Here is a 144179-nt window from a genome sequence, read left to right as displayed (position 1 = left end):
AATGAACCTATGACTATTTTTTTTTTACATGATCATTATTGCAAACAAGCTGAAAAGTTGTGACAAAAAAATAATTACCATCACTTTAAGCTCAGTATGAGTTACAAAGAAAACAAATGTGAAGTTCCCAGTTAAGTCTCTGGTCTAAAGACGTACTACAGTAGTATCTTACCCATAAATAGTGAGGGAGACAGAGAAATCAATTTAGAGCACTCAACAGAATTTATTTTAATAACACTTTTCAGCCTTATTAAAAAAAAGTAATAATCCAGAAGCAATATATCAAGGCCCACAGGGAGTCACACTTCACAAGTTTTAGATGAGATGCCATTTTCTATTTAAACCAAAAGTGAAAGTATCAAGCAAGCAGCAGTTAAAAATTACATTTTAATTTAAATCTCCCTGTATAACAATAATGCCAGAAAGTTCATGAATCATACTTCTGCCTTCATAAAGTTTTCCTTTCAAAAATGTCATCTGCCTTCACAGCCTGTAAGTCAACTACAGTATCCCTAGGAAGACAGTATAAAAGTGTTGCTAACCTATTGATAAACAAGAAACAGACATCCTTCAAAATCACTTAAATCAACCTTAAAAAAAGCTGCCACACTGTAAGTGATGGGAACAAAATTTATTTTCAATACTAAATCAATTCTCTCGTTTTGGTGCACAGACACTATCACGGAAGCTAAATTCAGTCCCCCATGAGCATACTGCTGTTCAAAGTATATTCACAACTCAAGTGCCATTACATTAACAACTTCAGTTAAAAATGAATGCAGTTAGGATTCTGAACAGTAACTGAACCAATAAGCTATGTTAATGAAGTGCAAATAACGATATCAAAAGACAACATGCAAATGTACAAGAATTACAAGTGTTTTATTTTCAACTCCTTACCATTACTTCAGAGGTAAGATGCATCAGGCTTTCAGATATTTCAGAGCATTGTGAAGAGTCCATAATAAATTCCCCTCTTGTGTCACCAACTATTAGCTCTGGCCACCGGGGTCCCTCATTTTTCTTAATTAGAGAAATTTCCAAACTAAAATGCAAATAGAAGACAAAGAGTACTAATGAAAACACTGCATCCAGTTCTCAGACTAATAATCAAAAAGCTCTAAATACAGATTTGAGCACTCCAAACTGAGTTAATAATGAAAATCATATAACAAAATCATTAGTATTCACTTTATAAAACAAACTATTCTAATGGAAAATATTCTAAAGGAAAACAGACCAAGGACACATGATTTCTAAAAGCCTAAGAATAAAGACACTGTATTCATGCAAGTGTCCCTAAGAGTTTTTGATGTAGATGTAGTTTTCCCTGAAGCAGTCTTATTAAAATATTTTAAATATTACAAGGAGATGTCCTGTAAAGAAATCTGTTCAAAGAGTGACAGTTTATTTGAAACCCAAGTACTACTTAACAGGGCTACTTAAGTATGAACCACCTTCATAAAACATCTAGGACAAAACCACTAGTATTTTATAGGCATCAAATACTACAATAATTTATTATCTACACTGCGTATCTAAAATCATGTCTCAGAAGATACAATTTATGTAACCTGCAAAACAAGCCAACAACAAACTTAGGAGAACCTGGTATGAATGTTAGGAATAACTAACTAAACAAACAGAAAACAAGAGACAGAGCCCAATGCATCAATACAGCAATTCCATTTAATTACTGCATCAGACCAACAGATGGATATAACAATAGAATGTTAGTTTTATTATATTCACTTCTAGATATACTCATAGGGCCTACAATGACAGTCTGTCACCTGACAGAAAAGGGAAACCTTCTAAGTTATTAATTACTACATTGCAGCAATAACTATTCAGTGAATGCTGAATCAAGTTTCTGAGGCAGTTGCACTGGTATTAGAAGCAGCATACTTCTACAGAAGATACCTGGAGGAAGTTTTATTCTTTTAATCAACAGATTTAAAGTGGTACTGCAGTACCAACATTAAGAATCAAATGCAATTTATTACATTGAAATGTGTATTTACTGTTTTCCATTAAAACAGAAGCCTGATATTCATGCATCGCTCACTTGACTAAGTAATAAAAAAAGAGAATTACTCAGCTGAGTTATTTTTCACTATGATACCTAATACTCAAGAACTGAAAAGTCATATTTTAGTATACAGTATTAGTATAAGCTATATACTAATATTAATCCCTCTAATTCTTTCGGACATTTGCTATCAATAGGAAGACTAAACCCCATATACAACACCTTTTGTTCTCTCTAATTATCCATGTGCAGCTTTCGTGGTCCACAGATGAATACAGTTTTCCTTCCATCAGGGGAGGCTGATCTTTCAGTATAACACATATGTTATCTGGGGAAAAGCGTACTTTTATGTCATCCTTACTGATGTCTTCAGGAATGTGCACTGTTATTGTAACATCATCTTCAGTCTGCTGCCAGTAATAGAGAGGGTCTGCAATTGGAAAGATGCAGAATAATACAAACTAGATTACAAATGCTGTCCTGGATTCCAGTGTGCAATACTAGAAGATACAAAATAGAAGTTTGTGAAGAGTGGAAATTAACTTTTACTCTGAACAACTGTCCTGGGTTCCGCTGTAGCAGTCATTTTTCTCCTTCTCAGTAGCTCGTGCAGTGCTGTGTTTTTGACTTTCAGCCTGGGAACAGCGCTGATAACACCGATTTTTTTAGCTGCTGCTCAGTAATGTTTATTCTGACCAAGGACCTTCTGAGTCTCATGCTCTGCCAGGGAGGAGGGGAAACCGGGAGGAAGCAGAGACAGGACACCTGACCCAAACTAACCAAAGAGGTATTCCATACCACAGCACATCATGCTCACTTTATAAACTGGGAGCAGTTACCCAGAAGGGTTAGATCACCGCTCAGGTTGGGCTGGGTATCGGTCGGTGAGTGGTGAGCAGTTGTATTCTCTTCCCTTGTCAGTTTGCTTATTATTATTATTATTGGTGGCAGCAGCAGTGGTTTGTGTTATACCTTAGTTACTGGACTGTTCTTATCTCTACCCATGGGAGTTACATTCTTTTGATTCTCCTCCCCGTCCCTCTGGGAGAGGGGGAAGGAAAGGGGGGGGAGTGAGAGAGCGGCTGCATGGCTGACTGAATTTAAACCATGACAACAACTTACATAAAATATATTCTTATTATAAAATGGAGAAACAGTTTTTAGCAATCGAGTTAATTTCTGTCCCTTTTCAGGAGAGCATTTTATACTCATGTCTATACTCAAACATGCTGACATGCTATATAATAAGCTATTACTCTAATTTTATTGTAGCATTACAAAATTGATAATCAAAATGTACTCGAAATACATTGAAACATTAATGATTAATAATTTGAAGAGATACGAGGTGCAGGGGTACTGACAAGCTACCGCATACTCAGAAGTATATGCCATTCAAAAATGTGAACATTTTTTCTTACCTATTTTGCCAGAAGCTACACTGACTATTCAACAGAAATAACTTTAGAAAACCAAATGGTCTTCATCTGCCTCAGCTGATGAAATAAAGCTGCCTGCCCAAGAGGTAACAACTGACTTCTGCTCCTGAGCATAGAATCCGTCTGATGTCTATCTTGATAATTAAACTGCTACAAGAAGAGGACTTTTAAGAGAAACATTTATACAATAGGAAAGCGATGACAGCATTAACTGGGTAATGCACAGTTGGTCACAGAAAACACAAGATGCATTCATTTTCTAAGAAGCAATCTTGTACATGTTACCTTCCTATTTAGAAGAAAATTAAAGTATGGATAGACCCTTTAGATGCTCTTAAGTTACCACAAGACAAGATTTCACTGATCAGCATCAGCAACTCTGACCTTGGAAGGATTCTTACACTGCTGCCCCTTACCACAAATTTCATGTTTGCAATGGATCAGCCACACTTCCTAGAAACAATTAGTATCTGAGATAAGACAACCTTCAAAATTCTAAACTTTGACACAGATTACATAAAATACTAAAAGTTTTGATTTATGAGACAACTGAATTGCACCTAAAAAGTAGCTCAGACTTCTCACCTCTCTTAAATAGGTATTAAAACTTTCCCCTGAACTAGGAGTTCAGGTTTCAGTACTTTCTGTACCATTAGATTTCTGTGCCACAAGAAATTTTCTACAGGTACTGCTGCAAGCAGTATTCCATATTACAGGTATCTGGGCTTTAGCAACACTGTATGTGCGCAGCACAGCTCATTTCACGCATGTGTAAGAGCCATACAGAGCTCTTTACTGTGTTTCTTTAATCACACCTACCACACAACTCAAGCCCTTAAAATCCTTAAAACACTGAACTAACTAATTCAGGTGACAACTGCAGAGACACTGCATTATGGTCCTCAGTGCACTGAAGAACTCCTTTGCCTCAAGATTTATACCTACAGACTATTCCTATTACATGTACAATGTCACAGTTGTCACACCGTGCAACATTTATACATTCCAGAAAATAGATCTTTTTATATTGTTTCCAAACAGATTTTTGCACCATGGACAAAGATTGTGCCAGTATCACTCACTTAGGATTGGCTCATTAACTAATAATGCCTCATATTCAGAAGCAAAATCAAATCTGAAATGACAGAGCTACATAAATATATATATTACAGAGCTCAGTGATAATTATGATAAACCAACTTTATTAATAAGGTTTTATTTCATTTTGCTTTGATCTTAAAGGAAAAAAAGCATGGATAATTTTTGTTGAAGTTTATTATTTTTTCCTGAACTGCTTTTTCACTGGAGAAATGAATCTTTTACAGGATTCTCATTCTTTAAAAAAGTTTGAGTTTTTCTTTTGTTTTGTTTCAGGTTTTCTGTTTGTTTGCTTAGCTTTTGGTTTTGTTGTTTTTTTTTTTAGGGGGGAAGGGAATCTAACCCAAGAGACAGAGCAGCCTATCACAATCTGCCAGGTAAGTCTTACCTTTCTTTTCCTTTGTTGCTTCTGCATCATCATTTTCTTCTGATTTGTTGTCTTCACCTTGCATAAATTTGAATGGTTTGTAGGAAACAATCATTAAACCATCCCCACTTGGCTCTATTGCTGCATAATGGGGGACTGATTTTCCTTGCAAAACTCTCCTTTTCAAGATTTCATATCTGTGATCACCTATAGAATAAATTAAAAAAATATCCTACTGGTAATATTTTTCTAGATGGCAAATTATTATACAAGAATCTCATTACACTGAAATATACCAACCAAACCTACCAATTAATTCACAGTACTGTAGTTTAAAAAGAAATTTCTCTTCTGTTTTCCAATGAGTTTGTTAAATATGTAGACCCTAAAATTAATCTAACTAATCTAAAAGAACAGAACATTGCCCCTTTTTCTTATGAGGTCTTTGTTAATCACAGCTAAAACCAGCAATTAACAAAACCACCCACAGCCTCTGCACAAACAAATTTTCCAAATACTCGTTTTGTTCCATTCTTCACTGTGAGGCCCTGACACAGGTTACCCAGAGAGGCTGTGGCTGCCTCATCCCTGGTAGTGTTCAAGGCCAGGCTGGACAAGGCCTTGAGCAACCTGCTCTGCTGGAAGGTGTCCCCACTTGTAGCAGGGTGTTGGAATTAGATGAGCTTTAAGGCCCCTTCCAACCCAAACCATTCGGTGATAATTTCTGAGCTGTTAGAACCGGAACAGCAGTGATACGCTAGTGATAACACTTTATTCATAATGGAAAACGCCCATGCCCATCTTTTTCAACTTTAGCAAAACACTGCCCTTTAAAAGGTCCCAGATATTAGCTACTGGCATCAAGGACCATGCCATTCCCTACTGTGCACCAAAGCTCATGAGTACTGATGACTCAAAACATCATGAAGAGGGCAGGTTCCAGCACAATGTTTGTTCTTTTTCCATTAGAATCCTACTACCCACAGAGTCCTCAGTAATTGATCAACTTCTGAATAATAACCAGATGGCACTAATGGATTTTTAGCAAAAAACAACTTCATTAAATTCTCACAAGTGATAAAATTATCCCTAGGAATTATTTAGTTTTTCATGTTTATGCTTCATCTCTTCATTAAAAAAAAAATATCACTGCACTTGTAAATACAATTTTACTTGAACTTGTAACTCACTAGGACAAGAACAGATTACGATGATAGAAATCATCTATGACACCAGCACTCAAAAGTATGTTCCTGTTTGACCTCAATGTTAAGCTTAAAAGAAACACGGAAGTCGTAGAATACAGATAATAATGGAAAAGCCAGATGTAACTTATGTCTTCTCAGCTGGTTATCTTGTTTACTAAGCAAGCAGGGTGGAGAGTAACAACCAAACTATAACATAATTCTGGTACTTAATGGTGCTAGGGCCCCCCTCCTTCTCCTAAGATGTTAGGGCACGGCAGGCGTATTAATTAAAGAGATTCAACCATCCAATTAGTTAGAGATCTATACAACCAGGAGACTCCAAGCAACAGAGTAACCTGCTTTAAAAGATTAACATATTACTTTGTCTTAGATATATGACGAAAGAGAACATGTCTTTGCTGTAGTGGGAAGTTAGCCACTCATTATACGAGCTGTTATTTGACCGAATTTAACTGTGTACTGAAACACGTCAAAATTGTTTGTGTCTCTTGCAGCACATGCTCACTTGTTAAAAGGCATCACAACCTCTCAACTTGACATTGTGTGACCAAACCTCTTGTGGAGCATTTTCAAACAACCTCCAACACTTCCAATTTTTTTTAAGTAAGTCTTTGTCACCTTTTGGGTAAGTTCACAGTAAATGATTTTTCCTGTAAAGAAGGTCAGAAGGAAGCTAAGCATTTAGCTTTTTGTTTTTTCTTAGACTTCTAAGACAAAAACTAAAAGCATGATTTATTATTTTTAAAAACATTAGTCGCCAGTAATATAAATGTAAAAGACTTACCCTCTTTGCTTATCTCTGCAATTGTAACCCATTCCAAGGTAATATGAAATCCACTTCCTTTTGTGTCCAATTCATCTTTTTCTACCCTAAGCAGCAGCACAGCTACTGAATGAGTATCAGATTTTACAAATGAAACACTGTGTGTGATAGTAAATGGATTTCCTAGTTCTTCATTAAACACAATCTAGAAGACAAAAGTGTAGTATAAAGTCAGTTAGTTAAAACTGGAAGTCTTGCTCTTTCTCAGAAAGCAGTGAAAGGCTCCAATGAACGTCAAACCAGTTAAACCTTGCTTCCCACAAACCACACTGGCAGAGAAATTATTACTGCTTATATTATAATATCATTAGATGGGCCATTAAACAAAGCATAAAGAAAACACCTACATTATGGCTGTTTACTACAATAAGTAGAGATACAACTGACAAACAGAACAGGATCCATAAACACAGCATATCAACCGGGGGAAACAGTCTCACATGAAAGATGTAGGCATGTCACCAAGGCCTTCACCCCTTCTCTAGGCACCCCAACATCCTGAAAATCTCTGTAGAACTTGACATGTGCAAACAAGAAGATAAAAAGGTCCAGTGCATTGGCTGCCAGTGTTTAACCATCAACCACTACTGAGGGGACAAGGGCTCTCTTTATTTAGCTACTATCTTTACAAATAGATTCAGTTTTCCTTCTCTATAAAGTTGAAAGGGAGTAAGAAACAAAAACCTATAATGAAATGAAGGAGTATAATATTCATGCACAGAAGAAGGTAGGGTTGTAAGTTTTTAATTTTTTATGTATACCATTTTAAAAAGTCCACCCAGTATTTGGATGGGACTAGGTGGGCAGAGTACAGAAATATGTCATATTGAAAGGTTAATAAACACCACTGTAAACATTAAAAAAATAATCACAGAAGAGGACTGCACATCTTGTAGTTTGAGAGATTCAGCAATTGGTATCTCCAGCTAGAAGTTTTAATTCTAGAAACGATGTATTTCAGCCTTTCTCAAAACCAGTACTTATTCATCAAAACCCCCAAGAACATAAAAATGAAATGAATCCAGGCAGCAAAGAAGAAGAAACAAAATATTGGCACATGAAACAAAAGAAAAAAATGACAAGGAATCAACCTAGTTGATTCTATGATTCTCTGAATTCAAACTGCAGTGGCTGAACAATTATAGGCTCAATCCAGCTGCTGTTACTGAAACCAGGTAAGGTCTGAGGATTTATGGGGTTGGGATGCTAACATCACTCTAAACCACTGGGTGCTATACGTACTCAAAAAGTTAATTTCAAGGCTGACAGAACCTCAGCATATGAATCTCATGTTTTTTTTAGCACTGGTAAGTCCAATGCCACTTATGTATGCACCAGCATTCTCATAGAACAGTATAAAAAACAGCTGGTATTTATTACCAACCATATACAGAACAGGATGACGAATTTTCTAGTTACTCAACTCTCAAAAGGTGTAGGAGAAGGAGCTAATCCATCATGCTGAAATCTTCCACTTCAGGACATATATCTGAGTTCCTGCCAGTATTAAAACCTCCTTGACTATTTCAGAAGCTGCCCTCTAACAGAGAAAATAGATGTGAAATGTGCCAGATTTATACCACATTCATCTTTCATGAATAAATAGGAACTAACCACAGACCAAGACAGTCACAGTAGCTCAGACAGAAATGTAACTTAAATTACATTTGCTGTGTTCAGGCAGAATAACCAATACCACTATCAGTGTAGGAAGATCACAAAATCACTTCAAGACCCTTTCAAATAATTAATTATGTAATGAATTTAATCATAAGAAATCAGATGCAATCTTAACAACTTGAAAAACAATTTTAAGTGAAAATATTCAGTACCAATAATCTTCCAGAGCTAAGTGCATAAACCAGAAATCTCCTAACTTAAAAATGAACATGGCTTTTAGCTTGGTTGATAATAATTTCAGCCTTTAAAAATATTGTATATTATTCCACAGGTCAGTTGAAATAGCAAACAATAAAAAATAGGGGGGGTAGAATCCTAAACAGGCATATAAACGGGTAAGGGAAAGAGGAAACAGCGTTTAGAAAAAGTTCCAACTAGACAAGCACTTAGCCACCTATGCAGAGACACTTTTAGTTAGATTTTTCATTCAGTCAAAACGTTCCCTTTCCAACACTTGCATTTTAGCTACTTTGTGCATAAAAAACTCATTCTGTCATTATTCACTGAACACAATCCTGTATCAGTGATAAAGTTATGATTTAAAGCTTAATTCTTCACATTACATACATACAATTCTCATCAGAAATGCAAGAGTAAGAATGATTTGGTAGATGTACGATTCTTAAATATGTTATTGCAAGACTTACCTCCCACTTTTCAGATGTACTGTTTCCACGCTTGCCTGATTTAATTAAATACAGTCTTCCTGTACCATCAGAAAGGGTAACCCATGTGGAAGATGAGAAGTGTATTGAGGCACAAAGGCGATTATCATAAGCTGTCAAATCTGTAGGCAGCCGGAAAACTTCTCTTGGTTTTTGTAGAGCAGTGTCCTGTAAGGGAACAGTCACCTGCTAAGATTTTATGAAGCATTTATCAATTTCAGTAACTGTTACAGTCAAATTAACAAATCTCAGTAACAACTCACCAGTTTCTTTGTGCAGTTGAGTATATTTGGAAAAACGGGGTAGCAAGCATCATTCCCATGTATGTGGGAAAAGTGGTGCGATTTCATTATTGATTTCTATTTACTGAAAATACAAGTGTTCCATAGCTGATACTTCAGCATTCATTTTTTTTCTTTCCATTTTACAGCACTAGTTACTTAAGAAGGATTTTCACTACTTTTCCCCTAGCATTACATATAATCACCTACCTCAAATAATTCTAGTCCCAGTAAAAATGTGGAGACTTTAAAAGAAATAACAGCCACAGAACTGTATTCAAACTAGTTCATAAAAATTCACTTCTGAATTAAAAAGAATTTTAGCCTATTCTGTTATATATAATATCAGCAGAATATCAAGCTGATATATCATTTCTCAGCTTTCCTAGAGCAGCCATTTTATTAATTCATTTTATTAACTGTGATTAGCTAACAAAGCTGTAATAACTCCTATCATATTTGCAAATAATTTTTCCATCACATTATGATTATCCTATGGAGTTAAATACAGTCAGCAGCCAGTCACAAGGGGTATTCTCCAGGGGGGCAGTACTGGGGACAGATCTGTTTAATATCTTTATTGATGATCTGGAAGAGGGGATCAAGTGCACTCTCATTAAGTTTGCAAACAACACCAAGTTGGGTGGAAGTGTTGATCTGCTGTAGGGCAGGAAGGCTCTGGAGATGGATCTGGTCAGGCTGGATCAATGGACTACGGCCAATGGTATGAGGTTCAACAATGCTCAGGGCCAGGTTCTGCACTGCGGTCACAACAATCCCATGCAATGCTACAGCCCTGGGGAAGAGTGGCTGCAAAGCTGTTTGGCACAAAAGGACCTGGGGGTGCTGACTGACAAAGCGAAACATGAGCCAGCTTGTGCCCAGGTGGCCAAGAAGGCCAACAGCATCCTGGCTTGTATCAGAAACAGCAGGGCCAGGGAAGCGATCACCCCCCTGTACTCAGCACTGGTGGGGCCACACCTGGAATACTGTGTTAAGTTTTGGGCCCCTCAATACAAGAGAGACATTGAGGTGCCAGAGCACATCCAAAGAAGGGCAATGAAGCTGGTGAAGGGTCTGGAGTAGAAGTCTAAAGGGGGAGCAACTGAGGGAACTGGGGTTGTTTAGCCTGGAGAAAAGGAGGTTCAGGGGAGACCTTCTCACTCTCTATGCGTAAGGAGATTGTAGCAAGGTGGGTGTCAGTCTTTTCACCCAAGTAACAAGCAATAGTACAAGAGGAAATGGCCTCAAGTTGCACTGGGGGAGTTTTAGATTAGATGTTAGGAAAAATTTCTTCACCAAAAAGGTTACTGAGCATTGGAACAGGCTGCCAAGGAAGTGGTGGAGTCATCATCCTTGGGGATATTTAAAAGACGTGTAGATGTGGTGCTTCGGGACATGGTTTAGTGGTGGACTTGGCAGTGCTGGGATAACAGCTGGACTCAACTTTAAAGGTCTTTTCCAACCTAAAAAATCCTGTGATTCTACTATGCATCAAGATAAATATATCATGCTCTATCAGTGGCACACTGCAATCTTATTTTTTAAGCTAAACTGCAAGCATGGATTGTTTTTGAGCATGAAGAGAGAGACTACAGCAAACATGACAAAAAATAATATATAACACTGATTTTCTTCTTTTCATAAAGGGAAAAAAGCCCCCAACAAAACATAAAGATAAATCCAGTATTTCCTGCAGTATAAACTTTACACAAATCAGGCTGATTGCATAATAGTGCAAAATTACTAATGTCATCTATATCACCAGTTCTCAGAAGTCCTGCTTTAGTTCTATGTTGCCTTCTTCATTGCCTGCTAATTCTAGCAGAAGAAACTGCTTTTGTGCTGTAAAATGGATTTCCAACTGTTGTCATTAAGTACAAAGGCATGTCTTCCAGGACATATTTTAGGGATTATACTTTATCTTCTGCCTTCACTCTCACATCCCTTCTTTGTCGCTTAAGGCTTTGTAACTCTCTGCTATTTGGCTTGCAGAATGCCAGCAATGCCACTGCCTGCAAAGGACTACAATTTACCTGCCTTTTGTGAGTTAAAGTAATCTCTGAATGTCCAAAAGGTTTGTTAGGAAAAAAACCCCGAACAAATATTTATGATTCATGAAGAACTCGGCACTGCAGTTTAAAAAATGGTCAGGACATGCTTTATCAGCAATTCAGCTTGATTTACCTATAAAGTAGATCAGGCTGCAGTATTAAGAGTACAAACAAAATATTCTTAAAGAAAAACACAAGATGCAGACTGCAGATTCAGCAACATCAGTCACATCTCTATAATCTTTCAAAAAGCTGAAATAGAACTTAATTGCTTGAAGTTTTTCAACTGAACTAAGCAGCTGCCAAATAAAATGGGCTCACAGTCTGTCATGAGAGGGGTCCGCCACAGATTCATTCCAAGCCCCATCCTGTTCAACATCCTCATAAATTACCTGGATGAAGAAATTGAAAGCACCCTCACCATATTTGCTGATGACAGCAAACTAGGTGATGGGGTGGACAGATATGTCTTGCACAGAGACACAGATAGCCCGGAAGAGTGGAGTAGCAAGAACATTGTGAAGATAGAGAAAGGCAAGGTGCTGCACCTAGTACAGAATAACTAAAGAGCCGAGAGCCAGCCAGGATCTGTGTGGCTGCGGAGCAGCCTTGCTAAAAGGGACTGGAGTGTACTGGTGGACAGCAAGCTGAACATGAGCAAGCAGTGCACTGGTGCAGCAACATGGGCAAAGTTGCTAAGCCACTGTCCAACATATTTGAAAGATCATGGCAGTCAGGTGAAGTTCCCAACAACTGGAAAAGGGAAATATAACCCCCATTTTAAAGAAGGGAAAAATGGATGACCCAGGAAATTACAAACGAGTCAGTCTCACCTCTGTGCCTGGGAAAATCCTGGAGCACATTCTCATGAAAGGCATGCTAAAGCATACGTAAAACAACAAGGTGCTTGGTGACAGCCAGCATGGCTTCACTAAGGGGAAATCCTGCCTGACCAATTTGGTGGCCTTCTATGATGGGGCTACAGAACTGATGGACAGGGGTAGAGCAGTTGATGTCATCTACCTGGATTTGTGCAAAGCGTTCAACACTGTCCCACACGACATCCTTGTCTCTAAATAGGAGAGACATCAATTTGATGGATGGACCACTCGGTGGATAAAGAACTGGCTGGATGGCCGCATGCAAAGAGTTGTGGTCAATGGCTCAATGTCCGGCTGGAGACCAGTAACGAATGGTGTCCCTCAGGGATCCACACTGGGACCGGTCTTGTTCAACATCTTTGTTGCCGACATGGACAGTGGGATTGAGTGCACCCTCAGTGAGTTTGCCGATGCCACAAGCTGTGTGGTTCAGTTGATATGCTGGAGGGAAGGAATGCCATCCAGAAGGACCCTGACACACTTGTGAGGTGGGCTGATGCCAACCTCATGATGTTTGCTACCATGCCAAGTGCAAGGTCCTACACCTGGGTGGGAGCAATCCCAGGCACAGCTACAGGTTGGGCAGAGAAAAGATTCAGAGCAGCCCTGCGGAGAAGGACTTGGGGGTGTTGGTTGATGAGAAAATGAACATGCGCCGGCAGTGTGCGCTCACAGCTCAGACAAGCCAACCATATCCTGGGCTGCACCAAAAGGAGCGTGACCAGCAGGTCGGAGGAGGTGATCCTGCCCCTCCACTCTGCTCTTGTGAGACCTCACTTGGAATACTGTGTGCAGTTCTGGTGTCCTCCACATAAAAAGGACAAGGAACTGCTGGAACAAGTCCAGAGAAGGGCCACGAGGATGATCAGGGGACTGGAGCACCTCCGTATGAAGACACGCTGAGAAAGTTGGGGCTGTTCAGCCTGGAAAAGAGAAGGCTGTGTGGAGACCTCATAGCAGCCTTCCAATATCTGAAGGGGGGCTATAATGATGCTGGGACTCTTCGCTAGGGACTGTAGTGACAGGACAATGGGTAATGGGTTAAAACTTAAACAGGGGAAGTTTAGATTAGATATAAGGAAGAAATTCTTTTCTGTTAGGGTGGTGAGGCACTGGAATGGGTTGCCCAGGGAGGTTGTGAATGCTCCATCCCTGGCAGCGCTCAAGGCCAGGTTGGACAAAACCTTGGGTGGCATGGTTTAGTGTGAGGTGTCCCTGCCCATGGCATGGGGGTTGTAACTAGATGATCTTAAGGTCCTTTCCAACCCTGACTATTCTATCATTCTAAATCGGGTCTGAAGCTGCATCTGCAGGGGCATTACTAGCAGAGACAGAGACATGATCATCCCACTCTGGTCAGTGCTTGTCAGGCCACACCTGGAGTACAGTGTCCAGTTCAGGTCCCCACAACTGAAAACGTACACAGAATGGAAAGGGTGCAAAGAAAGGCCATGAAGACAGTCAAAGGGCTGGAGAACCTGCCCTATGAGGCAAGACCAGAGGACTTAGGTATTGTCTCCCTGGAGGAGACTCAGGGGGTACCTCATGACAGTAGTCCAGTACTTAAACAGTGGCTACAAATAGGTCTGAGGCATTCCCTTCACAAGTCACAGAGAAGACAAGGGTTAATGGGTAAAAGTTGCACCAGGAGAGGTTTCAACTCAGCAGAATTTTTACAGTGAGAACCACCAATGACTGGAACAGCCTCTCCAAGTACATGGCAGAGTCCCCATCACTGGAGGCCTAAGGTACTAGATAATCTCATCCAGATTTCCCATGAAAGGTTGTAACCTATTCTCTTTTGTAGTCCCTTTGAACCTGGGCTGTTTAATGACACTAAAACGAATAGCGGATACTAACAACATAATTCAAACAAACAAAAAAATCCACTACCTTGCCCTTTATACTGATTCATAGACTTCAGAATCTAAGCTCAGGTCTCCAGAAACATCTTCCAGTAATAACAAACAAAACTAATTTCTGTTGTTTCTGTTCTGTATCTTAAAGAAACATGTCTCCTGATGTCATGGTCCTTTCCCCTCATCTTGCAGTTAATTTTATTTATATACACATATATAATAAATGAAACAAAATTAGCTTCAACAGGTTTCGGCAGATACTTTGCAGACTAGCATACCTCCATATATTTGGACAAATAAACAGTTATATCTGGAAAAAAAAGTGCCTGACTAGCCTTTACAGATCAACATTTCCCTTTTTAAATCTAATCTACCTTCTTAATAGACTATGTTGAGAACATAACTAATGGTCACAGAGCCAAACTGTTTTTAGCTTTATTTTACTGGGTTCATTTCCACTCACTTGATCTACAATTATTTTAAAGGCCCACAAACCAGAAAACTCTTGCTTAAAAATGAGGAAATTCTTTCCTTGTTACTAAAAATCAGCATTAGTGTCACTAAAATTGAAATATCTTTAAGTTGAAATAGATCTCTAAAACAGAAAAACAGCATGTGAAGGAAAAATATTACAGGAACAGATTTGAACAGATGTTTACAAACATGTAAAAAGAAGCACTAACAGAAGCATATTATTATACCGAAAACTGGGGTGGGGGAGACAAGAATTCATCTATTCTGTGCCACACAAAATGCACTTTCTTACTACAGTAAGGGTGGGCATGAGACTAAGAAATAGCAGTGAAAAAAATACCAGATTAAACCAGCAACTCATCACAGGCCCTGAAATTTCAGATGCAAATAATTACAGTACTTTCTAAGCATCTCCTGTCCTTCCATTTTCACTTGGTCAATGGACAGGTTGGGGGTGGGAAATCATCTCTACACATACCTACTTCCAGAAAAAGAAACTCGCTCATTCTGATTTATGAAATAAGGCAAAAATATACATATAAAACACCATCTTTAAAAGAGTTCTTTGCACTTCAGCACATATATGCTTTGCAAAAAGAGCACACTTGTGCTTGCAGAGCATGCCAGGACCTCATTTGTTGAGAATCCTGTATTTGAGCGGATTTCAAATCCTTCGTATTTTCCAGATGTTATTAAAATCATATGCATTTAAAACATGTTCAAGTGTAAGCAAGAGGAATTGGATTTGGCTAAGTACCATTTTAATAACCAAGAGCAAGAATGAGCAGATGACAAGCAGATAGCCTGCTTGCCGTTTGGGCCTACTTGAATTCATATTAGAGATTACTGTATACTCCAAAAAGGCACAAGGGCTGTTATGAAACCTGCAATGAAAAAGATGCAGATTTGATTTTTAATTACTGAAAACATTCAGGGTCACTCTGCAGATCTGGTTGAATCACTGTGCTCCTTGAACTATTCCACTAATTTATAACACATACAGGAAGGCAGAACGAAAGTACTGAACAAACACACCCCAACAAACCAAACAATCAAAAAATCCCCAACCCAACAACAAGCCCACAACACAAACAAACCAAACAAAAATCCCACAATTAAGGTTTCATCGAAAGGAAGTGTTCTCTACAATAACTGCTCCATTGTAACTAGCCATGACTTTGGTGCCTAGAGAAAGAAATAGTAACAAATTTCATGCATCTGATCATGGAAAGAAGCACCACCATCCCTCTTAACAATGATCTACAGGGCTATACTCTGTAGCATTAGAGAAGAACACACTTCTATCAGCTTTCAAGTGAATCTTAATAGTAAGCTTCAAATAGCTTTGTATGTAATTAAAAATCAAGCATCAACCATTTACTCTTCTAAAGCTCACATCAGATTTATCAGTACTAAACAGGAATGTCAAGACTCTTATCTCCTGAAATAAGTGAAAAATAATCTTCATTACACATTACAAAGTCACCCTCTCAATAAGCAAGAAAGAAAATGCTCTTTTCAAAATGTTTCTGATCACTAATTTCACTTCAGGCATTTATTAGAACAGTCTCTTACCTCAGTTTGACAACAAAAAGGATGAAGGATGGACTGTCTTGAACCAGGAACACAACCTGCCCTCAAAACCCTTCTGTATCAGATTTGCTCTTTGACTTGCTGTTTCTCTATGCACCACCTGGTTAACAACATTCAGTAGTAACCCCTTACTATATGAGGGGATGATGAGATACTACAGTCATGTATTACATTAGCAAGAACTGACTAAAAGAACTGTAGTCATTTTACCAGAAGTCAGGTTTCCTCACTGCAATTATGTTTAAGTGAGAGCAACACAGTTTCTTTAAGAAGAAACCAGATGCAGCTTCTTGTCAATCCAGTTCTCCAACTCCTTCCACTTCTCCAGGGAGGTTCTTCCTTTGTTTAACTATTTTTTACTCTCAAGTGACAAGGTATTACCTATTCTTTTTGCCTTCACAGAAAACATCTTCTGAAACACCTAAGTTGCAGGGATAAGTCATGATTTATGGACAACTAACACACTGCCATATCAGAATCAAAGTTGCAACCAAAACAGGAAGTAGAACTAGAAATAAGTATGTGTTAAAAAGCCTATGTCTTCTTTCACTTTGAATTTAGGATAAGCATGTTAAACTGTTATATCTTCTGTTTTAAAGACGAGTGACATTAACTTTAACTGTGGCCATTGCTAACTTGTAAGTTATTCTTGGCTGAAAACAGTATTATTATTTGCAATACACATTTGCCTAACATATGGCCAGGCACATTTGTAATGAGACACCTTGTTGATGTTTCTGAAAACACCCTCCTTTTTATGTACATGCAAACACATCTTGCAAAACAGGCTGCATTGTGCATTAGGGCACAGAACGGCAGCTATTTATTTCACAGTAGGGTGGAACTGAAACTCGTGACTAGATAAACCAGGTGCCATTTTCCTGAAGACTACAACAGCCCCACTAGTCCTAGGGAAGAATATTTATTATTTCAATTTACTGACATAAAAATGCAAATTACTGCCTGTTTTAAAATCCTTCATCTAGTAAAATCCTTTATCTGCTAAGAAAGAAATCTGCACGCCTTAGTGCCCTCCTAGTAATGGAATGAATTGGGGTGTCTGTGTTGGGGTGGCAGGGGCGAGCTGCAGAGGTGACCTCTGTGGGAACAGAACAGGGCTGTCCTGTGCTGCACATGGCTGCTTCCAACCCCAAGAGGACCACAGTGGGGCAGATATTCCCCCACAGCCCATGGAAAGCCCAAGCCCAGCTCCCGGTAGGAGCTTTGTGTGACTTTGTTTCCCATCATCCTACTCCAGGTTTTTTTTGGCAATAGATTAATTTAATTTCCCCAAGGTATAGTCTGTTTTGCCTGTGATGGCAATTGGTAAGTGATCTTCCTGCTTTTATCTCAATCCACAATTTTTCTGTTTTATCTTCTCATTGGCTTGTTGAAGAGGGACCACAGAGAATGTCTGGGTGCATGTCTGGTTGTGAGGCAGGGTTAACCAACCACAAAAAAAAAGCACAAAAAAAATGATGCTGTGACAAGCCACGCTTCACAGGAGGCTTTCCTTTACAAGCTTCTTTCTTTTAGACATTCCTACTGGGAAACCAGATAGCTCAAAAGATTTGGAAGAAATCCCAGAAGATTATTCTGTCTTGGCAAGAGTCTGCCAAAGGCTCCAACTGCTTCTACATTCCATGAAAAATAAAGGAACTGTTCTGCAGCTTCAGTTTTCCATCTACCATCCTTTGGAAACCTCTACTTCCTGAAAAGTCCAGAACTACCACTTCTGGATTTTCTCAGCTTGGCCTTGGACTAATAATATCCACCCCAAAACCCTTCACAGAGTAAGCCATGCTCTCTCAAACTATCACAGATCTCCCTGTGGTTTTTGTCCCGCAGGGTTACAAGTCAAATTTCTTGGTAGCATGAGAGTAGATATTTTCCTTTCCAGTCTTTTATTCCTTAATGACCAAATACTACAATTGCATGTACCAGAAACATGGTGCCTATCACCTCCAGAATGTGTCCTTTCACCTCCAGAATGAAGAATAGCTCTGTACCGCAAACTAGTGCCTCAGTGCATTAAAATGGCTCAAAAGAAACAAAGTTTTACTACTTAAGAACATGAGTACAAAAGCAGAGAACTGTCATGTTTTTCCAAACGTGGCTAGCTTGCTTGCACAATTTCAAGTTTGCTCAAGGCCACCAGCATCTTTTTGCCTCCAACAAGCAATGCCAAGAGTAAGCTATTAGCCCATAAGGGCCTGCATTTCTAATTCTAATCCATATAGCTTCTTTCTCTCCTTGTATCTACAATGTCAGGATTTTCACATTAGCAAACAAACATTAAGTAGCATAGGGGAGAAATGTCAGCAACTAGAAAAGAAGTGTCTACTCTTTCTTCTGCTTGTCACTATGTTTATCTTCCCCACATTGGAAGCAGATGACTGGAAGCACTACTGCAATACTAATGCAATACTATTAATGAAAGTATGTCAGAAACCTCACTTTAAATCCTTTCACCCTTCCTGGTGAACAGCACTTGTGTTAATCTACCTATGTTCCTGGCAGTAGCTTCCCCCAGTTTTTGCATTCAGCTCCTACCTGCTGTATTTTCTATCCTATCTCCCACCTTTTCAAATTCAGTAATTTTTTAATAAAGTTTATTCTTACCAGAGTCACTGACAGATTCATAATCCTTCCAAACTGATCAACATAGTAGACACTATCCTGGTACCAGGAATCAAGATGTAGATAATTATACATGCCAAAAGCACGCACGTGGTCAAGGGTATACTGATCATCACGAAGCTTCACTTCTGCTACAGCTGGTGGAGGTAAAAATAAAAAAAAAATAATAAAAAAAAACTATTTAAACATTTATTTATCATGTAATAGTTGACAGTTCAAACATAACTTAAGAATGATTCTTCCATCCTTTGTCGATAGGTGTGGCTTATTTGAATAAAAATACATTATGCATATATAGTTTAAAATTTCACCATAAACTTGGAAAGCAGGTCAACCTCACTGAAGGCCAGTGCAGCCATTCACTGAGACCATGCAGTAACTATAACCATTAGTGGCCCATGGTGGTGGGCTCATCCTGCTCAGACACCAGATGCCCACCAAAGCCGCTCTGTCACTGCCTTCCTCAGCTGGACAAGGGGGAGAAAATGTAACAAAACCTTCATGCATCAAGAAAAGGACAGAGAGAGATCACTCACCGATTACCATCATGGCCAAAACAGACTTGACTTGTGGAAATTAGTTTAATTTATTACCAGTCAAATCAGAGCATGATAAAGAGAAGTAAAACCAAATTTTACACTTTCCCAAACTCCTCCTTTCTGCCCAGGCTCAACTTCACTCCTGATTTACTCTACCTCCTGCCCCCACCTGTGGCACAGGGGGATAGGGAATGGGGGTTGTGATCAGTTCACCACATGTCATTTCTGCTGCTCCTTCTTTCCAGGAGAGAACTCCTCACACTCTTCACCTGCTCCAGCATGGAGTCTCTCCCACAAGAAACAGAATCATAAAACAGTTAGGGTGGAAAAGGACCTTAAGTTCTTCATTAACTTCTCCAAATGGAGTCCTTTCCACAAGCTGCAGCTCTTCATGAACTGCTCAAGCATGGGTCCCCTTCCATGGGTACAGTCCTTTAGACACGAACTGCTCCAGAGTGGGTCCCCCTTGTGGTCACAGCTCATGCCAGAAACCTGCTCCAGCACAGGCTCCTCTCTCCATGGGGCTGCAGGTCCTGCCAGGAGCCTGCTCCAGTGAAGGTTTGGGACCTCCACGGGGTGCAGAGGCACAGCCTGCCTCACCATGATCTGCACTACGGGCTGCAGGGGAATCTCTGCTCTGGTGCCTGGGGCACCTCCTGCCCTCCTCCTCCACTGACCTTGCTGTCTGCAGAGCTGTTTCTCACACATATTCTCACTCCTCTCTCCAGCTGCAATTGCTCCTGTGCAGTAACATTTTCCCTTCTTAAATGTATTATCCCAGACACACTACCATCATCACTGATGGGCTCGGCCTTGGTCAGGGCTGGGTCTGTCTTGGAGCAGACTGGCACTGGATCTATTGGAGATGGGGGAAGCTTCTGGCAGCTTCTCAACAGAAGCCACCCCTGAAATAGCCAAAGTGCCACCAAAATTTCCAACTAAGCTTTTTCTGACTGAAAGAAGCTGAAACACTGGCTGTTCGCTATTACAGTACCTTCTTCAAGGCAAGAAGCTTGCTACCTGTGCTCATCCACTTGAGGAAGATTTTTCCAAACAGAAAACCTCTCCTCAGCTGCCAGTAATCAGAACTGGTCTTACCTAAGACAAGCCAAGTTTTTATTTAACCTATGCAGCTTTTTCTTCCTATTCCATACCTAGAGATCAGCTGCAGTTTCAACATCTAAAAATATAGAAAATCATCAAATTTTAGCCAAGACATCAGTAGGAGTCTAGTCCATCCTTCTGCAAGTAGTCTCAGACAGACTGGAACCCCGGTTCACTCTCCAGTACCGTCAACAACCCAGGATCCTTAGCTTCCTTGCAGGAAGTTTATCTTGAACTTCACACAGGTAAAATCCTTTAGACAGTTTTAAGTAAACTCTGTCAGTCCATGACGATTAGCCTCTAAAACCAGAGTATGGGGAAAGCACCTCAAGGTTAATCCTTCTCACAGCAACAGTTACTTTAATTCCTACTATTTTAGCTTCCACTTTCTTCTCTTTTCTGCTCAAAACCAGAGCAAAGCTATTTCCAGTATTTCACTTCCATCCATACTCGTATCAGGGGCCATTCACAACTCTATGTAGCAGTCCCCATCTTGGACCTCTTATGCTCTTTAGCATCTACTTAAAACCTACTGAAGAACCAGCAGTTTCCTCTGCTCTGCCAGAACACCAGTTACAGCAACAGCAGATCATTTTGCAGTGCAATCAGTGCCACTGCATAGCTGTCACAAAACCATCCATCAGACAGTCACTAGATGGCTCAGTGAAAACTGACCCCACCAGAGACATGGGCTGTTAACGTAAAAGTGACTACAGGAAACTGTGCAAGATTATACTGTCTGATTAATAAAAATACCCAGTCACACTATGCAAAATGAGAGTATAATTAGCAATTAGTCTTCTAATCACTGTTGATATTTGCAAGCCAACAGTATTAATTCCACTCAGCTCAAATCATTATTCACATTCACCACACAGGAGGGATTTCTATACACCTCCAATAAATAAATTACTGTTCCCTTGAAGAGCCAAGGCCCTTCAAAACAAGCTAGAATATCCACAAAGGAGACAGAAGAAAATGCATCTTTCATAGTGGGAAAGACTGCTATCCATTCCAATTCCTACTTTAAATAATTAGAATATTTTACAGTAAATTACACTAAAAGAAATTTACATTACAGTAAAAGAGATTAGAAGGATATGTTTGTTGTGAAAAATGTTTTTAAAGCTGTTTGTACAATCAAGCTTTATCACAGAGATATTTTTTCTAACATGACATGAGATGATGTGAATATTCTGCAAGCAATTAAAGACAAAATCAAATATAATCCAGGGTAATTGTTTCCAGTGAAACCAAGTACATGTCATCTACTTCCTGTATAGTTACATTAACTGTTCTTCTGAAATTAAACACACATGCGGAAGCATGTAAAGCTTTTTTAACACAGAAAACCTAAAACTGTCTTACTTCAGAAGGCTTTTCTTCTCCACTTCTCCCTCCTCACCCCCCTAGACATGCTGCTGTCAGAATTGCAACTGAAACACATAGTGAACATTCCAAATTAGATGGTTCCTGAAGCAAATGTACAACCTGTCAAGAAAATTATTGGAACAATACACTACTGGTTAGCTGACTGTAATGTGATGAGCTTTATAACCATGAATAAAGTTTTTGGCCTTGAGTTTTTCAGCCTGTAGTGCTGACACACCCTGAATAACAAGGGATCAGGAATACTGCACAATTGCAACATTGAATTAATTCTTCAGAAACAGGAGTCAGGAACTATACAATATATGGGCAATTTTAAACCAGGAACTCAAACAAATCTGTACTGTACTGTCATAAAACACTTTAAATAAGGTTATCAATTGCTTGCAAAATGTATCCTGTATATATAGCTCTCTGCCAAGGAGAAATAATTACAGTAACTATTCCATCCTCAATTAATTGAAATCCATTCTGTGATCAAGTGAAATGTGTGCACAAATGCCATCTGCTATCACATACCATGTGCTCAAATAGTTTATAGGAGATTCTACACTAGGATGAAGTTCATTCCTTCCTTTCTACAGCCTTCCAGGTTCAAGTTTTCTTGATGGTCCTTGGAAAAATGAAGAGAAAATCAACAGAGCTGAGTGCAGAATAATAAAGCACAAAAGAGAGAAGAAACAGAGACTTTTAATAAAGCAAATTCAGGAAAAAGAGAAGTTAATCTAAATGGAAAAGAAGAAATACTTCAATCAGATCACCACCTTATTCAGTCACACAGTTTTGCCTGGTTTTGTTTGGTCAGGATTTTTTTGCCGATTTTTGCTTTTGTTAGGTTTATGGTAGGGTTTGTTGTATGGGTTGTTCTGTGCACTTTGTTTGGGGTGTTTTGGTGTGTTTTTTGGGGGGACGGTTTGTTTGTTTAAGAGTCTAGCACTGGGCTCTTCATTTTTTGGAGGCTCAATTAACAAGCAGCAATTAATGACAGCTACTCAACAGAATGATACATGGTCTCCTTCAACTTTGATAAATCTGCACTACTAAAACCCAGGAACATTGATTCATACTCTGTCATACCCAAAAAGAGACCAAATATACAGAATGTATAAATTATATCCCATCTTTCAATATTATTTCTCAATAACGCTGATAGGTGGGATATTTCAGACTAGTACAAAGAAAATGATGCCACTTTTCTAGAATTGTATTTATCTCCCGTTTCATGCTTGAAAAAGTAATTTGACTCAAAATAGTTCAAAGATAATTAAGCAAAGAGTTTCATGCCATGTCACCTTTACCTAAAAGAAAAAGCACTAAATGGAAAGGAACTCATAAGAATCAACAGGAGTGAGACATCTCTGACCTAAGTGGATTTTATTATAATTATTACTCTGCAGCGAAAAAAAAAAGCTCCTCTGAATAAAGAACACTATCAAGGGACTATAAATAAATAGAGAAGTCTTATATCTGCCATCAAACATGATTCAGCAGAACTGAAAAAAAAAAAAAAAGGAAAACTAGTGAGGAACACCCCCTCCATCCCCCATTTTTAGATGTTTCACTGAATACATCAAAACACCTTTACAATACTGGAAAATATGTAAAATAATTATAACAACATACTATTTTGGTGCACTGAATGTTATATGCTTGTATGTCATAGTTTGACCTGCAATGCCACCCAGTGGCAGTAATTCAGTATTTCATATAAATTTATATCCTCGTGGAAGAGCTTAATTTATTTTCTAGTATAAGCATCCAAAGATCTTTTTAACCCTGTACTCTTTTTCCTTTAATATCAACAAATATCCTTTTATACATAACGGCAGCATCATCTCATTGCTGCTGTTCAGTAAAAGTACAAGGCTTGGTTATTCTACTGCAGTACCTTAACAGACTAAACACAAAATGTTCCTGTTTTAATAAACACCTAGCTTGCTGAAAACAAGCACAGGCTGACAGATACTCTGTAATGAAGTATTTTTCCCTAATCACATTACTTACACAAGCATTGGAAGTAAATATGATCTATCACACAAAAAAAAAATGGAACAAATAAATTGAACAAGATCCAAAAGCTTGCAAGACATTTGTGAAAGTATCAGTACAGCTGATAGTATAGTGAACTACAGCTATGGCTCACAGTTTCTTAGTATTTCTCATATATAGAAGACTTTTATTCTATAATTTTTTCAAATGGACATGGAAAACACAAATGGAAACTGCTATAAATGTTTGAAATATATCAGTATCTTTGGCTTCATAAAGACACAAATTATATTCATGTGGTATTAGTAAGACAACTACTTTTCACTCAAGCAGAGTGAATGGGCAACTGTGTTTCACAGAAGTAGAGACCTTTTGGTCCTAACAGGCTGCAAGCAGAGCAGGCATTCATTAATACCATTTTTTTTATTTTTAGAAGTGACAAAAACCCATAAATGCACATAATCGAAGGAATGTACTCTCTGCATGTTCTCCTGGCTTGCAACAGGAGCTCCACGTTTGAGTGAATGTTTACTATGCCTTTCAGCTGTTATGGTATGATCATAGAATAGTTTGGGTTAGAAGTGACTTTCAAAGGAGGTGCTCCATCCCTCTGATCATTTTTGTGGCCCTTCTCTGGACCCTCTCCAACAGGTCTGTGTCTTTCCTGTACTGAGGCTCCAGAGCTGAATGCAGTACTGCAGGTGAGGCATGGTGTATGTTTTTTGATATAACAGTTCTGCCAAATAGAAAAAATAGAGAGGAAAGGCATGAGGGAAACCCACAACTGAGTAACTTCTAAGCCTCTGATAAAAAAAGGAATCAAGTTACATCTGATCAGTGGAAGTCAAGAGTGAGGTTTTCATTCCTCTAAAAACTACATGCATCTTAGACATGGTTCTTGTTGGAGACAATCTGCCCCACAGCCACTGACTGCTCTGGGATCTGTTGAGTTCAGATCAGGGCAGAAGAGGTGACTGTAAACAAGACATTCTTTCTACCCTCTCAAAGATTCAGTGGTTTAAAAGAAAGGCCATACAAAGCTCAGTGCAAAGGAATCACTAGGAAATAAGTTATGAAAATAAATTGAGGAAAATAAAAATACACAAAACTTAGGATAAAGAGTTTGGAATTAAACATATAACAGTGTGGGACTCATTACTAGTTAAAACATGCTCTCAGGATGAGAAAGGAGAGAGTAATGACTGTGAAAGTTTAGATTAATTAGGACAGAATAGGCAGGAGTAAAGAAGAAATAAAAGATGAACATGCAAATCCCAGTATTTAAAAGGGAACGTAAGATCCCAGAATTTCACCATTCATCCCTGTGACCTTATATTTAAGATATTCACTAGAAAATTCCCCTCTAGCACAGATCTAACAAAATAAATATATTAAATAAATGTTTTAAAATTCTTTCTGCTGCACGTCTGACCACAGCAAATTCCTGGCAACTGCAGTTTTACAGTTAAAGGCAAACTGGAACTGAATACTAACTTTTACACAATGGTCAGAAAATGAAGCTCACTGTAGCCCCCAGGAGCATGACAACCAACACAAATTGTCCTGCAGTACCATGTGTTGCCATCCATCTGCTCCAGTAGGACAAACCTGCATCAACTCCATGCGCCAATTTCTTTCAGCCATTTTAGCTTACAGCTAGCAGTGAAATTCATAAAAATGGTTAAATATAAAAACATAGATGAAATATCAAAGATTAATACCCTAATGCTTAATATGCAAGTTTGTATTAACACTGCATAAATACTTCAACTGAGTTAATTCAGTTCTACTTAAGAATAAGTACCTATTTCTATTTATTATCATATATTCAAAGCACTTTAAAGCTCACATGCTCATCTTACTGCCATGAAATTTGGGATGCCACACAGGCAGAACTCCAAATCTCAGGTCATTTGAGACAAGGATTCCTGAACTCAGTTCCTGGAAAACAAACAAAAAATTCAACAGCCTTTTTACACTAATCTTCCATATACTATCACTGCATTTTCCACACAGTTGCGAATAAAATCAGAAATCATGCTGACAGTTTTCCTAAACATGTGACATTTATTTCAGCTACTGTACTTTGCTCACTCTCACTCTGAGGAAATTGAAACTCTTCACTCAGTGACAAATATTAATTTAATGACACACAAACTACCAAGTTCTTCATTATGTTCCTCAGACTTCTAATCTGCTCACAATGTGCTGGAAAGCACAAGTCCTTGGCCTTCTAACACAGTATTAACTTATCTCTTGCAGTAATTTGAAAAAGCCATGGCCTACACACCACCCACTGTTTCTACAACTCAACCCATTATTCCTGCATAACATAAAACTCAAGTTGTGAAAGGATGCCCTCAGTTTCATGCATACATATTAGACAAGAAACACAAAGTTCAGGTACAGAACATCCCTGTATTGTGAAAAAACTGCCTTGGAGTAAGAAAAAAACAGCAAGGAGACAGCGCCAGCTGTACGGCCTAAGAACAGGCTGAAATATAGATAAAACATTGAGAAAACAGGTATCTGGGCCTCTGTGCTGTGGGAATTGGAGAATGGCACACATACCAATCTTCTGTCACACAGGTTACTGAAGCTATTACATAAAATATCTGAATAGACAAGAACTGGTTAGATGCATTTCTCCGTTGGCGACTCCATCATTCAAGAAGTTCAATAAGAATCTGTAAACCGCACCTACTGAGAACAGCTGCACAACTGACTACCCAAGAACCACAGAGCTTATCTAACCACAGGCAGAGTACCAAATAAAGGGCAAACTAAGAGGCTGTACCTACACCACACTAACTGCTGTCATCTTAGACATAGCTGTAATACACTCCTAACACACATTCACTAACTCATATTTGGACTGTCTTTTGAAAGGGGACACCTAAATTAGTCTTACAGTAAAAAATGTCAAAGCATATAACAAAAATGTTACTCTTTTTGAATCTTCCAGTCCTATGACAGACGCACACAGTATCACCTCACGTTCATTCACTCCTGCAATATACAGTTCACATACAGCTTCACATTCTGCCACAATTCACCATGGCAAACACACCTTTCTGATCCACTACTAATACCATGTATTTAACACAAACCAAAGTAACAAGTAACAGCTAGCTCTGTAGACAGGCACATAAATCAGCAGACATACAGAGGTAGAGATCAGTCCACCCGAATTGTATATTACTGTCTCAGAAAAGTAATTCATCCACCAACAAAGCCCATACCTTTATTTAGGTCTTTTTGTAGGTGGATGAGAGATTTCAGGGGGCATGGCTAAGGTCGTAAGCACATTTCCAACATCACTTTGTGCTAACATTCTTCTCAGCAAATTAGCCCATTAATGGCCCAGTACCTCAAATGTTACTCATAACAGCAGAAAAAGCAGAGCACGAAATAAACAACCCTTAGATCCTCATCTGAACGGCTGGCAGAGCAAGAAAGTAAAAACGGTAACTGCTGAGGTCTGTAAGAGATACTGATTTTATACATACTTCTATAAATCACCTGCAATCCATCACCCTCACATGTACCCTGCCATTATGAACACTACTGCCTATGTACAAGGCAAAGCCAGATTTATCACACAGATTTCCTTACTCATTTAGAAACTCAGTTCAAACTCACAGGGGCAGGCCATTGTAATGCAGTCGTGTGACAACAGCCTGAGACCTTGGTCCACCACACGGAGCTGGGTGAACACGGGGGGACGACACCAAAGACAACGGTGCAGCCAATTCTAACGAGAGAAACCAAGAGGAAACGCCAGGTATGCCAACCACCGGCTGTTCCGACCCAGAACAGGCGCGTGGGCCGCCCGGCGCAGAGCGCCGGGCTGCCCCCATCTTAGGGCACGCCTGCAACGAGGGCCGCTGGGCCTCTCAGCGGAGCACTGCAGGAGGACCCCCCAGGCCACAGGGCGAAGGGGAGGCCGGCGGTCTCACCCGCCCATCCGCGCCGTGCCGCACCGCCCCACTCCTCACCCGCGTCGAGCTCCAGCTGGTAGCAGGCCAGCGGCTCTAGGGACAGCTTGTAACCCTCGAACTTGGGGTCCAGGAGCAGGCGCTTGGCCTGCAGAGAGCAGTGAGCCGCCATGCCGCGACACCAAGAACAGCTCGGCGAACACGCGGGAGCCGCCGCGCAGCACCACTGGGCCGGGACCGGGGGGCATGCCGGGAGCTGTAGTCCTCAGCCGCACTTCCTGTCGGCTCCCGAGAGCGAGGTGCTCCACCTCCTGCCGCCGGGGCCTGGCTGTGCCGAGCTGCGGAGGGGTGAGCCGGTGGCGACGGATTGTGGCCTGCTGGGGCCTTGCCCCGTGCTCGCAGTTCCGACTCGGCCGCGGGGGGAGCCCGGGCGGGCGAGAGAGGCGCGGACTGGGGGAAGGGAGAGGGGTGAGGAAGGACGGGATGCGGGGAGGCCGCGCCCGCTTCAGCGGCTCGGTTAGCTACCGGCGCCCCAGAGCTGGGCGGCCTGGCCCGGCGGGTGCTGTTCTGGTGCTGATTCCGGGGCTCCCTCGGTCGTTAGCAGTGGGGATGGGTCGTTAGCAGCGGTCGCGGTGCTGCCTCTAACTGTGTGAGTGACTTTCCTTTTGTTGTGTTAGTGACACGGATGGTGGTCAGCCCCTCTTCTGCTCCCAGTCGTTTGTGAAAAACCGGGACTTCCAACATGAACAAAGATGCCCAGATGAGAGCAACCATTAACCAAAAGCTAATAGAAACAGGAGAGCGAGAACGGTAAGCAGGCTTCTGTTTCCTTGCCACCATGAAGCTAAAAATACCATCGAACATGAGACACTCCTAGAAGTAAAGATTAAGTAAACTTAACGCTAAATCCTGCAAATACCTGCATGTGAAAGCCATATGTATTATGGAAAGCTGTATTAAAAATCTTTTATTTTTGTCTTTTGAGCAGTTTTCTGTTAGTTTTTCACTTGAAAAGGGGAGATAGGAAAATAAAGGAGGGGGTGGTTGGCTTATGAACTCTTAAACTTATTCTTAAACTCGTACTCTTAGTTTTTTCTTACTCTGGCACTTTTTCAGAGTATCACAGTATGCTAGAGATTGGAAGGGACCTCAAAAGATCATCTAGTCCAATCCCCCTGCCGGAGCAGGAACACCTAGATAATGTTACACAGGAATGTGTCCAGGCAAGTTTTGAATGTCTCCAGGGAAGGAGACTCCACAACCTCCCTGGGCAGCCTGTTCCAGTGTTCCGTCACCCTCACTGAGAAGTTTCTTCTCAAGTTTAAGTGGAACCTCTTGTGTTCTAGTTTGTAGCCATTACCCCTTGTCCTATCATTGTTTGCCACTGAATAGAGCCTGGCTCGTGACACTCCCCCTTTATATATTTATAGACACTAATAAGGTCACCCCTCAGTCTCCTCTAAACTATAGAGACCCAGCTCCCTCAGTCTTTCCGCATAAGGGAGATGCTCCACTCCCTTAATCATCTTTGTTGCCCTGCGCTGGACTCTCTCCAGCAGGCCCCTGTCCTTCTTGAACTGAGGGGCCCAGAACTGGACACAATATTCCAGATGCGGTCTTACCAGGACAGAGGAGAGGGGAAAGAGGACCTCTCTCGACCTACTAACCACCCCCTTTCTAATACACCCCAGGATGCCCTTGGCCTTCTTGGCCACAAGGGCACAGTGTTGGCTCATGGTCATCCTGTCGTCCACTAGGACCCCCAGGTCCCTCTCCCCTACACTGCTCTCTAACAGGCCGTTCCCCAACCTATACTGGAACTTGTGGTTGTTCCTGCCCAGATGCAGGACTCTACACTTTCCCTTGTTATATTTCATCAAGTTATTCCCTGCCCAACTCTCCAGCCTGTCCAGGTCTCGCTGGATGGCAGCACAGCCTTCTGGCATGTCAGCCTCTCTTCCCAGCTTAGTGTCATCAGCAAACTTGCTGATAGTACACTCAATTCCCTCATCTAAATCATTGATGAATATATTAAATAATACCGGTCCCAGTACTGACCCTTGAGGCACTCCACTAGTTACAAGCCTCCAACTAGACTCCGCCCCATAGACTACCACTCTCTGGCTTCTCTCCTTCAGCCAGTTCACAGTCCACCTCACTACCTGATCATCCAGTCCACACTTCCTCAATTTAGCTGTGAGGATGCTGTGGGAGACTGTGTCAAATGCTTTGCTGAAGTCAAGGTAGACCACATCCACCGCTCTGCCATCATCCATCCACCGTGTTATTTCCTCATAAAAGGCTAGGAGATTGGTCAAGCATGATTTCCCCTTGGTGAAGCCATGTTGACTGCCCCTCATAACCCTCTTATCCTTGATATGCCTTAAGATGGCACCAAGGATAAGGTGTTCCATCACTTTCCCAGGGATGGAGGTGAGGCTGACCAGTCTACAGTTACCCAGGTCCTCCTCCTTGCCCTTTTTGAAGACTGGAGTGACATTTGCTTTCCTCCAGTCCTCAGGCACCTCTCCCGTTTCCCAAGACTTGGTAAAGATGATGGAGAGTGGTCTAGCAATGACTTCCGCCAGTTCCCTCAGCACCCGCGGGTGCATCCCATCTGGACCCATGGATTTATGGATGTCCAGACTGCTCAACTGGTCTCTAACCCATTCCTCATCGACTAAGGCAAACCGCTCCGTCGACCTGACTTCATCTAACGTCTCAGGGGTAGAGGGCTCTTCAGGACTGCCTGCAGCAGAGTAGACAGAGACAAAGAAGGCATTCAGTAACTCTGTCATCTCTGTATCTTCTGTCACCAGGGCACCCATCCCGTTCATCAGTGGGCCTACATTGCCTCTGATGTTAGTTTTATCTGCCATGTATTGGAAAAGCTCTTTTTGCTGTCCTTGACCCTTCTTGCCAGGTTTAATTCTAAGGAGGCCTTAGTCATCCTAGCTGCCTTCCTACATCCTCTAGCAGCAGCCTTATATTCCTCCCAAGTGGCCAGCCCCTCCTTCCATGACCTGTAAACTCTCCTCTTCCACTTGAGCATACCCAGCAATTCCCTATTTAGCCACGCAGGTCTCCTGGCCCTCTTCCTTGACTTCCTACGTGTCGGGATGCTCTGATCTTGAGCTCAGAAAAAGCAATCCTTGAATGCCAACCAACTATCTTGGCCCCTTTACCTTCAAACAGCCTTGCCTTCAAACAGCTTTTTTGTTTTAAAGCTCTTGGTTCTTACAAAAATCACCATTAAATGCACTTGTTGCAGTCAAATCTTGTTATTTCCTGATAATGAGACAAAGCTTCCCTGTTTGATTTTCTCCTGTGTACTTGTCTCTTGTTAGGGAAATAAATATGCAACAGAACACATAAAACAGAACTTGTGCAAGTCATTCTAGGGATCCCAATAAAGGTAGACAAGTGAATTATGCAGTGTGGTGTGGCAGCTAGGTTTTGGCCTTTTCTGTCTCTTAAGTCTGTTTTATTTGCATTATAGTTACATATCATTAGCAAACTTATAAATAGTTTGGGTTGGAAGGGACCTTCAAAGCTCATCCAGTCCAGCCCTCTGCAATGAGCAGGGACATCTTTAAATAATCAGGTTGTCCAGAATCACATCCAGCCTGGCCTTGAATGTCTCTGTGGATGGCACATCCACCACCTCTCTGGGAAACCTGTGCCAGTATTTTAACACCTTCCTTGTAAAAACTTCTGTCACACATCTAGCCTGAATCTCCCTCTTTTAATTTAAAACCACCTCTCATCCTATCACAATGTCTCCTGTTAAAATGTCTCTCCCCAGCTTTCCTATAGGCCCCTTTAAAGAACTGAAAGGCCACAATAGGGTCTCCCTGAAGCTTCTCCAGGATGAACAACCCCAAATCTCTCGGCCTTTCCTCATAGGAGAGGTGCTCTGTCCCTCTGATCATTTCTGTGGACTTTCTCTGGACCCTCTCCAACAGGTTCATGTCTTTCCTGTGCTAAGAACTACAGAGCTGCACACAGTACTCTCTGTGGTGTCTCAGCAGAGTAGAAGGGGGAGAATCATCTCCCTTGACCCGCTGGCCATGCATCCTCATCATCATTTCACTATACTCATAACACCATGCACCAAAAGCTCCATTTCCTTTATTTCTCAAGGCCTGTATGAGAAGGAGTCTTCTCCCTAGGTCATCGCATAGCCCTGTGCCCAGTGTAACCTTTCACAGACATGGTGTCTACACTGTGCTCCTTTCCTGGTTGTGACCATCCCATTGGAGATTGCACAGAGCTTCAGCAGAGCAAACAATTTCTTGAAATGGTATTGGGAACTATTTTAGTCTAACAGTGAGAAGAGTTTTGTCAGGACATCAAAAGCTGTATTATAAGCAAGTTTTATCAGAGCCTTTCTATGATCAGTACTAATTTTCACTTTCGTAGCTAGCTTTCAGTATTCTTTATTGATATATGGAGTAGATGTATCATTGCAGCAGATTGTTGTAAGTCTTGTCCATTTTAACGCCTGAATCCTTTTTGCTTATGCTTGTAATTGCTAACCACATTAGGAAGATACACGGTCCCTTTGTCTTCACCCAACATGAGCTAAAGCGTAACTGGGAAGAGAAACCTGCTGTTGAAAACAGTTGTATGGAATTCTTCTTTTAGAAGGGAAGAGGGAAGGTTTCCTTTGAAGGCCTGTTTTTAGGTGAAATATTTTAACTTTTAAAGTTAGCATACGTATGCTAACAGAGTAGACCTGAGCAGTTCAAGTGACTCAAGGGCTTCTGCCTCTTTTCTGTGGCTGCAGCATCAATGCTGCCTGAAAGAAATACTGTGAAATTAGCTTCTGAGCAGCCAACTCCTCTCAGTCCAACATGGTAAACTGAAATTAATATTCAGGTTAGGGTTCACATGCTGTTCAGCTGTTTCCGCTGGGAGTTCTGTTGTGGGCAGGAATTGTAGACTTAATTGTCATCCTGAAACATAGTTAAGCTGTCAGCAATGTTTGCTGTTCCTAACAGGTTTGTATATTGTCTTAACAGCCTTAAAGAGTTGCTTAGAGCCAAATTAATCGAATGCGGCTGGAAGGATCAGCTGAAGGCACATTGCAAAGGTAACAGGGGTCAAATAACTAATATCCTTTGTAATCAACTGAGGTTCTGGCCAAGTAAAAGTCCCAGATGAAGGCTTTGCTGTGTAACACTCAATTTAAATAAGACATGGGCAAGAGGAAGGTATCCCTGGCAATTGGTTTTGCATGCAAGAAAGCAGCTTGCCATCTTGGACACTTCTTTTCTGATCTGAACCTTCTTAAGTGCAGGAGGAAAATTCTTGGAATTGATTCCCTACATATTCATGATGATACAGCTTTTTGTTTTGAGAAAGATGACTTCCTTACCACTGGAGAATAAAAAACAAGATAGAAGAAGATGGAGCAAATACAGTGATATGCAACTTAACAGCTTGAAAGAACTCTGTTTGCACATGGGAGACGAAGTACATTTGTACTCTTTCAAACTACAGTTCTTGAAAGTAAGATCATCTACTTAGATGAGAGAAAAGAAGCTGATGAACCTCTAGATACCTGAATCTTTAGTTCTGAGTTAAGTTTTGAGCATTGCTACAATTTACTGGCTTGTAAATTATATGAGATTTACAAATAGTATTTCAGCAACCAGGAATACTACCACATGATGAAATTTCCTTAAAGCAAATAACAAATCCCTGGAGTTTTTGCTTTAGTTCTGATTTGGTCTATTGTGCCCAGCTACTGAATATTCCATCACAAGGCTTTTCTTTTTATAGGGCTGAGTGTGTTAAATTGTTTTCATAGGTGGATTTGCAGAAAAGGCTGAAATGATCCATGCTGGCAGTTGTCTGCCTGATACCACTGCCAGAAGTATTTCAGTAGTACAGGTAGTGGAAGGGATGTTTATCTGCCTTCTCAACTTCATATACTCTGCTATAGGAAAGCTATGTAAAATGTTTGGTTTATATTGGTACTTTGAACTATAACTGCAAGCAGAAGTTTGTTTGTCCGTGTTAAGGGCCTAACAGCCTCCAAAGGAAAGGACAGAGAGGAATTGGGAAGGGGTGGGAGGGGGGGTCTGTTGTTGTTATTGTTGGGCTGGGGGTTTTGGGGTGGTTTTTGGTAGTTCATTCTAGAGCTTCTTGACATTGTGGGTTAAAGCCAATGTTGAGCAATCCAGGATTATCTTCAACAGGAAATTCAACCAAGAAAAACAGTTAACTAATAGTTCATGTGATGTCAGTTCAGAAAATGGATTTAGTGTCTTGAACAATCAGTCCTATGGATACAGTTAAAAACATTCACATTTCCACAAAAAAAAAATCAGGTTTATGCTGCTGATTGGAAGTTTCTTCTCAGCATTGACTTTGCATCTTTAGGTCTTCACGGTACTATAAGTAGGCAGTTGTTTAAATGCTGGTATGCGTTAATCATACAGCATATCTTAATCTGTCTTTTGCTGTAGATGCATATCTTCTTTCAGAGATGCTTTTTTACTTTGTTGAAATATAGAGGTGTTATTTAAACCAATTAGGAGGAGTAGTGAGCATTTACTGTCTCTGTGTTCTCTCTTGCTGTATGTTACAAAGTCTTTTTCCAACTGCATCTCTTTCTCCCTATCATGTAAATAACGTGTTTGAAGAGATAAGTGCTACAACACTCAAGCAATACAGACACCTGGTAATGCTCAGATAAGCTTAAACTGTGTTGTGTTGGATTCTAAAACATGAGCTGATCAAGATGCATCAGTAATTCCAAGTTCGAATTGTTAAACCCATGGTATGAATGAGAGGCTAAATCCACTGTGCAATGCAGTAGGCACTGAGTTACATTTAGGTCACATGCTACTTTATATCCTCTGATGACCTACGTTTGCAGGTTTTGTCTCTTAATCTTTGGCATAGGTTTTGTCTTCTAATTAATGTGCTAAAAGACTTAAAAATATCATTCTTGGTCTTCCCCAGATGTTATTAAAGAAAAAGGATTAGAGCATGTTACTGTTGACGATTTGGTGGCAGAAATCACTCCCAAAGGCAGAGGTAAGAAAATGTAAACATGGATGTGTTAGGACATATAAATATGCCATTCTAAATGGGAAAAATATAGATGTGCTATGTAAGAATCAAGTAGCTTCAGTTACTTTCAGGTATTAACAGAATTGCAAGAACAAAAAAAAAAATAGCTGTTGTGAAAGGTCGGTATTAGCGTATTTTCCATGTTGTCCTGCTTTTTTACTTCTTGCTTTCTTATTTGTGTTTCAGCCTTGGTACCAGACAGTGTAAAGAAAGAACTCTTGCAAAGAATAAGAACCTTCCTTGCCCAGCATGCCAGTCTTTAACTTTGGCATTCACCTAGGATAGTGTTTCTGTATTATGTCAGTCATGTAAGGATTGGAATGCAGTTTACATACTTAAGGATGATGAGCTGAAGTTCCTTTGCACTGCATTGATTTCTTAAACTTGGTGTTATTTTAATAAAAAAAATTGTGGATTTGTGGTTCTAAGGCTCTTCTCTGTGTCAGTGCACAGTGATACGGCATCACCTGTTCCTGGTTTTAATAAGCCATAATGTTATATGGTTGTGCAGAATTAATCAAATTTTCAAAAAAAAGAAGTGAGGTCAATAAGCGTATGAGGTAGAAATACAGAAGGGAGAAAGAAGTCTGTGGAAAATGGGATATGACATACTACTGAGCGTATCCTTTCTAATTTTCCCTGAGTAAGTAGCTGGACGGCATGAAGAAGTTAAGACTACATGAAAAAGTTGGTGACATTCCTCCCAGTACTTCTTTGCTTTAGAGTGAGTGGTTTGAAGTCCACGATTTGTGTTGTAAGTAAGTATTCACACAGTAATTCATAAGAGGTTGAATTTTTCAAAGACAATTGTATCTCTTCACATTTACTTCAATTAGAGAGTCACTATTCTGATCCACAACTACTGTTTTCTAGCTTTGCCTGTGTTATTGGTAATTAAAAATTATGTTGATCTTTAGGGCCTTTTGAAATTTAATACAATCATTTGCCAACATTAAGTCTCTTTAAATTCTTTTATCGGTATCTGCAACATTAGCCAGCTCTATAAATGGCTGCAAAAATAAAGCTGATGAATAGAGAGAATTGGGAAAGGGGCTTTGAAGTGAGAACATTCAATTTTTGCCAGCTTCGATTTGAGGCCTTTGACAGATGATGAAGTGGAGGAGAAGCATGAGCAAAAACTGAGCAATTAGACACTGTCGTTACTTGGCCACTGTGAAAAGTTAATTGACTCAGTGTAAATCTCTATGCTCCTAATTACAAGAATACTCTCAAAACTGTCACTTAGAGTGGGGCTCAGGAAGTCATGCCTGCTCCCATGGATTTGTGGATTTCATTCCTCAGTCGTTGCTGCAAGCACTTCCCAAGGATCCTTCTGGGGGAACCAGTACCTCATGCATGGGGTGTACAATGCCTGTGCCTCCTGGTTCCTTGGCTGTGGATGAGAAAAATAATGTGCTCTGGTTCATAGCAAAGTGCTGGGTGCTCACTGGAAGGCAGGCTGTGAATGGGCTGAGCTCCCCCCTGCACAGGGATGGGACAGAACAGCAGTGCAGGGCTGTTGGTGCCAGGCTGCGAGTGTTCAGTTATTGTGTCTGCTCAGTCTGAGCTGGGCAACAGATGTGAGAGAAGAGTCCAGCAACAGCCGAAGGTGGTTATTGTTCCTCTGGCACTAGACAAAAGTTAGTCCAAACTGGGCAATACTGACTGTCAGTGAGTGGGACAAGACATAATCAGTCATGAACACCTTTTGTCTACACAAGACCAAGTTCCTGCTGAGACTGGAGCATGGAAGGAGCCAGAACTGGGATCTGTTGCAGGACAGATGCCCCTTCTGAGAACCTGTGCTGTGCTGTTTTAAAACTATCTTCCTGCCAGGTTGAGTGCATTTGCTGTATGTCATTGTCTTTGCTAAATAAAGGTGGATGTCAGAAAGAAGAAAATTCTTTCTTCCACTTAAAAATTCATTGTACTTTTAAAATGCTTATTTGCATTAATCCCAACCAGCAACTGAGCCCCGCACAGCCACTCACTCGCTCCCCTCGGTGAGATGTGGGAGAGAACCAGAAAGTTGAAAGTGAGAAACTCATGGGTTAATATAAAGGCAGTTTAACAGGTAAAGCACAAGCCCTACAATGCAAGCAAAGCAAAGCAAGGAATTCACTCACCGCTTCCCATGGGCAGGTAGGTGTTCAGCCATCTCCAGCAAAGCAGGGCTTCATCACGTGTAACAGTTACTTGGAAAGCCATCATTCTGAACTTCCCCCCTGCCTCCTTCCCCCAGCTTTTCCTGCTGAGGATGACGCTATACAGTGTGGGATATCCCCTGGGTCAGCTGTCCCAGCTGTGTCCTCTCCCAGCTCTGTGTGCACCCACAGCCTACTTACTGGTGGGGTGAGGAGCAGAAAAGGCCTTGACTCTGTTAAGCACTGCTCAGCAGTAACTAAAGCATCTCTGCATTATCAACACTGTTCTCAGCACAAATCTAAAACATACTAGCTTCTGTGGAAAAAAACCAACCATACCCCAGTCAACATCAGCACAGTATGTTAATTCAAAGTTTGACTTCTGCAACTTCATTTGCAATGGGTGTGTTTTGTTTGAATTGCATATATGTATATTTATTCTTAGCTCTTCATTCTATAATCAATTTACCCAATGCTAGTAACTGATGGAATACAGAATGTTTCTTCACACAATGTAGCAGAATATACGCTAGCTGAGCATATGTTTAATATTTGGCAAGGCTGCAAAATATCTTCTGTATCCTTACTCTTTTAGTCTTAGTGGTCTTTAATGATGTTCTTGGACATCTTGTACATGACTAAAAGTCTTTGCTTGTTGAAAGGCTGCAGTGTCATGGGCATACAGTAACTTGCTCCAGAGCTTCCACTTGATTTCTTTCATTGTGTTGGGAGAGGTATTCAGACACAGAAATGCAGAAGGCTTGTTGTCTGATTAGTAAACATTTGAGATTCCATCTAGAACATGACAGATGAAGTGCAGTTGCTGTAAGTGAAGTGTAGTTCTCCCCTGTGGGCAGCTCATGCTTGTCGCAGAATAAAGACCAAATGCTGTATGAATTTGCAGAAAGTTGTGGTGACCAATATGAAGTTAAAGGTTTGACAAATAGGTCTTTCACATGCTTACAAAAATAAGTTGTGAAGTTATGCCCAGACTGGCTTAAAATGCAAAAGCATAAAGAGACCCCGAAGGAACAGCAGAGTGACTACGTTCCAGACACACAGCAGTGGCTCCTCTCCGAGGGTAACACAGGCTGCCCACTGATGTGAACATCCCAACACCACATGTTCCCACAGTTAACCACACCAATGCAACCCCCACTCAGAAGCTAGGCAAAAAGAATGTTTGACAACATGCAGATCCAAATTACACTGGCGTGGACTGGTAAGAGGCATCTTGATGGATCTTCTAAGACTAAAGTTAGATTTGGGGTGATATCAGAAATGGGAGATGGTTTCTAGAGGAATAAGTCCCCTTAGTGGCCTCATATTTTTGTTTTAACTGCAGATTTTATTCTCAGATGGACAGGGTAGCATTGTTTTGCAAACTGTTCTCTGAACAACTTCAGTTTCTACACATTTGGCTGAGTATTGAAAACAGTCATTAACATTCAGGATTCAGCCAGCACATTATTGTCCTGTTGAGGTTCTTTTCACACACTGAAATATATGATTATCTGTGCTGTTAAAGGTTCCAGAGCTACAGCATGTACAGACACAGATAGATGCATTAACTACTTCTTCAAACTTTCTGCATTTTCAGTGTCATGAAATACACCCATTCCTTACGAAAGCAGACAGCACCCAGAACTAGATAGCCAAGAAGAGACAGTTTAGGACTGATATGAATTACCTCAGCTGTGGGCAACTACTTCTTTTAGATGGTAGCCCTACATACACACTCTAGCAGCTGATTCAGCTTTTTCTTTTTGTAAACAAGCCTGTAAAAAATAGAATCTGTTTGTAAATTGATATTAAAATAATGGGTCAGTTAACAGCTGGGGTAAATTGGTATAGCTCTGGATGTGCACTAATCCAAACTATATGTGACAGTGAATTGAATAGTCCTACTGCTGTCAATGAAAGACCAACAAAAAGAAGTTAGCTTAGCCTCCCCCTTTAGTCAGGCAGTGAGGTGTCTGAAATACACAATGAACTGGAACTGCTTAGATTCTAGTTTGTTTGATAACTATTTCCCCAGGAATACTTCTCCACGTTGACACAGTCCAGTCAAAAAACATTATAGTAACATCATCAAGAAATTCTGCTGGGATGTCAAACTTACACTCACATTTTAGATAGTTTTTCAATTGTTTGGGGGGGGGCTGTGGGGAGTGGCTGGTGTTTTGTTTGTTTGGTTGTTGTTTGGGTTGGGATTTTTTTCCTATTCTATTTTTCCCCATTCTTCTTCATCCTTGTTTACTGCCACAGTATTTCAGAACAGGCCTTTATCACTTGGAGAACAAGTGTCTGAAGTCTGTTGTAATCCAGCAATAGTCTGTCAGTGATATTAAAAAGTTACTAATGGCTCTCAGAGCTTCTGTCTGGAAGGTCCGTTGGGGTGACAGCTCTGCACTACCTAGCCCATGTCCTCATCTTTTAGTTCACATAATGGAATATGTTTGATTCTACTTGATCATGTGTCATGGTTTAAATAAAGTCAGCCATAAATTACGCAGTCGCTCTCTCACTCCCCTCCCCCCCCCTTCTTTCCCCCCACTCCTGGCGGGATGGGGAGGAGAATCAAAAAAAATGTAATACCCACAGGTTGAGATAAGAACAGTTTAGTTACTAAGGTATAACACAAATCACTGCTGCTACCACCAATAATAATAATAATGAAAAAGGAAATAACAAGGGAAGAGAATACAATACCACCTGCCGACCAATAATACCCAGCCCGATCAAGCACCAACAGATACGTAGTTCTGCCCCACGGTAAAATAGCCCTTCCGGGTAACTCCCAGTTACATCCTGGCATGACATGCTGTGCTATGGAATACCTCTTTGGCTAGTTTGGGTCAGGTGTCCTGTCTCTGCTTCCTCCCGGCTTCCCCTCTTCTCTGGCAGAGCGTGAGCCTCACAAAGTCCTTTGTCAGACTAAAAATTTGAGCAGTAACTGAAAACATCGGTGTTATCAGCGCTGTCCCCAGGCCAAAAGTCAAAAACACAGCGCTGCACAAGCTACTAAGAAAGAGAAAAAATGACTGCTACTGCTAAACCCAGGACATTGTGGCACCTTGATAGTTTGGCTTTAACTTACTTAGTGATTGAGCTTTTATGGGAGCAATGGAAAATATCCAATGCTTTTACCTGCTGGCTTTCTTTAAATTTCTAAATATTTGCAATTGAAATCAGAATTGTATTCTACTTGGCCTGTTTTTCTCAAGCTATTAATTTTTAAAAGAAACAGCTGTGGCTGCAGAGCCAAATTTGTAATGGCTGGAGCCCAAAATGAGGAAAAATGAATTCCTCATAAAAAATGTATACTTAACCACTTTAGTGTAATGAATTAGTTAATTAGCATTCTGCTTGGAATGAGAAAAAGCCTAATCCCACTTTAGTGTATTTCCCATTTATGATGATGCTTTCCACCTGAACAGTATTATTCTTAAATGCTTACCTTAAAACTAGTGAAGTAGTTAGAAGTAGAGCATAAAAAATACCCCCTCAGAAATCCATGCTGATTTCTGTTAGTTGAAGTTGCTAGGAAAGCAGTTATCCATTCTTTCAGTCATTGATCCTGAGCTAACATATTGAGTTGCTGCTGCTAAAATCTGCATCTGGCAGCCTGCAGGTGAACACTGACAAGGGCAGAGCAACTTGGCCTCTCCTGTTGGCTGGCTCCCAACAACAGCCTGGGTACAAAGTCAGCACTGCATTGAGTTTTTACATCTGGTGCAGAGGGCAAAAGCAATATTTAATTTCCTGGAAGCAATGACACTTACTAAAAGGAAAGTTGATAGAAGATATGGGTTGTGATGCGTCAGAACCTCCTCAGGGAGAAAACAGGAAACATAGGGCACTTTAACAGAGAAAGGCACAGAATCATAGAATGATTGGGGTTGGAAAGCACCTTAAAGCTCATCCAGTTCCAACCCCCTGCCATGTGCAGGGACATCTTCCTCAAGACCAGGTTGCTCAAAGCTCCATCCAACCTGGCACTGAAAAAAAAGCTGCAAGAGGAAAAGGGACATAAAGAGCAGACAAAAATAGAAGTCAGACAAATTCAAATTTAAAACAAGATGACACTTGTAAAAGCACAGCTGCTTAATCACTGGAACAAGCTATGAAGAAATATGGTGGATCCTTCAACACTTTCCTGAGTACAAGATGCCTTTCTGGAAGAGCTGCATTATTTGCCTATGAGTGTTCCCTAGAGCTGGCAGCAGCAGCTCAGTTTCTTCCAGCTGAGAAAGGTAAAACCATGATAAATACTCCACGTTTATACTTCTGCTCGCTTGTGAAAGAAAGAGAGGCATCCCCCAGAATGTAAGGTCCAGAGCAGCTTGCTGATTTGTAAAAGTCCTCTGCTAACTCCTGTTCCAGAAAAGCTCAGCAGCATCTCAAATGCTATTTTCTAACACTTTCCAAGGTGAACCTTCTAGTGAACTTGCCATAGAGAGAAATGCTGCTTCAAGCAGTAGCTGTTAGCCCCAGTACAGGTATAACTGGCTGGAATGCAGTTCCTTAGAATCGATGACAGTAGTCACAGCAGCAGTTAAGAATGACAAAAATCTTTTCTTTGTAACTTGCACTGAAAAACGTGCCTGTCTAGCTAATCTGTTAACTTTTCCATGTGCATTTCACTGAGATAAGTTTCTGCCCAAATCACAGATCTGTTTGGTAATACTTGAGTAGTTCAGATTAAATTTCAAAATACCCATTGATATATTTTTTGCAAGGAGAAGTGTTTCATCAAATAGTCAATGGGGAGAAGAGGACTGTTCTTCCTCTGCTGAGTGAAGATTGGAAAGACTATTATCTGTGCTTGGTTTCTGCCTACTGACTGCTGCAATGATAAAGATGACTTAAAATGTTTCCTTGCTACCATGACGTAAAGAGGAAAACTGGATAACAAATTTATTTCACTTCCTCATTTCCCTTCTTTGACTGCTGTCTCTTCTAAACTGTATATATGAGATTATGCAGTTATATTCAAAACCAGCTGCTGAATTTTCCCCCCACTAAAACTGGGATCTAGATGTCCCGATCCAAATTTTACTGAGACAGTGAAGTTAGTCTGAAGCTGGGATTGATTTTAGTCAGATTTTGGGAGCTCAACACTTCCAACAGCAACTTGGGTTTGGCACATAGGTGCTCAGACAAGAACTTGAGTTTTGAAGTTTTTGAGTTATAATATAGGTCTTTGTTGCTGCATTGATTTGCTTTAAAATGGAGAAAAGGAGTCATGATTAATTTTTTTTTCTATTATTTTCCCAACTTTGGAATAATTCTTTTAGAAAATTCTTCTAGAAATGAGATTATTAGAATTGGCGAAGAGCATGGAAAAAAGAAATGAAATACACATTTTACCAATAGATAGAAGTTCTTCTAACAAATGATGAAGCATGAAGACACATGATTTCATGATTCTCATCCCTCCTCCAACGAACTCCAGATAGAAAATCCTTTGCTTTCCTAAATGCATTTCCAAACAAAACTTCATGACTATCTATTTCCATGCTATGCACTCTCTCTCCTATTTCCCTAAATGCAAACCATACACATGCACATGCAAGCATATCCATGTAGATAACTATTTTTGTAAAGCAACATGCTAAATACTCAAGTATTTTGAACTCAAAAATTCTAACACTATGCCTAGGATCTGTCTTCTAATAACTTGAACTTAGAGCTTCCAAAAGGATTACTTGGGATGTGTGGGACGTGCACCTTTTCACAATTTCAAATATATTTTTTTACGTATTATATGCTTACTAAAAGTCAGTTTTTTTATTTTTTCTACAAAGGTCTCTCACCAGGATCACCAGTCTGGAAATTACCTCTACAAGGCATTGCAAGCCTTAACATGCATGAGGGAAGGAATTTAAGGTACTCTGGCAGAGGCAGTGGAGAGTAGAGCTTCAGCATGGAAACCTTTTAGAGAGAAAAGAGGCTGTCATGACTACTTGCCTACTTACTTGGGAAAGGGGCAGATTTTCATACATGCTAGGATACACATTTGCCTAAACTTAGGCAAACTCTTGGACAATACTTAGACTTTACCAAAAACAGGTGCTCAGTAATGCTACCAAAGAATGGAAAATATGTCTCTCATCTAGGATTTCAAGACAGTTAACGATGAAATTTCAAAAAGCAGAATATGAATTTGTAGCAGCGGCACAGAAATCTACTTGCAAATTTTATAGTAAAAGCCTGCAATTTTTCTGTGGTTGAAACTGTGAAAACTCTTAACTTTGGCCAGAATCAAACACTTGTCCAGGGTAAAAATCTCTTCTGCAAATGTAAAACTCCAGTTACTGCACAATTAACAGGACTGTAACTCAGGGAAGACACCCTTATATAAAAAAGTTATTTGTAGCTTTAACAAATGACTGAACAGTGAGAGAGCACACAAGCAAATGAAGCACAGATATTGGAGGAATTCATAGAATCATAGAATAGTTAGGGCTGGAAAGGACCTTAAGATCATCAAGTTCCAAGCCCCTTGCCATGGGCAGGGACACCTCACACTCAACCTCACACTAAACCTCACCCAAGGCCTCGTTCAGCCTGGTCTTGAACACTGCCAGGGATGGAGCATTCACAACCTCCCTGGGCAACCTGTTCCAGTGCCTCACCACCCTAACAAGAAAGAATTTCTTCCTTATATCCAATCTTTCATATTGAAAGGGAAACTGTATCCTTTTTATGTTTGGAAATAGACATACTAAATAGAAACACAGATGGCATCTATCCAGTGGCTGTGGAACCATGGAGTGATGGAAACTGCTTTGCATGTAAAGAACTGACACTAGCGAACTTGCAAATTGTCAGGTGATATCACATGTATGTTTAATCCTTAGTATCTGTAAAAGAAAAGCATTAGTTAAAAAAAAATGTAATTCCCTAACAAATTTTATTAGTTTACTGTAGCAGTACTACATGTGCTGTGGCAACGAAATATCTAGGATTTAAGACCATCTCTTTGGCATAAATCAGGTTAAAAACTTAAGAGCTAAGAGTTGATGGCATTTTTTAACCGGGAAGTATTTATCCCTGCAAACATTTATTTTGAAATAATGTTTATATTATTCCCAAATTTGAAGTTGCATAATTATGTTTTCTATGAAAACAGCTATTCTCCACGTGTGGTCTGTCAATTTTCAGATTTTTTTCCCATTAACACATCAGACACACACAGGTCTGCTGTGCAGTCAGGGCGATAGGGTGGGCGAGCCACTCTAGCAGTTTTTGTATTAAGTGTGGGTGTTTATATACATATTTTAAAGCATTTCGTTCTCACTGTGGCATATTCCCCATTGAGTATATAGACTGTAATGCCAAAGCGAGTGTGTTCTTAAAGGAAATGTCTCTGGCTATCTTCACAATCTGATCTCTCCCACTGTGCCATGCTTTTTTGAGTGAATGCAGATGAAGATTATTTTCCAGTTTCTGCTTTAGACAGAACGCTGTCCTGAAAGGTTTAACTCTTTATTACACAAATGGTTTTGAAATAATGCTTAAAATTAAAACCAGCATTACATATATTGAGTTTCTCTTACTGAATGCAGGTTTTGCAGGCACAAGTACATCAGTCCCCACCTGAGCAACACTGCACGATTGTTGCCCTTCAGCTCAGCCACTGCTGTGCCCTGACTGCTATGGACCCTATTGATCCTGGACTCCCTAGCTTGTCCTCAGACCTGCCTTATCACCAGAAAACCACCTGTTGGTTTGGACCCTGAGCTGACGCCAGCCTGCCTTGCTGAGGTCCTGGTTGGAGAGGCCCCTGCCCTGCCACCAGCCATGTCATGCTTGGTTCCTTGTCCCTCTGGCCCCTGCTTCTGGATGAAGAGCTGTGGAATGCACTTACAGTTCCTGCTGGGACGAAAGAAGAAGGAAACGAATCCTGTTCCGTCCTCCCAACAAGAACCATCCTCCTAGCACCCACCTCCTCACTGCCTGAGCCAACAGTACAGGAGACAGTAGTTAGGAGGTTAGCTACACAGCAGGAAGTCTGTAAGTGAAGGCACCTAAGGAGAGCAGAACTGAGCAGAGAAAGAACTGGGCGGTATGATTTGAAGCGGGGCTGAATCAGAGCTGCCTTGCAAGTTGACTAGGCCTCCCAGTGAGCAGGGATTGCACTGTCAAGTGCAACACGGCTGGAGGCACACACAGAGCTCTGGAAAAATCACGTTACTGAACATCTCCCTCCTCTTTTCTGCACATCATCAGGGAATGAATAAACTGTGCCCGGCGGCCAGCCAGTTCACACACACACAAGTCCTTCTTGGGGCGTCTGGATGAACAAAGGAGACGCTGGCAAGGCCCCAGGACCCACCGCCAGCTGAGGCTACACCCTCAGCTACTGCAGACTCTATTACTTTTTAGCAGTTTTCAAATGCACAGCTCAGCATCTAGCACCCTGATTTATTAAAGACCAATGCTTTTTATCGCAGCTCCCCAAGCTGACAAGACCCCTCTCGAACTCCCGCGGGGCGAGGCAGCAGCCGTGCCGCGCACAGCAGAACGGGCTGGGGCAGGGGGCGCGAACTGCCAGCGGTCTGTCCCTCTGTAGAAGTCTCGCCAGCTCCTCAGCAGCAGCCCGCTCCGTCACTGTCGGCACAACTGCCTCTCTGCGGAAGCCATGGCGGCGGGAGGGAGCAGGAGCGCGGGTCAGTGGCGCGCTGGGAAGGGGCGCGGCCGGAAGAGGCGGGCTCATCGCCCGGGTGACCGGAGGCCGACATGGCGGTGCGGGAGGCGGCGGCACGCACCGAGCTTTGAATGAGGGGCGTCCGGCTAGGGCGCAGGCTGCGGGAGCGGCGCCCCGCGCTCCCCGCCCCCCGAAGCGCCTTTCCGCGACAGGCAGGTGAGTGGCGGCCCGCGTCCTTCTCCTGCAGGTGCACCGTTTCCGCCTCGCTTCGCCTTTCCGCGGCGCGGCTAGGTAGGGGGCCCGGTCTCGGTCTTTTCCCGCCTTAGGGCAGGCCGTCTCTGTTCTTCCCCAGAAGCGCTCCACCCCGTTCCCCTGCGTGCTCGGGACGCCGCGTGGCCGCCGGCGCACCTGCGCCCCGTGGGCCTCGCCCGCCGGCAGGCCTGCCCGGGAGCACGGGGCCCGCGGTCACCCGGTGTCTGCTCGGTGCAGAGCATGGCGGGCCGGGGGCACCTCACGGGCTGGGCAGAGCGACTAAGGAGTAGATCGGCAGCGTTTGGGGACTGAGGGGCTTGGCACCCGCTGGGGAAAGGGGACGGGAGCGCGTCCTGTCGAGCTGACGGGTTTCAGCATTTCTGGTGTTTCTCGGGGCTCTGGGGGACCATGCTTCTTGGGGTTACCTAGTGTGAGATTTTCCTTTGTTTCTGCTGACTGATAGATGGCATGAAAGTTAACGTGAAAGTTGCTTAGTACAGTTTTAAAGACTTTAAGAATCTCTAACAGGTCACAGGAAACTTAGGTGCTGCCGTCTGGCCTCGGTGCTGCCTGTAATTGAACACTTGAGCCCGGGCTGTTCTGTAGAATGATGGGACACTATTTAATGGTCATGAATTCTCAATGTGTCTGAGTTGCACCTATAATGTAAACAGCATAGCTTGCTGCTTTGCAGTCCTGGAAGTGCTGACATGCTTTGTAGAGATTTCTTTAAGCCCTTTTGCGCAGCATGTCTTGTAGTGTATCTTGACTGTAAATAGCAGGTGTTTGTCGAGACAGCTGATGTTGCAACATGATTTTATGGTGCTGACAATGAGGGTGTGTTACTTTTTCATCTCTGGCTTTCCATGTAGCTACAGATAACTAAAGTCTGGGATGACTAATAATGACTGGAACAGAACTGGGGTCTCTTGAACTGTAATTTTGTGCCTGAGAACTTCTCAGTGTTGTGATTTAGTGCATTATGTCAAAGACTTTTTGTGAATGTGAACAAAGCTGAAGTGAGTATCATGGGTTTGCATGACTTCAATCCCTGTGTTCTGTATGCTGGTTTTCAGAAGGCAGTGGTTTATATAGATAAGGATTGTCAAAGAATGTCTGATAAATCAGTGGACAGACTTTTTATTTTAGCAAACATTGCCTTGTAAAATAGAAGTTAGAATTTCTAATTCAGAACAGAGAGCTTCACGAGTTCACGTGAACAAGATTGGAACTATGTTCAGTTTCTTGCAGAGGAAGGGGTGAGATAAGGTGGTATTACTATAGCAGTTTTGTGGGTTTAAGAGTAGCATGCTTTAGAAGAAGTTGAAACTCCCTATTTTGTGTGATGGAGTGTTGGGTGTCCAGGAATAACTTGGTAATCACCAGCATGCACCAGTTTTTACTGCCTTTAATTAAAGAAGCACACATTCCATCTTGAATTTTGATATCTTCTGCAGCTCCTGATAGTCTTGAAATCTCTTGCTGTGTTTGAGCACCTTGGATCACTTAGTTCACAGGTAGAGTAGTCTTTTCCCAGCTACCTGGAGCATTAGTGTTGGAACTACAGTATATATTATGGACATCCACCAACCACCGACTTGTAGGTAGACAGGAGGTGCCTCCTAGTCGTTCCTTTGGATTCTGCTCCATTGTCTCATGCCATAGTAGCATGGCTTCAGGGTTCAGTTATGTTGCCATTTAACCTCTCTGTTTATCAACTAGGTGTTGGGGACATTGACAAGTTCTTTCCTTCTGCCTTTGTGTTCTAAATATTATGTATATATATAAAGTGATAAACAAGCAAACAAAACCCAAACACAGAAATCAGTCACGAAGAAGGGAATGGAACCTTCTCATCAGGCTACAAGACTCATGGTTACTCACTTTGAAATGCAGTAGGTGCTGATCGTGTCTTTCAGTACCTGACTGAATGCTGTTCCTGAATCATTATGTTGACCTTTTTAAAATACAGAAGGCCTTCGTACATGCTGTCATGTACATGATTTGGAGGAGGATTTGTGTGCTTAAAAATAAATAGGTTTTTTAGCTCTGTCTAGTAACCTTCTTAGAATTCAGTCTCCCTGTAAACCTAGTTGGGCATCTGCAGATAGATGTGGCCACTCCACTTTTGTAAAATTTCATACAAAATAAACTTCTAAGAAATCCTGTCCTTAGCAGTGAAACTTTGGACTAGCCTTATGGTACTTGCTAGTGAAGACACACTGGTTCAGCTGTGCTTTTGTGGAGTTTTGGTGCTGACATATGTAAGCACTTAAGGTTATGTTAGTCTTTTGTACTAGGAAGGGAACTTCTCATTTTGCTTTAGAAGGGTGAGGCTTTTTCTGTGGCTGCTTATGTAAATATGTAGCTGGCAGGTAACCTTTCAGTTTCAGATGTTATTTTTAGTCTCAGTTTAGACACCATCCTTTGGCTATTTAGCTAGCTGTGTTTAATGTAAGTTAAAGTCACTGTTACCAAGGTGTCTTCATGTATTCATTGCAGAGTCACAGATGAGCTGATGTTAAAGAATGTAACCAATTCAGAAAGAACTGGTAATTTAAGCAGAAATTTTGAAGATGGTGACCCCTAAAGAAAAACTACTCAGTAACAATCAGTCCTCATTGTAGAGGAACAGAGGAGAGAAGGATAGGTGTGCAGTGAGTGTTTTAGCATCTTTTTCACTGACAGTAGGAGCTGAGCTCTCTAAGACGGAACAAGCCTATAAAGTGATTTTAGTGCCACAAAGTGACTTTATTTTAGAATTGGCTTGGTCTTATGAAATAGTGTTTAAGGGGCACATTTAGGTATGTGCAGTTAGGTATGAAAGAGGGAGTGCTTTCCCACATGACAACATGTTCATTGTACAGTGGTGGCCAGTAAGAGTCCTGCTTATTGAACCACAGTTAACTGGCTCAGATGGACTGTGTATGCCATGGATGATTTGAGGGTTTGTATTAGTGAAATCAGAGTTCTGATGAGGCCACTACTGCAAGCTGAAAGCAATTGAAAAATGCTTCAGTTCAGTAAACTTCTGATCTTTCCCTCTCTTCACTATATTTCTTTTATAGATCTATAAAATGTTTTCAGGGGTGAGTTGCCTCATTCTTCTGGTCTGGGTCTAATGTGTTTCACATCTTGCTCCTGCTGTGCTTTAATCCTTTCTGTGCTCATTTTTCGTGTAAGCAACTGCTGTGATTTTTTTTTTTTTACTAATAAAAGCAGTATGAGCTACACTAGTCAAACTCCAGTTAAATTTAGTGTCTGTTACAAAACTGTTGCATTGACTGATAGAATCAGATTAATTAGGGTACATGTCCTGATTTATTTGCTTTCTGTTGTAATGGAACTTAAAAGTTCAGTTGACAGGAAGTCTGATAAATCTAATACATTAGAAGCAATCTCAATAATGGGAGAAGGAAAGTTCCATCTCATTTTACAAATGGGAAGATGAGGCATGAGGCATGTTATGCACAACAGCGTATCAGGCTGACAGACAATATTAATGGATTTCCTGAATTCTAGTCTAGTGTTTCACCTTTGCCATCTGTTTAGAAATGTTATAGGACTGTATATGTCTCTGTGCCATCCTGTATCATAGTTCACTGCTGATGTAATTTTAATTCCTTTTGGGATTCATTATCAGGGAAAGGCTTAAGAAAAGAAAGAAGGATGTGGCCCTACTATTAAGCATTATGCTGTCCGATATTATTTCCCATTCATGAGATAAGGAGCACATGGCTGTGCTTCTTGACAGTGTTTGAGAAAGGTGGACAAGAAAAGAAAGAACACTTTGTTTCACTTAAAGTTTACATAGTTGTTTACCATTACACAAGTTTAGTGTAATGGTATCAGGGGAATTAAGTTTGCAGTAAACTCAAGGAATACTAAGGTTCCATGTGTACATATTTATTCATGTCAGTGCTTCAGAATATAAAATTATTTACCTTTGAGAAAATAAATTTAAAAACAAAACAAAACAAAAAAAACCCAAACCACACACCCAAACATAACCCCAAAGCTCCCCCCCCCCAAACCTTTAGCTAACCTTTAACTTTTCTTTTTGGGTAGTGCTGTCCTTAGAGTAACACTGCAAATGCTTCAAGTGCTACTTCAGACACTGGGGAAGATGGTTGACTTGTCATAATATTGAGCCAATAATTTATTCACAATCCTGTTTTAAACAACTTTTAGCATATTGCAAAAATTAGTGTATATATACTGCTTCATGTCTTAATTAGCAGTATAAAAACTGGTTACACTGAGGAAAGTACTCTTTAAAGGCAGATGATTGCTAGTACTACTATGGCTAGCTGACTACTATTGTTGCTGAAACTCTGGTTGTGCATCATACATACTATCTGTAGTGTCCAGAGCTTAATTGGGAAAACTTCAGTGAAGAGGCAGGCCAGACAGTACGTACTGTCTTGAAGGGCCTAGCGCTGCCAGAGTTGAAGTGAAATGCAGCTCTAACACAAATACATGATGTGATTGTGTGTCTCATCTCAGAAACTTTTGTGTGACACATAGAAAGTGGAAGGGGACAAGTTACCTGATAGCTGTTAAACCCTGGCAAACAGTCATACAGGTGATACTGGAGTAGTCACTCATGTATAGGAATGATGTGGGACAAAAGGATTAAGTTCTAGTGGCTAACTTTTGTCAGCAGTGAACTTCACAAACTTGCAAGACAGACTTCTTGTGGATTCTGTTGGGGCTTTTTGGTTGTTGTTTATATTGAGCCGATAGAGTATACAATTTGGTATATAAAAAATGGGGATGAATTGAAAAAGTGAGGTTTTATATATATAAAACTGATTTATAATATATGTAACTGATACATGAGTATTATTTTTGTTTTAGTTTTGCACTTAAGTAGTAAACTTCCCAGTCCTCTCAATTCCAAACTCTTGACTAATCCATTCTTCTGTCACCTAGATACTGTCAAAATTGCTTATTCCAGAAGGTAAGAAGTGCTTGAGCACAATATGGAATGCAAGTCTTACCTTTAAAACTAAAACCTAAATATGTTGTACGGTGTCTGCTGTTCTTGCTTCTTTGTGGGAAGTTTTGACTGTTTCCTGTTAGATCAAGAGCCCATTTAATGCCCACTCTTGTATAAGGTTTTCTAAATTTAAGTCTTCCATGAAAGGAGACTAAGACAATACTAGTGTTGAAGTAAAGGTGAAGTGTGTCCTATGAGGCCTTTCTCTTGCGATAGAGCTTGGTAGTGTGGTCTGTAATTTGGCATTTACTCATTGACTTAAGCCTTCCCTTTTCCAGTAAAAGAGCCTGTTTATTTAATAATGATTTCTCAGCAGAAATTTCAGATCTGGTCTGTATGTGAAGCAGTATTTCCAGGACTATATTTATATAGTGTTTAATACTAGTTACATTATCTTAACAAATGAGCACCGATAAAAAATAAGCTCCATGAAGCTCACAAATCCCATTATGTACTTTTTAATAAAATCCTCAGGGCAGTATTGGAGCAGCCTACCTAATGATCCACCTTCCTGACTCTTCCTAACTTAAAGCCTGGAATATAGAAAGTGATTTAAATGCCATAACATATTTGAAATCAAGCTGTCCTTCCATGGAGTACTCATGGCCTGAGGAAAATGTCACAGGGCTGCCTTCTCTTCTCACCAGGAGGTATGTTAAACTTGCAACAGAAAATGTTAACACATGTAGACGTATATAATGAAAAGCTATTTGTGAAGCCTAACCTCTTATTCTTTATTCTGAAATGTTCACCTCTAGAAGAGAAAAGGATCCTTGAATTACAACAGATTATTCTGTTTCAGTCTGTACCTGTGTAAGGGGATCTGTTGGAATAGTGTGAAATACTGAGTATGAATTCTCTAGATTATCAATTTGACACTGAAACAACCCTAAATGGCTTCAGCCAAAGATGATTGTTTTCTTGTCCGGGTTTGCCAGCATGATCCAGTCTGGAACAGGAATACTGACAGATCCAGGGGTTAACTGCTGCGATAGTGCACCCAGGTTGAACAGGGTCTTTCTTTGCTGATGATTTTTCAGTGATGCTGGTTCTAAAATAAACAACGTTTGTTCTCATCATACATTTCCATCAAAATGGAAGCTAAACAGCCAATTTTGGGTTTTGATTTAGTGACTAAATTTATAATTTATATGTGCAAGACTTGCTCATGCAAATGTGAGCTTCTTTCTGATGATTATTCTGTTATTCTTGCATCAGGAAAAAATTCTTTACTGTGAGAGTGACAGAGCACTGGAACGGGTTGCCCAGGGGGGTTGTGGAGTCTCCTACATCGGGGATATTCAAGGCCTGCCTGGACAAGTTCCTGTGTGATGTACTCTAGGTTACCCTGCTCTTCCAGGGGGGTTGGACTAGATGATCTTTTGAGGTCCCTTCCAACCCTTGGAATTCTGTGATTGTGTGATTCCTAGTGTTCAGTGCTATTGTTAGTGCATAAGCCAGCAGCTGTACAGTCACTGCGTTTGATTGCCCACACTTCCCTTTTTAAAATACCTCTAACTGTGACTTTACTTATGATAATGTGCGGTTTCTTTAAAGTCTGTATATATATTCAGTACTTGCATTATTCACATCACTGAAATGTCCTGATAGTAGGTAGGTAGTTTCTGTGCTCCAGGTACCTCCTCTCTCTTCTCGCATTAATATAGTTTCATAGAATGCTCCTTGCTTCTCAGCAACTAAGAAGTTGACTTTAAGAACCATGTAAATATGTATAATCCTCTATATCTAACTTCTTTTCTTTTGCAGGGAGGGTTTTTCACCATGGCCATAACACAGTTTCGACTCTTTAAAATCTGTACTTGCCTGGCAGCAGTGCTTTCTTTCATTAAAAAGTTAATATGCAGGTAAACAAGTGTGATTTAATTTTGTCTTTTTTAATTACAGGTTCTTGCACTTCTTTCCTTCTCCCAGCACCCACCTTGCACTTTTCCCAGTTCTGATTTTACTAATTGCAAAACAAGACAGATAAAAACTAAGTCAACATTCATGCTTTAAACTTCATATTTCTTCAGAATTCAGAAGTTTACGTCGTGCACTTGTGAGTGTACTTTGTGGTATGATAGCTCTAATGAGTGTTTTCTAAACAACTATGACAGGTTTTAAAAATGCCTTTTAAAAATATCCCATGTCAAAGCAAAATTGTTCTTTGCATTTTTTATAAATACTTGACAAGTGATACTTTGTTTTTTAAGAGACTTGATTAATGGCAGCACCCATCAAGTCATCAGTCAGTAAGCTTTCATTATAAATGTGTGATTCTAGTCCTGCTTTGTCAAGAAACAGTTGCCTGAGACTTCAGATTCTTCTGCCTGTTGAAGTTTCCTTCAAAAGTTTGGAGGAGAGTGATTAAAGTTCATGAAAACTTTTTTCTTTGTTTTTTAATGAACAGAACTTATTTTTTGTTTACTCTTGTAAGTCATATATAGTGTTCTTTCAAGTTGTAGACCCATGAACGTAGTGGGGTAGTACCTAGAAGCATTCAAAATCTTTCAAGAGTTATGGTTGTATATTAGTAGAGTTAAATAGAACAGGAGCAGATTACCTGAGGTACCTCTCAGCTCTGCTGTCATGGGAAGTACTGCTGCTTCTTGCCACTCTTGCAGAATGTTGCTTTACATAAACAAATAGCCGTTTAGAGAAATGCATTGTTTTGTGTATGATGGCTAGTACTTTGCCAGTGAGGTTACATCATATACAGAATATCTGGTAGACACAAATTAAATGTCTATTTCCTGTTCACCTTACTTATCCCGACAATAAGAGCAGCTCTCAACTGGTTGGTAAATTCACTACAGATATAGTGAAGCTTTACAAAGATATATTTTAATGCTGCATACAAATGTATAGATGCCAGCCTTAGTTCTGTGATTTCAATTCCAAATTAAATTAAGAATACTTCTTGTATAAGTTCTAAAAGAAATCAAAACACCGAGCTGATGATAGCTTCTGTGTTATATAGACCCTTCATCTCTCTAAGCATTAAGATAGCTTTTATAAGCAGATAATTATTTAGTAGGTGTAATGACAGTATTTTCCTCAGTTTTTCCACTTCTGAATGAAACAAATCCTTGAAATTAACAGCCAAGGAACTGTTTGAGAGTAAAAATAACTTTTCTTCTGTGAATAGCAGTTAGTTGAGAGAATGAAAATTTAAAATATTTCACATAAGCAAGTCAGTGGATGAAATTAGTTCAGTCTTTTAACTACAGATGTTTTTCCTGTTTAATGTTAGCTGCAAAGCATAGCTTGGACATTTTTTTCCTGTAATGCTCCCCTGAATATGAGTGTGCCCGATAACCAGCAAACATGATTTAATTAAACATGCATTTTGATTCAGTAGTTATGAACTTCTGCTTATTTAGATTATTTAGTTTACATTAGGCTTTCTTTTAAACAAGTGCCTGTAGAGATCATGCATCTTTCTGGTCGTGTAAAGCCTACATGTGGTACTAGTCATCTCTTTAGTTAAAACTTTTAATAAAAGCCTGCCAGAATCCAGTGTTTCCAGGAAATAAAAGGTATAGAAAGAAATGAAACTTTATTCTGTTTAAAATCTCTAGATAGCTTCTCCAGCTGGGAAATCTGGATACTGATAATTAGTAAAGAGAACCAAAACGCAAGAGCAGCATCTTATTCCTGTTGTAGAAAAAGAAGTGGAGATACATAGCCTTCCTCAGTGCTGCCCTGTGTAGCATGTTCTTTCCCATGTTTCCCATGTGTGACAGAAGCTGTTGTCAGTGTAATCATTTTGTCTAGATGAACGTTTGCCGTAAACCACTTGCTGGAGTCTTCTACATCTTATAAATAGGGAAATACATAGGGAAATAATTGCAGAAGGGATGGCTTAGCATAGTATTAAAGATGCATATGTTGTACAGGTCTGCAGGATGTTTTCAAGCTTGGGTTTCCTTTAGAGACATCAACTAAATCTAGTCAGCCAGAACCAGAAGTCTCTAATTTGTCTGAAGAAACAGCATTTTCACTTTACCCCTAGACTTGCTTTGTACTTTAAAGGAACAGTTTTTAAGGGGGCTAGAGTTACGTGTATAAAACTTGAATATTTGATGATAGCGCCTGATCTTAAGGAAGAATCTGTTGGGCTTAAAATAAGAAAATATAATCACTCACCGACATGGGGCAGAGGTGGTATTCCAAGCAATTTGGCAATTCTGAGTTAATGGTAGGATGTTCTATAATAGTAAAAATACTGGATGTGAACTCAAAATTATAATTTCCCAGTTTTATTCTCATCAGTAGTAATAAGTTTTCTAAGCTATATAAAGTCAGTTACATGACTGCCTTGCTATAGGAAATTGCATAACTTGGGGTAAAAAATGAGTGTGACCTTGAATTTTATTCTCTTGTGTTGTAAGGTTTTAAAATATAGTGAATGTCAGCTAAGAATATTTTAATTATTATTGATCTTTGAATGGTGTCAGTAAGTAAACATCTAGGTGCTTTATTTGCATTAGTGTTCAGTGAAAATTATTTGATGCAGCTGCTGAAATGCTTTAATTAAAACTGTTGTTTAAGTAGAAGCATGTATTGAACAGAAGCTGTTGACTCACATATCTCTTCATACCTCTGTTTAGACTTTGAAGGGAAGTGCTTTAGAGGGGCTTTCACATCAAGCAGCATGGAAAGTGGTTTGTTAAACACAGCATCTAAGAGAAGTAGAAATACTTCTCAGTTTACAATAGAAATGGTTATCATTAAACAGATGTAGGTCAATAGTGCTTTCTTTATAAGCACTGACAATCTAAAAATGGGAACTGTCTATATGCAAGTAATGGAGTTCATTTGTCTATTTTCATAGTTTAAAATTGCTTCTTCTCCATTTCCGCTGCAGTTCAAAAAGTAAAGTGGAAATTCTTGTAAACATCACTTTCAATTCATGATGAAATTCTTTTGCTTAGCAAACTTTTACTGGCAGTAGTTAATACGAAAGTAGCTTAAGGACTGAATGTTTTAGCCATGACTGTTTTCAGTAGTGCTGTTCTCAGACTTACTTTTTGTTCTTTTTAAACTTAGTGCTCATGTTTTCAGAGCTTGGAGGAATCCTACGTTTTTCTTTCAGGTCTGGAAGAGGGCGAAAGTTAAGTGGAGACCAAATAACTTTACCAACCACAGTGGATTATTCATCTGTTTCTAAACAGGTAATTGCTTAAATGATAGGTCACTTTATAAATAATCCCTTAACACAGTGTTTATACCAGTCCTAGAATGTGATCAGTATATATATCATATTATTATTATATGCTATTATATATATGCTATTATTAGATTATTATTATATATGCTATATTATCTGAAGAATATGTCTTGGCAAGATAAAGACAAGTTTTTACTTGCAGATAATATTAACGTACCATATACTTCCTCTTCAGCCTGAAGTAGAAGACTGGTCATCATGGGATGAAGATGCACCTACCAGTGTGAAGATTGAAGGTGGTAACGGTAATGTGGCTGCTCAGCAGAATCCTTTGGAACAAATGGAACCTGATTATTTCAAAGATATGACACCAACTATAAGAAAAACTCAAAAAGTAAGTATTGCACTTTCAACTGTGCTTACTGAGGGGTTACCTTCCTTTAAATGAGGCTATAAATAAATTGGAAACATAGACAAGGTGCTGCTGGCAAAATTAAGCTGTCCTGTTGAATGATGATGATGATATTGATAGATGCTGATATGTAGTCTAACATGTCTAATTAAAAATATTGACTCTGAGATCTTGGTGAATGTGATGCTAGTTCACATTTACACCTTTAGTGTTATAGAAAACTTACGATTTCATAGTCTGAGGGCTCTGGGAAATATAATGTGAGAACTCTCAAGTCAAGTTCTGAGAATGGAACTACTGCACTAAGATACTTGTGCTTATTCCCTTCCGTTATTTGAACAGAGACATTCCATGTCCTACTGAACTGAAGTTTGGGGTAGCAGCACTGCTGTTTCAGGAGACAATTCACCAAGTTATATTGGGGAGGCTGGAATTAGGAAGCTGCTATTTCAGAATAGCTTGCTCTTCCGATATCCATTTTTATTGTGGAGACGACAGAGGGGCATATCCACAAGAGCATGGACACTGTAAATAAATGCTGAATAAGCTTCTGGTAATTGCAAGATTTATTTGTATGTAGAAGTCTTCCAGCTGGGTACTTACAGCACTTTGAGTCAATTAGAAAACCTTTTTCACAACAAAGGCATTCAAATACTGAAACAGATTACCAGAAAGGTTGTGCAGGCTCCATCTCTGAAAGTTTTTAAAATCCAGGTGGATTAGTCTTGAGTACCTTCAGCAGCCTCTGAACTGACAGTGCATTGAGGTGGAAGTTGTATTTCAGACCTCCCGAGGCCCTTTTCAACCTGAGTCTTCCTGTGTTCCTATGACCTGGAGATGATACCAGGGTCAATTTTCTGTGCATTCAGGATCTGCTGCATTCTGCGGAACAAATTCTGCTAAGGATTTTGATTTCTCAAAATCTGGGGCCAGAGGTACCTCTGCAGAGATGGATTTCTCCTCAAGAAGAGTTCACGCTGCTTGAATACTATATACTGGGTTTAGTTTAAATGTACCTTTAGAGGTGACTGCAGGCACTATAAAAAACATTCCTGCTAGCTTCACCTTGTTGCCACCCTCAAATAGGAATTTATGTTTGTTTGCATCAAATCTGAGCTCAAGGTAAACCCCAGGATCAGAGGTGGAATCTACTGGTGTTACCACTCCTATCCAATGTATGAAAATGGAACCTCAGTCAAATAACAGCGTCTCTCATTGCTAAATAAGATGGTTTAGTCTGTTTCCTTTCTTGCATTAGTATTAGCATTTGTACAGTCAGAGGATCTGGGAATCTGCCTCTTTTGGAATTGGCAGAGGCATAAAGTAGGCTGAATGAAGTAAGTAAGTTCGTATCTTGAGTTCCAGACACATAAGGGATATGTGATTTTAGCCACTGTCTTGAATTTGCTAATAAGCCTTTTTGGGGACGCATTAGTGCATGTTTTTGAGCCAAATCAATACAGAGCTTTACCAGTTAATGTGATAGTGAATTACATTGCAGGTATTGAAACTTCTGCACAGGTAGGCTACTGAAGTAGATAAGAGAACTCCATGTTCCAAAGCAGTATAGCTGTGCTGACAGCACTGTCCTCAAGAGTGGTGTTACACAGTGACCTTTCATGGAAACAGGGTTTATCCAAGGAATATGTCATGTAATTAGTAGCTTATATGAGTACTGGGAGATGTGTCTATTAGATCTGTAATCACAGATTGAGTCACATTAAGTCATGTGACTTAAGTAAAAGCTGGTGGGGGAAGGAGGGAGTATTTGTGTCCTTTGCATTTAGCTTCTCTCACCAGTTCCTCTGGCTTTACAGCTCCCAAATCCTGAACAAGTTTGAAGCCCTGTGTGGTGTTGTAGGTCTTTATCCTCACAAGCACAGTTAGATGATCACCAAGGAACCTGTGCAGTGGTTTTACTCACCACTGTTTTTTTTTTCTTTTTTCAATATTTTCAGATAGTTATTAAAAAACGAGAGCCTTTAAATTTTGGGATACCAGAGGGAAACACGGGATTCTCTAGCAGATTAGCAGCTACACAAGATATTCCTTTTATTCATCAGTCTGTAAGTATTGATATTATACTTGACAGTTAAATGACTGTTGTGTAGGAGAATGAATAGTCTGCGTAAGGTCTGCATTGTGGGAAGCAAGAGGAATAGTTGTGGAATAACGTAAATTGTTTTAAAATTGAGTATTTGGTTCAAAGCAATGAAGTAATTAATCTAATTTTAACTAATGTATTCTACCGAGAAACTTAACAGATCAGTAGTAATGAAAAGGTAAGAAGCTTCCAAACACTTGTATAATCTTCTAAAGCAACGGGCTATACATCTGGGGTTTTCTTGATTTTACACAGTAAGTTCCTAACAGAAAGGTAGAAAGCTTTTCTGTTTGTTTCTTTTTCTTCTTGAAAGCCTCTGGGTTACCTTGGACCCATTTTTAACTTCCTTCAGGGAAATCCCTTCGTTTCTGTAGGGATTGTATTCTAACAGTCTCCTGATTTTTTTTGTCCTTCAGCCTTTTTAAAAATAGACTGGTTACCCAACAGCCTGGCTATTTAGAGGGAGATGCTCTCCCTTCCTTCCCCTCTGCCTTCTTTAATGGTGCTTCTGCTTTGTTTAATGTAGTGCACAGAAGGGTCTTGTCAGCAGTACAGAAGCTTAAAACTTTAGACAGCCTATAATGCATATAATTCAGGAAAGGAATTCTAGTGAAGAAAAGCAGCACTTAAGCAGCAGTGGACACACCAACACATGAATACACGTGTTGGTTTGTCCATGCAGCTTCCAAAAATCTACTTTCTAGTCATTTCAGCTGCTCAGCTTATTAGGTGAGAAGTATCATCATATCTCAAATATTTCTGGAAGTCTGAGGCATCGAAGGTAAAAATAAGTGTTTTATCTAATTTTTTTCACGTTTTTTGTTTCAGCCTGAACTGGGAGACTTGGATACTTGGCAAGAAAATACTAATGCCTGGGAAGAAGAGGAAGATGCTGCCTGGCAGGCGGAAGAAGTTCTTAGGTAACTCAAAATAATGTAACACCATGTAAACTTTTCACATAGAATCATAGAATAGTTAGGGTTGGAAAGGACCTTAAGATCATCTAGTTCCAACCCCCCTACCATGGGCAGGGATGCCTCATCTCTGTCCAACCTGGCCTTGAACACTGCCAGGGATGGAGCATTTACCACTTCTTTGGGCAACCTGTTCCAGTGCCTCACCACCCTCACAATGAACTAAGCTAACTCCCATACCAAATAAAAGTGGGAATTTTATCCTTTTAATAAAAACTATCACACAAAGAACTTCATCCTGTACAGTTCACAAAGCATCATAACAACATATTTACGTTTTCAGGTTTGCTTTCTTGGTTCTCTGTCAGCGGTGTCATAATCAGATGTGAAAGAATCAAATGGAGGTTGGTTTGTTGTAACCTTTCTGAGAAGGGCTAAGAACTGTTAATCAGTTAATACAATTGATTTTTATGCATCTGAGCTCTACATAACTGATACTGGGCAGAATGCATTTTAGATCTAATTAATTTTGTAGATGAGATAGTAGGGGAAATTGCAAAAAAAGCATTCTGGTCAACTAGTTACTGTAACAGTTGGGAAAGTTTACTTTTCTCAACCAGTAGAATAAGGGGAGGACACCAGCGCCCTTTTGATGCATTAATGATAGACAATAAATTCAAGCAATTCTGATAGTGTCAGTCTTCCTGTGCAGCAGCTTCACGTGTGAGAATATGGTTGTAAGGCAAATATTTTTGTGAACTTAATCAGATAGCTGTAGGTGTACACTCTGGTCAACAGCTTGGGTTTGATTTCTTTTTTGAACTTCAGTGCTAAAGCTCTTCCACCTCTTGTCTTTCACTAATGGATCACAGGAGTATGAGCTTTGTGATGTGAATGATGTGGCTTGGGGCTGGTTTTGTTCTAAAGATAATACCTTTTCCCATAAAGAATACCAGTAGACTCAGTAAGAGCTTTAATCTCTGAAGTACAATCTGTTGAGACTTACTTTATGGTGCATCAGACAAAGAAAATGAAAGAGTGAAAAATGCTGTTTGTTTTGATTTTTTAAATTTTTTTTTTTATCTTTAACTGAGAAATGAACCAACTACTTTTGCTGACTGCAGAAGCTGTGTTGTACTTTACTTAACCCTTGCCACATTCAATTACAGACATTTTCAGGACTCTGAAAAGAAGTATTCAAACTTTCCAAAGCAGGGACTTGTCTTACATAGAGTAGAAAGTAGTTTTCTCACAAACTCCAGTTTTTCAAGTGTCATCCTGTTTGGTTGAAGCTGTCTAACTTCCAGCCTGCCATCTTTACTATTGAGAGGTTTCAGCTCAAGTGCTTAACTTTCATAGAATTTTTGTGGGGCCCCACTAAAAATATCAAACTTTGCTAGTTTTAGAAGAGATGTGTATGTATCTGAATACTTCAAATTCATGGAACAAACATGATGAGAACTGTAACTGTCTGTACTATGTAGTGCTTGGCCGGCTATGAATGGCTGCCTCGGCAAAACTGATCCTTGTGTAAGCTGTATCCCAGCTGTGTGAAGTAAAATTTTGTTTTGTTCATGACACACCAAATTACAATGTTTTTTTGTCGTTGAGGAAAGTGCTGGCTGATTTCTAGCAAGATTGATAGGAGATACCTTCAGGACTTAGTTTCTCTTGCAGTAGACATCTGTGGTGTAATAACATCTGACATTTAACATAACACTTAAGTATAGTACTTGACAGGACTGGCTCTGCTTCCAACAGACTGTAGAAAGGAAGTGATCTGGAGTTTCTTCTTAATACTAGAAGACTGCATCTTGGTCTTGTAATCTGCTTTTGGGGCATTCTCCTCACTTCCCAGCATGTTCTGGGCTGGGATACACTGAAATTTTTCAGTCAGTGTTGAATCAGTGTAGAAGATGATAAACTGGATTTTCATTTAATTGAAACTAGCTAGAACTTGGTTTCTTCTGCAAATTGTAGATGGCTTTCTGTACCTTTAGACTTTCTAATACCAGTGAAGTTGGTTTTTCCCATTGGGAACAGTTAAGCTAAGTGCTGGTGCATTTTTAGTTGTGTTGAAGTAAAAGACCAAATGGAAGGCATGAATACTTTCCTGGTTTAAACAACTTGTATTATTCCATCCAAAGCCCGCTGAAGTCCTTGCTTTGGAACTCAGAAAAAGTGAGTCAGATATGGCTGCAGTTTGTCTTGTGCTTTTCTTCCACTAAGAAAGGAAGCTTGGAATAGAGGTCAATGTTTTGAATGTTGACCGAGTAAAAGAGCTGTGGAAAGGATATCACTTTTCAGCAAGCTGCTTGTTTGTTTTTTTTATGACTTTAGTTCCTCCGTTTGAGGTGATGTGAAGGTCCCTCTCATTTGGGTGTAACTTAAATCCAGTAAAACTACTCAGCCAGTAGAGGGCATGGAAACCACTCCTCTGTTAAGAGGGGTTCAGCAGTACGCAGTTTTTAGCAGGGAGAAGAAACATGACCTGGTATGACTTTCCTTACTTCAGAATGGCAAATGAATAGCATTGCTTAGCACCTCATGTAGCTTTTGGAATTCTTTAACATGCTGGCTGGTGTACATACAGCTTTTCCCCTTGTGCATCATTAAGTGGATTTGCACAGGTAATTTAGATACATTGAAAGTTAACACTTAACTGCCCTGTGAGTTACATTTCTGTATTCTTTTTTAATAAGAAAGTCTTTATCCTTACTGAATCTGTGTTAAATTTCATCTTTTCAAGTTAATGAAGCTTCATGTTTGTTTTTACAGTCCTCTTGCAGGCCACTTAGTAAAATTTAAATATCTGATAAACTGAATCCAAAATGTAACTTCCTTATTCCATTCTAATACTACTTACGCAGTACAGGAGAGAGAGCTACAATGTGCCACTCAGGGTATGGATCCGGTTGTTGAACCTGTGCCACTCAGTTATGTGTTGTAGCTGTAGCGGGGAACAAAATGAGTGGAACTTTGTGTTGGTTTTGCCCTTTGCTCTAGTCAGCTCTATATTTGTGGAAATTGGAAACTTTCTTCTGTAGACAAATTCTTTGAGCTAGCTAATAGTGATGTCCAAGGCTTTATCGCAGTGATGAGCAATAATGCCAAAAGGATGCACAGCTAAAGACTCTTACTTCATTTTCTTAAAGACTGTTGTCTATGCTTGTACTGAACACAAGAGTACAACACAGATCCTGAGCATGTGAAAGGGAGTGTTAGAGGTTATCATCTCATCTGATCTTGAGGGAAAGTTTGTAGTACTTGCATTACCAAGAAGATAACTACTGATGCTTGTGTTGAGGGAAAGGGGGACATAAGTTGGTGTTCTAGACAAGTCAAACTGTTTTGGTCTGAATTTGAAGAAACAGGTAATCTTAATAGTCCAAGCATTAGATAGCTGTTTATTCTTTTTCTAAATAGCTTTAGGCCATACACTCTCACTGAGTCTGTTACTCTCAATCCTTGAGAATTAAGTGGCTTTTAGATTGTAAAATAATTGCACAATTATTACTGCCCAAGACTAGACTAATCTGGAGAAAAAATAGGACTTCAGCACAATAGAAGAATAACTGTTCTGAGCCTAACTACAGTAAACTGCAGCTCTGTTTGATTAGTTATAACAACCTATTTATTCATGTAATGACATCAATTAATGATTAAGGTATGACCATGCTAAAAATTGGTTTCCTGTTATTTAGCAATCCATGTTTTCTTTAATTACAGACAACAGAAGATAGCAGAAAGGGAAAAAAGAGCAGCAGAGCAGCAGCGGAAGAAAATGGAGAAAGAGGCCCAGAGGCTAATGAAAAAGGAACAAACCAAAATTGGTGTAAAACTGTCCTAACAGAAACCAGGCATCAATGGCAGTGCCAGTGAAGAAGAGAATTTCAGCTCTGCAACATACATACTGGTATTGATTTTAAGTATTTCTAGGACTTCAACATGCTGCTTGGTTTCAGTGCATTCTTCAGGTCATTTTGGAATCCAGGATTCTCCCAAAATACCTTGAACTACTAGTTGGTTCTCTTAAAGGAGAAAAAGCCCACAGAAAATCATGCCTTGATGGAATCATGATTCCTGCAGTTGTTCTATTCCAGCGCTGTTCTTTGCAGCAGAAATGATTGAGCAAGGATGTTGATTGAAAGACACTCTTAATGAACAGCTGAAGCCTACAGAAAAGAATGTAAATATTCAGTGGTGGGAAATCTACTGTATTATCTGTGCTTACCTGAAACGTGTAATTAAACAGTTTTAACCCTTTTCTTGCTGCCTGGTAAAGAATGTCTGCTTTTGCCTTTTTATAAAGGTATTTATAAATACTTCAGCATTTTCTATGGGTGATCATATTTTGACATGTGCAGAAGAAAAGTGCTTGTTATAGATGACGTGTGACTCTAAATGTACTCCTGGTAGCTTATGCTATGGTAGAGCACAAGTCAAAGCTGAACACTGAAGTGGCTCTATTGTCACTTTGTCACTTGCAGCTTCTTGTGCTGCCTTGCCCATTTACACATGACAATGCAGTGGCATCACCACACAACAGCTGTGCATTCTGTTCCTTTCTTATGCAGGTGGATGTGAACACGGGGGAGCCATTTCATCACTTGCATATAGTGGTAAATTTGTATTTACAGCAGAAATTCTTCCTACAGTTAAGAAAAAAAACCCTCACACCTTATACTTTTTTGCATAGGTAGTATAATTGAACAAAAATTGTGTCCTGTTAATAAAGCTAGTGTTAAAATTCTCAGTTCACAGCACTTCTCACATTCCATTTTTGTATATTTACTGTATGTATTTCCACTGGAATTCCTCTGGTAAAGTGTGTGGGGTAGATACACAGAAAACAGCCATGCTTTAGAGAAGAAGGGAAGTTTCACATCTGCTGGAAGGGAAGGTGTACAGTTGGAGGGGAGTCAGTGTGGCTCTCAGACGTAGCTCACAGGTATGGTGAATGCCTTCTCCATCTTCTGTTGTGTGGATGCTGTTATCCCTGCATTTGGGGGTTGTATGGATTTCTTACCTGGGACAGATGAGTGAAAACAGCAAGTACTGTGTCTGAGCCTTGTTCCCTGTGCATGCAGGGAAAGTGTAAAGGAATGCAAAAGGGCAGGGGGCTGTCAGACTAGATCATGCCTGCCTGGAAGAATAGAATTCTTAACTAAGTTTTAGTAGGTTCTGACACAAGTTTTGCTTGCAAGATAAGTAATGGAGAAGATGACAGTAAGAGTGACCTTCAGTGGGCTTGTTGAAAATGGTTAGCATGCTTGCCATGTACTTAAAATCTTGATTTAAGCAGTGATTTGACAGCAGTTTTCAGATATGAAATAAGTCCTTGAGGAATGTTATATTTTAAAATACATTATAGAGGGCAACAATATGGACTTTTTAATGCATTTTTTCTGCACAAGTGTTGTGGCTGGAATAGGATGGATAGCTGCAGCCGGGGCTGACTGAACAGTGGCAGGACAAGTGAGTTTGCTCCTCATGCACACGTCTAAAGCATCTGAGGGTGAATAGGGGATAAGGAGAGAGTCTGTCAATAAGCTTTAATAACCATGTCTGTCATTTTAGTCACATTGATGAAGCGAGGAGGTACAAGTGACAGCTCCCTTTTGCTGACGGAGGGCAGGGAAACTGCCCTCCGTCAAATAGTGGGCAAATGGTATCTGTTGCCTGTTTAAGGTCAAACCTGCTGGAAGCTACATCTCATAGTTTACAAATCAGTTTAGTGCTTCCTATTGCTATTTTACAGTGTAAAATAGATGCAAATAAATACTATTTATTAAAAATAAAACATGGGCTGGTTAATAAAAACTTAGACCCAAAGCCCCTGAATGCATCATGAAAGTATGTTTGTTTTTTGAGCCTTCAGGCGTTCAAAAAGCCGTTGGGTGCTGCCACCCTCTTGCTAGTCAGCACTTCTGCAGCTGTATACTGCTTTGCTGTGTTTCTCTCTGTGTCTGCTGTGCTTCAGCACAGCTGCTCGAGACATCAATTCATGGACCATGTGCTGACATGATGCCAGTAAGGATATGGTGCTGTTGTAGATGCATGCTAAACCCATGCAGTGGTGGTACACTTCACTTTACCCGTGTTGTGTCTTCTTTCCTCTTTCATAGGCTCCTCCTTTTCCCTCTCACACTCAGCCTGTTGGCCATGCCTTTTATTTCTTCACTGAAAGCTAAGACTTGATTGCCTTCACTGTTATTTCTGTCTATGGAGAATTGACCTGCCAGGAGGACTGAATATCATCCTTTCCTTGGCTTTGCTATGGTTGGTCATGTTTGCAATATCCTGTCTTCATTTGTCTGAAGGGTTTTGGAGCAAAATTCTCACTTGTTCTTCTCATGTAGGACGTAGATAATACAATGTTTTCATTTTGGCGAGTTCCTAGAGGGTGGGATTTAGGAGAGAGTTGCTTTAGGGAGAATTTCAGGGCAGGAGGTGGGCAGTACCTAAACCTTTGTGTTTTCATCATCTGATGGGCATGTTGGGTACCCCTTCAGCTGAATAGTAAAGAAAGGAGTTCTTGTTCCTGGGCTAGAAAGCAAAATGCATATTGGTGTTATCAGCAGGTGGTACTTCAGCATCCACATCCTCTGTGGATCAGGGAATAAAAGTCACCTGCTGCTGAGCAGTTAAATGCCTTATGGGAGCAGAGCAGACCAGAAGACTTTTAAGGGCAGAAGCAACTTTGATGTTATTCTGGTGTTAGCACCTTATGTCTTCAACAACACGTTTCAAAACTACTGCTAAATGCAGCCTGCCAGAATAATGGGCTGAAATCAGCCTGGAGAAGAGAAGGCTCCAGGAAGATCTTAGAGCAGCCTTCCAGTGCTACAGGAAATCTGGAGGGGACTTTTTACAAGCACATGTGATAGGGCAAGGGGGGATGGCTTTAACCTGACAAAGGGGAGATTGAGATTAGATACTGGGAAAGAGTTCTTCCCTATGAGGATGCTGAGGCGCTGGCACAGGTTGCCCAGAGAAGCCGTGGCTGCCCCATCCCTACCAGTGCTCAAGGCCAGGTTGGACACAGGGGCTTGGAGCAACCTGGTCTAGTGGAAGGTATCCCTGCCTGTGACAGGGGCTTGAAACTGGATGAGCTTTAAGGTCCCTTCGAACCCAAACCAATCTGTGATTCTATAAAATGAGTTTGTCCTACTGTAATTTTAAACCCATGTGTGGGTTTGTGCTTTGTTGCCTCTTGCTGCAGTAAAGAAATCCAAAACTGTAATCAAGTTGGTAACATCTTATGGTACAAAATACTGTTCTCTTGGCCTTGAGCAGACATGCTCTGAAGCAGAAGCACAGCATTTTCTGACATGTCTTCTAGTGCCAAGAGAGGACACCTATAAATGATGAAATTGCACCTGTAACATATGAATTAACCCCCCACACTGGCTCTGGTGTCCATGTAATGACAAAGCTTCTGAAAGCGACCTCTAAGCAATGCATACTGCAGCAGTTTCACAGGGCACACCAGGCCTGCGGGAGCCCAGGAGAGCACTGGAGAGCAAGTTACTGGCAAAGAAAGCAGGATGCTCCCATAGCATCTTTGTGAGCTCCATGGGACTGTGTCACATTGAACTGTCTGTTAATTTTCTTCCTTGAAATAATGCTTAAAGAGCCATCTTTGTTGCAAATACAAGTAATACAGAACTGAGGTAACACAAGGATGTGAAAGGACCCTGAGTTGCCTTTGCAAGCACCAGTGTGCATCACCCTCTTGAGTGTTGCAAATGCTCCCCACATGCTGGCCAATTCCTCCTCCTCCCTCTGGCTTACTAACAGTTCCCTTACTCCCAAAGCTGATGAACAATGCTGGCATTGTCAGGCTTCACCAGGCCTCCTCTGTCCTGAGCTGCACAGGGAAATTCTTGCGTTGCTTTGCTTTGCAAAGGGAAAAACAGGAGGCCGGTGAGGTTTAAATGGCCAGAGGTGTTTCTGGAAGCTGCGGTGGAGCCAGACAAGCCCCACCGTTCATCTCTTGGGTGATGTTGCCCTCCTCTGATCTATGCACAGATCTCATGGTTTGGACATGGTTTGATGGTCACAGCTGCATCTCAGTGTGCCCAGACTGTTGGCCGAGTTCAGCTGGGCCTCCTGGACCTCTGTCAGGCTCCAGGAAACTGATACTCTTCTGAGAGCACAAAAATGGGAAGTTGCAAGGTTCCAGAGGGCTGCACTGGGTTTCAGAACAGGTCCTGTGTGTCTGTGATGCAGTGTGTGTGCAGCAGAGCAGGCACCTGTGGCCACAGACCCACTGCTGCCTTTTCCTCTGGCTGAGTACTTGTGCTTGGAGCTGTACTTTAGTGTCCTCAGTCTAACTCTGTGCTCTGTGTCCTTTAACCACATTGCTGAACAAGGAAAGTTGCCAGTACTTTATCTCTATACTGACTCATGGATGGTGGCAAATGCCCTGTGGGGGTGGTTGCAGCAATGGAAGCAGAGCAACTGGCAACGCAGAGGTAAACCCATCTGGGCTGCTGCACTGTGGAAAGATATTGCTGCCCGGGTGCAGAACCTGGTGGTGAAGGTACGTCATGTAGATGCCCATGTACCCAAGAGTCGGGCCACTGAGGAACACCAGAACAACCAACAAGTGGATAAAACGGCTAAGATTGAAGTGGCTCAGATGGACTTAGATTGGCAACGTAAGCGTGAATTATTTTTGGCCTGGTGGGCCCATGACACTTCAGGCCATCAGGACAGAGATGCAACATATAGATGGGCCCGTGATCAAGGGGTGGACTTAACAATGGACACTATTGCCCAGGTTATTCACAACTGTGAAACATGTGCTGCAATTGAGCATTCATTGTTTTGGATTAATAGTCACTTGTCACAATGCTGATCTATTGGCTCTCAAAGTTGTTGCTCTTGATCTCACAACCAACCTTATGCCCTATCACTGTGCCTCCTCCTGCTCGGCCTGTGCCAGAGATCTCAGCTGAAATGGGGTGTTTTTTATAGGTTTTCCACAATAAAACACTCACACATTTAACATTTCCAACATGCTTTACTGAACTTGTGATAATAAAGGTAACTTACACAAAAACAAATAAATAAACAATAAGTTAAAACACAGAATATTTATCCTTAGTATTTTAAAGGGCTTGGAAGACTGTTCCATTACACTCAGACATAAACAAAAATTAAGATTCAAAGTGTATCTATCGATGTCCAGCTGGACACAAGTAACGAGTGGTGTCCCTCAGGGGTCGGTGTTGGGACCGGTCTTGTTCAACATCTTCATCGCTGACATGAACAGTGGGAATGAGTGCGCCCTCAGCAAGTCTGCCGATGACACCAAGCTGTGTGGTTCGGTTGACACGCTGGAGGGAAGGAATGCCATCCAGAGGGACCTTGACATGCTTGTGAGGTGGGCTGATGCCAACCTCATGAAGTTTAACCATGCCAAGTGCAAGGTCCTACACCTGGGTGGGAGCAATCCCAGGCATAGCTACAGGTTGAGCAAAGAGATTCAGAGCAGCCCTGCGGAGAAGGACTTGGGGGTGTTGGTTGATGAGAAAATGAACAAGAGCCGGCTTCAGTGTGCACTTGCAGGCCAGAAAGCCAACTGTATCCTGGGCTGTATCAAAAGGAGTGTGACCAGCAGGTCGAAGGAGGCGATCCTGCCCCTCTACTCTGCTCTCGTGAGTCCTCACTTGGAGTATTGTGTGCAGTTCTGGTGTCCTCAACATAAAAAGGACATGGAATTGTTGGAACAAGTCCAGAGGAGGGCCACGAGGATGATCAGGGGACTGGAGCACCTCCTGTATGAAGGTAGGCTGAGCAAGCTGGGGCTGTTCAGCCTGGAGAAGAGAAGACTGCATGGAGACCTCTTAGAAACCTTCCAGTATCTAAAGGGGGCCTATAGGGATGCCAGGGAGGGACTCTTCATTAGGGACTGTAGTGACAGGACAAGGGGTAATGGGTTCAAACTTAAACAAGGGAAGATTAGATTGGATGCAAGGAAGAAATTCTTTCCTGTGAGGGTGTTGAGGCACTGGAATGGGTTGCCCAGGGAGTCTGTGAATGTTCCATCCCTGGCGGTGCTCAAGGCCATGTTGGACAGAGCCTTGGGTGACATGGTTTAGTGTGAGGTGTCCCAGCCAATGGCAGGAGGGTTGTAACTAGATGATCTTAAGTTCCTTTCCAACCCTAACTATTCTATGATTCTATGATTCTAAACTTATCCTTATAACAAGTTTCAAGACTCCCAACAACGTACATTTTTGGTTACAGTCCGAGTATATGCACAAGACCAGTGAAATGCTCAAGCAATTGCACCATTGAGAAGAGCACTACACAAGACAGGGACAAAGGATGTGCTGGGTGGAAGCTGCCTGCGAAATACTTGTGTTAACCCCTAAACTGAATTGACACTCTGGACAACAAATGGAAAGCGCTAGCATGCTTTCTGGAGCACATGGATGATACCCTTGTCGGGCTTGAGTCTCTATGTAACTTACTTAACACCGTAGTTTCACAACCATTACAGGTGTGTGCTGCCGTAAGAAATACTGTTCCTTTCTCTGTGTGTGTTTTGTGCTGCCCTTGAGCCAGTGAATCTGCTCAGTGAACCAGTGAGGGAAGTGACCGAGCTCAAGGCTAGCTCAGCAGATAAACACAGACATGAGCTATAGGTCTCCTCGATTTCCCTTGTCATGTTTACTGTGCAGATGCACTGGCACCAGCAAGACACCAGCACAGGGGAAGAACACAGTGCCTGGGAGCAAGAGGACCGTCTCTGTAGGCAGCAGTGCTGTTCAAAACACCAGTTAAAAGATATCTTGTAGAAGTACAGGATTCAGCTATTTTAGTTTTTTGAACAAGGAACATGTTTCTGAAACAATTTATAGTGCAAATCAAATAGTGAAAAGCAAAATTATGAACTCTTAAAGAATCTACGATACTTTAAGGACCTATCTTATCCCTATTCCCCTCTGTCTCAGGTAACCACACCAGCGACAGAGCGGACATTAAATTTTGGTACGGAAGGGTGTACGGCGTAAAGAGCACAGGGCCACCAGGCAGCAGCCACGAAGCAATGTGCCAATATTGTAAATGGGTTCTGTGCCTCCTCTGTGGGTACTGAAAGCCCACATGACAGTTGGTATAACAGGGACTGCTAGAGCCAGAACATCTGTGAGGGGACTGCTGCTCCAGTAGCTCCTCTTGGTGTCTATCTGAGAGGAGGCATGGGCATACCTAAAGGTGTCATCATCAGGAGGGTCTATGAAATCAAGTTCTTTCATGAAACGGTTCTCATTAACTCCTCGCTGCACCAATCGGCATGGAGACTCCATGGGAGACAAAAGGATGACAGAGTTTGGATCACTCGGAGTTAAGTCCACTGCAATAGCAGAATCGGTGAAGCTTCCAAGAGAAAACTCATCCAGCTCCTTCAGTGATGAAGGTGGGCTTAGAGGATAGGTATCTTGAGCACTGAAGATGCTTTGGAAGAACTGCTCCACATCCAGGCTATATGGCACCACGTCAGTCTGGATGGCCTTTTCCACCATCATGTTGATGCTTTTCTCCTCCTCCTGGGGGGAAGCTAGTTTTTCATCCAGAGCATTTTCAAGCATCTCTTTATTCACAGCAGGATTGGAGGGAACTGGATCACTCGGTACGGAGGTTCTGGTGGTTAAACTCTCTTCACATGAATCAGTCTCATTAGCTGTGTCCTCATTAAGAAGCAGTCCACTATCTGCCACCTCCTCCAGAGCTTGCTCCCCAGTGATGAGGCTGTCTGGTATCACGGCTAACGGCTTCCCTTCCAAGTCACACGTGTACTCCAGGTGCTGCTCATCCTGCACAAAGCTGTGCTGAGCCACTTCCATGCTCTGCAGCAAAGATTCCAGTTTCTTGTTTTGAATGTTTATGTCTAGGAAATATTTTTGCATTTTTTTATCTTTCTCAGCCATGCTGTTTTTCATGGTTTCAATAACAACCTTAAGTTGTTTAATTTCACTTTTTGCTTCCTTTAAGGCCAGCTCTGCCTCCACACGATTACACTCTTCTTCAATCCAGTCTTCCCTCATCCTTCCCAGCTGAGCTTTGAGCTCTTCTATTTCTTTTTCCCTGTAGCAGAATAAAAGTGTTGTGACACTACTGCTGACTGGCCAGTTAACGAATCAACATGAGGCTCCCCCATGCTGGAATTGTTGTGCTGCAGAGATGCTCCAACAAGGAAGCAAACTCCTCCGTGCCCCATTTGCTGCCATCCCTGAGAGAGCTGGCAGAGATGCAGCCAGCTGCCAGCCAGAGTCACCAACCTCACCACGCAGCCAGTAACCACAAGTGGGCACACTGGTTTGTGTTAAGAGCTTTTCTTTCATTAGGGGAGCAGGGGGACATTTGTAGTCATATTTCACTGAGAGAGGCAGAACAAGAGACTAAGATCCCATGCTGGCAGGGAAAAACTGCCTTATGTATAAAGGCCTCTCAATGCTAAATCAGACTGGTAAAATATAGTCCTTTAAAAAATATTTTATAGTGAAAGTTCAAAAAAGGGGAAAGAGACAGCTATATTCATATTAAACTGCATGGCATGTATTCCCTGAGAACACTATGAGACCTGAAATACCTGAAAACAACCTCAACAGACTCATAAGATTTCAAATTTGTTAATGCAAACTTTATGTGGTCAAGAAATGAGTAAAAGTGTTTGGGATTCCCACTCCTAAATGTTCCTGAATAAATCTTTCTTGCTCTGATTTCTGAAGCAAAATTTACCTTTCTTTGAGTTTGCTCTCAGATTCCTTCAGCTTGGTTTTCAAATGCCGTACTGTGACTTCTTTCTGCTGCAGAGGTGTCAAATACTGCTCTGGACTTTGTGGCTTAATGTTGTGATTGTCACAAGAATTATTGTACCTTCCTGATCGCCTGCAAAGAAAACACAAACCATCACATAACATTCCTACAGTTCTTCTATCCCAGCCAAAAAAAAAAAAGCATTCCATTGACTGATACAACATTTGACTACTTTGGGGCTCCTCAGTGTCCACATGAGTGACTCCCTCTGGCACATCAGAGTTCTTGAGGGAACAGCTGATTTGTGGCTATGTGCAAAATCTGCTGTTTATTGTACATGGTTTCAGTGCCATGACATCAAATGAGACATTTAAGGCCAAACCACCCACCAAAATGGATGGTGTGCCCAGGGGCAGGCAGCCGGGACTGGCAAGGGTCCCCAGCTGTGGACATGGGCAGGCAAGGCTGCTGAGTTCATCTCCACATGGGAGTTATGAAGCCCAGCACGCTGAAACCTCGATTCATCCTATTTAGCCTTAGGTGTGCATCTGACATGCTTGGCTGTTGAATTGCCTGAGAGAGGGAGAGGGAGGGAAACAGCAGCAGTGCGGTGGCAATTTATTCTCTGCACTATGTGCTGCATTCTCTGGCAAACATCTGTTTTCCTTCCTGTACAGGAAACTGCACTCCTCAGGAGGGTGCCCAGGGCTCGGCAGGGTGAATTTTCACTCAAATGCGTAATATTTTCTATACTACCCCATCCAGTTGTCTCCAAAGTGAAAGGACCCTTCAAGAAAAGAACCATGAGAACTGAAGGCATGAAACCCCATGAAGCAGCCTGCCTTGGAGGGAAAACAAACTCCAAAGGGCTTTGACTAAAAGTAACCTTGAGTTTTACAGTGCTGAAACAATAAAGCTTTTACAAAGGATGGAGCACCCTGTTCACTGTCAAGCCACCAGCATGAGAAGTCACACCTATGCTGAGGAGCAAGGTGACCTGCTCTGCAACTGGTACAGCTGATCCCACGTTACAGTGCAGAGAAGATAAGTCATGCGCTGAACACCGGGATGCTGAAATAAACACTTGCCTCATAACTGGGCTGCTGTCGCTTCCTTTGTATGAGCCTGAGTTGCTGCTGCTGACTGAAGAAGCCCTGTAACTCTGATGGATATTAGGAGGACTCAGCTGGTTTTTGCATAGTGTTGGCAAAGGGTCCTTTTCACGGGAAGCAAGTGGGCTGGCTCCAGGCTTGTAGGATAAGGATCCATTATTCCGACCATAAGGGCCACGACTGGAGGGGAACCAAATAGTCAGAGGATTATCGTGGTTTAACCCCAGCCAGAAACCAAGTTTCACAAAGCCACCCGCTGCCCCCGCCCCTAGAGGGATGGGGAGGAGAACCAGACAAAAATGTAAAACCCATGGGTTGAGACAGGAACAGTCTAATAACTGAAATAAAATGAAGTAAAATAGAATAATAATGATAACACCAATTGTAATGAAAAGGGAGATAAAAAGAGACAGCTGAATAAAAACCAATAAACACAAGTGCTGGTCAATACAGTTACTCAGTACCTGCTGACCGATACCCAGCCAGACCTGAGCAGCGATCAGTCCCTTCCAGGTGACTCCCCCTGGTTTACAAAATGGGCATGACGTGCTGTGGTACGGAATGCCCCTTTGGCTAGTGGGTCAGGTGTCCTGGCTCTGCTTCCTTACAGATTCTTGTGCCCCTCCTCAATGGCAGAACATGAGAGACTGAAAAGTCCTTGTTCAGAGTAAGTGCTGCTGAGCAACAACTGAAATATTGGTGTGTTATCAGCATTGTTCTCAGACTGAAGCCAAAACGCAGCATTGTACCAGCTACAAGGGAGAGAATTAACTCTATCCCAGCAAAAATGAGGACAAATATATTGGAGTATCCTCACCACACAGCCCTTATTTTGCACACAAAGTTGTCTAACCACTAAACCAGACAGATAACTGTGATTGGCCGAGAAGAAAGTCCTGAAGACATCAGCCACTCCGTGTCCTTTCAGTAACTGCAAGGCCCTCAATCTGAACCACATGATCTAGGGAAACCTCAGCCACCTTAGAATCATAGAATAGTTAGGGTTGGAAAGGACCTCAAGATCATCAGGTTCCAACCCCCCTGCCATGGGCAGGGACACCTCACACTAAACCATGTCACCCAAGGCCTCGTCCAACCTGGTCTTGAACACTGCCAGGGATGGAGCATTCACAACTTCCCTGGGCAACCTACTCCAGTGCCTTGCCACCCTAACAGAAAAGAATTTCCTCTTTATATCCAATCTAAACTTCCCCTGTTTAAGTTTTAACCTGTTACCCCTTGTCCTATCACTACAGTCCCTAATGAAGAGTCCCTCCCCAGCATCCCTATAGGCCCCCTTCAGATACTGGAAGGTTGCTAGGAGGTCTTCACGCAGCCTTCTCTTCTCCAGACTGAACAGCCCCAACTTCCTCAGCCTGTCTCCATATGGGAGGTGCTCCAGTCCCCTGATCATCCTCGTGGCCCTCCTCTGGACTTGTTCCAACAGTTCCATGTCCTTTTGATGTTGAGGACACTGAGAGAACTGCACACAATACTCCAAGTGAGGACTCATGAGAGCAGAGTAGAGGGGCAGGATCACCTCCTTCAACCTGCTGGTGATGCTCCTTTTGATACAGCCCAGGATATGGTTGGCTTTCTGGGCTGTGAGTGTGTTGCAGAATGGCTCCAAGAGCAAGGCCATGGATCCTTAGAGGCCTTGTGCAAGCAAAGCAAAGTGTAGGCCTCACATGTAACCGGAAACCGGATGTGGGAGGAGAATGTAAAGGAAGCTGTGTAGAACTAACCAATACTGTTGTGACTAGTAGGCGTAGCTAGCACCACAAGGATATAAGCAATGTGCGACACGAATAAAGTAGAAGCTTGCTTATCACCCATATTGGGTTGGCGTGTCTTGCTTCTCCTCACCGTCGGCAAATGGCGCCCGAACAGGGACCCAGATAACAGGGACCCGGATAACAGGGACCCGGAACGGCGAGTGTGAGCCGCACCGGTGGCAGTGGCCAGGGTGTGCGGGCAGTGCTACTGTGGTGGTGTGTCTGACCCGGGTGCTTGGACTGACAAAAAGGAGTCCGCCGCTGGGGTGAGCCAGATACAGCTGCATCGGGAGGACGATCCATTATCGGACGATCCGGAGACCGAGGTTACAGGACGATCCAGAAGAGGACGATCCGGAAAAAGGAACAGGCCAGCCAAAGAAAATGGACCAAGAGGTAGCCCCTGATTTATTACAGCGCTTTTTAGAAAAGCAGGGAATTAAGCCTGAGACTTTAAAGCAGCTAGCGGGTCTAGTAGCTGTAGGGAAGGCTAAGGGATTTTTTGTAGATCCTAATACAGTTTTTGAGGAGAGTGAGTGGCGAAAGTTTGGTGATGAATTACTTGACTCAATGCTTGATGATGAAAAAACGGCAAGGAAACTCGGTAAGCCTTGGAGAGAAGTAATAAATTGTATAAAAAATATAAGGCGGAAAAGAAAATTGCCACTGTAACAACAGAGAAACTAGGAACAGACGTCCCTGGTCGGTTGAAGCCGGGGGAAGATTACAACTCGTTTCCCCCAACTCGTGGGGCGCTCCCTGTGCTTGGAGCACAGGTTTTTTTCCCCCACCTTCCTTCCCCCCCCCCTCCTTCTTCATCAGAAGGTGCAGCGGAGGAGGTGCAACTCCCTGCTCCCCCACCACCCCAGCTGAGTTTTGAAAAGCAGAGGAATTCCGAAAGTAGGGACTTTGAAAAGGATAGAGAAAGTATACTAGAAGGGATAGGCACGATGAATGTCGAGGAAGCTGAAAGGAAGAGGGTGGTGCCTTGGTGCCAGATTGATTGGGGTGCCATTTTGAAGCACACAATAGAAAATAGAGATTATGCCCTAGCGGGAGATTTGGAGGACCTGCGAGCCTTTCCAGTCTGGTATGAACCAGATGGACTGGGAGGAGCACAGGGAACCCATTATGCCCTAGATTGGAAATTTTTAACTCAGTTACGGAGTACGGCGAACGAGTCGGGATTGCACGGTGAGCCCACTAAACAGATGTTAGGCTATATATGGAGCGGTATGGTTTTATGCCCTGAAGACATTAAGGGAATAATTAGGATGATCATCACACAAACGCAGCAGTTATTGTGGCAGGCACATTGGCAGCAGGTCTGTGATAGATCATCTAATCTGCCCAGAGGTCAGCATGACCCACTGTTTGGTGTCACAACATAACAACTGATGGGAACTGGGTGATTTGCTACTATAGACATTCAAGTGCAAATGGGGCCAGACGTTTGCCTGGAATCCATGCATATTGCCAGGGAAGCCATTCAGAGGGTGCACACGGCACCCCCTACCCCCTCGTACATGTCCATTAAACAAGGGGAAGATGAACTATTTCCTGATTTTGTGGACAGACTAACTATAGCCATCAGCACAGTGGATACTATAGAATATATGAGGGGTCTGCTGTTGTGCCAGTGTGTCATGGAAAATAGCAATGCCTACACAAAAGGTATCTTAGTTACCCTACCCACAGATGCCACCATAGAACTTATGTTAGAACACATGAGCAGGGTGCCCGCAGGAGCTCAGGCACTACTTGTAGAAACTGTCAAAGCGATGGGAAAAGAGATAGCTCAGGCACAGAAGGAGGCAGCTCAGGCACAGGTACAGGCTTTTGCAGCGCTGGGTCCTCTCCGGTCCAACAATACAGTGCCGGCCCAACTAAGACGTGAATGGAAGACGCTTCGTTGTTTCCGATGTGGCGGAAGACATTTCAAGCGAAACTGCAGAAAGACTGTGTGGCGCTCTAATTGTCAGCGAGACAACCACAGCACAGAAGCCGGCAGCTGTCCGGGAAACGGACAGAGGAGCGCGAATGGCCGCCGCGCGCAGATAACAATTTCGGGCCCCGTTCAGGCCGCCGCCCAGTGGCCAGCGCCAACCGCGACATCACCAGCCGGGAGCTGCTGCCCGCAGCCGGCCTACGGCCCACCACAAGAGGGAGCCTCGGCTTGCACCTGGTAACCGCAATAGATGTGACCCTCATTGATCAATGGCCGTGTTAAGATCCCCACCTGTGTACAGGGACCACTAATAATCAATGGACAGGCCCATGAAGCGTTGCTGCTTGGGCGATCCTCCAGTGGACTGAAGGGTCTGTTTATTTTACCTGGACTGATTGATGCAGACTTTACTGGAGAAATTTGCATTGTAACTCAAATGTCATTTCCTCTGATTCATATCCCTGAGGGGAGTAAAATTGCCCAGCTTGTCCCCTTGCCACAATTAACTGCTGCAATGCAAGATGTTGGCCCACTGGCCAAACATGGGTCTCAAGGATTTGGCTCCACGGGAGGCCTTATTATGCTAACTGTCCCAATGACCACCAGACCCGTAGTTGACTCCACATGGTCTCGAGGGAATCAGCGCCTAAACCTACCAGCATTACTGGACACTGGAGCCGACATCACCATAATAAACACTGACAAGTGGCCACAGTGGTGGCCGTGCCACCCTACCTTTGGTGGGGTTGAAGGTGTTGGCGGTACTGCTTTGTGCAACGCAGCTCTGACTTAATACAGGCGGCTGTCGATGGTCAGGTTGCCTCCATCTATGCAACCATCATGCCATTGCCGAGTGGGGTCAATGCCCTCATTGGCCGAGATGTGCTAGACCAGCTGGGACTTGTGCTGACTAACCAACATTTTTAGGAGTGGTCGCTGCACAATGGACTTTCCCGATCCAGCTCACATGGACTACTAACACCCCAGTGTGGGTCGAGCAGTGGCTGCTGAAAAAGGAAAGTCTAGAGCAAGCGCAAATTTTAGTGCAGGAACAACTACAGCAGGGACATCTACGACCTTCTATGAGTCCTTGGAATACGCCGATTTTTGTCATAAAAAAGAAATCAGGAAAATATAGATTGCTACAGGATTTGAGAGCTGTCAGTGCACAGATACAAGCAATGGGTGCCTTGCAGCCAGGATTGCCCAACCCTGCTATGCTCCCTGAGGGTTGGCACCTGCTGATTATTGATCTCAAAGACTGCTTTTTCACAATTAAGCTGCATCCAGTAGACACTGCACGATTTGCCTTTACCTTGCCAATGCCAAATAAAGCAGCACCTTTTTGCCACTTTGAATGGACTGCATTGCCACAGGGCATGAAAAATAGCCCTGCCCTGTGTCAACTGTTTGTGGCCAATGCGCTCCATCCCCTTCACCGAATATGGCCAGGAACATTAATTTACCACTATATGGATGATATTTTATTCGCCCCAAATCAACCCTTCACTACGGACCAAGAGACACTACTGGAGCAGCAACTGAGCAGGCAAGGACTCGTTATCACGGCTGAAAAAAATCAGCGCGGCCCTGCTTGGAAATATTTAGGCTGGCATATTACGGAGGGCCAAGTATGGCCACAAAAACTGCAACTTCACATTCAAATATCAACCTTGCATGACGCGCAGTGCTTACTTGGAGATATCCAATGGCTACATCCCGTTGTGGGCATTTCAAACGATCACATTGACACCTTGAGACCCGTTTTGCAAGGTACTGACCCAGCACGGATGATGCGACCCACGTCGGAACAGCGGCTGACCATTCAGCGCATTAGCACACAAATCGTACAGCGATGGGTTGACCGTCGGGACCCAGACCTTCCCATAGATCTTGAAATACTACAAGGCCCTAAGCAACTTTTGGGTGCACTGACACAGTGCAAAAAGAAAAAGGGGGAGGAGGTGAAGATATTGGAATGGCTTTTTACCGCTATCCGACCCAAAACTACTATTCAACAGAAAATTGAAAATTTAGCAGAGTTGGTTCAAAAGGGTCGTATGAGGGTGTTACAACTAACGGCCCAGGAACCTGGAACCATCTACTTGCCAATAAAACGGTGGGATCTTGAGTGGTATCTCCAGCATTCACAGGCATTACAAGCCAGCCTGCTGTCTCAGGCTGTGGAGCTCAAGGTAGAACAGCTGCAATCCACCACCCTGCACTGGATCAGCCAGCAAGAATGGATCAAGATACCAAAAAGGAGTGAGCGTCCGCTGGCCAATGCAGTAACGGTTCTTACAGATGCTGGAAAGAAGTGTCGGCGTGCCGCGGCAACCTGGATGCAGGATGAGAAATGGCACCAGCAGATATTGGCCGTGGAAGCAGAGGACTCACTGCAAACTTTAGAACTGGCAGTGGTCGTTTGGACCTTTCTGAATTGGCATCACACAGAACTAAATGTAATCTCTGATTCTATGTATGTCACAGGTGTAGTTCAGCACATTGAGGACACTCGACTCAGACAGTGTCAAAACCGGCGGTTGTTTGACCTGCTGCGTCAGCTGCAGGCAGCCATTCACCAGCAGGAATGTGCTTATGCCATCATCTATATACGGAGTCATAAATGGTCACAGGGGTTGGGGGAAGGCAATGATAGAGCAGATCAATTAGTTTCCATTGCTGCACCTCTGAGCAACTTCGTAAAGGCCAGGGAGGCCCACAGCACTTTTCACCAGAATGCCAAGGGACTATTCCGCCAATTTAAGATTACAATGGAAGAAGCGAGAGGCATTGTTAGGGCCTGCCCCAGCTGTAGCCATCATGGGCCAGGACTGGGGATTGGGGTGAACCCTCAGGGCTTGGGCCGTTGTGAATTGTGGCAGATGGATATCACACACATGCAGCAGTTTGGGCGCCTAAAGTATGTGCATGTCACAATTGACACATATAGCAGATTCCTATGGGCTACAGCCCAGTCAGGAGAAAAGGGCTCCCATGTAGTACGGCATCTAACTAGCTGCTTTGCCGCCATGCGAGTACCTCAGCAAATAAAAATGGACAATGGGCCTGCCTATGTAGGTGAGAGAATGCACCAATGTTGTCATCAATGGGGAGTCAAACATGTGACTGGCATTCCCCATTCACCAACGGGACAGGCAATAGTTGAGCGGGCGAATTAGACATTGAAACGGTACCTTGAAAAGTTCAGTGACATCCATGATGTGAAAGAAAGACTGTCCAAGGCATTGTTTGTTTTAAATTACTTGTGTGGTTTTGCAGATCAGGACTCTCCCCCTGCTCAAGTGCATGGCCGAGTCGTGGCATCAGAGTCTAAGGCACCCATGATGGTCATGTACCGTGATCCCTGCATGGGCCTGTGGCAGGGCCCGGCAGAAGTGAAGTATATGGGGCGAGGTTATATGTGTGTGCTTACATCCACAGGTACACAATGAGTCCCCGTGAAGTGGACTAAAACAGTGTCTTTCTCTTCCCCTGCTGCTCCTGATAGTAATGAAGACTCCAGAAACGGCCAATTATCTGCCTCCGCAGCCCAAGACCAACGTATGGGTGGCAATGGCTAATCTTATGGGACAGGATACCATTTGCCTCACCTTATCTTCCCCTGGCAACCCGTTTTCAACCTGTTTAGTTGGTATTCCTATAGATGACTGGCCCTGCCCATTCACCATACCTTTATGTAGTGCTACCGACCTCAACAGCACAACAGATAATTGGGACGCTTGGGTACCCTATTTGCCTATTGCCCCAAACGAGCCTCAAGAGAGAGTTATTAGGGGCCGTGCGAATGGATACCTGTGTGACATTTAGTTGGACAAGAGCCCAAGCCAAGGTAAATGGTACCGCGACAAATGTAAATTCTAGCCTTTTAGTTCACAGGAATGCCAGTGTGTGGTGCAAGTATGCTTCCCACAACACTTCCCGATCTACCAATCATCCCCTGAAGTTGCCCAGTGGAGTGTTTTTGATCTGTGGTGATCGAGCCTGGCGTGTTATTCCCTCCAAAATAAAAGGGGGACCTTGTTCCATTGGAAGGCTGTCACTGTTGACCCCCAACACCTCAATGATTCTTGATATGTCTCGACAGCACCATTTAAGGCGCTTAAAAGGCTTTGTACATAGCTTTACTGCTAACTGTAGATCTGATGTAAAGTTTTGGTTGCCTGACACTATTATAGCAGCTTCTTTTCTCGCACCAGGTGTGGCTTCGGCCAGGGCCTTGGCTCAGTTAAACTAGCTGGGTTGCTGGCTTGCTAAGCAGACAAATGCTACATCGAAGGCAATTTCTGATTTGTTGTTTGATGTTGACTCTGTGAGACATGCAACACTGCAGAACAGAGCCGCTATAGACTTTTTGTTGTTGGCACAGGGACATGGATGTGAAGAGTTTGATGGAATGTGTTGTATGAATCTTTCTGATCATTCTAATTCGATACACGCACAGCTGAAAACCCTGGCTCAGCTTACCCAGCAATTGCAAGTGAGCAATGACCTAGGGATAACTAAATGGTTGTCCTCATGGGGCATTACAGGTTGGCTTAAAACACTGCTATTTGAAGGATTGCGCTTACGTATCATTGTTATTTTAATCATTGTAGTTGTTAGACTTGCTTATAGTTGTTTAATGAAACAAGTGAACAGAATGACCCACAATGTTTTGCTCGCACAAAAGAAAAAAGGGGGAATTGCTGCTGAATGGCTCCAAGAGCAAGGCCATGGATCCTTAGAGGCCTTGTGCTAGCAAAGCAAAGTGTAGGCCTCACAAGTAACCGGAAACCGGATGTGGGAGGAGAATGTAAAGGAAGCCGCATAGAGCTAACCAATACTATTGTGACTAGTAGGCGTAGCTAACACCATGAGGATATAAGCGATGTGCGACATGAATAAAGTAGAAGCTTGCTTATCACCCATATTGGGTTGGCGTGTCTTGCTTCTCCTCGCCGTCGGCACGAGTGCACAATGCTGGCTCATGTTCATTTTCTCATCGACCAGCACCCCCAAGTCCTTCTCCGCAGGGCTGCTCTGAATCTCTTCTTTGCCCAACCTGTAGCTGTGCCTGGGATTGCTCCCACCCAGGTGTAGGACCTTGCACTTGGCATGGTTAAACTTCATAAGGTTGGCATCAGCCCACCTCACAAGTGTGTCAAGGTCCCTCTGGATGGCATTCCTTCCCTCCAGCGTATCAACCGAACCACACAGCTTGGTGTCATCGGCAAACTTGCTGAGGGCGCACTCAATCCCACTGTCCATGTCAGCGACGAAGATGTTGAACAAGACTGGTCCCAACACCGATCCCTGAGGGACACCACTCGTTACTGGTCTCCAGCTGGACATTGAGCCATTGACCGCAACTCTTTGTGTGGGACTTACTAGAGCAGGCAGCCTCTCTGCCACATCCCTGATCAGTGCCCCTGGTAGGCAACACACCTCCCTTGAGACCGGCTCAGGCCGACAAACAAGTGCTTCTGCCCCTTTCAGTGTAGAGTCCCCTACTACTACGCCCCGCTGCTTTTTCCTGGCAGCACCAGTAGAGATCTTCTTTACCAGTGCATCAGCCGGCTGTTTCTGGCGCGAGTGCGTTTCATTAGCCCCCTACAGGACAGCAAAGCGGTACTGCGTGGGGGACAACAGATTTAGGAGGAAGCCCTTTGCTTTTGATTGTCCTTTTCCTCCTTTTTTTTTTTTTTTTTTTGTGACTAATTCCCAGCTTCCCGGGTTAACGACCTCCTTCTTTCCTTCATGAGCTAGAGGGGAGGCTTGAAGCACCTGCACAGTTTGGGCCAGGAGCAAGCATTCCTGCTTCCTCTCAGCTTCCCTGACATCTTGCAGTCTATTAACAGCATCCTGCAGCTCAGCCCCTGCTGCAGGAGGACCTCCTCCAGGGAGAACCGAGTGCAGCCCTGCCCATTGTGCACCTTTCCCTCACAAGACCAGTGCAGGCACTCTCTACACCCCAAGCTCTGCACTGCAGCCGCCCCTTTCATCAGCTCTGTCTGGTGCCTGCCAGCTCTGCCATGGAGGGCAGGAAACCAGCCCTGTCAACCTGAACTCTTTCCACTTACTCCAAAACCTGTATCCAACAGGGATCATGTGAGCAGAGCGTACTGTGCACACCACAGTCCCACATTCACAAGCTGTCTGGATTTGCACTCCACACATGAGGGGAAGAAACCCCACTGAAATCTTTATGAAAGATTCGGTCAGACAGATGAGCATGATATTTTTTAAAGCTTGCATTTAGTTTGAGTTATGTAAAGGTTAGGCCAGGGTGTTTAAGAAAAAAGCATCAAAGGCAATATTGTCTGCTTATTTCCTACAGAAGTAAGATCATGATCTGGAAAGGTAGAAGTCGAGCTGACAATTTATTACAAAGAGGAAATAAAGTAATAAAACCAAAAGGTTAACTGGCTAGAAGTACTGCTGTTAACTGATACACACCCAGTTGTTTCCGTCTCCACTCCAGCCAATGCCTTTTCTGCCTTACCTGATTATCTCTCCATACCTGTCATGAATAAACAACATACATAAATACCATTTGGCTGATCTGACATGCTGGCAATTTGTGTGCTCCAAATACAGCATCATTTTTTCTTTCTCATATCACAGTTCTCATGAGTGTGGGTGCTGCCCAAGAACACAGTGTTACCCAAATTGTTTTAAATCTCACAACGCAGGCATTGTATGCATTAACTGCATGACATTACACAGCAGTCTATCTTTGCACAGGCAGTACTTGCAATGTTCAGGAAAAATCACTTTACTTACTTGCGAGAGAAAGAAGATTTCTTGCTTCCAGCAGCAGACAGATGGACTTCAGGCGCTGAAATACTGCCCGTGCTGCCTGAAGAGCTAAAATCAGCTTCACTGCCTGGAAAGGAAAGGGGAAGAGTGAAAACATGATGGAAATTACAACACAAACACTGTTTTCAAAGCAACAGTGAAGCACAAGCATCCTTCCTTTGTCCGTCCCAGGTGAATTTCAGAAGTCACATGGATTTTCAAACATCCCTGAGGACAACTGCTGGATTTGTTCCAGATTTTCATTATTTCCTCAGAACTGTCACTTCCACAAGAGCTGAAAAAACTTTTGGACACGTGCCCTTCATGCTACAGAAGCCATTTTAGGACTTAGGTTAGGAACATTTGTTGTGACAACCTGTTTGCTTTCTCACAGCCATCAACAATTGAATGAGGCCACTCACATTCCTCCTTTGGGAGCACAGTCATTAGGAGCACACAATTATAACTGGAGATTTCTCTTGCTTTAAATCATATGCAAATACTACTTGTTGGGAGGAAAGCTGCTTCTGTTCTGTTTCTGAGATGATGTACACACACATTTATAGATGTATATATGCATAGAGACTAATAGGGTATGTGTATATATATACGCACACCTGTGCAGGTATTCATGTGTCACAGAAGCATAGTAATGTAGTACCAACAGGCTTGAAATAATCCAGTAATCATGTGTGGCTCTCAAGTGCTTCCTGGGTGCTAAATCATCTATCTGATTACTGACTTTCTATGGATCACGGATGGTGACTTTATTTGAGAGGATGGAAATAGCTCTCCAATCTCCTTCACACAGCCGGTCAGGGGGAGCATCACTGACCTGGGGATTTCTGGGTGCTGTCCCATGCGCATACACCCCTGGCCAGCGCTGCGGTTTTACCACAAATCCCAGTTCTGCTCTTTTTTTTTCCACGAGGGGGAGATACAGCTGCAGATACCATCATCCCGTCCAAGACAGATAAACCTCCAAGTGCACCATCTTCACAGCCGTAAAGAGGATGAGACATCCTTACTATCTGGTAACTCTTAGCAACTGGTCATAGGGTCAGATGTGTTTGGATTTAACACAGCATTTTCCCAGTCTCACCAGGTCTGAGACCAGCCCCATTTCCCTGTGCCTCTGGCTCAGCCCAGCCCAGAATATTCCTTAGTCCAATTTCAAAGTGCACAAATGCAAAGCTTAGCTCTTCAAAAGGGAAGGCCATCACAGGGACCTGGCTTTATCATCTCTAACATGCTCTGTACCCAGGCAAACACCCCTGATAATCAGACACAAGGCACAGAGCTGTAACCAGATCAAAAACACGCACAAGTCTGCAAGGGGAGGGAGGGAAAGTAGCAAAGCCACTTTGTGTTGCAGAGTATTTATATCATGTCTACAGATATAGATGTCAGTGACCCTCTCCTTAGGGAAGCAAAATGACCGTGGGACATAGTGTCCAAAACTGCAACAGAATTTTCCTGATAAACAGAACATTCCCATCTACAAGACTGAAACACACTCTGAATTCTGTCTCAGTACCACACTACTCCCAAATCTACTTTTCCAAGCAAGAGCCAAACAGGTAAACCCATTACAGAGATGTCATACCTCTGTGTTCACACCTCTCAACATTCCTGCCCCTGCAAGATGCCAGAAGCTTTCCACAGCCAGGTCCTGCCTGCAGCACAGAGAGCAGGAGTGCTCGCTGAGGCTTATCTCTGGGTAAACAGACCACACTGTAATCAGCCCTGGCTACCAGAAGCATTGCAAGGAAGTGAGGCTTAGCAGTCGCCTCTCGCTGACCTGCTTGCATCACAGAGCATCGCTGGGGCAAGCTGTAGAGCTGGCACTGCTGTCTGGGTCAGCAGAGCCTGGAAACAGCCACCTCCATCACTGAGCTTCCTGAGCGTGAGCTGCATTCGAGACAGGAACCGTGCCTGCCGAGCACCAGCTCACCTTTCTGGCTGCGGTTCCCATAACAGCTACACACAAACTTCACACTGAGCACAGGAGATTACTTACATTTAAAATTAGGTGTGAGGCTATTTATAGGCTCTTCGAGAACATATTCTACATCAAAGGGGTCACTGCTAGCAATGGTTCCAAGTGTGTTAGTGATGTTCAAGCCAGCTTTGCATGTGGCAGAGCTCAACAGCAGTGTTACCAGGAGACTTTTAAAATGCTTCCTCCCATTTGGTAGACATTTCTAAGTAAAGGAACGTGGCATGTATCCATAAAATATCACATGATGAAACACATCCTCCTGGGTAACTGTGACTTCTGTCTTAACAAAGAGGTGGAACTCCTTGCCTAGCAGCAGTGCAGGCAGGAGCCTCTCATCTCTCCTAATGCCATTCTCTGGGCTGATGGCACCCCAAGGGCACCTGTTGACTGTTTTGGTTGCTGTGACAATGTGATTGCAAAAGCTCACATGTAAGCCCAGCAGAGCCTGTGCTGGGCTTTTATGTTAACCATATTCCGTGTTAACCATGAAGGAGGTTGACATTTCTCAAAGCCACTAGTTTGTCCTAACTGGCCAAAATACTTGTTCAGCTCTGATCTCAGACTTCCCTGCTAACGGGACTGTCTTACCCACCCTTTCCTGCCCATGATGATACGTGTTGAGCCACTGTATTCAGCGGTATCTCATTTGAAATTCATTCATTCATATTCTTCCATGCTCCAGGCACTCAGTGTCACAGCACCAACCGCCTGCCAGGGTGATCTGACCTAGGCGTATGCTCTGATGGAGATGCTTGTGCCGCATGTAGCAGCCTTGGGAAGCTGGTTGACCTGGCCTCCCCCCATCTCACAGCGGGCTCAGTACATCAGCGTGCCCTCACCCTTGGAGTGGAGCTGTGCACTGCTCTGTGCAATGGGAGGCACAAGTCGAGAACAGCCAACAAAGTACTGCAACATTTTCCAGAACTGCTCCTTGCCTGGAATGGGTATCTGAGAAGCAGGAGTGAAATCATGGAGCATCTGGTGCTGTCTCTGCACTTTGCTTCTTGATGGACAACTACTCCAAGCTAAGAGCTTGCTGCAGACAGCATCACGCTTTGTGCTGCCTTTTATTCTGCTTGCTGCCCTGACAGCACTGTGACAGACAGACAGTTGCAGCTGACACAGAGGGGAGGAGAAGGGAGCTGTGCCACCCCATGACAAGGGCTGCAGGCAGCATGGGTGGGCACAAGCCAGGCAGAAGCAGGGAAGGCAGTGAGGCTCTGGCAGATGTGTGCTCACCTGAGCCCAGGGTCAGGGAGCACAGCTCAGAGTGCTAATGCTGTCCTGCTGCAACATGGGAGTCAGATGGGGAGCCTCCTCCTGCTGATTACTCAAGATTACCCATCCTGCATGTGATACCACTGAATTTCAAGATGGGATTGAGGGAGGGAGAAGGAGCTGCCTGTGCAAGGACAGCTGGCACTGATGTGTGTTTACTGCACTTGGGCAGTACAGCCATCACACCTACATTCTGGGTGCAGAGAAGCCCCACCTTTAACTCCGCTGCCTGCACGGCTTCAGTAACAGTGCAAGGGTAATGACACAGTGTGGTGACCAGACCACACGTTGCATTCACAGCTGTTACAGGTAGAAAAAAAGTCAGTGTATTAGGCCTACCAGGGCAATATGCAAGCACAGAAATACCACACCACGGACATATACCTATGTATGTATGTATAGAGAGGCAGTAAATACATTGCTTACACAGAGTCACACAATAACCCCCCCCCCACATGCCTGGAGAGTATGGCATCCCAGTTCGCTATTCGTAGCTATTACAGACAAGGCATTCTGGCCTCAACACTAAAATTTAGCATTTAATCTTCTATAAGAAGAAAGCTCCAACTTTCCTGTGTGGATTTTATTATCCATTTGCTATCTAAATAGCAAGACTAAAGTATGGAGAGAAAAAAAATAGTTCAAGTAATACCTGTGACAGTAACATTGACAACTGAGCAGCATAACTGATTCCCAAAACTCAGGTGCATACAAGCTTATCAATGTTTAGCCTTTCTGTGTAAGTCTTTCTTATTTGTAACTTCACCACTGTTTCATAGCTGCCAAAGCTTATAAACCACAGAGCTTACTTACCTTCTGACTCCATAACATGACCTCTTTCTATATATCAGTTTTGATGCTAAGTTTTGCATATTGTCATCCAGTGAAATAGAGCTGTAAATAAAACACTGCTGACGGATACTTGTTCTCAAATGTAAAGCACTTATGTTTGCTGAGCTTCCTCACCTTGAAAAGTATACTGTTCCACAGCAAAACCCACTCTATGCATACATGTTCACCTCTTGGAAGTAGAAACTAGAGGAGTAAGGGGTACACTTTCTCTGTAGATAGCTTAATTTAGAGACCCCATGGGAAAAGACAGGGCCTAACTGTGTAAAAAAATCTACCGAAGCCATTAGAAGCAGTTGGAAAAGTAGAAAGAATTCAGTTGCAATACCCACTATTAAAGGGCCTATATTTTAAAGAGATTTGGTTTCATTTCTTTTGAAACCTTTAACTCACAGCTGCATCTCTTGTTCCAATCTTTAACAGTATAAGCAGTATATTTCCAGGAAACACTAACGTGACTTCTTTTCTACTTAATATGAGGTTGCTCCCACAAGGTTGTTTTTGTACAGGACAAGCAATTTAGGAAAGAAAACCACACTGCTCACATGCACTGAAAAAATTAAGAAAAAGAAGCCACAAAGGGATGATGAAGTCTCTCTTTAGCATTTCAGGCCTTTCTTCAGGTAACACCCTTAAAAATTATCCATTTCAAGGGTAAAGTCTCCTAGTGGAAAATGTACTCAATTCACAGCATCAAGCTATAGCTGACAGCGGGGTTTGGTTCCAGTCTCTGTCCTTTGATTTACTTTACTTATTTGATTTACTATCACTTATCTTGCACTTACTATTCTATTCACACCAAACAGTAACTGGGTAAAAGAAGACATAATCCTGGAACCAAGGAAAAGGACAGAGAGATCTCCCCCATGTGGACAGCTCTAATATTTGGGTGAAACAAGCTGCTCCCACTTCCTCTGCCCATGGTTCAGCCTCTCCTGAAGCTGAGGTCTAGAGTCTGTGGTGGAAGCTGGGGATGCCCAGTAGGTTGCAGTGGCTCAGGAACTCTGATGAGAAGTGTGAATTTGAAGTCCTTTGGTCCAAGGAGGGCACTGAACTGATCTTTTCCTCAAGCTCTAACTGCTCAGCTGGGACCCAGAACACAGAGGTAGCAGTAGCACTGCCCTGTTTCAAAGTAATGAAATGAGTGGGCTGCCTGCCCTCACAGAGTTGGTCTAGCTCCAGCATGAAGGTTCAGAGTGAATCTAAGGCATGCATGTGGGCACACTCAGGACTACAAGTAGGTGACCAATTCTGTCTCTCTCTCTGACAGGCACTCTCTCTGACTGCTCCTGTGTACTGGTGGAGGTGTGCTCCTGCCTGTCATGCTCTGCTGTGAATCTTGGATTTTAGTACCTGACCATCCCCTTTGATTTTTACACAGCTTAGTCACTGAGATCAGATTTGTGAGTTGTGCTCCCAGAATGATGGGGAGGAGCTGGGCACAGCAGTGCCTGGCATGGTCAATTCTAAGGGTACCAACAGGCATCCCTCCCCTATCCTACTGCACTGGCTGCTGAAGCCATCACTCCCTACTCTTCAGTGGACATCTACCCGACTACTTGCCAGTGCTCCCGCATCAGACAGGTCTGTTAACCACATTTCACCCTGGAGAAGAGAGGGCTGCGTGGAGACCTCATAGCAGCCTTCCAGTATCTGAAGGGGGCCTGTAAGGATACTGGGGAGGGACTCTTCATTAGGGACTGTAGCGATAGGACAAGGGGTAATGGGTTAAAACTTAAACAGGAGAAGTTTAGATTGGATATAAGGAGGAAGTTCTTCACTGTAAGGGTGGTGAGGCACTGGAATGGGTTGCCCAAGGAATGCTCCATCCCCAGTGGTGCTCAAGGCCAGGTTGGACGAGGCCTTGGGTGACATGGTTTAGTGTGAGGTGTCCCTGCCCATGGCAGGGGGGTTAGAACTACATAATCTTAAGGTCCTTTCCAACCCTAACTATTCTATGATTCTATGATTCAGGAATAACTGGTAACCTGGGCAGCTGGAAAAGCTGCAGTTCGAGGGGATGTGAAGCAAAACTTGCAGTGTGACCCTTCATAAATTGTTCAAACCTGCTGGGTGAGGAGACCTCCAGCTCAAAACCAGACAGAAGAGTTGGGGAAAAATGGCAACACAGATCCAGCTTCCCCACATTTGGACCTAAATTTGATTTTACAAATGATCTCCTCAATTCAGAGTGCTGGCTTTGTGATCTAACCTCATTATTTGTCTTGATTTTTGCTTGCTTACTCTTCTTAGTTTGGAAGAAGAGTTGTTATCAAATAATTAAAATTTATCTCGTTAAGCAGTTTTCTAAGCTCATCTAAATATTGTAGCTTTGGTAGTAATGTGAACTCCATTAAAGTAAATTATAAGCACTGCAGATCTCAAAATGAATACCGAATGTGATTTGTGTATGCTGCAAAACCACAATCAATCCAACTCTTCTCTAAAAACACAATCACTACAAACTAATTACCGCTATTGGCTGAGAGCCATCATGTATATTCTGCATATCACTGTGATCTGGGCTTGTGTTTTTCTTAATTTTTTTAATTCATGGATTTTTAGCACAGCCACAAGCAGCTGTTGGAACAACCAGCACTGCAAGTTGTTGTTTTTTTTTTTTTTGCTTTAAGTATTTTAAGAAGATTCTTCATACAGATATCAGCTTGAACTAATTATTTTTTTGTGCTTCTGCACACAGTTTGGGTTGTTCTAACACCTTAGAAATGGCTCTCATGAATTTCCTTTTCTCAGGCTGAAATGACCTTTGTCAGGGGGAACATATGTTCATGGAGCAGAAGGGGGCGGTCTGAGGAACTTACCTTCTTGTTCAAACAAAAAGGCTCTTTGGAGCAGAGGTGGAAGGATGCTGTTTTGCTACACCAACCTCAAGGAGGTTCATATAATACACTGAGAGCTGTATAACATGATACTCAATTTGCATTTGACAGTAAATGCAAGTGTAAGTCCACCTATGGACAAGTATCTTTCATAATCAAGCATGTAGTGTCACCTCATTTTTAAACGTACCTGGCAGTGCCATTTGGTCTGTTTGAAGGGAAATGGATAGGCTGGTCAGAAGTATTTTTAGGAGCTGCAAAATGTCATCTTTGGCAAGGATGACTTAGTAGTACACAAAAAAGAGAGTAAACTCCATCAGAGACTGGGAAAACATCCCAGCCCTCCTGTCACGTTGGTGGCAGAAGTTTAACAAAGGGCTTTCAGAAGCCTCTCCAATGCATCTAAATCCGGTTCCCATACACATGGAACACAAGTAACTGGGGCACCACAAGTAACTGTGCAGGCAAGCGTTCACACCATATATGCAAATGCATGAAATCACATGCTAAACCTGATCTAGCTGAAAGCTTGTGCACAGTCACCCTTAATCTAAGACATATGGTTTTCATTATAATGCGCATAAAATTTTAATTCAGCTTGAAATGTTTTCAGCAGGCAAAAGAAAAACACTGGAAGAAGAAACATATCTAGGAGGTAACTAACTAAGCTAACTGGCAGACCCTGCATAAGAAGCAAAATTTGTCATAAGCTAAGAAAACATTCACTGTATCACACACCTTGAAATGATTACAAAATGCAGTAAGAGTTTAAGTGTCATTTCAGGTTGCAATTGCTGTCATTTGCTCCTTCTTTTTCTCAATAGCACTCTTCTCATTAAGAAGCACAAATGACAGATGAGAAGCCTGTGCTTTTTCAGTTTATTAATCCTTGCAGGTTTGTGGTCACACTGTATTCTGCCAGCTCCAGCAAACAGTCACAGCCTGCCTGGATTTGGAAAGTCAACAGCTTCCTATTAGTTACAGAATTTCAGAAGGGAGGAAGAGAGACCTGTAATAAAGTGCCTCAGTGTGGAAGCAAGACAAGGCTTGTAATACTGATAAAACATGAAACAAACCTGGCAGAATTTTCATTTCCTTATGTAATGGTATATATAAAATACACTATTGTAAAGCAGGTTTACTCTTTTGCTATGTCACATTAAAGGGAGTACATTTTAAGCTCCTTAGGGAAGTAATGTCACCCTGGAGGCTGGATTTATGAAAAGATGCAAGGTCCCCCACATTCAGGGCAGGATGGGGCAGGGATTTTGGAAGTGGCCGTCTCCCCATCTGCCACCTCACTTGGGAAGTACCTCCCATCAGTCTCAATCAGCAAAGCTTCTCATCTGTATGACACTTTTGTTTCTGGGCATGCCTAGGAGCAGGTCAGCTTTAAAAGTGTTGAACAGTGCAGTGCTTGGCTGCTGTCTAAAGACCAGGGTTAGTGTTTCACACCAAGCTAAATACACTAGGATCTATGCAAAAGCAGCCCAAGGAAAGCTCTCTTCTGCTGTCTGCTTTACTGGGAAAAGAAAGAATTCACAGGGCCAGACTTAGCTTTGAACAGGGAAGAGGCTGCACAAGATTTCCCTATCACACCACCAGGAACATACACCACATCCAGCAGTAAGAAATGGGTGAAGAGATGAGGTTCCCATACTCTCAGCTTATCATGCCCCTCTCCAGTTCCTCTGTAAATCCACCTAGCCTGGGATGCCTGTCTTCATTACCTCCTGCTGCATTTCCCACAGCTGCCACCTCCATCATGAGACTCTACCCAACCCCAGCGCTCAACACATCTGAGAAAACTAAGCTCTACAATCTGAAGTTTTGGGACAAGTTGGGCAACCTCTATCTAGTTGCTCTTCCAGATGCTAGTGTTTATTTTATGATTTTTAATTGTGTTTTCTTTATTGGAACAGTGGACTGGATGTGTATTTCTCCTATGCTCTTTCTAAGCTCAGAATTGTAAATTCAAGTGGGAACCAAAACAAAGTGAAGGCATCTCAAACACAGCTTCATCACGATTTCAATATCTAGATACATAAAAGCAAGTAACATACCACTGCTTAAATGGGCCAAATGTTCAAAATGCCACCACTACCTGCAAAGGCCTGCTTAGTTGTTTATGCTTGAGCTTTCACTTCTGAGCCCAGGAACCACCAACATACCTGATGTCTTTATAGCACTGTGAAACGAGATGAGTGAGATTTGCATGACTAAAATACATTCCCTTAGCTTTCTATGCTTAAATATAAATACAGATATATAGGACAAGGAATATACAGACATATCTGCTCAATACTGATCAAAAAGTATTTAAAGTACTCACTCCGAGGGTAACAAAAACTATTAGGTAGCAATTTGGTCACCAAAAAAAACAAGTTCAGAGAATACTGAAGCTATTTATGATTAAAGTCAAACAGAAAATTGCCTGCTTTCTGTTTGCAATAATGCTGTAATTTTGAAAACTGACAATTTTTTTTTCTTCTTTCAAAAAGGGGGTAAACCCACTAAAAAAACCTCTCCACACATTCTAAATATTTTAGATTCAATATTGTCTTTGCTCAGTCTGGAAGAAAGGTTTCCTTTAATGTTTTGGTTTGGCAGCAAACCCCCAAATCAGTTATTTGCATAGCTCCACTTTGAACATTGTAAGATGTCAGGCAAAAAAGAAATAAGGGATGTAAAGGAAAATAGAAAACGGAAATAATCTATCAATTCTTGAGTAAACATTGCTCAGAAAACAGTTTAAATCCCAAGATTCTTATTAAAAAGACATTAATAACCCAGAGGAATTCCCAAAAAGGTCAACAATAATGATAACAGGATTACAGGGCACTGTTTATGAAGGGAGATTAAGGGAATGCAATTTGTGTATTCTAAGATAAAAATGAATACTGGCAGCACTGTTTATCATGGGGAGGAGGAATACAGCTGGAAAACTGTAAAGAAAATCACGTAACAGCAACACAGGATTCATGTTATTTTATGAAAAATTACTTGAAATAAAAACTGATGGTTGGTGGGAGTTGTGCATAGTAAAATGTAGCTGGAGTAGGTTCAGAATACTTTAACTAGGGAATCAGAAAACTATTTTAAACATTGGCATAAATAATCAGAATGTAATTTAAAAGCAGAGCACACACACACACAAAATCTCCTAAGGGAAGATTCATAATGGCCTCTTTCCTCTGCGCAGTATTCTTTCTGTGGAGGTGAAGTGAGCTGAAACCCACAGAAAACAGCCAGAAGGAGCAGAAAAATTGCCGCAGTAAAACACAAATTGCAAAGCATGTTCTAGGTTGACCTCACACACATTTTAAAACAAATATTTAAGTGTGCAGTGTGTATAGCGCCACTTTCTCTTTTTTGGCTCTCATTCCACTCTGGATTAACAGAGGACAGAAAAAAACCTAGTTAAATCACAGAACCATAGAATGTTTGGGTTGGAAGATGCCTTAAAGTTCCAACCACCCTGTCATGGCAGGGATACCTTCCACTAGCTCAGGTTGCTCAAAGCCCCATCCAAACTGGCCTTGAACTCTGCCAGGGATGGGGCATACAACTTTGTTTTTAACTAAAGATCACAGCTATTTCCATCTTCCATACCTACCTCAACTCTGACTTCTAAACCCCAGTTCCCTCCTTACACCAGGTGCTCAGCCATCTTTTCCAGATGCAGGAGCACATCCCCACAATCCCCAGCAGATCTTCCTCTCTATCCAGAGGCATTTTGAGTTAAAAGATGAATTGTCTGGCACAGGTATCCCCCTGCCCCGCAGCCCGGGCACTCCCTGCCAAAGTCGCATATCTGTACCCCCTACTCACTCTGATTTGCAGTTAGAGCCGTGGCTCTGTCACAAATGAGTGCAACTCTACGCTTGAGGTTGCAGGCATGTTGCTGTTATCAAGCATGAAACTCACTTTTTTGGATGACTTTCCCACTTTCTGCACATCTGGAGTGGTATTGGGACAATTAACAGGCCAGAGAGAGAGAGAAAAAGGAGCTATGGTGTGCCTCCTTGGAACTCTGCTTCAACCCCCAGTAAAACAGTTACTAAACTAACCAAAGTGGAACAGCTTCCTTGGGAGCAGACTCTCTGCATCCCCTCAGCCTGCCCAGACCTGGATTAGCGCACTCTTCTCCTTTATGCTCAAGTCCATCCTCCAAAAGAGGCACAAACAGATCTAAATATAAATTTATTTTCCTTTTACTGAACTAAGAAACAGGGTTCTCCTTTTATTGTATATTTTTATTAATTTCCTAAGGAAATAAGTACCTAACTGCACAAGATTTGTGCCCAAGGCCTTGAATTGCAGGTAGCCTGTGCCACCAGCCCACACCTGGACAGGTCATTATCCAGGACAGGTAGGACTTGGGCTTTTGCCTTTTATTTGCCAGTTCCTCCTTGCAACTTCCTGGCTCCAGTTTTGGATGCTCCGTTTTTCCTGTGATATCTGGGTCCTTGCTGCAGCCTGAAATCTTTCGAACAAAAAGTGGTATGCATCTCAAGAGGCCACAGCCAACCTACTAATTGCTTACAGCTCTCCTAAGCAACACCTAAAATAATCTTTAGAAGGGGATGTGTTACAAATTTAGTGACACAAAATTAAAAGACTGTATTTTGAGGTCACTTTAACAGGAACTTGTAGATTTGGTTTTGATAATATATGAAACACTCCAAAGCTGAAATATTCTGTGTAGCTATTTTGCTTATTCTTGTTCAAAAGAAATATTTGGTGATTCAAACATGTTCTCCACATCAATTTAAGCATATTTGTTTCAATTCAAAGTTTAAATCTAAAATACATATAAATTCAAGCTAAAAAAAACCCAGTGCTATGCTAATCATATTTACCAAACTTTCACATGGTGGAGGGTGCAGAGGCAGGAAGGTGGGTCTGGACCCCATGAGGGCTGCGTGACCATGTCTGACCACAGCTTGGACCAGGGCAGCAATGGAGACCCTGGGCAGCCATTCTCAGTCTCTCTCAGAGCAGCAGACTGCCTTTGAGTAGAAAGAAGGAACTCGTTGAGGCGGAGAGCCCTCCCTTTTAGCTGAGTGACTGCACATTTTGTATCGTTGGCCATGAACTTTAAGAATCAGCATTGTAGTGACGAATCCACTCGACATCCCGAAGCTGTCACAGATGATGTTGGTCGAGCTTTGACTGACCTTGAACAATAACTTTCATTTAGCCTCAATTTATTGCTTCTGTGGCATTTAAATTGGTGCATTCAGCAGGACGTCCATATAGGGCTTGTTACGGAGGCACGAAGGAGCACGTTTTGGCATCCAGGAGCGTTTTTGAGCAGCGGACCGGGAGGCTTCTTGGGCTGGGTGGTGGAGCCCAGGAGCGAGGGGAGCTGGTCACTGCGGAAGTGAAGGGCCTGTCCGAGCTACGGAGGGGGGGCAAACGGCTGCTTTCATCTAAGCAGTGTAAGAGAAGGCTACAGAGAGCACCGATGGCCGCTCTGGGAGACCCCAACCACCTCAGACCGCTCCTCAGAGGGTCACAGAACGCCCTGAAAGTGTTGGTTCAGTCTCTTGTGGGAAGAATCCCGGCGATCATGGAGCACAGCCGGCAGTATACTCATCACCCCCGCGCGCGTTTTGGTCCGGGCGGAGACGTGACACGATATAGCCACCCCCAGGCGAGCGATGGGCTGTGCTGATCCGGAGGGCGGGGCGGGCGAGCGCAGGACAGTCCGGCCGGTGTGTCACAGACCGCGGCCTGGGCGTCCCGCTGGGGTCTGGAGCAGACCCGAACCTTTGGGGCTTGGGCCACCCGCTGCTGCCGAAGTGGCTCTAAGTCCTCACAAGGAAAACACATGAGGGTTTGGCATACTGGCAGGCAGGTAATGGTCTGCCCAATGGCGGAGTGTGGAGTCCAGGATGCAGAGAGGCAGAACCCCTCTAAGTGAGGCTCCTGCAAGACTGCCCCTGCCCTGCCACAGAACAACCTGTTGTCTCAATACCTACTGCCAAATAGGTCACGTCTTGAAGTGATTAAAGAGCTAGAGAAGACGCATATTGTAAGTTGTGTGCACTCCCCTCAGAACTCCCCAGTCCGTAAGGCCGATGGCCAGTGGTGTTTAACAACTGATCACAGGAAATGGAATACTAATACTGCACCACTGACTGCTGCTGTCCTGAGCATAACCACTGTAGTGACAGCAATGCAGGCTTGCTGCCCACCCCTGGATGGCCACTCTAGATGTTAAGGATATGTTTTTTTATGGTTACCCTAAGGGAAGAAGACACACCTCCATTGCTTTCACTTGGAAGAGAACACAGTACACCTTTAACTGACTCCCCCAGCAGTATAAACAATCCCCCAATATTGCCCACAGTGCTTTAGCCAAGCCAATAGAATAGTTGAGTGAACTAATGGCCTGATTAAAAGACATGCAGGTGTTTCATACCACATTTGGGATGTATGACTGCCACAAGCAGTCTTCATTGTCAGTAACTGCCATGGAAATTACAGGAACCCAAAACTTTAAGTGTTTTGTCCTCCTGGGACACTGACGGGTGACACCCTCATACCTGATGATCAGAGGAGTCAATTCCCATTGGGAACCGATGTGGGACAGCTAATGGTGAAATTGCCCTGTGTTGGCATTGTGCCCATGACCCTGGCAAACCCCAGAGGCCTAAATATGCCTGGCGAGCCCTGGACAGGAGTGGGAAGACTCACTGAATTACTGCCTAATCTCTGGCTTTAACCTAAAACCCAGTCTCAAAGGTCAGAGGCCTAGTTTTGTTTCCTTACAGAGGAGTTCATGAAGATGTGGATCAACCTGATGTGAAGGAGTACTGGCCTGCAACAACCACCAGGACCTGGTCATCAGATATGTCAAAGCCAGCTTGGTGTGGTACGCAAGGTGTAATTTCACCTTTCTACACCCTTTCTCACAGTAACACGGGGTGGAATTGGACATTTTCAAGGAGAGTCTGTGCCAACAAGTGGTGGGATTGCACCGCAGGAAGCCAGTGGGAGGTGTGGCAGGAAGCCTCAACACTAAAGAAAGGGTGTATGTGGAATTCTGAAACTGTTGATAGATGACTGTTGTCTTCACATTCCAAAGTTTATATTATGTGTCATTAAGTGTGCAATGATAAGATCAGTAACATAATTGAGAACTAATGATCCACAGCCAGCATTAAGACTTACTGAGGCTGTGCTTTCTTTTAACTTTGCAGGCAAGAGGCCTCAATTTATTGGTTCTGTGACACCAGGTTAAATGTTCTTTGACATACCCTTGTTCTTAATTACCCATCCCCCAGAAAAGGTGCAGTCTTGGAATGTGGGTTACAAAGTAGGCTAAATAAGGGAGAGCAGAAAGACAGACACATTGCACTGAGGTCACCAGTCTTCTCATCACTCTCACCTTTGTGTGATTTCTGCTTTTAAACTGACACACACTCATTTATTTTAGGGATCAGTCAAGTCAGATTGCTATCTCTAAATGCAGGTTTTCTGTTGTCTGTTTGTCTTTCTTCAAAACAACCCAACAGTGTGACTTTGTGTTAGTATACCAAGTACACCAGCAGCATTGTAAAATGTATTTCAGTGTAAGACGTAGAAGTACTAACGGGTAGTTACACAGAGCAATGAACCTTTGCATATCATAGGATCTATTCAAATTAGTACATTTTGTAACTTGTTTTTTGTACTCTGTACCGTTGTTCCTGAGCAATGGGGTCAACAGTTCTATTATTTTTCCCCGCTGCTTGCAGAAACTTGGTGCAAAGTGTGAACATAAGCCATGCAAATACAAGATACAATCTTCTTGGATAAATCTACCAGTAAAACATGTCTTTCCAATATTTTCCAGACTTCCCAAGATAAAACAAGTCCAATCATTGCATCTTTCTGCATTCAGAAAGGTGAAGTTCTTAAGAGTGAAGTATACTTCCAGAATTACCTCTAAGACAATCCTCTCTCAGTATTTGCACATAGATTCATCTGCTTTTCAAGTGAAACACATACATTTCAGAGTCAGACACTATTATTTCCACAGTGTCATACTGAAGAAAGGGAGTGAGCTGGCAGAAGAGCTATAAAATCATAAAGCCAGATGTCAGTAATACAACCTAAATCAGAGCTTTCATTTAAAATAACCAAAGTGGCTGCCTTTAGCATACAGGCACATATGGAAGGAGGGTAGCGATATGGATAAACTTGCCTGATAATTTTACACTAATGGATCAAGTAGCCACTACTCTTGTTTGCACAGGGTGACCCCAAGAATAAGTTCCTGGATATTTCGTATCCTGCAAATCTAACCCTTACACAGTGGACAGCACAAAAAAGCAGGAAGAGCATTATGTTTTAACAGCTAGACATAATTTGCAGCTAATGCTTGTATTTCTTCTCTGATCAGTTTGGCTTATTTAGCTCTAACTGTAATATTCCCAGTTACCCAGGGTCATTTCCCCTGCCTCATTTTTTTTCATTATCATCAGCTTCAACACTGATTAAAAATGTTACCAGCACCTATTGAGTACTCATAAGCAATTTAAGGCCAATTACAGTCTGCCCCACCTGTCTCTCCTAAAACTCCTGATAATCTTAAAACTTTCAAACATTAATCTGTGCAGACTTGGACATCCTACCCTGAGGGTCACTTGCTTGTGACTTAACAAATTCACCAGGAAGAAGTAGAAAAGATCATGTTGGCCACATATTCTGAGTACAATGTTACTTACTATGGCTTAAAGTTAGATGACATTTTAACTTGAATAGTGATTGTTAAAAGTTACTTTTTTTTATACTTCCATTTTGATAACCTTATTGTAAGTGAAATGTCAGTACATGGACATGAAAGATAGGGCAGAAAAAGCACAAATTGTACCTTGCAGCTACTTAACTACAGATCTGGGTGATGCACTATTTAAAGTAAAAAAAAAAATCCAACAACATAAAATCACAGAACTGCTGGGGGTGGAAGGGAACTCTTGAGACCACCTGGCTTGACTCCCAGCTTGAGCAAGTCTAGCTGATGCAGGCTGCCCAGGACCATGCCCAGCTGAGTTCTGAATGTCTCCACAACTTCTCCAGACAACCTGTGCCAGTGTCTGCTCCTATCTGGAATGGTTATTCCTGAACTGAGCTGTGAATGACAGCCAGCCAGTCTTGACAAGGCTTAGGGAGTTGACCCTAACTATGGCTCACCTAGGTCTCCTTTAATGCAGTGGTGCTTATATCTCTACTCTGCAGCCTTCTGAGGGTGCAAAAAGGACAAGTCTGGGACAGTCTTAATGTTTTACCTTAAGTCTTAACAATTTCATGTGGAACTTCAGCAGCTCCACAGGCTCTAAGAGACAGTTTGACAGCAACCTCAACTGTTCCATGTATGCCCATGACACCAAAAGCAAGAAAGCAAAGATCAGAACTTTTGCCAGAAATGCTGAACATAGTCAGCTGATCAGGTACCCTTCTCAAATGATGCTCACAGACATTTAAATACATCTCTGTGTTATTTTAAACATGCAAGCCTTTTAAAAGTTACTGACGCAACTCTTGCCCAAGATTCCCTTCTTTATCCACATGTCTTTGGAAGTTTATCAGTACTTTTTAGCTTGCAGATCCAGATTTTGAATTCTAGTACTAAGCATTCTAAAGGAAGTCTAAAAAACAGTGAGATGACAAAGACTGTCAAAGAAAGCAGTTCCCACTATTCTCAACAAGATGTGGACATGAGCTGCAGGCACATCATGCCCAATATATAAACAGGGGAGAGTCACCCAGGAGGCCCAGATTGCTGCTCAGGTTGGGCTGAGGATCAGTTGGTGGGTGGTGAGTGGCTGTATTCTCTTTCCTTGTTATTTCCCTTATCATTTTTGTTATTGGTGGTAGCAGTAGTGGTTTGTGTTATACCTTAGTTACTGGACTGTTCTTATCTCAGCCCATGGGAGTTACATTCTTTCGATTCTCCTCCCATCCTTCTGGTAGTGGGGGGAGGAAGGAGGAGAAGTGAGCGAGGGACTGCATGGTTCTGAGTTACCGGCTGGGCTTAAACCACAACAGTTCTTTGGGGCATGAAGAAGTTGAGATAACGACAGATTTGACCAAAGTGTGTCTAATCGTATTTGTGATAAGCATTCATTGTTTCTGATTAATAGTCACTTGGCACAGTGCTGCTATATTTGCTCTCAGAGTTGTTGCACTTGGTCTCAGAGTTTCAGCATGTCATACCTTACTCGCAGCGAACATTTGCTGTTCTAGTGTTGAGCAGCTGCAGGTCCTGGGCTAAGGTTCTCGTTTCACTGTATTTCATGGTAATGACTTGTAATACCATAGAATCATTGATCATGAAACTGGTCTGGCATGCGTTCTCAGCGTTTTCATCACCTCTATACTTTGGGAGGCATTTAACAGGCATTTTTAGCAATTACAGATCTTTTTTTTCCTCCTCGGAGGGTCAAACTATGAAGGAGACATTCCCTCACACCCTCTGCTCCCCTATGAGGCTATTTACAGCAGCATTTGAGAATTCTAACAGTTTTGGATGGCCTCTGGTTACCCTTGAGACCTGCCTGCTGCTTTTGCTGGGGATCAGCATGTTGCCGCAAATACTGCGCGTGTTTTACCCACAGCCATACCACCTTGAGAACGCCCAATTTTGTCTCATCTTGTCAGTTAAGCAGGGTCATGCTTGGGTCTTCTCTAGGGTTAAACAAAGATCTAAGAGGACCACCAAGAGATTTTTCCTGAGGCTGAACAGTCATGAATGGCAGGGTGTGTGGGACAGTATGGGCAAGTATCTAGGCCAGTGGGCCCCTCAAGTTCATGCAGTAGCCCATGGATCAGTCCAGACCAGGCCAGATGTGAAAAATGTGCTTCACACCACAGCCGGGGAGAATGATCCTACCTGGAGCCTCTGGCAGAAAGCTCCAGGGGAGACTCGAGCTCAGCCCCTCAGCTTTTGGAGTTGTGGTACAGAGGATCTGAGGCCAGCTATACTCTAGCTGAAAAAGGGATATTGGCAGCCTATGAAGCAGTTCGAGCTGCTTCAGAAGTGATTGGCACTGAAGCACAGCTCCTCCTAGCACCCCGGTTGCCTGTGCTGGGCTGGATGTTCAAAGGCAGGGTCTCCTCTACACATCATGCAACTGATGCTACATGGAGTAAGTGGGCTGCACTAATTACACAATGAGCTCGAATAGGAAATCCCAGTCATCCAGGAATTCTAGAAGTCATTATGGACTGGCCAGAGGGCAAAGAATGGAATGTCACCAGAGGAGGAGGTGATGCTTGCTGAAGAGGCCCCACCATATAATAAACTGTCAGAAAATGAAAAGCAATATGCCTTGTTTACTGATGGGTCCTGCTGTATTGTGGGAAAGCATTGGAGATGGAAGGCAACTGTATGGAGTCCCTGAAGACAAGTTGCAGAAACTGCTGCAGGAGAGGGTGAATCGAGTCAGTTTGCCGAGGTGAAAGCCATTCAGCTGGCCTTGGACATTGCTGAACGAGAAAAGGGGGGCCAGTACTTTATCTCTATACTGACTCATGGATGGTGGCAAATGCCCTGTGGGGGTGGTTGCAGCAATGGAAGCAGAGCAACTGGCAGTGCAGAGGTAAACCCATCTGGGCTGCTGCACTGTGGAAAGACATCACTGCCCAGGTGCAGAACCTGGTGGTGAAGGTACGCCATGTAGATGCTCATGTACCCAAGCATGAAAGAAGCAGGGGAGTGAGCAAGTGGCTGCATGGTTCTGAGTAACTGTGGGCTTAAACTACAACAGTTAGAGAAAACAAAAGCTGTGTTGTATTACATATTTTGAAGTATAGAAAAGAAAGATGAAGTGATGTTGCATAAGTAGCAGAAAAGTACTGGAACTTGCAAACAGCCTAAAAATGTCCTAGGGTTCATTCCCAGTGCTATCCCACTTTGACATTTCCTGAATTATCTAAATATTTGTGTGAGTGTTACTTCTGAGATTCAGATTGCTCCAGGAAAACAGTCCTGGAAAGAGATAAATTTATTTCAGCAAAATGGCAGGTGTTTTGAAGGTTGATTGATGTACTTGCCTGCAAAAATGTAGCGCAGGACACGGTCTGTAAAAGACGGTGGTGGTAGGCTGCTTTTCTGTCTCTCATATATCATATCATATACTCCTGCTATGTAGTCATTATCAGAAGATGTTTCGGATAAATATGAAGTAGAGATTGTCTCCATAAATCAGTAAGGGCTTTTGGTATAAAGATACTATGCACCACCCCTTTTGTGCCAGAGTTTGAAGTATCCAGTTATATGGAGAACTAGGTTTTATATACAGGGGCATGTTGCTGCTACTCTCCTCCCATGTCCCACTTCCCTTCTACTGCTCCCCTGTGTCTTTTGCTACATGACGCTGCCCCCTCTTTTCACAAGGGCTAGATATTCCTGACTGAGTCACCTGAAATTCATGTGCAAGTAGGTCATGGGGAAGACACTGGATCCACCTGAAGCCAAGAGATGGCAATGGGAGTTATATTAATCCCTCTGGCCAACAGTGAGGAAAATGAACCCCAGCTGTCCCCGGCATGCTTCCCATTTCAGGAATGTCCCTCACATGTCTCAGTGCTTACACTATGATGCAGTTTTTGACAACTTTCCACTAAAAAAGTTATGAGATACTTAGCACAAGGAACTTAGAAGTACTCTGTGAATCAGACGTGGTTCCTGCTCTGAGAGTTTTTATGGATCTCAAAGAGCAATAGGCTTGAAATCAAGAAGCAGTTTTTCCAACCTTAGAGATCAATTGATGTAGAGGTACCAACAGTTACTGGATGGCCCACTTAGAAGAATACCTAAATACCTAAACTAAGTCCACTCAAAGACTTGAAATAATACTGTCAACTAAAATGAAGACAACTTCTGACTATTACTGCAAAAGGCTAATATCTTGATATATGTAGGTCAATTTAAGTGTAATAATTAAACCAAATAATTTATTGAAATGTGCATAACTTTTCCATGTGTATAGGACTCCTCAGTAGAAAAAAAAACTTTCAAAATCCATAATCCACATTTTGCTAAGCTATGTCCATATTCACTTAGTCTTGCCTTGGTCTGACATGTTGTATTCCCAGAGCTATCACAGCCTGGCAGCATAAACTTTAGGCAGGATCCAACAAGAAATCTAACAACATCAGAAGACTGTAATTCTTTGCTTTGATGGTAAGAGTCATTTATCTTTGGCCAGTGAAATATGTGTGCAATTACCATGAAACAGGATAAAATCCGTTTCAGTTACGTGGCATCACCATGGAGCCTCATAAAAGAAAGTGAAGACTTCAATTAATTATATTTTCATGAAAAAGTGAATACCAACACTGTTTCCAAACCTTGCAGGTGGTTCCATAGAAAGAACCCAACTATTTTTTTATTTACTATCAGCATTAGTGGTATCAGAGGCAGCACAACACCTGCAGATGTACTAGTAAATTAGAAAGTGTCATTAAAGAAATGAAAGGAGCTATATTGTACTCACCAGGCTTTACAAGGCTTGTCTTTGTCTCCTTCTTAGATCGATTCAGCTGTGGGTTCCCTTCGCTCATTGTCCCTGGACTGAATTTTTTCCTGCAGAAGTCTCCATCACTACCAGTGCAAAAACTGATAGGACTGTTCCCAGCATCAGAAGGAGTCTTCACCGGAGATACTGACTGGCTACTGGGACAGCCAGTGTCATCTGAAGGGAAAAGGGAAAACATCAACATTTCTAACTAGTAAGTGTGTAAATGTTAGCAGAAAATGAAACAAAGTGTTTGCACTACAACTGTTTGCAGCCATTTACCTGATATGTACAACCTTGTTTCTAAAACCTGGTGAGGAGCTATTTGCCTCTCCCATTTTGTGAAGAAGTCTTGAATACCTTATGGCAGAAAGTCTGACAAAATACAAAATCAGGGGCTACATAATAAAAACTCAGATCTAAGATAAATTCTGTTGATGTAGCTAGGTTAGGGAGTATTCTGAAATGAGAAAATGCATATAAGACACGAGAATGGCTTGTGTAGTGTACACTGGATGAAGAGCTAAGATGGCCCATGGAGGCCATGGACTCTCCTTCAAAATCTGTTCCTGTGTGAGCAAGAGAACAACCTAGAGTCCATATGCACAAAGTCAGGATTTTAATTTAACTGGAATTAATAAATATTTCTCAAAATTGTTTTTCCTCTTAAAGCTATCGTGATCACAGAGCTCTTCCTTCTTGACAAGTGCTGTGAGGCACTTGTCACACCTTCTGAAGAGGGTGTGTTTTACACCAACTGCTTTTGTTTAAGACCAAATTCCTCTGAGGGCATACCAGTGGTCTGTGGTATCAGCAGCCACCTCAAGAACAGACCCATGTTCCTGACCTCCAGGAATACAAACCCTCCAGCTCTTAGCAATAAAATGCAAAGTAGGAAGTCTGAGTCCAGATGAAATCCACATATCAAACACCCCCTTCATCTAATCACATCTGTAATCACAGCTCCCCTAAAAGTCATGGTGGTTTTAGAAATACACGACAAAAACAGGCTACTCTGACACAAGGAAGCCTTGAATATTTACTCCCCTGGAGAAATATAACTGTTTGTTCTTTCCCAGTACAAAATGAAAGCTGCCATCTTAATTATGCAACTGCACCCTGCTGTCAGTGCAGTCTCTTTACCTAACATGAAACTCAAAGAAGTACCAGCAACTGAGCCAAAAGATTTGCATGACCATATTGCACTTATCACTTCCACCCTGTTCATAATTCAGGTCAAGCCTGATCTTGCAATGAGCTCTGCATGGGCAGATTGCTCAAAAAGTCAGTATATGACTGCACATTTATGAGACAAAAGGGATAGCCTATAACTACCTGACTCCTTCCCTGCCCACCTCTCCTCTTCAGGGAAAAGCAGCTGTTCCCTCAGTACAGTAAAACAACCTCATCCTTTCATGGAAACCAGTTTTCCTGGCCAGCTATTTGCTCCAATGTTCTGCTTCTTACTTCTCCGCATTCTGCCTCCAATACTGAGCAAGGTACCTGTAGGTGTTGACCACTCAATTCATGTTTTATGCCTTAGCATGTATCGTCAGCCAGCAGTCTGAGGTGTTGCTGGCCAGGCCTCTGCAAAATGCCAGCCATGCTGTGGGGCAGCCCTGCCTACTGCCAGGATTATCTCCCAAGGCACAAAGGGCAGTAATGCTGCAAAGCACCTAATACAACTTCATTGTATTTCGTTCCTTCACATCAGCTCAATTAAACCTACAAGCATCTCCTTTTGCCATCTTGCTGCTGCCTTCAGAATTGGTCCCTAGGAAAATGAAAGAGAAGATAGCTAATAAGGTTTTCAGCTCATCCCCACATTCTTCCTGACTAAAGCAGGATTGCTGTCTGCATTTTAGTTTACTTTTTATCCTTTCCATTCCCATCAACATCACTGTATAAATGAATACAAAGAAAAGAGCAGGCAGCAGTTTCCTCCCAGATCAGCACCCATTTCCTTTTTTCAAGGGTTCAGAGTCTCTGTTGCAGGCTGAATGAATGCCACCTCCAGGGCAATGGATCAGCATGCTGAGTGAGCTTCTGAACTGCGTTTAAGCAGCTCCTTTAGCTTTGTCCAACTCATCTGCTCTTCAGAAGCACACAAACATTTTAATTATAAATATATTCTGAAAAGTGAAGCTTCATGCAGTTTATTTTTAATTGTGACCATTCCATTCAGTTCTTTCTCTATGTGGCATTATTTTCAAAACTTTGCATTTAAAAAAAAAAACCAAACTGTTTACTTCATCTCTCCACCAGTAAAACCACTGCAATACCTTCACAGGTTCTGCAGCCCTCATAGACGTGTTTTATATGGGAGGCTTTATATAAAAATAACACTCAAAGCTAGATATGCTACCTGGAAGAGCATCAGGAGCTGATAAAACCTTTAAATAACAGAAGAACTAAACTTCAGTGTTAAGAATTAGGGCAGTAAAAAACTCAGATACTTAAAGCTGACTGATATAAGGAAATGAGGTAGCTAAAGAAAGCATACAAAATAGCATTAAAATGCAAGTGTTTTAATTACCATACTGCCACCATTACCTCTGATATCACACTGTTGACACTATGATCACATACGTTATGTCTATGCATTCTCATTTTACCTTTAAGGACATCAGCTTTCATTGCAATAGGGAATTTATTAAAGGAAGAAATGAGCCTGGCACAAAGAAGCATAGCTCTTCTCTACTTATACCCCCTGTGATCTTTAAATACACCAATAAGCAGGTGAGCATTCCCTCTCCAAATTAAGTAAATTAGTGATTTTATTGTATTCCCTCTCCTCTGATAGTTTGTTATATTTTCTGTGTAATGTGTAACTTCTACTCCTTCGACCTAGTATTAGACAGAAACATAAACAAAATTAGAACTGTCCAAATCTAGGCCAAGGTGCAGAGAGACAGTTTTCTGTGTCAAGAGTGTTTACTACCACAGGAACAGCTGCATATAAATGCTGGTGCTCCCCACCAAAGGCAAGCAAAGCTCAGCTATAGTCTGGGGGATCCACCTCCCATCTGACCTGCAACCCACCATTCTGGCACAAAAAAAAGTCCTGAGGTGGTATCCAGCAGCTCAGTGAGAGCCAAATTGCCAAATTACCTTCATTCTTTTCTGCTACCAAAGCCTTAACAGGCTATTTAATGGTATTTAACACTGTAGGTGAACTCCCTACAGGAGAGCAACAAACTTCCTTATGGACCCTAACCACACACCAAACTGACACTCCCTCTGCCCTGCAGACAGCCTGACCATACATTCTGCTCACTGCGGCAGTGAACACCTTTGCTGCTCATCCGCAAGCGGAAGGGTGCAGTGTGGTTTCAGTATTACTCACAGACCTGCAGGCTCCTCCAAAACCCTACTGACAACTCTGATGGAAGGAGGTGAGGACCTCCACCTGCCCAGAAATGGGCAGAGATATTAGATCTATCTCCAAAGGAGGAAGGTAATAGGAGCAGATAAGCCCACAATGGTATTCACTTTCTGCTTATATGAATATAGAAAGACAGGATAGCAATGTAGTTTTCAGCAAGGTCAGTTATGGATTCAGTCCTACTACTTGGCAAGACTTTTGCCTCAGTAAGGATTTCAGGTCTAGACTCCTCAGGAATACAAAGAAACCTGATTTACCTTCTCAGGCACATGAGCATCAGGAAGACAGAAGAGAGAAAGCTGGCAAATACTGCTGTGAAAGTATTTCAAAGCACAAGATCACTTCTGATATTGCCTATATTATTTAGTTGCACAAGAGGGAAAAAAAAATTATAAGACGAATTGTTTACTTAGCAATATTCATAGTGTCTTTTTTCACAGTGGCCTTCTCAGAGTGCTCTGGGAGTACTTTCCCTTTGAACATCAGCTGGATTTCATCACTGAAACTCCATGTCCAACCCTTTTCCCAGATCAGTCATGTCTGCCAAGTTTCAAAGTCAAGTGTCTTCTCTAACAAACAGTCAGGGAGGTTGCTCAGAGTACTCTGCATGCACTAACTTTTAAATAGTAAAGTCAAAGTGTAAACAGCAGCATTAAAGATAATAATACTCTAACAACTGACAAAAATGGTGTTCTAGACTTTGAGGCCGTACATTGTGACATGATTTTCTCTGGTTTTCTGGGCACTTTAGGAGTTAGAAATTTCACTGGAATACGCTTTAGAACCTTCTTTGGAAAAACGCTGCCTTTTCCTAAAGGTTTCAAGGGATACTGAATAAATAACCACCTTATGTAATACACCAAATAATTAATGATGCTCTCTCTGAAAAGACACTGACTTATTTCTACTTTCATTCCTAGCTGCCAGATCTAGTTATGCACTTTTATGAGTCTGAACTGTTCATCCCCTATTTATTTTCGCTTCACTGTCCCACTTTCATCTCCTCTTAAGGTTCCCTTGACCAATGTTCAGGCTGTACATATTTTGAATTTCCACTAAGAAATGTGGATTCTAGAATTAAACATGGACCTCTAATGAAGGCCCATGAATGAGTAAATACTTAGTGTACCAGGGCAAAAATAGTCTTCTGACTTCTACCTGACTCTCACTCAATTCATCCCAGGAATGATGTGGGATGGGTGACCATGGCTTGGCAAGCATGGCACACTGTGAGCTGGCTGTTGGTGGTGAGGGTACCACTAAGGGTATTTCAGAATTTTTTTAGGTTAATCTCCCAATCTGTTTGTCTGCTCCACATTTTTTGACACCCTATATGCTTTGCTTTTCTTTTGTCTTTTACCACAGGGGTGTTTTATGCATTAATGAGAGTTCCTGACAGACACCAAAGGGAATGTATTACCTAGCTTCCACCTGTAAAGTTCATTCTGTATTAACTGGAGAGAATGAGGCTCCTCTGGAGGAGGAGAGTCTAATTCAGGCTTACTCATCCCACTACTCTGAGTCACTGTCTGGAGGATCTCGTCTCTCTTCATTGACTAGTGCAACCACTCTTCTGACTGGCAGCTGAACCAGTGTTGGTGTAAAGGCTCACCATCCAGTCAGAAAAGAGTGCTAAGAGGACACTCAGAGCATCATTCTGGAACACCTGGACAACACAGTAAAAGCAGCAGGATAAAACACAGTAGTATAAAATGAGTAGTACATACAGAAAGACAGAGGTGGAACATATTCAGATCAACACCATGAGGCTCTCAACAGGTAGGAGTCTAACACCTATCTCATCACTATATGGTATGGTTCTCTAGAGGCACCCTCGCTTGCCCACATCATTTTGCCACCTACAAATAACTAAAAGATTAGTCATTTGCTACTAACAATCTGTCAGCTGCAAACCTGCAAAGTCACGCAGGCTGTTGACAAAAAATAGTTAACAACTTCACTAAAAGCAGAGCCCTAAACTGCTACTGGTTTTGGTCCATCTGATCAATTCTAAACTCATTTTACAGCTATTTTGAAGAACTGTTGGGGTTAGTGTTTAATAAAATTCATCAGAATATCATGTGGTTGTGAGGCACGTGTCTTACCAAAAGTCAAGCACACTAAAGCAGAGTAGAAAAGCCACCAAAACTATAGCCCTGACAGGAAAAATAGAGGAGGCCTACTTACATGAAATTCTGCTAAGCAAATTAATTCCACATTTAATCTCCGTGTCTCTGCAGACAGAACTTAAATTAAGCATGCTCCATTTTGCCTGAGAAAGAAGGCAGGCTAGCAGCTCCATTGCTCCTTGAAGTTACCTTGAGAAGCTGTGCCAACTCTTGTCCTTGAAGATTTTCCAGACTCGGATAGACAAAGCCATGGCTGACGTGATGTAGTACTGGAGAGAGTCCTTCTGCACAAAGGTGGCTGGATGAAATGATCTCCAGAGGTACTGTACAACCTACACGCATAGGATCATTCTTTTCCTTGACATTTTTTAGATACTCCACAGCTGGGAACCAGTCTGGTTTTCCCTGTTCAAGCTGGAACTATTGATTTTAATGTTCTAGTTATAAAATTTAACCCAGTAGTGACATAAGTATTTCCCACAGACCTGCAGGCTCCTCCAAAACCCCGCTGACAACTCTGATGGGAGGAGATGAAGACCTCTTCACCTGCCCAGAAATGGGCTGAAATAAGGGATCTATCTCCAAAGTGGGCAGTGGGGTAACAGGAGCAGGTAAAATTAAACATCTTCAACTCCTTTTGATTGTTGCTGTGTTTCCTGTCATTAATATACAGGTAACTTTTACACCTCTTTCTCACCAGCCACTTTGACCTTGCTTCCATCAAACCCATAGGCTGAACACTAATGGTCACTACTGAAAATTTAGTATGGAAACTGCTCACTGATCACTCAAAGCATGCCACAAATGGTGACATGCTCAAATTATGTATAAGAGGGGAGAGGAAGGTGAGAGAAGATAGGCTGACCTGCTCCTACAGCTTGGGCAAGTAGTTAATCACAGAATCATAGAATGGTTTAAGTTGGAAAGGACTTTAAGATAATCTAGTTCTAACCCCATGGACAGGAACACGTTCCAGTAGACCAGGTTGCTCCAACCCCTGTCCAGCCTGACCTTGAATGCTGTGACGGGTGGAGCATTCACCACTTCCTTGGGAAAATTTCTTATTCCTTGTTCCTTATTTCCCATAAACATGTCCTTAAAGGTATCCGCTCTTGACATCTTGACTATACAAAAGATAAGTTACACTGAAGCAACAAATTTTAATGGACTTTGGCAGTAAATCTAATCTTCCTTCTATTTGAACATTTCACTAACAGGCAGAACTGATGTGAGTTCTGGGAAAGCATCTGAAAAAGATGACTGTATTGTGGCTTACTGGCCTTGTCATTACATTTATAGCACCACTAATGGTAGAAGTATTACGGAACAAAAGCATAAAGGCTTACTAGTAAAAACATCAATAAAAACAGTACTGTTAGTAGGAGAGAGCTGTGGTCACCAATAACACAGCTCCTTGTGTTTTGATATCACATCACATCACAGGTAACATTTGGACAAGTGTTTTAAGATGATAGAGGACTGAAAATTATTTGAAAATTATAACGAAAAGTTTTAACTAAAGCTGAGGACAGGAAAGGGTCTGAAAAAGAGACAGAGTCTTGGATGTTTGATAGGGTTTTTTAAGCACTTTAGTAGACCTCACTAACCTTTTCTGAGGACAGTAGCTGGAAGTGGAACCACTGCTGCTGCCTCTGGTGGGAAAGCCTTGACTACATCCAGTCTAAGAAAGATTACGCATTTAATATTAACTCTATGTGAAATACATGTGTATATACAGGTGGATTTCTACGTGTGTGTTTTTATATGTTTAATTTCATTATGCATTAAAGGAAGAAATTATACATTATCTAATTTTAAAGGTAGCATTTTTGGAAATAAAAATCTTCAGTAGACCACATAGAAATTTGTACCTGTTCTTCAAATGGTACAACATACTACAGCCCCTTGCTCTCACACAGCTCTGCCTCCATGGCTGACAGCATAACTGTGACCTTCACAGCTTCAACATCACCTCACAATGTTGTACTGTTTATCTTCTAATGGAAGGAAACCACATATATTCTAGCCATTGCTGTTGTACTCCTATTTTTCTGTTTTTGTTAACTTCCCCCAGGCCCAGACTGGCACTCAGCATTACCACACACAGAACCCACCCACTGTATCTGGTGATGTGTACACATCAAAATACTGTTCCAGAATTTCAAGGACATATCTTAACCCTATAAGTGTAGGGTTAAAACATGTCATGTAGGATTTCTTTTAAAACATCAAGATTCTCTTTTAGTAAAAAATAAACCAAAGACTTGTAATTGAAGTTTCAGTCTTGCTACAAGTTGTGATGTTCTTCAATATGCATGAGAATAGAAAACTGTATGAAAAGCACTTTATAACAAAAGCATTAGATTACACGTTGGTGGCAAAGAAAATACACATTGCAGTTTAGAATTCAGGCCGTAGCACACAGCAAGCTGCGACAAGCAGGGTGGTAGAAAGGGTGAGGTACTGAGTGTTTTCAGGACAACATCCAAAATGTGCCAGAGAGAACAGGAACTCTTCTACTGGCTCAGGAGGCTCAGGTCAGGCTTTAAAGGTTCACAGTGCTGACAGATAAATAAAAAGGTGACAACAAGGATTCAAAAGGTCAAATATTTTGGCTTCCAGATGTTTTTATGTGGCACAGAAACAAAAAGACTGTTACTTAGTAAGAGGGAATAAATAGTGAAGTTGAAAAGGAAGCAGGGAAAGGCCAAAAGCTTAGGAACCAGCAGGCTTCACTCTTTAGTACCTAGGCACTTTGCTCATTTCCATGTTTGGAACAGATCTTGAGCCACAGAAAAAGAACTAGTGGTTAACAGTATGAAGCAATAATAAATTATTGCACTTAAGCCAGCTCAGTAGGAAATTCTCCAGGGAAGCAGCAGTGAGAAAAGGAAGCATGTTACAGTGTGGCCCCTATGCAAAGGCCATCCGTGCATATTTGCAAGCAGATTTTGTTTCAACGCTGTTGTAAATTAGTATCACAGTGATCCTGAGCTGCATTAAAGAGAGTGCTGCAAGTAAATGCTCTGGAGAACACCTCCGCTTCGTACCTTTCAAATAATGGCAAAAATACCCTGTAAAAGCACAACATAAAGGACTGCAGGGAAGAGAAGCTAACTTTCCGTATCACATACTTGAGCACTTTTAAGCCTATCTCTGATTCAGTAACTAAGACTGAAAAAGAGCAACGAATAAAAGAAAGGAACTATTTAAATGAAATATTTTTTTCTTATAACAAGCAACAAGAATGGGAGAGCCCATGGTTTCTGTATAATAATACATACATTATACATACCTATAAATACACACAAGTAAGAAGAGTATTTTCAGTAATTTATATCAACTCTTTGGCCTCATTCTGTTGACTTGATAAAATACTGAACATTTGTTTTCCTCTCTGTTTTTCTGTTCAAAAATACATGTTTAAGTACACGCACTTTAATAATGTAGCCTCCAAGGCTAGATGGTTACAGTGCAACCTGCTTCAATGCTTTAACAAAGAAATTATTTACCACAGTTCCAGAATATACAGCTTTTTGTCCATTAACACCCATTCAACCGTTCTCTTCTTCTCTGTGACTACCAATATGAGTCGTGCATTCACATGGACTTCAGTAAACCTGCCAAAAGCTTACATGCTTTTTTTGACATAGGTGGTGTGAACTCAGCCCCAGCATCCATCACCAGCTGGGTCAACTGGCAAATAATCTCTTGAGTTCAAGCGGACCGTGCACAGAAGCAGGGAATGGTAATGCAGAGTTTCTTGCCTGCACCCCAGGGCTTACAGTGCAGCCTCAGTACAGGAGCATAGTTACTGTGCCACACAGAAGAACAAGATTTTCAAAAAGTTATTGTACCAGAAAAGAACAAGATACGGAATAAGCAGTGAACCCAGATCTCGAAATTTGAAAGGAAAAGCAAAATGGAACCTTCAACTCCTATTTTGGAAAACTGCTGTACTAAGTCACAATCATCCACGTGCGCAGACACTACTGGTTTTCAATAGCCTGTAGTACTATGCAGTCCAGTTAAAGAGGTGGTTTGCAGGTAAGCCGAAGAGAAACCATTTGCTGTGGGTATAAAACAGGTTCCTTTGCTCACAAAGTCTTTTGCTGAACTGATTATTAAATGCAAAGCTGCTTCCTGCAAAGCTGCATCTCAGTTAACAAAGCAGTGCTGCATTACCTACAGAAATTCTGGCAGCTGGCTTCTTAAGAAAAGCTGGAGGAAACCTTGGGCTTCGTTATGAAGGTAGCTTGTAACAAGTCTTCTTCATAAGGAGAAATTTAAAAGCTGAGCTATTCAGCAGCAGAAACTAGGAAAAAAGCAGATCCCAAACTAACTTCCTTTTACAATGAAAAGCTAAACAGAAGTTTCTGAGCTTGGCATGTCCAGACTGCCTCTGATACAATGCACAGCTGGCTTGGTATCCAAAGGATGTGTACATAGAAATCAAGGATAATGCCCTGCCCTAAGCATCTTATTTCTTATGAGTCAAATACTGCAGCTGGACTTACCAAAGGCAGCCCAGCAGCCGCTCTGCCACAGGCCCACAAGTGGATGGTTTGTTCTTGATGCTTAAATTGTGCTCTCCACCCAACTGAGAAGGTAAGTAAGTGCACAGAGCCACTTGGAGCCAAGTGCAACTAATGAGGAAAACACGCGTGACACGGACAAGTGCTTGGTAGGAGCCGTGCCAGAAGCTGCTGAGAGCGTTTGTTCATGGTTTGACATCACACAAGCTCTGTGGCTGACATCCAAGCCAAAGGAGGGCAACGGCTGCGGGTAGAGAAGTGCTCCCATATCAAATGACAAACAGGACCCCAGGTGCACTAGGATTTTATGGAAGGATTGCGAACAGTGAATACTGATACAAAGGCTCAGCTTGCCTATACAACATCCAGAGAGCATCCGTGTTCACTTGGCAGAAAAAAAGGATATTCAAAACATGTTTCGTCAAGAATATCAGGTAAGATTAACAGCCTCATCATGTTTCATACAGACTTACAAAGCAAAACTAACACAGTCAGTTGCAAATAACTGACTGACAGGGTCAAGTGAGCCTCTGACCCAGTCACCCAAGACAAAGGGAGCTGATCACATGAATTACTTCAGCCAGAGCTAACTTCTTCAAAAGAAACTAAGAACTAAACCCAAGTGTCTCATGTCTGTTGCCAAGTGGTATTTTTTTGCACTGCCGCAGTTCCCAAAGGCTCCCTCCACCTAAACCAACATTAATGATACCTAGAAGGCCCTGCTGCTCTCACTTAGAGAAAAACAAGAACTCCAAGCCTTCACTTATGTGTTGTGACCAATGTAAGCACACAGGGAAAATAGACAACCTCATAAGCCCTAGGGAATCAAGCAGGAAATACATTTTTAAATGGAGAAGGGGAAAAAGAAATCTACCGATCATAACCACTTAGTGTCAATGATAAGGGAAGAAAGGCAGAGAGCAGCTTGCTAAGGAAGAGGAAAGGAATTATTCTAGGTGTCAAGTCATAGAGTCTTATAAAGAACCTTTTGAAGTTTAATGCTCCAAAGAACTTATACAAAAGGGATTTATCTAAATGCTCATGAGCTTTTTCATACTGCCATCAGACTGTCATTCACATTATCCATCTGCTCCCCTCTTCCAAATGTATTACTTGGTAATTTTAAATATACTTTCTGCACATGCCACTTCTCCATTAAGATGAAGCACCAGGAGAGGCAGGTGAGAGGCTGCTTCACTCCCCTCCCCACGCAGCTCTTTGCCATCCCCTCCCCAGAAACAGGAATGAGCAGCCACCTGCTGCTGCTGGGAATTTCAATCTATCTGAATTATACATATTATGACGAAGAAGGATTTTATAAGGAAGATAGGGAAGAGACACTAGAGACAGAGGAGATAAGTCAATTACTTTTGTCATCATACCTACACTACAGTGAAAAATGCATCAAACCGATCGATCAACAAGACCCCATGTACTAGGATGAAGCACAGGGCCTTGGCTGATCCTTGGCTGTGAAAGGTTTGAAGGCTCAGCAGTCAAATGGGGTAGTATGGGTGCTGCAGGCAGCAGAGCACTCAGCATGGGAAAGAAAAGCAAACTGTATCAATGCAGTATTCATGGAAGAATAGAAGATGAATACAGGAAATATAAACAGGAGCATTTGCAACAGCACTGCACTCCTGAAACCTCTGTGAAAGGTGCCTTAAAACTGTCCAGCCATGAGATCAGCCACACCCAGAGCAAATACAAAGCTCTGCAGGGCCTCCAGACAACACACATAGTGCAGTGGGACAGCAAGGGTATCCCTGGGCAGCTCTGTGCTGAAGAGATCTGAAGAACACAATACAGACCCAAAAGATATGAAAAAGAATGTCAGTAACCAGGATGAAAAGCTTGTCAACACACAGGGGAAGAAAGTCAGGATAAGAAGCAGCCATTTGGTAGACATCATAAAAATAATGCATTTCTAGAAAGCGTCAAAAGATTTTACTTCTTTGTAACAGCAAACCCATGCAAGGTAAGGTGGAGAAATTCCAAAGACATGGGAAAAAGACTTCACTGGTCCTACAGTACTGTGTTGTTTGCTTAACATTTTGCATTGTTCATTAAACAATAACCAAATAGATCATTCCAGTGAGCCTGAATTGCAAAGTCTGCCCAAGCTAGACTCTAACATGAATCGTGTGTTTCTCATCTAGGAAAACTGACTGTTCTTGTACATAGTGTTAAATACACTGCTTTTCATTAAAGGAATTGAAACCAATAATCTGATCCCCTGTAGTGGAGACAAAGATAAATATGAATGTTTATGGCTGTTCTCAGGAAAGCCTTTGGTACCTGAAATACCTTATGAATAAGCAAAAAGGAAGTTTAGGAACTTGCTCTGATATTAACTATTACAAAAATACTTCAGATTTTTGATTCAGATTTTTAGTTAGACTGAGAATATTAGGCTCTCCAAAAAAAACCAACCCTATTAAAACAAAATGTTTAGTCTCCAAAATATGTTTAAAGTTACCACACACATACCGAACCCAAGGTGCTCATGCTGTGACCTTCCATGCTGTTATCCACATGCATAATGTCCTACATGGTGAACAGTTAAAAGACTGCTCACCACTAGTAGGAATCTGAGTCATTCACTGCTAGTCGAGGCATTTGAATTGTGCTGAACTCTACACAGGACAAATATGTAACATAAAATATCTGGTTTCAAGCTGTCCCTGAGGTAAAGGGTTATACTTATGTTGAAAAGCAAATGACACTTTTGTGGTCTACAATTGGAAAATAGTAATTTACTTCAGACATTGCCCTTTCTGTAGAGAAGACATGCCCAGCTCTAGTGACAGGCTTGCCAGGAGAAGCCTCGCTGCTCAAATAAACAAAACTCAATTCACTTTGACAGTGAAAACTTCACCTACATATTTAGTTCCGATTCATGCACAATCATTATCACAAAACAAAAAGGAATTGCAGTAGTTGACCTATATCTGATACCTGTAGTAGCAACTCCCCTGTTTTACACACTGACTCAGGGGCTTTTCAGATGCCTCAACCCCATGCTGCAGTTTTTAAGGCAAATCTTTCTCTTTAAAGCAACTATTTTGCCGCAGTAAAACTGCCAACTTTTTAGCAGTGGATAGCGGAACTCAAAATGGAAACATCTGGTGTCGCTTATGGGCATGTATTAAAAGAACAGATGCTGGAAAAATCAATGGTTGCCCTTCTTCATCGGCAAAGCAGGATGCTCATCAGGGCTCAGTACGAGCCTGACACACAGATGCTGCATCCAGGGGTGACAGCAAATCTCGGGGCCAGGGTGCTGGGTGAGCACTGAGGCCGGGAGAGTAGGGGAGGATCCCTCTGCGGTACCTGAGCAGAAGCTGTTGCTGCTGACGGTCCTGCGGGAACCCCCGGAGGAACTGGGCGGGTTGAATTCCCGGCTTTCCTCTTCCGAAAAGGGTGACTCGGAAGCGGGGGATGTCTTCTGCTGCGGGCGGAGGACCAGGCGGGGGATGCGGCTGCGGGACACCTCCTTCTCCAGCTGAGTCTTCTGCTCCTGCTTGGGAAGGGACACTCTGGGATTCACCCTCCTCCTTCCACCATCCAGGCAGGCTCCGGACGAGCGGGGGGGCCGGGGTTTGCCTGCCCCTGCCGCTCGTCCGTCCCCGCATCCGCCCGGTCCCCGCAGCCATCCCCGTCTCCTCACCTTGCTGCTCTCCCGCAGAGGCCCCATCGCTCCTCAGTCACGTCGCACCCGGGAAAGGGCACCTGGCATGGGCGAGAAGGGATGCGCTCAGCCGGGGCCGCTGCCGCTGCGTCGCTGGCGGCTGGTGGAGGCCGGCTCGGCCCCACCGCTCCCCGCCCCGACACGTGGTGCTGCCGCTGCCTCCCGCCCCGAGATGCGGGAGCGGGGCCGCGGGTATCCCAGTGGGCAGCAGCATCGCTTCGGAGCCTCCCAGAGCGGGCAGAACCGAGGGGGGACTCTGCCCTGGGTGCAGGAGGGCGTGGGGAGCATGGATATGTTATAGGAAGTGCCGTGATGGAGGTTTCAGGGTGAGGCATGAAGCAGACACATAACGGGGTAGATGTTACCGGTACAAATATGATGGATGCATAGCTGTGTAAGTAGCAAAATGTGTCAGATGTTCTCTCAACACCACCTTTTGATGGAAAATGTAGCGATGTAAAACTGTACTTGCTCCTCGGTGCATGGCATAGTGTATTTTATTGTTGTAGCATCTCTTTTACCTCTCACTGTGATAATTGTTGTTGACCCTCCTATTGATTAATGCACATGTGTTAACCTTCTTCATCTGCTCCCCAGAGTGGCTCTACTTAAAAGGCATGCATTTATTATCAAGGCTGCGATCTGAGCTGTGTGCACATCACGCAATGGGTGAAAAGGACTTCTTTTCCACAAAAACGATGAAGAAATTCTCAGTGTGAAGCTCATTTGGGGTTCCACATAAATGTCTGCTTGTAGGACTTAATGAGCTTGCAGAAACTGTACTTTCAGCAGTAATATTTTTGGGCAAAGGTTTCCTTTGCATGTATGCTTCCTACAAAGGGCCCCAATTCCTGTGGGGAACTTCTGCTTGCTATTAGAGAGTAAATATTAAATACTGTCTCGCAAATAATTAAGAGCAAATGTGTCCTTTATGTGCAGTACAGAGAACATACCATCAGTAATAGGAAAGGTGATGCATTCATCTGGTCCTCGAAGAAGAAAGAGGACACTGGTGAGTACCGACACACTGATTGTTGCATATACAAAGAGATATAATTACTAATTTATTAAGTTGGCATCAGGACTAGGTCCATTACTTATGTAGAGCTCCAAGCTATGCTCTGCCAAAAAGATGATACCATCCTCCCTGGTGGTGTCAAGACATCTATAATTCAGAGAAGTGAGGTAGTTACAGCTGAAAAAAAATAGCATAGAATCCCTGAATTAAAGATTCTCTGTGCTCATAAGACACCCTCTAAGCACTGGAATACACCTTCCTGAGGCACAGAAGAGCAGGAAGAATCCTAGGTCCTGCCCCAAGACTGTTTCCATGGAAAACTGCAAGTCACCTACTTTAATTATGGGAATTTGCTCTTCCTCTCTGCAGGAACTGGACCCTGGAGCCCATGGGCCAATCCTGCGAGCCACACGTGTGAGGTGGACATTTCCCACATATGTTTGCTGTCATACTTGTAGAATGAGTAAGGAGAAGCTGTGCAGTAGCACTGCCATTGCCATAGTAACTCCTCTCCGGAGCGGATGGTGATGATTCAGTTGCTGGAGCCTGCTTTATCTTTTTTCCATTTCAAGCTCAAATTTTTGCCTTGTTCAGAGACAAGACATGAAAACGGAAGGCTTCAGGTTGTCTCAGGATTCATAATGGGATGTGATTCCCTTTGATCTCCTCTTTGCATAGAGATTTATAGCCTTGTCATAAATCATGAAACAATCATTAACTTTCAGGCAAACATTTCCCCCCCCTACAATCCATGTATATCAAATAAATATTGAGGAATTAAGTCAATTCTCAGCTTATTAAAATATTTTTACTGTGCACTGGTTAATCATCAGTATAGGGAGAAACACATACTTGACATGATCCCATGATACCACTCCTAATACTCCTCCTGATGCCTTTTACAAACCAACACTATTGCTGCATTACCTATAAAGCTAATTTTCATAACCAGTATGTAACTCTGACCATACCTGTGTTTGCTGTGGAAAGGAAAAATGTACATTGATAAGGGCCTCAGAAAACCTACAGAACACAGTATCTTCCTAGGCTTTTCTTTCTCTGCTCCCTCCTCGCAAATAACAGCTCTTCAGGAAGCCACAGCAGGATGCAGATTCAGCTCAAGCACTGGACTCTGGGAACTGCCAGGGAAATCTGGGCTCTGGGCCAGGCCCTTGGGTTAGACCTTTTGCTTTCCTGAACAGGGAGCAAGGTAAATGAAGCAGTTCTTATTCCAGGCTTTGCTACTCTGATCTTCACTCAGATGGAGCGCTTTTCCAGAAGTAGTTGCAAGGAGAGGGTATGGGGTGAATTACAGCTGGTCATTGAGCACATTTTGCTGTTGTCTCTGCTCCTGTTTTGCTGCTGCTTCTGAACCATCTCAGTGTGAGGGAGAATGGGGCTCTCAATCACAGAGTGTTGCTAGCCAGCAGTTAGCAGTGTCCTTTAGCAGAGACACAAGGAACTCAACGCATTTTTGCTTCCTACTGCAACTGACCTACCAAAGGAAAAGCTTCACCTGATGTTTTTGCAAAGCTTTCTGTGGAATTTGTTTTCATACGTTCATTTGCTCCATCTGATGGTGCATTGTTTCTAGACACCTGCTAATGCTGTTTTCCACTTTGCTTTCTTGCAGTCCAATATTTTTGCTCATGAGCTGTCAGAATAACAAGAGTGGAAAAGTCCAGTAAAGGTCTCAGCACTGCAGTTAAGTACCCAAATACCTCTGGTCAGAATTGGAACTTCAGAAGAACAAGCAAAAGCAATACTGTACCCAGGAGAATGGATTAGAGCTCAGTAGTACATACTAGGGTACCTTTGCACCCTTCAGCACAAGAGGTTTATTCATGCTGCCTGGAGAGACCAAGTTTCAGTTGAGACCTTCTCCGTGGTACAGCCTTGTATAAGGCCTTTCTGATTCCATGAATTTTCCATCTTTTCTGTGATGTAGTTCCACTTCAGCAGGAAGGCTTCCTTTCCTTTCTCACTTTACTTTAGACCAGCCCCTTACAGTGGATGAACACAGCACTTCTAGGAAGTCAGAGGCTGCAGTCTCCCCAGGTGGCAAAAGCAGTGCAACTTCTACTTTTTTTCCTTTTTTCCTTGGTGTAATAACTAAAAGGCTGAACAATGATTCCTGCCTGATGTGTATTCCTACTAAACAGCCACCTCGTGCGCCTCGCCTGTCTTTATACTGTGATCATCTGGTAGTGTTGTGTATACTTGCAAAACTTGGCTTTATGGGGCAGTGGGGTGCTTCTGCACTCAGTTTATCACCTGGTCCAAAACCAGGCTGGCTTGTTGCACAGACCAGGACACTTTCATGTTTTTGTAACAGTGAAAGCACTTGTGGACATTTGGGATGAAAACCCAAGAGGCGTTTTGTAACCTTATGTTCAGTAGGGTTGGGCATCTTTCTTTCAAAGGTATTTTGGTTTGGAGAGTTTTGGTACCTACATCTGTCTAAGTTCAATTTCAGATGGCTAAATTTTTCCTTTTAGGTTTGGAACTGGGCTTTCACAGATTAAAAAACTGCAGACAATGCCTTATACTGCTTCAGGGCTGTAGGCCAAGTTTGGGTTTTGAATTGTGTCCCCCTCTGAGGTCACAGGAATGCTGAAAGGGGCAGAGTGCAGAGCTGGGCCCTGTAATCCTGATGCTGTGTGATCTCATTAATGCAGGCACATAGCTGATAATGCTTCTGTCTGTGACCTAGAGAGCATCTGTACTTTGTCAGCTGAGGCCTATGATGCTTTGACCTTTTCTTCCTACCCAAAACATGAGAATGATGTTGAAATCAGGTTTTCAGAGTTTGGAGATGAGGAAATGTTGGGAAGATTGTGAAAGCCTGTCAAGCTGGGGAAAATGAAGGAAATACTGCAGATTGTCAATATTAACACAAATTGACTTGGAGATCTTTAAACATCTGCTTTGTAACCAAGTGGTTAATATGTAGGTGAGCAAGCACAGTGAAAAGTGTTGCCAAGTATACATTCATTTGCAATTGTGTGTATCAGTATGTTAGTAGGGATAGGACAGGTAGAAACAGTGGAAAAAATAAACATGGAGAATTAAAAGATTACAAGTCTACATTTAAAATGTCAGATTCAAAAGACTTTTGCATAAAGATTATAGATGAAAAATCAGCATAAGAGAAAATAAAAAGATGAAACAAATAGATATTCATTGAATATTACATGCTTATGATTTTATACTTAAGAATGTTACTTGTGTATTTCTTATTTTTCATTGGTGGTGGAAAATTAATATTTTTCTGCTTTAGAAACCAGGTGTGCGGGAGAATTAAAATCCAAATGCAAAGACAGACCTGCACATGGGTCAAGTCCCCAATATCAGTGCAGGCTGGGGGATGAATGGATTGAGGGAAGCCCTGCAAAGGACTTGAGAATATTGGTGGATTAAAAACTGGACCAGAGCCGGCATTGTGCACTTGTGGTCCAGAAAGCCAACCATAAGCTGGGCTGCATCAAAAGGAATGTGGCCAGCAGGTCATGGGAGTTGATTTTGCCCCTCTACTCTGCTCTTGTGAGACCCCACCTGCAGTGCTGCATTCAGCTCTGATGCCCTCAACACAAGAGGGAAGTGGAGCTGTTGGAACGAGTCCAGAGGAGTCCAGGAAGATGCTCAGGGCAGCTGAGCTCTGGAGACAGGCTGAGAGAGCTGGGGCTGTTCAGCCTGGAGAAGAGAAGGCTCTGAGGAGCTTCCAGTGCCTAAACGGGGCTACAAGAAATCTGGAGAGGGGCTACAAGAAATCTGGAGAAGGCTCAGAGCAGCTTCCAGTGCCTAAAGGGGGCTACAAGAAATCTGGAGAGGGGCTTTTTACAAGGGCAGGTAATAACAGGATGAGGGGGAATGGCTTTAAACTGACAGAGGGGAGATTGAGATCTTATGCAGATCTCATTACCCCTGTGAACAGACTGCCTACAGAAACTGTGGCTGCCCCATCCTTGGCAGAGTTCAAGGCCAGGTTGGACAGGGCTTGGAGCAACCTGATGTAGTGGAAGGTGTCCCTGCCCATGGCAGGGGATTGGGACTGGATGAACTTTAATGTCCCTTCCAACTATTCTATGATTCAATGATCTTTGATTCAATTATTCTGACTGGCCTTGGTTCAAATGAGTTCTAATTCTCCAAACAGAATAACACCCTCTAGTTTGCTTGTCAAATGTGTTGATCCTGTTTTTCTATTCGGATGGGTTGTATAACATATCAGCAGATCTCACTGAAACATTTCACAAATGCTAAAAAGAACAACAGCTGGAGCTAAGCATTTTCATAACAATAGTTTACATAGAGATCTTCAGAGAATTAACTGGAAAATTTTCTTACCATATTTATGAAATACTGGAAAATAAGAGAAAGATAAGAAGACTATGAATATCATTATTACATATATAAAAGGGCAAAAGGGAAGCATTGCTTTGTGTTGGTCTTGGGCAAAAAAGGAGAATAAATAATTTGAGATTCTGGCAACACAAATTGGAGGTTAAAAATAAAACTAATAGCTATCAGGCTGTCTTTATAGGAAGAATATCCCATGAGAAAGACTCATTAGGTAAAGTGAACAGTAACATTAAAAATATACAGCTAAATTCAAAGAAGAACATCTGGGACAAATAATAAAGCTCTGCCAACAGGATGGGAAACTGTTTTGGAAAGCAGTTATGAGAAAAAATACTTCGGACCCATAGTAGTGAACGTCTCAATGTGAGTTCTTGGACCACGACTGTGGTTAAGAGAACTGATGCTGAAGAAGTGGAAAGTTTAGCTGAAACAGGGGAGTGATCTTGCCTATATACACAGTGTAAGATGTCTGCTGGAACACTGTGTTCAGTTCTAGTGGAGGAGAGTTCAAGGGAGATGTTATTTTCATCAAAGCATTTATTTAATCTGACTTCTGATAAGAATTGTGTGATCTGTTTATACGGGACAGATCCCTGTCAGTACTACTCGGTGAAATGCAAGCCAGAAAGCAACCTGAAGCACTGCACACCCTCAGATGTTTGTGTAGCAGCCTATGTATTTAGAAAAGACTTGCCTGACTTCAGGCATCTGAAGTTACTGCATGGAATTATGAGATATATAGAAGCAGAGTAATGGCAAGCAGGCACATCCATGCCTGTGCCTCTGCGGGAGATGGAGATGTGAGGAAGAACCTGTGCCTGGATTTATGCTTTCCTTACCGAGGGGTCTCAGAGCTCTGCCAAAACCCATGACCCAGCTCTACATCCAAACAATTTGCGAAATATAGGAAATGTGGGTTTAAGTGCAGCTTGTATCTGCTTTTAAAGCACAGTGTAAATGCATAAAAAAAATCTACCTAAGCAATTATTCAACTGCCTGACCATCACAGGCACTCCCATCAAAGGCTAGTGTTTTGTAAATGAGCAGTCTGAGTGGCACAGATATACCCTGTGAGTTTTAGACTATAGCTGTGCCTGAGCTCCAGTAGAACAAAATCTGGTATTCCTATATAGATCCAATTTATCAAATTCATAAAATGATTGTATATAACAGGACACATATTTTGGTAATCTCTGAGAAGATTGTCCAAAGAGGTGGTAAATGCTCCATCCCTCGCAGTGTTCAAGGCCAGGTTGGACAGAGCCTTAGGGGACATGGCCTAGTGGAAGGTGTTCCTGCCCATGGCAAAGGAGTTGGAACTAGATGATCTTAAGGTCCTTTCCAAACCTAACTATTCTATGATTCTATGATTCTAACTTGATCCAGTTTAAGAGTTTAGGAGCAGCCTTGTTATGAGTCCTGGAATTCAACCATCTGAGTTGAGTAACTGTAGCTTACTGTACCATGTGGCTTTTTTTACATAATGTAAACTCTATGTGCAGTAGGGCTTGGGAAGTGTCTGTGGTGAGGTTCTGAGAAAGTTGATGGCATGCAGCTATTTCTCCTAGCTGAGGCCTGGTGTAGTCTGTAACTCTGATTGTTTTGGGGTTTAGTGTGACATTGCCAAAACATGAATACTCAAGGAAGACAGATTATTCAGAGATGGGCTTGTACCTAATGACTCCTACCTAGTTTCGAAAGATTCTTTCCTTTGGAGCAAGTGTTCTCCACTTTTATTTTGGCTCACTGGCCATCAGCCAGCCACCATTTAAATTGGAGGATACAGATATGGTGGATTTGACAGAGACTTGATTTTTCATATTAAACGAAAATGAGTAAGAAAGTAGCAGAGGTATTAAGTGGTTAATTATTTCTGAATGCTGCATCTCCTGGGTTTTCAAGAAAATAATCTTTTTTTTTCGCCTTATTTTCCTCAGTACCTTATGCGTGTTTGCATGGTATACAGCGCTTGCAGCACAGAGCAGAGAAAAAAAGCATTTTATTGGGAATCTGGACTGAACTGCCACTCAGAGAGGGATAGCTGACATTTTTAGCTTTTTCTGGAGACAAATGTCTGTTGATGAATACGGCACTTGTGAAGGGAGTTTTATGACTCCAAAATGGATGTCTGAGAAGTGTCTTCCCATTTATCTTGCATACCTAGTTGGGTACCTCCGTTCTGAGGAGTAGAAGATTTATTTCTGAGGTACTTTTATTCTGTTCTTATCCTGTAGGTAGAGAGGAGTCTGATTTCAAATGCTCTTCAGTGTGGGAAAGAAAAATGATGCAGTGACACCTGTATATCAGAAGGTTTCCCAGGAACTGAAGCACACTTTTGCAGGGGCCTTTAGGTGAGCTTCAAATTGGTTGATGACATTTAATACGGTTAAGAGGATAAGCCCTCACTGACCTGGAATCTAACACGGTTCTTGTGAGCATTCCCTTTGAATCAAAGTAATGCCTTGTTAATTCACACATGCTTCTGGCAAAATGTAATGATTGGAGCAAGGGCAAATTTAACCAACTTATGGGAACACTTGCACAGGAGCAAAAGGCAGAATAAGAGTCTGTCATGGTGCAGAAGAAGATGATGTCTAGAATGTCTGTACAGGCTCTGTTGTATGAGCCTGAGACCACAGTGTGTGATGCAGCCAAGTGAGATTTGATATAGGAGGTGATGATCCCTGGAGGCAGGCACAAGGTAATGGGGAAAGGTTATCTAGGGTGCAGATGTGATCCAAGGCACTGCTGGCCAAAATAATATGGTTTCCCATGCTCACTATATGAAGCATGAATCCATCTGAACTGTCACTGAAATAAGAAAACCAGCATAAACGGTATACAATTGCCAATGTCAGTAGCTATTCAACTCAAGGGGAGAGCACAAACTGTGTTAGCAGAGCATTATAGTTTGAATTCAGGATAACTGAATCCAATTTTAACTGCATTTCACAAGTAACAGCAATGAAGAATGGTCAACACAGAGGGTTTTTACCTTGTGTCCTTTTAAAGGACAAAAATATGAACAATACTTCCCTCCCAAAAGTAGACTTCAAAAGAATCTTAAAAAGTCTTTTATTGTAATCAACTTATTAAGTACTGTATCAGTCCTTCTGGGCTTGCTTTAATAATAAATTTGGGATATGCATAGATTTATTCAGTACTGAGGTTCTGTGTTGAGTAAGTAGAAATTTGTATATGGGTATTCATGTATAAATCAGTTCATGAAAACATGAGTAGCACCAAAGTGGAGTAGTTTTTATTTATTCAGGAGATGATAAAGTGTTTATATTTTGGTCTTGTCTTTCCAAGACTGGTCTTTCTTCTGTCAGCTTCACAGTATTAATATATATATACACCAAGGATCACATCATAGTTACTCTCATCCTCCCATCCTTTCTTCTTTCTGCTTTATTAATGTTCTTGGCTAGACATGTACGCAGCAGTGCCCTCACATAGGCTTTCCCTGGGAACATTCAGAGCCTGAACTATAAGAAGGAACAAGGCATTTTGGTCTGGTTTTGTTTCAGTATCTATTGCAATGTGGCCTTGAACAAGGCCTTAAAATGCTGCTCCATATAAACAATGGATGATAATAGGAGTAAATTATAAAGCTTAATGCCTTCAACATCAGAAGGACTGTCAGGTTGCCAGCTGACCTATAAAATCTTCAAGTAATCAACAGATTGTGTAGTCCTTGATGACTTTTAAATCACTGGTATAAGGATTTTGGACGAGTGTGTACTTGGTTCACGTGTGTGGTTCCTGACAGGTACATATCTGCTTGATAACTTCCCCCATATCACAGTACACAATATGCTAGAGATTGGAAGGGACCTCAAAAGATCATCTAGTCCAATCCCCCTGCCGGAGCAGGAACACCTAGATAAGGTTACACAGGAATGTGTCCAGGTGGGTTTTGAATGTCTCCAGGGAAGGAGACTCCACAACCTCCCTGGGCAGCCTGTTCCAGTGTTCCGTCACCCTCACTGAGAAGAAGTTTCTTCTCAAGTTTAAGTGGAACCTCTTGTGTTCCAGTTTGTACCCATTACCCCTTGTCCTATCATTGTTTGCCACTGAGTAGAGCCTGGCTCCATCCTCGTGACACTCCCCCTTTATATATTTATAGACACTTATAAGGTCACCCCTCAGTCTCCTCTTCTCCAAACTATAGAGACCCAGCTCCCTCAGTCTTTCCTCATAAGGGAGATGCTCCACTCCCTTAAACGTCTTTGTTGCCCTGCGCTGGACTCTCTCCAGCAGCTCCCTGTCCTTCTTGAACTGAGGGGCCCAGAACTGGACACAATATTCTAGATGGGGTCTCACCAGGGCAGAGTAGAGGGGAAGGAGGACCTCTCTCGACCTACTAACCACCCCCCTTCTAATACACCCCAGGATGCAATTGGTCTTCTTAGCCACAAGGGCACAGTGTTGGCTCATGGTCATCCTGTCGTCCACTAGGATCCCCAGGTCCCTCTCCCCTACACTGCTCTCTAACAGGTCGTTCCCCAACCTATACTGGAACCTGGGGCTGTTCCTGCCCAGATGCAGGACTCTACACTTTCCCTTGTTATATTTCATCAAGTTATTCCCTGCCCAACTCTCCAGCCTGTCCAGGTCTCGCTGGATGGCAGCACAGCCTTCTGGCATGTCAGCCACTCCTCCCAGCTTAGCGTCATCAGCAAACTTGCTGATAGTACACTCAATTCCCTCATCTAAATCATTGATGAATATATTAAATAATACCGGTCCCAGTACTGACCCTTGAGGCACTCCACTAGTTACAGGCCTCCAAGTAGACTCTGCCTCATAGACTACAACTCTCTGGCTTCTCTCCTTCAGCCAGTTCGCAGTCCACCTCACTACCTGATCATCCAGTCCACACTTCCTCAATTTAGCTGTGAGGATGCTGTGGGAGACTGTGTCAAATGCTTTGCTGAGGTCAAGGTAGACCACATCCACCGCTCTGCCATCATCCATCCACCGTGTTATTTCCTCATAAAAGGCTAAGAGATTGGTCAAGCATGGTTTCCCCTTGGCGAAGCCATGTTGACTGCCCCTCATAACCCTCTTATCCTTGATATGCCTTAAGATGGCACCAAGGATAAGGTGTTCCATCACTTTCCCAGGGATGGAGGTGAGGCTGACCGGTCTATAGTTACCCGGGTCCTCCTTCTTGCCCTTTTTGAAGACTGGAGTGACATTTGCTTTCCTCCAGTCCTCAGGCACCTCTCCCGTTTCCCAAGACTTGGTAAAGATGATGGAGAGTGGTCTAGCAATGACTTCCGCCAGTTCCCTCAGCACCCACGGGTGCATCCCATCTGGACCCCTGGATTTATGGATGTCCAGACTGCTCAACTGGTCTCTAACCCATTCCTCATCGACTAAGGCAAACTGCTCCGTTGACCTGACTTCATCTAAGGTCTCAGGGGTACAGGGCTCTTCAGGACTGCCTGCAGCAGAGTAGACAGAGACAAAGAAGGCATTCAGTAACTCTGTCATCTCTGTATCTTCTGTCACCATTCATCAGTGGGCCTACATTGCCTCTGGTGTTAGTTTTATCTGCCATGAATTATTTATGTTGTTACCATCCTCTCATTCCCTCTCAATAAGATAATTGAGCTATCTGGGGCAATTAAAGGCCAAATGACACTTTTTTTATCTAGGCATCTACTTTCAGACAATGGTAGTGTCATATTTTTTCACAACTGTCACTAAATAACAATGATACTGGTTTGATATAAAGGCTTGTGAAGTTGAGAACACTGAATATGCAAATGGCAGAAGTGCTCCACTTCCACAGAAGATGTGTGTTTGTAGGACTGGTGGATAAACTTGCTTAGAAATGTGAAGAGAAAATGAGATTTTAAATCTTCATTTTACATCTGAATGTAAAGAAAATTGCTTACTTTTTTTTTTGCATAAAATTTTATTTATATCCTAAATTTGTAATTTATTTAATTTTTCTCAGACAAGATAAACAAGAAAACAATTTCTACTGATACTGAATTTTCGACCGCGCCAAATATGCTGTTGATTTATAGTCTGGTTATTTAGCTGTAAGAAGTGTGTCCAGTTTGAGCCATGGACTTACATTATGGGTAACAAAGACTACATAGACTCATAGAATCATAGAATAGTTAGGGTTGGAAAGGACCTTAAGATCATCAATTTCCAACCCCCCTGTGATGAGCAGGGACACCTCACGCTAAACCATGCCACCCAAGGCTCTGTCCAACCTGGCCTTGAACACTGCCAGGAATGGAGTATTCACAGCTTCCTTGGGCAGCTCGTTCCAGTGCCTCACCTTACCTTTTTGTCCAGACTCAGCTGTGTTTCACAGACATTGCTTGCTCTCTGGACAAGGCCCTTCGGCTGTAGAATGGCACGATGCACAACTCCTGCTGAGATATGTGCTGGCTCATGCTGTGTTGTTCCAAGCTTGCTGGAGGCTCTCAGCCAGCAGTCCTCAGCTGCACATGTCTGACACCCAGTCACCTGGCTCAATTTAACCACTAATTGCACCAAGTGCCTCCTAGAATGCAGGGGAGCAGGGGCACAGCAGGGCAGAGTCCCCTGGCATTTCCTCCCAGCCACCCCATAGTAAGCTAGCAGTGGGAACTGCAAAAAAGAAAGCTGCATTGTAAGACTGTAACCCACAGGCAGGGCAAGGATCAGTGTAAGTCAGGGGATGGAGAGGAAACCTGTCAGAACTGATTCCATGTCCCATTCCCTGCAGGAGGTGCCCTGGGTCCAGTGCCACCTCGCACAGGTGGATGTCAGCATCCCCTGCTGCAGCACAGAACAGGTGCTGGCCACGGTTCAGTTCAGGAAAGACTATAAGATTGGATCAAATATTTCTGAAATATGATTTAATCCCATAGTCCTTCTGTATCTGTAACTAACAGCATGGTTGAATGGTTGCATCCTGCCCTGCAGTTCCTACCTGAAGTAAATGCTAAGCTTTGAAAATCATTTACTGAGGAATTCTTCTAGATACTAAGAGTAACTTAAACAAATACAAGTATTGTGCAACCACTGGTGACAGGAATTTCAGAAGATTCAAAATCCTGATCAGTAAAAACATCTGTTATTAAAAAATAGCTTTTTACACATTTGCTCTCCTGATTTCCTTTATATGTTGATTATTAATTGAAACGTCAGAAGAGCAGTGGACCTTTTAACTGATGTGGGAGGTAACCAATGCAGATTCAACCTCTTAGGTTCAAAATTGTTAATTTCCTTTGTAAAAGTACATTTTAGTATAATAAATGGTAGAGTCCCTTTCTTGTTCCATATACCTCTTATTTTTTTGTATTTTATTGTATATATATAGTATAGATATTTTGTAAGTATGAGATACTACCATTACTGTTTACTGTGGGCTTGAACTGAGTTTATATTTCAAGAGCACCCACTCAACCCATCTGAAGCATTGGTATTAAATCTTCATGGAATGCATGTTTCACCCACATCAATACGTGATCCCAGAAATGCATGATCCTGATGCAAGGATTTCCATTCAGTTCATCAGCAGCTCTGCACTGACCAGTCTGCAGGGTCTGGACTCAATATGGCATTAAAATTATATCACTGCTGGAAGATAACCGAAAGATAAAGTCTGTGTAAACAATACTCAAGTAATATCCAGTGTTCATTTTAATGGCATCAGTAGAGTTAAAAGAAACCTACTTGTAGCCTAAGCTCCAGAGAGAGCTTGTGACAGAATGAAAGATAACCTGCTGAAACCTACTGTAAGCAAATACCACAAGCTGTGCCAAACAATTATATTAGTTTCACTGTAAACATAACATGAATAGAAAGAAAGGACTTGCATATTCTGTCACCATTGTTTTTAAATGGTACCTCCATGAAGAAGGCAGGCAATCATCTGGCTAAAAAGTCATTAAACCATAATCTGTACAAGTATCCAATGCAGACAGAAGTTTTAAGGATTTGGTTTATCTTATAAGGAAAAATGGATCTGAATATCACATTTGCTTCCTAATATTGTTTAGGAATATTTATAAACTCTGTTGTTATTTCAGAATTTCATTTTCATGACATTTTAAACACTGGTTGGTTACTCTGATCCTGTATGCATGCAGGCTCTTTTTCTACTTTTGATTTAGAAACTCTATGGTGTAATGCATCTGCTATTTGCAACGAAACAGTAAAAAGAGGATTAGTGTTTAGTTCATGCCTAGTATATCGTAATATTTGTAACTCTATAAATGGATTTCTGTGGACACCACTGAAGTGGTGAGGTTATACACACTTAAAACATCAGGTGAGGGATCCATGTGTCAAAACCTACTATTTCTGAGGTGGTCTTGCCAAAAGCTACTAAGTTTTGTATGCTTGTCTAAGAAAAAATAGGCTGTCAGCTAGTCTGAGATGACATTCTCCTGGCTCAGGGCCCTGGATGCAATTTCTGATCAGATCCAGTGCTTTTTCAAACACTCTGTGTCCCTAACCTGACCTCAACCTCCAGAGAAACTCCCTTCTTCACCACAGCAGATGAAACTTGGCTTGAGTGGAGAATACAGAGCTTGAGCACGAGGGGGATTTATCTTTAGAGTTTGTCAGAACACACTGCCAACAGTTTTGATTTCAGAGCTGAGTTCAACTTTTTCTTTAAGGAACCATTTGTTTTTACCAGCTGGGAATCTTCACAAATACTCAGTTTGAGCAATGCTTCATCAGGAGCACAAATATCTCTAGGGTTTTATATAGAGATGTATTTCAAAGGTTTGCAAATTGGTTTATGTGTTGCCTCAGATATCATGTTTTGGAATGCATCTGTCCATTGTACCTTACTAACTTGTTTTTCAGTCTATGATGAGTCAGAAATATCCATATGTCACTAATCCTAGATTCTAATCCCACCAAAAGTTACTGAATGTGGCTTTTTTTTTTTTTACCTTACATAGCAAATCATTCATTACATTTCAGGATTCACTTATTTGTCTTCTCCCAAGTACTGTACAATTTCTCATCTCTTGTCTACTTCAGTGTGTAAGAAACATTACTTCAGAAATCTGAAGTTTGTTTTAATCTAAGGTATGAATGTTTAGGGATTTTAGAAGTAAGTAGATTTTTTGTGATTCATAGGGTAGAACACTGACAAAGGTTCACGTTCAATGACAGGCAACTAATGGCATCAGCAGAGGTGTTATTTCTTACTTCTCCAGTTAGAATCTCTCACATTCTGTAGACATAGCAAAAGTAATTACATCTCTTCCTGGATGCATATTGCAATGTGTCACAAATGCTGTTCATGCTCCCTGTCTTTTTCCCAGTTCTTAGAGATGCCATTTCCAGCTTTTCTAAATGATCATTTATTTCAGCTTTTATTGAAGGCCTTGTGAGCTTTCTCCAGCTCCTTGTTAGAAGTTACTATTCACTTCCTGGTAAGACTAGAAAAAATGTATGAACAATACGAAATCATACTTGGAATTTTTCCCATTAAAAAAAATGCTTTTAGGTTAAAGAGTCTGACCTCATTTAATATTTAAAATAGTGGCAATATTAGATAAACCTGAACTCACTTTGTTCTAGGGAATGAAGAAATTAAGTGGTAGCTTTTTCTGTAGAGCAGTCAGGAAGATTGCATAGGAGGTGATGTAATGTTTCTAATAATAGGACTTTTTATCATCTTCCTGCAGGTTGTGGATCTTGGCAAATATTGTTGTAATAATCATAAATGCATTTGAAATGTTCTAAGTGGCACAGATTCTTTTGCTTCTAATAGGGATGTTGGAGTAGTGTGACAGAAGCCTTGATTCCGGAGGCAGTGATGTGCATGTGCATAACCTGGAGCTGTGTAAAGGCATGTGCCTATCTGGAGACACTCAGACTTTCTGTCCCTGCTCACAATAAACCAGGTTCCTTCCTAAAGTCGGTGTGTCTGTGTTGGTTTTCTCCTTTGTCAATATATCAAATAATATTGTTCTCTGTAAATGGTAATAATTTTTTTTCTAATACTGAGTGCTTCAACTACACCTATGTTGTTTCTGTCATAGGATACATGTCTAACTTGCTCTTAGAAGTCTCCAGCAATGGTTTCCATAATCTCCCCAACTAAATTATTCTTCCACTCTTAATAATCTTTGCTAGGTATTTGGTGTGAACTTTCTGTGCTAAAAGTGTTGAACTCATTGTTTCTTGTCCTGTCCACCGTAGTCATGAAGGACAAAGGGCAATTTTTGTCTTTGTGTCAACTTTTAATGCACTTGAATAGTGCCCTCTGCTTGTATTTTATGCAAGCTTTTGTTTGAAGGTCTTGACTTATAGTTCCATCACACTTATAAACAGCTCTGTGTTTTTTAATGGTCATATGACAGTGGAGTTAGCTTGTGTCTCAGAGCAGTCCTGCTCCTTTACTGCACAACTGCTGCCTATCGAGTTCTTCCTCATTCTGTGTATCTCATTATTTCTCCATTAATTTTCATTTATCCTTTTTAGAAAATCAACCTATTATACTGAGATGATACAATTTGTTCAAAGCACTGACAGTCCCATTCAGCTTGGAGTTGCCTGCACATTAATAGTATATATTCCTTATTTCATCATGCAGGCTATTAACGGAACAGCTTGCCAGACTCAGGGCCAATCCCTGCTGCCATTTTCACAGTGAACCATTGATAACTGTCCTCCTAATGTGATTTTGTAACTGGTTTTGCACCCAATCAGTGATATTTTCACCTCTATTATGTGTTCTAGCTTGCTTTGAGACTGCAGTGTCAGTGCAGTGTCAGAAGGAGTACTAAAATGAAAACATATGACTTCAGCTGTTTCTGTCTTACCCACTGGCCTGTCATCCCATCAGAAAGGAATTTATATTGGCTTGGCATAATTTATTCTTAAGTAATCCATATTGGCTTTTAGTCATCTCCTGTTCCTCCAGATACTTACAGATAGTATGTAAAAATGATCATTTTGACTAGGACTGTGAGGAAGTAGAGATGAGACCAGCACTGTGGCTGGCTCCCAGATGAATGTTGGTGGATATTATCAGAATAAAATCTACCTCTGTAGGCTCTACACCCCAGTTGCCCTTCAGACTACAGCAGAGACCATTGCTGCCCGAGAGGTTAGTAAAAAGGCTGTATCTGTGCCAGTCAGCCCTTGTGCCAGGGACTGATTCCTGGCATGTTCCATCAACTCTTTGGTTTACAGCTTCAGTCTTCTTAACCTCTTGCATCCCCTTTCAAGGCTGGGATCTTTCACAGTTGTCACCAGTGGTAACCACTTGATTGGCAAGTGAACTTTTTAGTGAAGTGAAACTTGGCATCATCATTTGTTCATGCGACTGAATGGCAGAGTAACAGTTGGGTTTTCACTTATTGAAGTACTGCAAATGTCCCTTGCTAGTTGCATCACTTTTTTTTTGCTTTCACTTGTATTAGAGTAATAATTGATTTTACCCCTTAGAAGAAAGAAAACTGTTTTTTGTGTTAGGTGGTAAATATATAGCAGTATTTGAAAAGCCAAAATAGTTTGTAACTGTGGTCTCCTGTATGGTAATATAAATTATGTCCACTAATATTACTCCAGATAAACAGAATTTTCTATGGAATTATACAGAAATCCTTTCTCTATATCAAAACCAGGAAATATACTGTCTTTAGAAGGAATGTCTTCTGGCAGATCCTCATGCTATATGAGAAATGCAGTAAATAATGCTAAAGTTGAATGAATTAATTTAAGGGAAAAAGTTACAAGCTAAAATATCATACTGAAAGAAGGCCTTCAAAATTAAACAGGTATAAAAGTGATGCTGTACTGTCAAAATTTACTTGGAAATTTTGGGGGTAAATCAATTTTTTTCCTTTTTCAAATTCATGTTTGCTATAATGCGAACACTTCAGTTAATGACAACCTCAGGAAGGCCACTGGAGCTCAGGCTGGGGGGCTGTGTGACAGTGTCCCTCCTGCCACTAGCCAGCACTGCAGGCATGAGAAAGAACACAAGAGCAGGGTTATGCATGCGGTGATGTGTTTACAAATATTCTGTCAGCCTGTGGCAATTTGTAGGTCAGTAGAGGTGAAGGTCTGATCCATGCATTTGCCCTGTTGGTTTCTGCAGCCATCTCTAGATTCTGAAAGCCACCACCTTCTGCAGAATAACGTTCCATTGCTGATTAGATGTGGGGTCACATCACCAGTTTTCATTGCATCTTTCCTCTCTGGTCAGTGCTTTTTCCTGTGACCAGCTGCTAATTCCTCAATTGCAAAAATCCGTCTGGGGTGGAAGAGACTACTCTCCCATCCTTAATACCTTCCTTCTCTTACCTACTGCTTCCCCCATACCTCTAGCACAGAAAAGATGGGAAATTAAATGTTGTTGGCATGTTCCCTGGCTGCTCCATGGAAGCCAGCTGCAGCACTGCCAGCCAGGGCAGCCTGAGGGAAGGATGTCTGTATGTCCTATAGACTCAGGCATGATGGGTGGAAAAGGAACCCTAAGAAGGATGTAGCTGCTATTCCATTTGCAGAGCTGAGTAACAGCTGTCTTGTTCCATCCTCAGATGATTGACCTGATGAATTATATGCATTGCCTCCAGTTGAAGGTTTGCTCCAGCAACTTGACACAGATAGGTGAGCCAAGTTCCTCCATTTGAAAACTCTCATGCATTTAAAAATAATTAAGGCTAATTTTGAAAGCAATGAAGAAAATAAATAAATCCGGTCAATTTGGGAAAAAAGTTTTCCAAATGTGATAGAATAAATTAATTATGTGTGAAAAAAAAGAAATCATTAAGCTGTTCATTTTAACAGTTTGGCAAAGACCTCCCTTATTTCCTTTGAATGGTCCCAGGAAGGTGTTTCTGCTGTTAAGACTGGAGAACACAGGTGAATGTACATGTGGAAGCTTCTGGCAATAATGAAAGCATGGGATAAGGGAGCTCATAAACACCAAGTTATATGCTGTATGTTTTCATAAATACTTGGATATTTTGTATGCTTGAATACAAATGCCATCTTTCCTGGTTTTGTATTTAATTATTACTGCTGGTTTCCACTTTCTGAGGTCAGAGGATCATAGCAGAATTTATAAAAGTAGCAACAACATACTAATGTACTCACATTTTTCTTTTCATGCATCTAAAAATATAAACGTTCTAATTTAAAAGGTGAGATGGTACACTACTTTACTGAAATATGTCCTAGTTCAGAAAACTTCTGTTTCCAAATTCCAGGCTGCAGGCTAAGAAAAACAGTAAATTTGTTGTTTGCAACTTGGATGGATTATTTGATGGAAAAAGAATTGGCTGGATGGTCACATCCAAAGAGTTGTGGTCAATGGCTCAATGTCTAAATGGAGATCAGTGACAAGTGCTGTCTCTTAAGGGTCCACACTGGAACTGGTACTCTTCAGTATCTTTATTAATGACATATGTATATTTGGGATTGACTGCACCCTCAGCAAGTTTATGGGTGACACAAAGCTGAGTGGTGTAGCTGATATGCTAGAGGGAAGGGATGCCATCCAAAGGGACTTTGGCAGACTTGAGTAGGGGGCCTGTGGAGTTCAAGAAGGACAAGTGCAAGATCCTTCACCTTTGTTATGCCAATCCCCAGTATCAATATAGACTTGGGATGGAAATCAGCCCTGTGGAGAAGGACTTGAGGGTGCTGGTGGATGTAAAATTGGATGTGAGCTGGCAATGTGTGCTTGCAGCTCAGAAAGCCAGCTGTATCCTGGTCTGCATCACAAGAAACATGAACAGCAGGTTGAAGGAGGCGATTGTCCCTCTGTACTCCTCTCCTGTGGGATCTCACCACAGTACTGCGTTCAGCACAAGAAAGAAGTGGATGTGTTGCAATGGGTCCAGAGGAGGGCCATAGAGATGCTCAAAGGGCTGGAGCATCTCTCCTATAAAGCCTGGAGAAGAAAAAGCTCTGGGGAGACCTTACTGTGGCATTTCAATGAAGAGGGCTTACAAGAGAGATGGAGAGAGACTTTTGCCAAGACCTGTAGTTACAGGACAAGGGGCAACAGTTTTGAACTGAAAGAGGGAAGGTTTAGGTTGGACATAAGAAAGGAACTTTTTATGATGAGGCTGGTGAGACACTTGACCAGATTGCCCTGAGAAGTTGGCATCTGTGGCAGCATTCAAGGCCAGGCTGGATGGGGCCTGGAGCAACCTGGTCTACTGGAAGGTGCCCGTACCTGTGTTAGGGGATCAGAACTGAATGAGCTTTAAGGACCCTTCCAGTCCAAACCATTCTATGGTTCTGTGATTTTTTTACAGAACCTTTAAACAGGTACATAGGTGAGGTAGATACAGAAATTCATGCTTAAGATGAGAACATATGAAATCTTTTCCAAGTAACAGATGAATCCACCTCAACAAAATTCCAGCTCTGAAGAGATATACCTGGGTATATTATTTACTTATAATACACCTTTTTAAAGAGATACAGTGGGCAGCAAGAAGTCTGAATTAGTAAGGGAATGAAGTAAAGAGATGGGATAACAGAAAAGCAGAATAACTTTAATGGACTTCGGTTTGCATCTTGAGTAACACAGAAGTACCAAAGGAGCTGTCTGGCAGACTGTGTTCTCCAGCACCCTCTCCTGGCTGGGTCAAGAGTGGCATTATGGCCTTGAAAAGTGTCCCCTTTTGGGGAAGGTGAAGATGACAGACTATAACTACAATTTTAATGGAAAGGCAAAGTGGGAATGAAATGGATGAGAGAAACAAAATCATTTTCCTCTTTCCCAGAAACCCTAAACCCACCTGCAGGATTCAAGAGGGGTTAAAATTGTCAGAAATTATTATTCATGGCCAGTTGATAAGGCCATGTGGGAAATGAAATCATAAAATTGCATTATCATGTGCTCAGAAACAGGCCCAGAATAGCTACCTGCACTATACCGTGAAGCCTCAATGCTGGTGCTGGAAAGGAAAATCAATCTGGAGGGTGCACACGAGTCCTGTGCCTATCCCAGCAGTGAAGCTGTAGCTTCCAGTCACTAACCATGATGTTTCTCATGGGACACAGCACAGGGCTTTTAGCTGTAATTGTGGAAGGAAGGGAACGGTAAAACAGAACCCATGTACTGCCAAAAGGTGGTTTCTGGCCTTACATGAATAATTTCTACGTCTACTGATGTTGAAGTATGCACATCAGAGAGAGAAAGAACACTTTCTATACAGATAACTACTGACTTTAGTTGCACATATACTCTGAAAGTGCAGTAATTGTACCAGTCTTCCATTTCATTTGGTGCCTATGAATGCTAAGATGTCATGAAATAAAAGGCAAAGCTCTTAAGATCAGGATGTTCTAAGAAAATGTTGACAAATTCTATATTGTAAAAATGTATCAGAGAAACAAAAGTTAAATGTTTTTAATGACTTGAAGGTATTTTGTAAGCATGTTTATACTTAAAGATGTATATAATACATAAGATTAAATTAATCTTATATATATTAAATATGTAATTAAATACTTATGTAAAAGATTGTATGTAAAAGAGATGAAAGGTTTAAATGAATATGGAGAAGTGAGATTTTCAAGGCTTTTTACAGCCATTTTCTCATAAAAGCAAGAGTAAGCAAAATGTAAGGCATTAGTTCATAAGAAATTTGCTGTCTTTGATCAGAAAGTATTTAATATTCTTAGAATATTGGTCTGAATAACAACACATAAAAATTCAACCAGTCTGGATACTGAAATGACACCTAGTAATTTCAGCCAGATATTGCAGGTCACACCTTTCCCAGGTGACTCCATATGATGATGCTTACATTTATTCCACAGCCTGCTGGCTCCAACTGGGCTACAGGCATGGGAATGACTGCACAAGGAAGAATTACACTCCAGTGCCAGGGAGGTATTTCCAGGGAAGTACCATTGATGCTTGGAAAAGGAAAATGCCTGGTGCCAATTTAGCTCTGCTCAGCTTCAGGATGAATGAAATAGTAACAAGGGTAATGGGCTTCATGTCATCATCTGAGTGGAGAGGCCCCTCAATGATCATCACAGTGGGTGAGGGGCTGCTGTGGTTGTACGTATAGCTTCTCCTCTAGCTTCTCCTGGCTCCTAGCTACCAATATTGAAAATTAATGTAGTTGACTCTTTTGCAAATACAACTCAGTTCTTTACATGGCTCCTGATACATAGATTTTACTTTGTACATTAGATGCTATGGGAGAAGAGGAGCAAAGCAGATGGCCTATGTTTCTGAGAAATGTTTTTTTTTTAATAAGCAGTGTGTAAACTGTAATTGCAGTTATATCATTTTATTTGGCAGTATTGCGATCACTTTGTCTTGAAACAGATGTGGTAGCTTTGGTTGCAACTGCTGAACATGAAATGTTGAAACTGAAGTGGTCTGTGTAACTTGTCAGATCTTAATATCTATAGTAAGTCCTGTAAGCACATATGTTCTTACTCATGCCTATGGGTAAATCTCTGTATATGCATATCAAACACAAAGGTAATTCAAGCTGGTGTAAGAAAATGTACTTTTTTCAGAATCATTAAATCAGTCCTCCACTCAGAGTAATTACAGTCACACCCCAATGTCCCCATACACATTAATTTGACACAAAATCACACCCCTTTTGCTGTGTGAACAATGGGAAATAAGAGGCTTTTCCTAAGCACATCTATTTCAACAGTTAGAGAAGCTGTTACTATGTGAATAGGACTAAAAATTCCTTGTAACTCACTTATCAAGTGTCTTTCAGTTTGTCAGGTATTTTTAGGGTTTTAGAAAAATCACATTTTGTGTAATTGTGCTGGGGAAAAGAAAGTCCCTTAAAGATTCACTTACTCACATGTTAGGGAGTAAATGCAACTGTCCAATGCTTTGATTACAGAACAGTCTTAAGGGACCAAGCCGGTAGCAACAACTGCTTTGTAAGAAATATGACAAAGTCTCGTAAACTGGATAGCTTGGAGAATAAGATGAACCTTGCCTGACCAGAGATGCCCAACATACCTGTCTTCATGGGCTTCATCAGTGATCCTGACCTATCTGAGCTGATGGTTCTTGGTGGGCAAACCCGCTGTTCATTCTTTTAATAGACTCTGATGTTTCTTATGAATTGTGCTAGAAATTTTTGCTGATCAGAATAAATGTAATAATTACATCTACATGAAGAAAAGTGTATCGTTAGTGGCGATTGAATTGATAATCTGGAGTGCTGCAAAAATTCCTGCAGTAGTTAACATTCTTTTGCCAAAGGCTTCACTACTGAGATAGAGGGTAATTAATTAATTCTATTTGACACTTAAACAAAAATTGTAGTAATTTCATTGAATTAAAATAAAGCATTAGATATCAAGTTTTATTTTAAATTTGAGATTTTTTAAAATAATAATCAGATCTGTTACACTTTGATCCTAAATTCTACATCTGTATTCATAACAATTGCACTAATGCCTTTCAGAATACTGCAGAAATGTAGGTCAGAAAAAATGCAGCACTACTCTCAATCTTAGAGAAATTAATGGCATTATAGGAGTTTCCAGGCTATCAGTTTTGAAATAAATTCACTGAAGTAGCACTATTTGAGTGACCCAGTCACCACAGCACACACAACTTAAATTAACTATTATTATTTAGTTTCAAAGTTAATCTCATTAATAACATTGTCAGCCCTATTCTTATTGAGATGTAATTATAGATGATCTTCCAAATCTTAGTATTCTACAGAACTTACTTGTATTAATGCAATTTTTTTCTAACTTTGTAGATCCTTTTTAAAGGATTTAAAATCAGCTGCTCTGCTTGTAGGCAAAGAAGAAGGCAACACGAGGCAGAAAACCTTTGAAATGCATACAGAGGAATTTATTGCTTTCTGAGTAAAGCACTGTCCTGGGTTCAGCAGTAGCAGTCATGTTTTTTCCTTTGTGTTAACTGGTGCAGTGCTGTGTTTTGACTTCTAGTTTGAGAACAGTGTTGGTGAAGCCGATGTTGTCGGTTGTTGGTAAGTGATGTTTACCCTGACCAAGGACTCTGTGAGGCTCATGCTCTGCCAGGGAGGAGGGGAAGCTGTGAGGAAGCAGAGACGGGGCGCCTGACCCGGGCTAGCCGGGGAGGTATTCCATACCACAGCACGTCATGCCCGGGGTGGGGGGTAACTGGGAGTTACCCGGAAGGACAGGGGCTTCCGGGTGGAACTCGTTTTCTTGGCCGGTGGTATCGTATTCTCTTCCCTTGTTATTTTCCCTTATCATTGTTTTAGCTGATAGTAGCGGTGGTGATTTGTTGCTGGACTGTTCTTGTCTCAACCCGTGGGAGTTGCACTCTCTCGATCCTCCTCCCCGTTCCTCCGGGAGCGGGGAAGGGGAGAGCCCCGGTGCAGGGGGAAGGGGGAGACGGACATGGACCTTGATTGTTGTCAGCTCGGCACCACTCACTGGGAGTGAGTGAACAAGTTACCTGACTGGGTTTAAACCACGACAGTTCTTTTTGGCGCCCAACGTGGGGCACGAGGGGTTGAGATAAGAACAGATCTGACTGGATTGATAGTCACTTGTCACAATGCTGATTTATTGGCTCTCAAGGTTGTTCCTCTTGATCTCACAGTTTCAGTATATCATACCTTACGTCCATCCGGTATTTGCTGTATTAGTGTTTTTCAAGTGTGGGGCTTGGGCTAAGGTTTTTATCCCATTGTACTTTATGGTAATGACTTGTAATACAATAGAATCATTGATCATGAAACTGGTCTGGCTTATGTTCCCAGTGTGGTCACCACCTTTATACTTTGGGAGGTATATGATGGAGGTGCTTAGCAATTACACATCTTTTTTCTCCTCCTCAGGTGCTCAACCTGTGAAGGAGACATCCTTTTACCCTCCTAGTCGTCCCCCCAGACCATTTACATTTGAGAGTTTTGAATTTTTTGAATGGCCTTTTAATGCTGTTGAGACTTGTTTGCTGATGGTGATGGGAATCACCATGCTAACACGCATACAGAGTGTGTTTTGCCCACTACTGATTTCAAGAGTTAAGCAGATTCAGGTTTGGGTCTTGTCTGGGGTCAAACGACGATGTAGGAGGACCGAGAGATTTTCCCAGAGGCTGGACAGCCATGAGTGGCAGGGTGTGTGGGATAGTATGGGCAAGTATCTAGGTCAGTGGGCCCCTCCAGTATTTTGGAATTTCACTACCGAACAACTGCAAAATCCAGAAGAATTAGTAAAACACTTAAATGAGGTGTGTGGTCATTCTGGCCATACCAGAGATGGACAAATCACGGCAACGTGCTGGGGCTTGGCCTACGCTTACAGGGCCTTGTTCAACACTATCCAGCACCTTCAAAAGGAAAAGAATGTCGGCGGATCTGAGGGCAAAGTGACAGTTGCTACTCAAACTTTGGCTGCAATGAACTGCGCAGCTACCCCAGTGGCAAGTACAGCAGCTGCTCAAACTTCAACTGCAACAGACAGCGCGGTTACCCCAGCTCCAAGCACAGTAGCTACACCACCCCCAGCAACAAGTACAGTCACTACTCAAACCACAGTGATAATCACTGCAGCCAAACCAGAGGACCAATTCGTACCAATATCAGTTGCCCCTGTACACAAGAGAACAAGCAAAAAGGAGGCAAAAAGGGTGAAGCGAGATGAAGAACCAATGAATTCACCACCCGGTCCAGAATCTGATCAGGAGTCATCATCACATGACGAAGAAGAAGAAGAAGAGGTAACTTCTCAACCTCGGACCTCAACTGAGCTGCGGAATATGCGAAAAGATTTTACCTGTCAACCAGGGGAGCACATCATCACCTGGTTACTCCGATGCTGGGACAATGGGGCCGATGGTCACGAACTAGAAGGTACAGAAGCCAAGCAGCTGGGATCACTTGCTAGAGAAGGGGGAATTGACAAAGCAATTGCAAGAGAGAAAAAGTCCCTCAGCCTTTGGAGGAGGCTCTTGGCAGCTGTGAAAGAAAGGTTTCCGTACAAGGACGATGTTACGAGTCGTTCGGCCAAGTGGACTACTATAGACAAAGGCATCCAGTCTCTGAGGGAATCGGCCATCGTAGAGATGATCTATCACATCAAGCCGAATAACAGGGATACACCTATAGATCCAGATGAAGTTGAATGTACATGACCCATGTGGCGAAAACTTACACGGAATGCACCGTCATCATATGCCCATTCATTGGCAACAGTGACCTGGAATGACATAGTACCACTAACAGTGGATGAAATGGTTCATAAACTCCGAGAGTTCGAAGACAATCTCACTCCTTCCATCATCTCAGCTGTGAAAAAACTGTCCCAGGACCTCGACAAATTGAGGGACGATGTATCTGATTTATCCAGCTCCTCACTTGTACCAACACACGTCTCAGCTATTAACAAAAGACGTCCTATTGTTCGAGAGAG

The 144179-nt window shown here is 42.2% G+C and overlaps 4 protein-coding genes and 1 long non-coding RNA gene across 14 annotated transcripts in view; 2 read left to right on the top strand and 3 right to left on the bottom strand.

Annotated features, from left to right (window-relative positions):
- Positions 1-28268, bottom strand: part of NUDCD1 (NudC domain containing 1) — a 34857-nt gene extending 6589 nt beyond the window's left edge. Inside the window, exons 1-9 of one of the 6 annotated variants that reach the window (XM_057408194.1) lie at positions 28114-28231; positions 25965-26056; positions 22646-22739; positions 19077-19231; positions 9295-9480; positions 6929-7112; positions 4958-5143; positions 2255-2468; positions 901-1045 (exon numbers count right to left, since the gene is read on the bottom strand). In XM_057408194.1, coding sequence (XP_057264177.1) covers positions 901-1045; positions 2255-2468; positions 4958-5143; positions 6929-7112; positions 9295-9480; positions 19077-19169 — 1008 coding nt within the window. In that variant the 5' untranslated portion in view covers positions 19170-19231; positions 22646-22739; positions 25965-26056; positions 28114-28231. Of the gene's footprint in view, positions 1-900; positions 1046-2254; positions 2469-4957; positions 5144-6928; positions 7113-9294; positions 9481-19076; positions 19232-22645; positions 23517-25964; positions 26057-28113 lie in introns of those variants that run through there. The other 5 variants (XM_057408193.1, XM_057408191.1, XM_057408188.1 and 2 more) reach the window with 5 other exon arrangements.
- Positions 28269-28669: 401 nt separating this feature from the next.
- ENY2 (ENY2 transcription and export complex 2 subunit) lies at positions 28670-35565 on the top strand. Its single transcript, XM_057408197.1, has 4 exons — positions 28670-28863; positions 33078-33148; positions 35029-35103; positions 35326-35565. The coding sequence occupies exons 1-4, from the start codon at positions 28796-28798 to the stop codon at positions 35400-35402; spliced, it is 291 nt and encodes a 96-aa protein (XP_057264180.1). The 5' UTR covers positions 28670-28795; the 3' UTR covers positions 35403-35565.
- Positions 35566-38014: 2449 nt separating this feature from the next.
- LOC130598618 (uncharacterized) lies at positions 38015-41149 on the bottom strand. Its single transcript, XR_008972038.1, has 3 exons — positions 41069-41149; positions 38974-39061; positions 38015-38078 (listed from the first exon to the last, which is right to left on the bottom strand). It is a non-coding gene; the product is annotated as an uncharacterized LOC130598618 (long non-coding RNA).
- Positions 41150-51667: 10518 nt separating this feature from the next.
- On the top strand, positions 51668-64057 carry EBAG9 (estrogen receptor binding site associated antigen 9). 2 transcript variants are annotated; one of them, XM_057408195.1, is made up of 7 exons: positions 51668-51843; positions 52961-53058; positions 56292-56370; positions 56602-56760; positions 58737-58844; positions 59711-59802; positions 63526-64057. In XM_057408195.1, the coding sequence occupies exons 2-7, from the start codon at positions 52976-52978 to the stop codon at positions 63644-63646; spliced, it is 642 nt and encodes a 213-aa protein (XP_057264178.1). In that variant the 5' UTR covers positions 51668-51843; positions 52961-52975; the 3' UTR covers positions 63647-64057. The 2 variants fall into 2 exon arrangements, with proteins under 2 accessions (XP_057264178.1, XP_057264179.1); XM_057408196.1 differs by having other exon boundaries at positions 56246-56370.
- A 6571-nt stretch (positions 64058-70628) lies between these two features.
- On the bottom strand, positions 70629-118568 carry SYBU (syntabulin). 4 transcript variants are annotated; one of them, XM_057408186.1, is made up of 7 exons: positions 118409-118568; positions 118072-118261; positions 104669-104866; positions 84192-84294; positions 73659-73862; positions 72553-72702; positions 70629-71898 (listed from the first exon to the last, which is right to left on the bottom strand). In XM_057408186.1, exons 1-7 carry the CDS (start codon positions 118433-118435, stop codon positions 70794-70796), a joined length of 1977 nt encoding a protein of 658 aa, XP_057264169.1. In that variant the 5' UTR covers positions 118436-118568; the 3' UTR covers positions 70629-70793. The 4 variants fall into 4 exon arrangements, with proteins under 4 accessions (XP_057264169.1, XP_057264170.1, XP_057264167.1 ...); XM_057408187.1 differs by having other exon boundaries at positions 118072-118258; XM_057408184.1 differs by lacking the exon at positions 73659-73862.
- Between the last annotated feature and the right edge of the window lie 25611 nt (positions 118569-144179).

The sequence above is a fragment of the Pezoporus wallicus genome, unplaced genomic scaffold, assembly GCF_028554395.1.
Source record: "Pezoporus wallicus isolate ANWC-B61680 ecotype Strahan unplaced genomic scaffold, APGP_CSIRO_Pwel_v1 contig_3815, whole genome shotgun sequence".
Lineage (NCBI taxonomy): Eukaryota > Metazoa > Chordata > Aves > Psittaciformes > Psittacidae > Pezoporus > Pezoporus wallicus.
Note: the sequence above shows the minus strand (reverse complement) of the source record. Positions and strands in the feature narration are given on the sequence as shown.

What these genes read in the sequence shown, in the direction of transcription:
- ENY2 (XM_057408197.1), top strand. Translation starts at nt 28,796, where the DNA reads ATGAACAAAGATGCCCAGATGAGAGCAACCATTAACCAAAAGCTAATA. An exon ending in GAAACAGGAGAGCGAGAACG is followed by an intron (nt 28,864 to 33,077) that starts GTAAGCAGGCTT and finishes TTGTCTTAACAG; the next exon opens with CCTTAAAGAGTTGCTTAGAG. An exon ending in AATCACTCCCAAAGGCAGAG is followed by an intron (nt 35,104 to 35,325) that starts GTAAGAAAATGT and finishes TTTGTGTTTCAG; the next exon opens with CCTTGGTACCAGACAGTGTA.
- SYBU (XM_057408186.1), bottom strand. Translation starts at nt 118,435, where the DNA reads ATGGGGCCTCTGCGGGAGAGCAGCAAG. An exon ending in CAGCAACAGCTTCTGCTCAG is followed by an intron (nt 104,867 to 118,071) that starts GTACCGCAGAGG and finishes TTTTCCCTTCAG; the next exon opens with ATGACACTGGCTGTCCCAGT. An exon ending in AAATCTTCTTTCTCTCGCAA is followed by an intron (nt 73,863 to 84,191) that starts GTAAGTAAAGTG and finishes GTTCCCCTCCAG; the next exon opens with TCGTGGCCCTTATGGTCGGA.
- EBAG9 (XM_057408195.1), top strand. Translation starts at nt 52,976, where the DNA reads ATGGCCATAACACAGTTTCGACTCTTTAAAATCTGTACTTGCCTGGCA. An exon ending in CTATAAGAAAAACTCAAAAA is followed by an intron (nt 56,761 to 58,736) that starts GTAAGTATTGCA and finishes CAATATTTTCAG; the next exon opens with ATAGTTATTAAAAAACGAGA. An exon ending in CAGGCGGAAGAAGTTCTTAG is followed by an intron (nt 59,803 to 63,525) that starts GTAACTCAAAAT and finishes CTTTAATTACAG; the next exon opens with ACAACAGAAGATAGCAGAAA.